The sequence below is a fragment of the Hippoglossus hippoglossus genome, chromosome 11, assembly GCF_009819705.1.
Source record: "Hippoglossus hippoglossus isolate fHipHip1 chromosome 11, fHipHip1.pri, whole genome shotgun sequence".
Taxonomy (NCBI): domain Eukaryota; kingdom Metazoa; phylum Chordata; class Actinopteri; order Pleuronectiformes; family Pleuronectidae; genus Hippoglossus; species Hippoglossus hippoglossus.
The window spans coordinates 3,494,198-3,614,819 of record NC_047161.1 but is presented as its reverse complement, the minus strand read 5'-3'; the positions used below and the strand labels follow the sequence as shown (position 1 = coordinate 3,614,819).

General features: G+C 44.5%; 7 protein-coding genes and 1 long non-coding RNA gene across 35 annotated transcripts in view; 3 read left to right on the top strand and 5 right to left on the bottom strand.

Annotated features, from left to right (window-relative positions):
- Window positions 1-6,890: 6,890 nt before the first annotated feature.
- On the top strand, window positions 6,891-44,148 carry nfatc1 (nuclear factor of activated T cells 1). The gene is made up of 10 exons (XM_034599670.1): window positions 6,891-7,633; window positions 9,028-10,057; window positions 10,334-10,493; window positions 15,852-16,054; window positions 18,276-18,448; window positions 19,708-19,848; window positions 29,167-29,222; window positions 31,536-31,668; window positions 34,065-34,682; window positions 42,692-44,148. The coding sequence occupies exons 1-10, from the start codon at window positions 7,615-7,617 to the stop codon at window positions 42,745-42,747; spliced, it is 2,589 nt and encodes an 862-aa protein (XP_034455561.1). The 5' UTR covers window positions 6,891-7,614; the 3' UTR covers window positions 42,748-44,148.
- Window positions 44,149-47,674: 3,526 nt separating this feature from the next.
- On the bottom strand, window positions 47,675-52,421 carry si:ch73-196l6.5 (riboflavin transporter 2). Of its 2 annotated transcripts, XM_034599675.1 has the most exons (4): window positions 52,284-52,421; window positions 49,394-50,406; window positions 48,299-48,422; window positions 47,846-48,191 (listed from the first exon to the last, which is right to left on the bottom strand). In XM_034599675.1, exons 2-4 carry the CDS (start codon window positions 50,386-50,388, stop codon window positions 47,982-47,984), a joined length of 1,329 nt encoding a protein of 442 aa, XP_034455566.1. In that variant the 5' UTR covers window positions 50,389-50,406; window positions 52,284-52,421; the 3' UTR covers window positions 47,846-47,981. The 2 variants fall into 2 exon arrangements, with proteins under 2 accessions (XP_034455567.1, XP_034455566.1); XM_034599676.1 differs by lacking the exon at window positions 52,284-52,421 and having other exon boundaries at window positions 47,675-48,191; window positions 49,394-50,388.
- An 895-nt stretch (window positions 52,422-53,316) lies between these two features.
- slc52a2 (solute carrier family 52 member 2) lies at window positions 53,317-58,203 on the bottom strand. The gene is made up of 4 exons (XM_034599674.1): window positions 57,725-58,203; window positions 55,692-56,550; window positions 55,459-55,582; window positions 53,317-54,534 (listed from the first exon to the last, which is right to left on the bottom strand). Exons 1-4 carry the CDS (start codon window positions 57,852-57,854, stop codon window positions 54,280-54,282), a joined length of 1,368 nt encoding a protein of 455 aa, XP_034455565.1. The 5' UTR covers window positions 57,855-58,203; the 3' UTR covers window positions 53,317-54,279.
- Window positions 58,204-58,666: 463 nt separating this feature from the next.
- LOC117770332 lies at window positions 58,667-64,005 on the bottom strand. Of its 2 annotated transcripts, none has more exons than XM_034599667.1 (4): window positions 63,399-64,005; window positions 62,140-62,190; window positions 61,723-61,789; window positions 58,667-61,540 (listed from the first exon to the last, which is right to left on the bottom strand). In XM_034599667.1, the coding sequence occupies exons 1-4, from the start codon at window positions 63,762-63,764 to the stop codon at window positions 59,061-59,063; spliced, it is 2,964 nt and encodes a 987-aa protein (XP_034455558.1). In that variant the 5' UTR covers window positions 63,765-64,005; the 3' UTR covers window positions 58,667-59,060. The 2 variants fall into 2 exon arrangements, with proteins under 2 accessions (XP_034455558.1, XP_034455559.1); XM_034599668.1 differs by lacking the exon at window positions 63,399-64,005 and adding an exon at window positions 62,893-62,977.
- Window positions 62,969-69,614, top strand: fbxl6 (F-box and leucine-rich repeat protein 6). 3 transcript variants are annotated; one of them, XM_034599673.1, is made up of 10 exons: window positions 62,969-63,099; window positions 64,519-65,133; window positions 65,715-65,873; window positions 65,955-66,018; window positions 66,214-66,345; window positions 66,542-66,643; window positions 66,739-66,852; window positions 67,368-67,599; window positions 67,857-68,100; window positions 68,225-69,614. In XM_034599673.1, the coding sequence occupies exons 2-10, from the start codon at window positions 64,598-64,600 to the stop codon at window positions 68,352-68,354; spliced, it is 1,713 nt and encodes a 570-aa protein (XP_034455564.1). In that variant the 5' UTR covers window positions 62,969-63,099; window positions 64,519-64,597; the 3' UTR covers window positions 68,355-69,614. The 3 variants fall into 3 exon arrangements, with proteins under 3 accessions (XP_034455564.1, XP_034455562.1, XP_034455563.1); XM_034599671.1 differs by having other exon boundaries at window positions 66,536-66,643; XM_034599672.1 differs by having other exon boundaries at window positions 63,059-63,099; window positions 64,544-65,133; window positions 66,536-66,643.
- On the bottom strand, window positions 69,031-100,039 carry eppk1 (epiplakin 1). The gene is given in 5 exon segments (XM_034599640.1): window positions 69,031-73,468; window positions 73,470-90,809; window positions 90,811-95,701; window positions 96,279-96,378; window positions 99,936-100,039. Coding segments are annotated over 3 exon segments (25,851 nt in total). The 5' UTR covers window positions 95,695-95,701; window positions 96,279-96,378; window positions 99,936-100,039; the 3' UTR covers window positions 69,031-69,841.
- Window positions 100,040-110,556: 10,517 nt separating this feature from the next.
- The window catches only part of pleca (plectin a), an 87,610-nt gene continuing 77,544 nt past the window's right edge, over window positions 110,557-120,622 (bottom strand). For all 24 annotated transcript variants that reach the window (XM_034599647.1, XM_034599641.1, XM_034599644.1 and 21 more), the window contains 3 exons: window positions 119,079-120,622; window positions 111,542-118,517; window positions 110,557-111,445 (listed from right to left, as the gene is read on the bottom strand). The exon at window positions 119,079-120,622 is cut by the window's right edge and continues 1,804 nt beyond it. In XM_034599647.1, coding sequence (XP_034455538.1) covers window positions 112,290-118,517; window positions 119,079-120,622 — 7,772 coding nt within the window. In that variant the 3' untranslated portion in view covers window positions 110,557-111,445; window positions 111,542-112,289. The remainder of the gene's footprint in view (window positions 111,446-111,541; window positions 118,518-119,078) is intronic.
- The window catches only part of LOC117770340, a 15,840-nt gene continuing 6,063 nt past the window's right edge, over window positions 110,846-120,622 (top strand). Inside the window, exons 1-2 of the long non-coding RNA XR_004615375.1 lie at window positions 110,846-110,980; window positions 114,445-114,446. This is a non-coding gene — a long non-coding RNA (uncharacterized LOC117770340). The remainder of the gene's footprint in view (window positions 110,981-114,444; window positions 114,447-120,622) is intronic.

The window sequence follows — 120,622 nt, the reverse complement described above, 5'->3', positions numbered from 1 at the left end:
AAACAACCTGGATCTGCCCAGATTCAACATCAGTAGTTCCCCGGCTCACACCACATCCTCCCACCACGTTCCAGTTGTTACTGCACAATCCTGCAAAAAATAATAATAAATAACTACCAATCAAACAGACACAAACATGGCGAAGGCAAGTTCTCATTGCTGTGGACTGAAATGTGAAAGATGCAAGTAAAGAGTTAATTTGAGAAAGTAAAACAACAGAAGTTTAATATTAATTTTTTATACTTTTATTTAAGCCATATGATGAGAAATCTCTTTTTCAAGCACGTGGAGCCAGAATAAGATTCACAACGTTAACAATGTGTTACTGACAAATTACACAAGACCGACAACACACACAAAAAATGTCTTGTTCACATTTATAACAGTCTCTTAACTGTTTAAATCAAACTGTTCATTATTTGAGTTACACATTCTATAAAGAAGCCTCAGCTGTTTGTAGAGAGAACCACAGTTCAGAGAATCATTTCTTTAAATAAGCACATAGTGATAGTAATTACAGGTTGTGTCTTCAAATGTAAGCAGTGCAGAGGATACTGTAAAAAACACACAACATCTTTTACTATGTAATCTAACGCAAGCAAACGCACAATGTGTTATCAATCTCTCCCCTCGGAGCAGGAAGTCGTTCGTGACCCAGTGATGAATGTGATGGTCCGATGGCTCCAACATGTTAAGAGATGCTCTCTCTCTCTCTCTCTCTCTCTCTCTCTCTCTCTCTCTCTCTCTCTCTCTCTCTCTCTGCTCCTTTTCACTGTGGAGAAGAGATGAACCACTGGTTGTATTTAACTGTTCCTCCACTGTGTGCGTCTGTGGAAGATCTGCTGTGTTTTCCACGACCGCAGCAGCAGTGATGGAGCGGATCATGTTCACGTGACTGAGTTATTGTGCAAACACAGAAAACTTTGTCTTGGTCGGAACATTAGTTTTTTCATGATGAGCTCGAACATTTATTTACGTTGTTTTGATTATTTAAACTTAATCAGTCCAGGATTTCAAGCAAAAGTGATTAATTTAAAATAGGAGAAACTTAAAATAGTAAGAATTCAACAAAATAAGAGATTAATTAACCTTTTATAAAAGTTTTAATGGTTTATAAAAGACTTAAAATCTAACACAGGTTCAGCACATTTCAGATCTTCGGATTCTATAATTTAGCAGTTTGCCACACGGGTCAAAATATTAACCAGAACAAATTTATTAGAGGATACAGAAATGATAATTATGATATAATAATATCCAGTCCATCTAGAAGCTGCAGTGTTATAAAGAAATATTATAAATGAAATGGATGAGACTGGATCATTTGTATCAGTCTGCACAGCAGCTGGTTGCTGTTGTTGAGTGTGTGATTGTGTTTTTATTCAGTTGTACTTGTGATTGTGTGTTCAGGACACACTTAAAGAAAGAGTATGAAGGCTACACTTGTTTGGCTCAGTACTAGTGAGACATCTAGTGGTGTTGAATAGCAAACATCCACAGAACTAAGAGATAAGATGAACTAAATGATTTCATGTAGCCTCTGTTTCAATTTACACATTCTTCACATTATTCAGATCTACAATATTGTCTTCACACTGATGACGCTGCATCAGGATCAGTTAGAGGTTCAGTGTCTTTGCTCGAGGACACTTCAGCACTCTGGAGAGGAGCTGGGGATCGAACCAGGACCTTTAATTTCATGGCCTAAAGCCCCACGAACTCTGACCTCCAGACACAAAGATAAATGAAAAGTACAGATCCTTCCCCACAGATCTTATATCTCATTCACATTCTCTGTTTTCAGATAAATCCACACATATGCAGCCCATCAGTGATTTAACCGTGCAGAGTCCGGTCCAGAGGTTAATAAACAACTTATCTTCCCGTCGTCCGTAACTTAATTTGAAGCATAAAAGCAAAACACCTCTCGACCAAACTGGATTTGATCGGAGCCGTAAGTGGGATACAAAACACTTACGCAGCAGAAATGTTCAGATGCAGGGAGCATTTTGTCAAATTAGTACATTTTTTTCACATTTTCTTCTGCTTTTTTATATATATATGTGTCTTCTGGAGGGAGACCTACCATTATGCCATTATGCTATCTTGTTACTAAGCGGCTAAGTGGCTTCTGCAGCCATATTCCATCTGACTGGGCTTGTTATAAAATTCCACAGCACCCTGTTTGAATTAAGAAACATCGACCCGCAGAGATTAGGTTACCGGTAATGATATTCCCCGACTGGCTCGACGAGGGAGGAGAGGTTAGAAATCTTAAGGATGACGAGACAGCTCCTCTGTCCTCAAGGAAAAATCTTTCCAACATTTAATTATTTATTCATACGCAAAATACACAACAACTCAATCTATAGATTAAAGCTCATAGAGACGTGTTTCTGTATTTAAATAAATGCCACAAAACGTATTTGGACTTGAGGATCTTTTTGAACGCATCACAGGAGAGAACCTGTGGATCCTCGTCTTTAATTTTAGTACTTTCCACAAAACCACTCTCTGATTTCTTTAATAAATATAGTTATAATAAATTTGTTTGCTGTTAGTTTGCAGAATCGTTTGTAGTTTGATTTCACTGCATATTAGAGGTTGCGCTGTTTTAAAAAAAATTTATCTCATGCAAACAATTCACATTTCAGGATACTTTACTTTACAATACTTTCCAATTTCATATCTGCGTAAGAGACAGAATCAAGCTGCCCCATGTTCCACACACTCTTAGATATCGGTTCCCAAAACATTTGCCTGATTTGAACGATTCCCCGTGGAGTCAGTGTCCCATCCTGCGATGCTAAAGAAAGTAATAAAGAATTTACTGGATCCACAGGAATATTAACCAGCCTCTTTTCTAAACCCACGTCCTTCCACCAAGTGTTGTGAGAACCTCTGTGGTGGAGGAATACATAACAACGTCCCCAGTGTTTGTCATCTATTTTGTTCTTATCACTAATATAAACGAGTTCTTTCAACCTGATTGATGAAGTAATCATGACTCCTTGTGTTGAGGATGTTTTTTTTGAAGATTAGAATGACGTGGACAGAAAACTTCCCGGTGTCACCGGGCCACTTCCCAGCTGTGCCTCTGTGTGTGTACTACAGTCCGCGGTGAACACACTTCCCTGCTCTCACACTGGCTCCATTCTGGATTTATGTAAACGACCTTGGGCACGTGGAGCCTGTGCAGCCACGACCAACGGCTCCGAGACAGTGCAGCGCTGTGTGGGCCCCCGGGGAGCTGTTGCTCGGTGTCGTGCCGGAGCTCCACGCCGGCTCTGGGAGAGAAAATGAACCTCCTGGCCTCGTGTGAAAAACGCTCCCCCGGCTCTGGAGACTCCTCCCCCGGCCGCAGCCAAGCAACGGGCCCTCACAACAGGAAACAGAGCAGGGGATTCCGTCACAGCACCGGAGCAAAAAGGAGAACATTGATGGGAGACAGGAAGTCTGACTGTAAGAGCAGGCGGGAAGGCGGTGGGGTGTGGCAGTGTGTGCTTGTAGGGAGGGGGGGGGGGGGCTCCTCCAACAGGCCTAATAACCACAAAACAACCAACAAACCCCAACACACAAAAAATCCTATTTACTCCGTCAAAACCTCAAAGTGACCAAAATAATAAACCACTGGGTTGTTCCTGCAGTGACTCATCGGGACAAAAGACGCTTCATTCGTGTGACATGATATTTCACCGCCGGCACATTTCACCCGTTCTCAGGTGTCTCATTTCTGTGAACTCGGCCAAACCCTTCGGAGGTTTTTCTCGCTGGTAGCAGATCGCTCAGGTTTGGTCTGGACTCAGTTTGTGGTTCACTGAGGCTATTTTTAATTCTTCCATTTCTCCGTATCGAGAGACACCCAATAAAACACCAGTTCTGAGAGCACACATGTGAGGGAGGCTCCAGAAACACAACGAAGCGCAGTCAACTTTTTCGTCCAGTTCATTTTTCCAAAACAAACAGGTGATTCAGCAGCGGCAGCGCCAGAGTGTTGGTGCCGGTTGTTTCTCGGTGTGTGAACAACTTGCGCCCGGCGTTCCAATGTTCCGTCGTGTTTTTGTTCAGACACAAATAAAGCCAGGCTCCGGATTCCGAGGGGTTCGAGCTGTGGAAAGAAGCGCGAGTCGAGGCCTTTTCCACCTCGCTGCCGCCAAACCACGTCATACCGGGCAGAGAATTTCACCGTCCCCTACGTGGCCACATGGCAGATGACAGATTGTGTGGGTTTGTGACAGCGGCAGTCACCCCCCCCCCCCCACCCCCCAAGCCCCAGAAACTGTACCCCTCCCAGACTGAAAACGATGATGCACCAGGCAAAACTTTGGGAAACGCAGTTGGGCATCGCTCCCGGCAGCGGGGATCTCGTTGAGGCGCAGGGGTCAAATCGTTTGTAAATGTTTCCCGATGAGCTGCGGTCTGATTCAATTTGCCGTCGGCCGGAGAGATGGCACCATGACGTTGTTGTGTGTTTCGTTGCGTTGCTTTGTGTTTGTGTTGTCCTCACCAAGCGGCAGCGTTAGCTCACAGCGAAGGTCACACATTGGCACAAGGCGGAGAGTCTCACTGTAAACACACTCTGACTTCAGGGATTGAAACATAATGTCACATGTGAGACATCTTGAATCTTTTAGCTAAATAAATGCTGCTGGGCCCAAAAAGTAAAAGTGTGCCACAGGCTCTGATCACTTCTTCCCTAGTTACGAGATTTTCCTGTGGGATTAAAGTGACAACTCTGAGACAGTTGGTCGCTGCTCGTCCAAGTTACACAACAACGGGTCCTGAAATCACAATTCTGTGTAAAAGAGCAACTTAACAACAGTTTCAAACTTTAGTTTCTCGTCCTCAAAGGGTCAAACTTCTGTTTTTTACTTCAGTGATGTTCACTGTCACTGTGTTACAGGTGCAACCATAGAATCCAAAGCGTCCTGATCGCCCCCTGGTGGCTGGCTGCACACTACTGGTCATAAACCCTGCCTCCTCCGTGTTAGTGGATGGGACATGGACCAATCTAAAAACTACACATCAAATTACTTTTTCTCAAAGTTAAGGTTTCTGTAAGTTAAGGTAGTAACGATCATCATTAGGATTATTTTATTCTATTCTACAATAGATCCCTTTAACTAAATCTTACACACTTGAACCTTTAACTCCTATAATCACTTTCTTTTTCTTTTGTTTTGGTCTCCACCTCCTCAAAGGGAACATCAGGCTCTGTAGCTGTGAAAAACTCTTTTGCTTTATCTGCCTTCAAGGATCTGAAACTTTTCTACAACATGTGACATTTTACAAGTTTAACTTCTGACCTTATTTACACAATAAACAGGAAACAACTCTGGGATGAATCACTTCGGTGCCTCCTTGATATCAAAGTGAGTCTGTTTCTCTCTGTTGTGTCTACATCATAAACACAGGACACTGACGGTGTTCCTCATTATCTACTGGATCTGGATCCATCTGGCCCGGAGTGGCCCCCGTTACCACGGTGTCCGCTAACCAGCACCAGGCCTGGCTGGAAAAACTACGAGCCGCGGCCCCGCCCTGACGCACACGAGTGCACGAGTCAATCAGCAGCAGGGCTATTTATTAACTGCAGACGGGTGGAAGTGTTTACCACAGCACATGTTTCTGCTACACATGACTGTGAGGCCCCTCCCCTTCCGTTTTGCCCCAATGGGACATTTCCATGAGGTCAAAGACACCAGTGGGGTTCCTGAGATGACCGGGGAGCCACCGAGCCACGTCCCCATGATGAAACACACGGCTTGGATTTCACAAGTGTCGTCACTCCTTCAAATACTCTGCTGGAGGGACGGCTCGGCCAAATCTGACATCCCATCGGGTTGAGGGGGGTGGGGGGGTGTTGCCTTGGACGGAGGGCACTCATGCCACGATGTTGCACAATGGAGATTTAGAGCTGATTCCTCGAACTGTTTCTCTCACACATAAGTTGCACATAGAAAAAAGAAAGCAGTTTGACCTCTGACGGGTTCGGACACGTGCAAACTGTGGCACCTTTTGCATCGAGTAAGAAAAGAGGGAACTCGTCCGTCTCACATGATAGAAACTGTCTCTTCTACGTCTCCGTCGTTCCTTTGATGCACTGAAACCACTTCCCTCAGACTTTATGACCTTTAGACAAAGACACATCCCAACACTCCCCAGCCGAGCGGCACAGAGGCCCGACGCTCCTCCACCACCGACCAGGGCCCCGGCTGATAACATGCTGAAGTGCTGCAAAGTGGATTCCCACCTCCAGGGATGGACGGACTCTCTGAGAGCCGCCATGTGACCATTGTCATCACAGAAACCACGGGGCCGGCCGCCAGCTGCCGAAAGGTCCAGACCTGCCAAACATAGCAGCAGCCCAGCCTGCCGGGGCAGAGGAGAGAGAGGCCGGACACCGACCGCAGGGAGAGCGGCCCTATGGAAAACCCTATGAAGATTCTCAGTTCAGCGTGTTAAATGACTGGGTATATGATTTGATTTTTATATAGCACTTCTATGCAAGTATGGATAATTATGTGTTGTGTGCCCCGCAGACGTTGCAGTCTGTCAGGAGGAAGTGGAAATCACTTCAAAGTGCATGTGAGAGACTCCTCAACATGATCTGAGGGGAAGCTGCATGTTTTATGTATGTGTCTCAGGAAGGTGCCGTATATGTCCTGGCATGTTTTCATCTCACCTGCCCCTCATATCTGCTGCAATCTGACAACTGAACAGTCACGTGATGCAAGCAGTTGATGGATGAGTCTCTCATGGGTGAAAACCAGCAGCAGCTAAATGTGAAATGCTTGTTAGGATCAGTCTGAGCATAAATCTTGATTTAGGGAGAATCCACGTGCAGTGATGACTCCTTTGTGGACGATGCCAAGAGGAGCAGATCCTGCAGATTAATGCTGCCCCTGCTCTATAACAACACATCACAGGGTTTTAATGTTGTGCTGCGTCATCCCAAATCCACTTTGCTTTCAGGAGGATGCTCGTTCTGGCTCCAGTGGATGTTTTTGTTCCAATCACTGGAATTTTTTTAAACTCCAGACCGTTTTCTGTGCCAGCTCCGCTAATTGGCCTCCCTTCGCCTGTGGATTGGAAACCCCGGTGTGAGCGAGGATCTCCATTGGAGCCTTCTGGCGGTGGTCGGGCGCGCAGCTGCGTCAGAGCTCGGAGGGGCGGTGCGCCGCCGGAGCCGAGGTGATCCCCGGGTTTAAAAGCGCAGAGGTCCTGAGTGCGCCGGAGCAGTGCGTCACAGAGACCCAGCAGCGGCAGGATCCCCTCGACACACAGTCACACGTACAGGAGGCAGCTTTTCCTCAGACAACACATCTGGATCCCTCCACATGCAGTGACACCTTTTTTTTTTTGTTGTTGTTGTTGCGCTTTTGCGTTTTGGACTTTTTTTTCCCTCCTTCACTGAAGAAGCCGTTTTTCACCTATATACTTTTTACTTTTTAAAAAAATTTCTCATTCGGTTTGTTCGTGACACAGCGAGAAAGGATCCTGAGCAACAGCTGGGGAATCCATCTACTGCGCTATATGGATAAATAATCGCCTCCATCTGTAACTGCACTCAGAGTTTCATCTCAGACGCTGCTTCCTGCCCGCAGACGCAAAATGAAATCGGCTGAAGAGGGTGAGTTTGACTTTTATCTACCACAGAATGTCCTCTTTTTGGTTTCTCACGTGATCACAGCGCAGTGTCAAGTTTTTTTAAAACGTGGCGTTTATTCAACTTCTCTCCAGCGTCACTTTTACGCACGGATCCAATGTGCCAAAGAGTTATTTTCATCCTGAATTAGAGACTTTGCTGCACTTCCCTCTTTATTGAATGTGTGTATCCACCCTCAGTGTGTTGTGTGTAACTGATGGTGTCAGTATTAATGTGTAGATACAGTTATTTTTTTTGCCCCTCCCTGCCGATCTGGGCATGGTGGGCGTGGTTGTGCTGCTGCTGCTGCTGTGAGCCTCCCATGACTGAAAGTGTTCCCAAAATAGTCAGAATTGAACCTGTGCTAATGAGTGGTGACACTGCATTGTGGGTAAGTGAATCAGAGGGCCAGTATCGAGCATCAGTCATTGGATGGTAGCCCCTCAGGGTACCTGCTTGGGTCCCGGCTAATTCACAGCAGACTAATTAGAGAAAACAAACCATCCCGGCGCTGCTGTGTCCCACACCGCGAGCGGCGTTAAATGTAAGCATCATTTTCTTTTATTACAAGGAGTCATATGGTGCAGCGCTGATGTCATAGTCTTTATGGTGGGGCCCCTAATTCTCTTTAATTTACAGCAGACAGGAGCTGCGGTGACTGCATCTGTCTGTCGTCCTCATCCATATCAATGCGCTCCAGTGTGGTCGCCCTCACCGAGGCCGCCATTGCACCGTGTAACCACGACTCCCCGTTCCCATGTCCCCCCGTCCCCTGCCCCCTGGTTGTGACCTCAGCCGTCGCCACAGCCGGGCAGAGTTTCATACGAGCCAGCGTTGGAATGAGACCATGAGCCCCCCCGCCCCCCCCGGCTGAGTACAGCATGCACCTTTACAGCATGCAAATAAACGAATCATGTCCCTCCTGTGTTTATTTTTGAAGGCTGTTGGAACATGAAACTGGCCAACAAAAGCGTCAGTGTGTGTTTTCTTAATGTTACAGTTTACGGGCAGCAGCGTGTGCATTAAGTGGCATAAATCTGGCAGCGTGTCATGGAAAAAAACCACCTGGTCTTGCCTTTGGTTATTTTTAGGCCGCAGTTATTTTTGGCCGCTTTATTCGCGTCTCCCACCCAATTTAATTTGCACAATTTGAGCCATTCAGAGATGCTTTGTGTCACCGGCCTCGTGCGTTCGGGGAACTTCTGCAGATGAGGTGTGAAGTCTTAAGTAGCCAGTTTCAGTTCCAGTAGGGAAGCAGCTCTTTTACCATCATAGCCAACGGCTCTCTTAAGACTCAATGTGGCAGTGGTCTCAGTGAAGCAGCCAGTGAATGTGTGTTTGATTAACACGCTAACAAACTCCCACTTTTTGCTTTCCAGATGCATATGGCTACACGCCAAATGTCAGTCTCTCCCTCACGCTGGGCAACCCCTGTCTTCCGTCCCAGTACCACAGCCTCCAGTCCAGCCCCGTCATATCTGTGTCTGTCCCCGAGCCTCACGGTTACGACACCCAGGACGACATGAGGGCCGCCGGCTATTACTCGTCCCCAAGCAGCCGCCCAAACGGAGCGCCGACCCTGGAGAGCCCTCGTATCGAGATCACAGCGTACGGTCAGTTTCCTGAAGACGCGGTGGAGGAGAGCAGCCTTCCTGTTGCTAAGCGAGTCAACTCCATAGTGACACTGACCCTTCCCAGTGGAGAAGGTTACCGCGACCCCAGCTGCCTGAGTCCGGCCAGCAGCATCTCGTCTCGCAGCTGCCACTCCGACGCTTCCTACGAATCAAACTTCTCCTACAACTACGACAACTCGCCCCAGAACTCCCCCTGGCAGTCTCCCTCCGTGTCCCCCAAGGGCTCCACCCTCGCCCTGCCGGGTGATGGCTGTGCCGCCGGTGGCTCCCCCTCCACCTCACCCCGCACGAGCATAACAGATGACACCTGGATGGGTCAGCGTGGCTCCAGGCCCAACTCCCCTTGTGGTGCAAAGAGGAAGTACAGCTTGAACGGCAGCAGGGCGCCGCACAAGCACTACCCCTACTCCCCCAACCACTCCCCTGGACTGTCTCCTCAGACCTCCCCTCGCCTCAGCGTCACGGAGGAAAGCTGGCTTCCAAACACCAACCAGTACACCAATTCAGCCATCCTGGCGGCCATTAACGCCTTGACCACAGACGGAGTGGCTGACCTCGGGGAGGGGATCCCCATGAAGGCCAGGAAAACCAGCATGGAGCACAGCCCCACCGTCAGCCTGAAGGTGGAGCCAGGGAGCGAGGAGCTGAGTCCGGGGCATCTTTGCGATGACGAGCACTCGAACCGCATGTTGTTGAAGAAGGAAGGCTACTGCGGCGGGTTTCTGGACGTGCCACAGCATCCGTATTCCTGGTCCAAGCCAAAGCAATATGTAAGGTAAGCAAACAGTCGCAGCTTGAGTTATAGACAAAGATTTTAGCCGTTAACAATTCAGACTTAAACCTAAAAAATGGCTTAGTTCTCCATACATGAATTTAATCTACAGACACACTGTGCATAGTTACTAACAAGAGGTAAGTTTAAGCATCTGTAACACAAACACATATCAAACTGTTCACATTCTGCACGTTCTACCTTGATAAGTGCATCTAAAATAAGCTCTCCTCCCTCCCTGTGAAGTTGACATGTTGGACATGTTCTCGCCCCCGACAGCCCGTCCCTGCCAGCTCTCGACTGGCAGCTGCCATCCAGCTCGGGGCCGTACAGCCTGCAGATCGATGTGCAGCCCAAGTCCCACCACCGGGCCCACTACGAGACGGAGGGCAGCAGGGGGGCGGTGAAGGCCATGGCAGGAGGACACCCCGTCATCCAGGTCAGCTGAACCGACGGTTTCTAACTTCTCTGGCCAGCGCTGATTTTAAAGCAGCACTATGTAGCTTTTTTTTACTCAGCAACAGCGCCCCCTACAGCCACTGGGGTGATTAATTCTGAATGCATAGTCCCATTCACCGACCTGAAACACAGCTGAACGGTGGATATTACTCAAGATGCCCGGCTTCCTGAAACAGAAGAGCTGCCGTGGTAACAAATCCACCAAACTCTGTTTAGAATTCTTCATATTTTAAAGTTTTTAAAGTGAACATTGGAGACAAACGCTGGTTTTTAGAGACTTCTGAACCTTTTTAACTGATCTACAGTCAGTTCCACACGTTACAAAGAACAGACGTTCAGGGTGACGAGTGGGAATGAAAGAGGGAACATTCTCCTGCTATTTAAAGTTTAAAAAAGTTGCATTTTGTTGCTTTACAGAAGTCGTTGTCTACCTGAGACCCTTTATCACAGGTCGCACATTTCAAAAAGCTGTGATCACTTCAGCCAAAGTCTAATTCTCCCGTCTCAGACTCACTTCTATCATCTCACGACCCCGTTAGGGAACCGCCCAACTACACTGGTTTCCTGTGGTGATTAGACCAACACACGGTGCAGCCATTAGACTGCAGCCACCTTTACCTCCTCACCCCCCCCCCCCCCCCCCCCCCCCCCTCCTCCTGTTTTCTACCTCATGTGTTAAACTGGATTTGGGCGGACATGTGTTTCATGACCCTGGCTGTTGTGTTGTTCAAAGATGTCACATTTCTGAATGGAATACCAAAGTTATGCTATTAGACAGGCCGGTCCACTCAGTCAGTTCCTGTCCAGACGAGGGTGAGTCAAACTTTTCCACTGCGTTCGTCCAGCGCAGCGCAGACAGTTACAGAGCGATGTAGCATGGGCCAGTAAAAGCTTAGTCATGAGCTTTAACCACAGTAGCTCCGGTGGTCGAATCGAAAGGAGAAAAAAATGTGGACAACTGCAGATATGTTTTGGTTATAAACGCATCTGGTCCCCCGACCATTACTCCTCACCGCTGACCTCAGCCTCTGAATAAATAAAAGGGTCTGAAGCGAGGAGCCGGGTGAAGTGAGTGGTAAGCGGGGCCGTCGCTTTAATGAATACCTTCGGACGTTTTATCAACACGTTACAATGAGTCGACACGTTCAGCAGACATTCGTCACACAGGAGGTTTTTGTTTCTGTCTTTCGGGGGCAGTGATATTTTAGAGTGAGTGGTTTTGCCACAGAGGAGCAGTGAGCTAGTGTACACGTGTGAAGAGGGAATGCTAATGTTGCTCTGCAGCCATTTTAAGGACAAGCAGAAGATGTAACCCAAAGTAAATACTGTTAATATTAAGTTTTTGGGTAAAGAGTGCGTTCACACTGGAAAAGTGGACACTGGATTTTATTGGACAACAGGAATATTGATATTTTTTAGTGTAAATAATGGTGACATAGTTTCTTTAGTAACATACGTGTGTAGTTAGTGTTTCTCTATGTTGTGGCTTCTTGTTCCTTTTTGTCTGAACGTGTTAATTGATGCGTCTGTGATGAGTTAAAATCAACAGATTATTTTGGCTTCCACTCAGTTCTCAGTTTGTTTTATGAGAGAGGAGGAGTTTTCACAGCTGGAAAAAAAAAATTCCAATAGATACCAAAGGATGATAAGATGTCTTGGGAAACCAAAAATTATTAAATGTTAGTAGAATCAAATTATGATTGATTTCATGTATACTAACTGAGAACACTCAGTACTGTTTACCATGAGTTAGTAAGAAGTTTACACGTTACTCTAGTTTCCCTCCAACATTTAAAGTATTTAAAGTTTAATCTAGTTGTGTTCATTTTGTCTTAAAGTCTCCTTCAGGGTTTTGTGGATCACGGCACAGTAGAACGGGGAAACAGAAATATTTGATGTGTGTGCAGCAGTGGAGTGAAAAAAGTGGAGAGCAAAGCGTTTGGTACGATCCAGTGTGTCGCAGCAGCAGCAGCCGCACATCTGTAAGACGCACGTATGTGTCCATGAGAAGGTGCTAATGATTTAATGACGGGGATCTGGGTTCACCCGGCTGAAATAGAGTGAGTGTGTTCACTCTAAACCCAAACTCAAACCTCCCCCTACTTCTCCGCCAGCTACCAACCCAACCACACAGACTTCCCTTTGTTTAGGAAAGTTCCCGTGTGCACGGCTGACATCACTGCGCGCTGCGTCCTGCGGAGGCGGCAGCGTCTAAACCACACACGTTTCTGGCAGGCCCCGATGGAGATGTTGGAGGGAGCTTCAGACGAGGCAGCCCCATCCCTGTGACTTCCTGATTACATGGTACACACGGCGCTGCAGCCTCTGCTGTGGACGCTGGCTGACGAAGCCTCTGCGGCTTTGGTCCCGATGCTCCCGTGACTCCAACCCTGCCCAGACTTTACAGAGTTTATTCTGGAAGGTCCTGTTCAGTGTGGTACACGTCGAGCATCCAGCAGAGCTACACGGGCTGTTTTCTGTTCTCTCTCAGTGCCATCGCCGCCGCCTCGTGCAACCACACCCGTCCACCGGCAGCAGACTGAAGTATGCCCCTCTGAAGTGCTGTGTGCAGTCCTCGCCGCAGTCGATGCTCAGGGTTTCGTGCTGTACTCTGGCGCAGAGGAAATACCCCTGTTCAAATCTGTGAGGTCTTCTCTGTTTGAAGTCGACTTTCATAACCCAGATTTCAAACCTTGTTATTTCGCAGTCATGCGCCTTCTCTTGGCTTTGATCCCTGTGATCAAATTTAGATTTCTCAGCAAAGTCATATCATGTGAAACACAAAGCGTGACGGCATGAATCACTCGTCTCACACTGGACTATCCCTCTCTCCACTAAACACTGGAACATAGGAGACGTTATGTGTGTGTGTGTGTGTGTGTGTGATCCCCTGTTAGAGCCTTGGAGAGGTTGCCCCGGTCCGCTCCTCACCCCCTTCCCCTCCTCTCCGGTGCCTTGAGCAGCCAGAGTCTCGGCATTCCTCTTGTGGGTGATAATGCGAACGCAGGGAGGGGTGGCCGTGTCAAACTGCCAGGGTGGAGGAGCGCTGGGTTTACTTTCAGTGGTATCACAGGGATTTAATTGCAACAACAAATCATAGCTCCCGCCTGCTGCAGCTGCTTTTGCAAAAACATATTGGGATTACAGAGCGAGGGAACCAGAAGGGAAGGTTTCTAGATTGCGAGATTGCAGCTTAGATGATTTTAAGTCTTGGAAGTGACGGATGAAGACGCTGACACGAGTCGTGAATGTTTCTACAAGTGTCACGTTTTGAAGGAAAACAACCAAAAACAGCTCAAATCTCTTACGGGACATTATCGACGTTGATCTCTTCTATTTGTCTAGACTTTGTTTCTGATCGTAACTCGGAGCAGATTATTAGTAATCTGTTGCTAATTACGATTTGAAAGTGAGCACCTAACCCTGCGAGCGCGCTGCCTCACCTCATCACACTCCTCTCTGCTGCCTAAATAAACAGCATTGCTAGGCAGCAGCCCATTTCCTTACACAAATATACAGGGCTTTTGCAGGCTCTTAACTCTGACAGGGAGCCTCCTCCAAATCACATGTTGTGCCTCCCCGGTCGGAGCCTTTCGCTCTCATTGCGGCCGCTCCTCGCCTCCAGTTCTCTTCTTATGTAATTGAAAACTGCGGTCGTCATTTCAACACATCCCCACCGATCGTCTCGGCGCACACTCTCATCCAGAGTGGCTCGTGAATAGATGGGGTGCAGCGTCTAACCTCCGCGGGGCTTTGAAGAGGTTTGATGATGGAGACGTGCACGGGTTGTTCATTTTGAGAGTTTTTTATTTTTTTATGTAGCCTATGTTATGGCTTGGGTGACGCGGTGGTGCAGTGTTCAGGACTGTCGCCTCACAAGAGAAGGTTCTGGGTTCAAACCCGACACCTGTCCTGGTGTTGTTCGTGTCCAGGGTGAACCCAGTGTCGGCTGTGATTGGCTCCAGCTCCCCTGCGGCCCTCACAGAGTAATTAGGGTTTTAGATAATGGATGTCGTGCCTCAAGATGAAATAATGTTCCACACGTCATCATGTATAACTTGACTTTTACTGGCCCATGATACTAGTCCCTCTAATTAAGACCCAATAATTAAAACCACTTCAAGAGATGCAAATTGCTCAATTTTGCTGAAAATTACTTTTCGAGTCAAACAGCATCAAGTCTGGTTTATGGTTTTTATAGTTTTAAATTCAAGGCTGAACTCCATTTGCTCTTTCTCCAAATGATCGCGTCACTGTTGAGTCACTCCACATGTGATAAAACACCAGAAATAATATATTTATCATTTTCTGATGATGGAAATGTTGACAAATCACTTTATAATCTCTGTGGTTGACAATGACGATGCTTTCAAATATCATCTGTGAAGTGAAAACACAGACTTGGGCTCAGGTCGCCTGCTCAGTCGATGATATTTTCACATTTGTAAGAGCTGAGTGGAAAATAAAAAAACCAGAACGAGGTGGAAAAGCTCCACAAACGCCAGATGCTCTTCTATCTTTGCTGTGGAAAACAAATGCAAATTTAACCGCTCAAAAACTTAATATGCACAATTTGTTCATATGATGTCTTCATTCTGATTTGTAGAAATATTCCTATATGAGCTCCGCTTTTATCTCAAGTCTAGTTTTCCTTTACTCTCAATAGTTTTGACTTCAAGTATCCTGCTCTTATTCCTCCCGGCTCACGCTGTATGGATAACGTACATAACTCTCAGACACGGTGTCAGTAGTAGCCGCTGTTCTCGTTTTTCAGGCTTGCGGCTTTGGGCTTGGTGCCGGCTCTCTGCAGTCTGGGTGGTTGAGGTCATCCTGGCAGGAGGCCTCCTGTCAAGTAACACCTATGGAGGTCTGGAGGCGCAGCCGCAGCCAGCAGCACTTCTGTTCTGTCTCCAGCTCCGTCGTGCCGGGATCATTTTACTGATGATAATCAGAGGAGGGTCGCTAGTGAGAGTTTTTCTTGACCCTGAATGGCCCGGGCTTGACGGGACTGACGTGACCTTGACTTCTGTGAAACACGAGCTCGGTCTTGTCACGAGCCGAGCGCACCGCTGCTCGCTGTAGGTGGTTTTACTGCCCCTGAGATTCAGCTTCTGCAGGATCAACATCTTGGCAAGACTCACATGGACTGATGGAGGAAGTGTATTGTTGGCAGTAAATTAAAGAAGATGGAGATGGTGATTAGAAGATCCTGAATGGGCACTTTGTTTGAAAACCACCACGCTGAGAGCCTGAACTCTGACAGACCTACGTTTTGTTTTTGACAGAAAGCAAGTGAAGACTTCACAATAATGTTTTCTCTTCCTCTCCCTCCTCGCAGCTCCACGGCTACATGGAGAGCGAGCCTCTGACCCTGCAGCTGTTCATCGGCACGGCCGACGACAGGCTGCTGAGGCCTCACGCCTTCTACCAGGTCCACCGCATCACCGGCAAGACGGTGTCCACCCCAAGCCACGAGGCTCTGCACAACAACACCAAGGTGCTGGAGATCCCGCTGCTGCCGGAGAACAACATGCGGGCCATGTGAGTAATCAGAAGTAACGAGAACTGGTCAAGTGTGTTGGATAAGTCTCTAGGGACAAGGCCAAGTCAGGTCTCATGTCAGTTAACACTTGTCTGGATGAAGTTAAAGTATATTCGTCTTTCAGGGCATTCAGGGTATTACAGTCTCAGACAAGACCAGGTCCACAAAACCTGAAGACTTGAGACTCTGCATTTAAGACAAAGCCAAGTGAACTTAAAGTCCAAGTCAAGCAGCAGCCGAATCATTTCACATTTTCAATTTGGATCAGCTTTTCTTTTTCTGTGATTTATTCCAGGTCAAAACGTCACAGAATTATTTTACCTTTAATTTTCAAATAACGTCCTTGGCAAGTCCGAGTTATCTCTCATTAATGATCTGATGTTGCAACCACTTCAAATTTATAATAATAATATCAATAATAAACTTTATTTATAAAGCACAAGTGCTTCACAGACATAAAAACTGAAAACACATGCAGTGAAAATACACATTTAAACGTTAATGCAAGATAACTAATAAAGTAAAGCAATGAAACAAACAAACACCTGGTTCGAAGCAATATGGTAATAAAAACAATAAAATAAAGCAATGAAATAAACAAAGTCTAGAAGTTAAAAGTTTGTTTTGAGTCTGGACCTGAAAAAGCCCCAAATGTTATAAAGATAACTGCGGCTCCAGCACCGACACTTCAGACGACAGTTTGTCCGTTTGTGCCAAACAACAGCAGCTGCTCTGCAGAGAATCACTTCACAGTTGTTAGTCGAAAATCTGCAAACTTGAGGGGTTTGATCCAACAGAAGCATCTCCCAGTTTTTCCTCTGAGGGGACATTTCACAGCCCTAATTAAAACCTCTTAGATTGCTACCATACTGAAAAATAAAAGTTTATAATCCGGAGATACGTGGGTTTGCTGTGTTTTATGTATCTGTGCATGTCTGTGAGCGCGCAGGCCTCCCGCGGTGTTTGGGTTTTTGAAAGCGTTGCCCTCTGCACACAGACGAGTGGCTTTCCCGTTTTATAAGCCTCAGAGATCAGATTACTGGGGAAGCTTAGAGCTGCTAACAGGGACCTGGGGTTTCTGCCGGAGCTGCAGGCAGCGGCAATCTGCTTGCATCAGCACTTTCTGCACGTTTTAATGGATGCAACACATAAGCTTCCCTTATACAACGACCTCACCCCGGGATACGGTTTCTCTTCCCTCACAGAGGACACGCCTCGGACTGCTTAAAGTTTAGACGAGCGATTTAAGTGAGATATATTTGTTTTGACACCGCGACTTATCAACGTTTTTATTACGTGATATAGAACACAGGCATCCTTATATTTGTGATCCTTTATTTACAGGGACACGTCTTAAATCAAATCATTAATCAACTAAAAATGTTTGAGCTGATAATGAGGCCGCATTTAAACTTGGTATGACTCCAATTAACTGTAAATACATTCAATGATGGCGCCGGACGGCCGAGAAAGAGAAGCGCGGACCCTCCTCTCTGCTTTCTGAAACGTTTGCTCAGGCAGCGGGGCGGACGCCTCAGTGTGTGGTTTTGCACTCAGCCCTGTGTGCGTAGGTGGCGAGCTGAACAGCTGGGGTCCTTAGCATCAACACCTGATTACCTCGCCAGTGGAGCAGACCCTGGTGTCTGGCAGGAGGAATGTTAGGGAGTGTTCGAATGTGTGTAAAAGTTAACATTAACTAGGCTTTGAGGAATGTGGCATCGAGGAGCACGGCCGCAGAAAAAGCTAGAATCTGTTTGGGGGGTTTTTGAAAAGTTTCACTGTGAGAAGTGGAGAGTTTATAAAGTGCATGATGAGGACTTTGACACCGTTAAAAGAATTTACTTTGCTTGTAAAAAAAGTTTGCGAAAGGGGAACCATCTGTTACAGATCATCAGAGAGATATCGATGATGCAATAAAAGTTCCCAGCCATTCGTTTCTATAGAGTTTGACTGTCGCCCAAGAGCAGAAGCACTGAGGTGTGGACGCTCGGTCGGGGGTGGCGGTGTTAATCACCTCCTGACGCGGCCGCAGCCTCCGTCAGGGCCGCGCTGATGGAGTCCAGAGTGAAAATCACAATTGAGTTGGCTGCACGGCTCCGTAAATCACCCACTGATTAACCGTGACGGCATACATGTCATGAGCGCACATGATGGTTTGTCCTCGTGGACGGACAGACCCTGGCAGACTCTGACTCTTCATCATCCCGTCTCCGCCAACAGAGTCGACTGCGCTGGGATCCTGAAGCTGCGGAACTCGGACATCGAACTGCGGAAGGGGGAGACGGACATCGGACGCAAGAACACACGCGTGCGGATGGTTTTCAGGATTCACATCAACCAGGCCACCGGGAGAACGCTGTCCCTGCAGGCTGCATCCAATCCCATCGAGTGCTGTGAGTACATCTCCTCTCGACCCATAACGCCTCCTTAACTGTGCTGTAATTGTTACATTTCATGCAAATGGAGAAAACGTTGATTTTATCGGTGGTACAGTGGTTAGCCTCATAGATCAAAAAGGTTCCTGGCTTGAATCCCACTTAGGGCAAGGGCCTCCCTGTGTGGAGTTTGCATGTTCTCCCCTGTGTCTGCGAGGGAGTTCTGTGGCTTCCTCCCTCGATCCAGATGTGCAGGTCGGGGTTAGACTCTAAATTAAAGGTGTGAATATAAATGTGATGGTTGTTTCTCGATATCTCAGCCCTGTGATTGGCCTGGTGATGAAGGTGTACCCCGCCTCTCGCCTAATGCAAGCTGGGATTGGCTCCAGCTCCCTTGCGACCCTCAAATGACAAAAAACATAACAAATCTACATTAAATTAATGCAATTCAGCTCCATAACTTTAGCTGAAGAGGTTATTTTAGCTTTGCTTGATTAACTCCATTGACTGTGGTGTTGACCTCTCACTGGCCTGGGAGACACTTCATGTGGTTCTGGCTCTGAGCGCTGCCACAGAGATTAAGTCTTATGAGGTAAATGAAAGACAGTAGTTAAACCATGATCTCAGCCCCCAGAAATAGAGCATTGTTAGTTTCTGAACGTCTGCCACGGAGCAATTGTTTCTGACCAAAAATTCCCTCTGTGTGCGAGCGACAGACGGAGGCAGAGAACCTCGGGGATGTGGGAAAGATTGATGGTTTCCAAAAAGACGGAGAATTAGAGTTTTATCAGAATCAGAGCGCAGCGGTGTCGAATTACACAAAGAAAGATCAGCGCAGGAGAACAAATATTCAGCTTTTATTCAACCTCTATTTATGTGTCCTGGTCTATCACAATAAAAGCACAGACATCTTTCATAAGAGAGGCCTGGCCGAGACGTAAAGACGTAAATCAGGGATCATTTCGGGAAAAACTCAAAGCAAGTGGGGGAATGAGGCGCGCAGGCCAAAAGGTAAGAGAGTCAGGGAGAGGAAACCAAATATTTGAGACCAAACATCCACCATAATTTGAGGAAAACACAAATAAACAGAACAGCCTCTCCCTACTTACGGGCAGAGAGGCAGCCCGAGTGTAATGTGAGGGGGCCGAGGTTTACAGCTGCACCGCCGGGGCTGCGAGAGCTGGGTAGTGATTCAGCCTCGGCCTGGATGCTCAGGTCTGCATGGGGAGAGGGTGTGTATTAGCCTGAGCACTGAGGCTCTCTTCTCCCTCCCACAGCCCAGAGATCGGCCCAGGAGCTGCCGCTGGTGGACAAGCAGAGCCTGGAGACGTGTCCCGCCCACGGAGGGGAGAGGATGCGCCTGGACGGACACAACTTCCAGCACGACTCCAAAGTGGTGTTCGTGGAGAAGGCTCAAGGTAAAAGAGGAGGACATTAGGAGTAATAGCTGCGTCGTCTCAGTCCAGCTGTGTGTGTGTGTGTGTGTGTCTGTGTGTGTGTGTGTGTGTGTCCCAATGTTGGAGAAACCCCAAGACTGCTCCCTCCCTCCCTCCTCTCCCGCCGTCAAAATATCCTCCATCTTGCCAGAGTGCCACATGTGGTGCACATTAATGCGCAGTATTTTTAACCCAGCAGATTTACATTTGCAGAAGTTTCCATTGCCTGTTCAGCAGAGGAATGGATCACAAATGCAGCATGTGTTTCTGTGTGTGTGTGTGTGTGTTTTTTTGTGTGTGTGCATGTGTGTGGGCGGCTGTGCACGTGGTGTGGATACGTACACTTTTGTGTGTGTATGCCAGGCCCTCAGTATTTGTTTCTCTCTTTCTGACTTTAAGCCATTTTGGTTTGGAGGGCGCGGGGACTGCTCCCAGATGTTGATACCAGGAGGTTTACAAACAGCAATTTCCTTGATTAGCTGCAGCGAAGCAACGTGAGGCTCCGCTCGGGCCGAGGCACCGAAGTGTAAACACGTATGATCCTATCAGCCCGGTGACTCATTCAGAAAGAAGAAGAGGACGAGGGGAAGAGGGGGAAGCCTTTTCATTGTTCCACCTGTGAGAAGAAGAATTCCAGGCTGCACCCCCCCCCCCCCCTTCCTCCAGCACGGTACAATGGAGGAGTGAGTTGTTTATCAAAACAAGAAGTGATTGTCCGAGCTCCTGCCTCGTCCCCCCCCCCCCCCCCCCCCCGCCCGACTTCTGTGATTAACCCTGATCTCTTCCGCAGAAAAGAGCAGCTCACATGAAACGTTTCTCAGAGGCAGAATTAATCCTGCTGCCTGAATTAGGAAAAGAACTTTCCAACCAACGAGCGACTAAACACGTGAAGAATATCCACTCTCTGATATATAGATAAGAATAATATATTTTTTACTGTGAATTACCTAAATAAAGATATCCACGCTGAAAAAAATACTTGTTTTGATTATTAAAATCAAGATCTGCACAAAATCTCACCTGGTCAAATTCACAAAAATGGCTAAAAATGTTATCGCAATGTTAAAGGATGTGAAATAAATTCATGGATCTGCCCCCTGATCCTGATCCACATGAAAAATAAACAAGTCTTTTCCCGACTACATCCTTCTACCAAGTTTCACGGTCGTCCTTCAAGTAGTTTTTGTGTAATCCTGCAAAATAACAAACAAACAGTTGAAAACATAACAATTTATTACTTCTTGGTTGTCAGATGTTTGATTGTAATGTAAACTTGGCCTGTGTCTGGAGGTTTTACAGAGCAAATACTTGAGGTTTTATTAAGCAATACTTTTTGTTCTGTGTGGGTGTTCACTCTGCAGAATAAGTGAGTCGAAGCAGCTCTTTAAATCAGTGCAGAGGAACAATGTAGCATAACATCTTGAATTATTAAGAATCATAAAGTTAAAGTCCTATTAGTCAAATCTAGAGGATGTAAGTGGAAATGTACGCACACATTTTCTTCCCTCTCGTAATGTGACTATTTTCTAAAGGTCTGAAACATCAACTTTATAGTAATAATCTTATGTCGAGTTAGATGTTGATGAAAGCTCCAGAACAAGCTTGTAAACGAACCTTGAATTAAGATGTCATTAGAGTTCATTATCTTATATCTATTTCATTTTATCATCTTTTTCATAAATAAATAACAGATTCAGGTTGAGATGAGGATCAGATGATTTCAGCCTCAGAGAAACACGTGATCGACTGAAACTCCGATCTGGAAGAGAAGTCGTTCTTCCATTTGTTTTGTGTCAACAAAGGAAAACGAGAAAGCCCACCGCTTCTTGGTGGTTTGCTCCGGTCTGGGTCAGTATCTGCGGTGGTTCTGGTTCCGAGCTCTGAGTCTGACGGTCTTTAGGGCCATGTGCATCTCTGGCCTGGTGTCGATGGGTGTGCTGCCTTGTTTTTGATGAGGGTTTCCCCGCGTCTGGCACCAGCATCAGATTCCTGGGCAATCCTACCATGGAAACACCCTTAAGCCAGGCTTCCACAACACTAACCCCCCCTCCCCCCCCTCCACTTTTTCACTTCCCTCCATCCTTCCACTTCTCTATCCAAGCTGCGTCTGTGCCACCAGCTCTGGGTTCATTAACTGTGAGAGCGGAGCGTTTCCCTGCGGATCGTACCTGCTCCTCTCTACAGCTGCGCTCCGTATTAATAGATCAGTAAATAGATACAGTAGAGGAGTCATTAACCTCGGGGGAGACGTGGCGTCATTGATATAAAGAAATATACAAGATGCGAAACCCCTCATTTGCATCCTCGCGTAAGAATCGGAGAATTTAATATGGTTTTACTGTTATTTCGCTCGAGCCAAAGCAGAACTCTGAGAAACGGTTTAACGACCAAACCCATAAATCCAGAGCGGTGGATTCCGTGGCCGTAAAGAGCTTCAGCGTTTAATTTTTACCAATGGACGATTTTCCTGCAAATTTTCCAATTAAGCACGCTCACAAAAAACCCTGCGGTCAGAGAACATGTGGGCACCGACACATGCAAAGAGTCCTGAGTGTTGTGTGTCGACATGTATCTGTGTGTGTGTGTGTAACCCTGTGTGTGTGTGTCTGTGTGTGTGTGTGTGTGTCAGAGTTTCCGCTGCAATTACAGACAGGATGGGTCACTCTGCCTGAAGACGCTGCCAACAAACCAGAACTTTCGTTTGTTTTGGTTTCTATTTTTTGCGTCCAATGCCCTTAATGAGGTTTCCACTCCGCTGACAAATGAGAATCTTGGGGAAACACTGGCCTGAGTGTGTGGGAGAGAAAAGAAAGGAGAGGAAGAAGCACATGTTGTTTCCCTGCGTGCACGGATTAATATTCATGTCTGTGAGTGGGTTGTTGTTGTTGCGGCCCCGTGACTCAGGCTAAAGGAAACCCCCGTTCCCCCCCCCTGTGGAGACGCTCGCTGTCACCTGCTCCTCCTTCCGAGCACGACGCCTGAAGGGCGGTGACGTCGGCTCATATCACGCCTCCGTCTCCTGCCTCCACTAGAAACACCTCGAGATAACATCAGTGCAGTTGTCGCTCCTGGTTACAGCCAATCAGTCGTGAGAGATCTCAGACATCGGCCTGTAATCTAAACCTGAGCCGGTCGCACCTTGCTTTCATTTGCCCCGGCCTGCCCAGGAGATCCAGTCTGCGATAAATCAGAGTCACTCCATTTGTGAAATGAGGCCCCCGCTGTCCTCTATTCACCTTTTTGTGGTTTACTGCTCTGGTTGTGTTCTGTTGAAAGAGTTCTTGTGATGAGATGTATCGTCTCTAAGTAGACAGGCTGCACCTCAAACAGAAACACAGAGAAACAGAGCGACGGGCAGAGACTGAACACAGAGTGGAAACTGGAAAGAGAGAAAAGCCTCAATCAAGATATCAGCTCCCTGATAAATAACATTTGTTTCATCAAGATCCGAGAACTGGAAATCTGAAAATCTCACAAAGTGATAAAAGATTCCTGGGTCCGCCCCTTTGTCCCAAAATTTGATATTATATTTCTTGGACTATATCTCATCCTTCGGTTTCGTGGAAATCTGATTATTTTGCGTAATCCTGCTGTCAGAGAAATAAATGGAGAGAAGTGAAAACAAAACCTCCCTAGCTGAGGTATCAATCAACCAATCAATCAACCAATCAATCAACCAATCAATCAATCAACCAATCAATCAATCCCCTTCCATACAAATCACATGCAATTCAAAGTACTTAGCAAGTGATTGAGAAAAATAGGATTTTAAAAATGAATTAAAAATGAGATAGAGAGACATATTTTAGACAATAACAGAAAATATAACAATAAAAGAAAGTTAAATATATATAATAATACATTACATTTTAGTGAAATAAAACAGAATAGGATCAATAATAATGATAACAAATCAATATAAATTATAAAACCTATGAAATTATGACTAAATGGGTGAGTTTTTAATGATAAAAATTAAATTATCAACAGTTCGGAGCATAACGGCCGAAAGCAACAACAACAAACAATATAAAACCTGATAAAGACTTATATTATACACACAGACCTATGTTGTTTAAACATTGAGGGTTTGTGCATAAAGTATATTTATATCATGTCATATTTCATACCACAGTATCCTGGTGTAACATGCAGCTGCTGAACTTCCTTGGCTGTTGTAAAAAGTGTATTAATGTTACATAGAATATTGTGTATACTTTATTTTGTGTAGTTTCCCTTTGTGTACTTTCTTCTGCTCTGCGATCCTGAAGGAAATCCTTGACCATGGAGAAACCCCCCCCTAATGAAAAGAGCACGTTCACATCTGGTCAGTTGTGTGTCTGTAACCGTCTGTATCACCGTCAGTGACTCAGCCGCTCCCCCCTCTCGATCCATCGAACACAAACACTGAGATTTTTGTCGACTCACTTCCTTCACTTCCTCGTCTCTGGGCCCTGATGAGCTGGAAATCCAGACTGAAACACCCACGGCCGGTTCCCTCTTAATTATTGTAGCAGCCTTTCGTGAAAGCCGACCTGAAAATTGAACTGTGGCAGGATTACGGTGGTGCGAGGCTGCCAGATGGCGTCTGGAATTACCTGTAGAAAACGACAGATAACCATCCTCATCCCTTTAAGCCCAGCAGAGACAGGAAAGTAACAGTCGAGGACACTGGGAGGGTTTTTTATTTCACATGTGTTAGCATCTAGCTTCGAGCCGTGGTTTTGTTTAGTTGCTTTTTCTTTGGTGGCGCACATGGTCAGCGGGCTTCGGTTTCGTTCATAAAACAATGACTTCCACTCGGAGCCATTCGGTGGTTTGGCTGCTTCAGACACTTCTGAGAACAATGGCTGTTTTCATAAACAAATCAATTACAGCCACATAAACAGCGGGGATTATGTTTTCATAAATTACAGTGTATGATTCATAAAAATCTCGTTCGGAGACGGGGTTCTTGATGAGCGCGCTGCACCCACGGGACTTTGTGCAGTGGCCGGCGCCTCCGTAGCTGGAGGTCAGCACAGCCAGCGATGGAATGTAACTCAGTACTTTCACTTAGTTACTGTAGTTACGTACATTTTTCATGTGTCTGTACTTTTACTTGAGTAGATTTATTTTCAAGTACTTTTCACTTTCACTCCACTGCGTTACAATGCTCACTTTGTTTTTTATATTTAATCACAGGAGGGGAACCAATCAGAGCGGGACGGGTAGCATTAGACCCCGCCCCAAACTTTCTTCGAATATTACATTTTCCACCGAGAACATAGGGATCTCCGCCATTTTGCTTTAGCGTGTCACTGCAGAGGTTAGCGTAAACTGATCGTTTGTGTTGCTGGACATTTTCGTTGGATTATACACGGAAGTTTGCGCATAACTTTTTCGTAAGATATTAAACGAGCTGTTTCATGAGAATACGTTGATGGAGAAACAGCTGAAATAGATTCAGAAGAGACACTCAACCGTAACATTGGCTTTTACTTGTATTACGTTAAGCATATTTAAAAGCAAATACTTTTACTCTTGTGGAGAAGTTAAAGGTTCAGTGTGTAGTGACATCTAGTGGTGAAGTTGCACTTTGCAGCTACTGAAAACATCACTAGGATTATTTTATCCCTTTCACCTAAATCTAACACACTGGAGCTTTAATGTGCCATTTTTACTTTTACTTGAGTACATTCTTGTCGACTTATTGGTTTTGGCATAGCGGACGTTAGTGGTTGTCAGTATCTGCCGCCATGCATCAGTCCAGAGGTCGTCTGAGCTCGCCTGAACTCCGCCCACTCCGCCCACACGACTTCCCGACTCCACGTGTTTTCTGGGCGGTAGGACGGACGGAGTTTCAGTCGGAGGACAAGGGAACTCTTTCAGCGTGCCACATCGGTCCGGGTAGAGCATGTGTTTATATTTACTGTACGTTATGAGGGCTTGGGCACACGCCACCCCGCTGTTTCACTCTGGGCACCAGAGCTTCACTCCACCCAGCCCCAATTAAGGAGCACAAGGAGCTGTTTGATTCCCTTTATAAACCCAACATGACAAATAACCGTATTGTATATTGTTTGATGCCCCTCGGCAGCCTCGGCTCTGCCCAGCTCACCACCTCTGTGTCATTGACTGCCCTGTGTTGTGTCTGTTCTGGGAAGGTAATGATTTGTGTAGAGCGCGGCTAACGAAATGTGAATCGTAAGGACTGGTGCTGGGACGCAGCCAAGGAGCTGGAGAGGGCCGCTGGGTTCTCAGGTTGTTTATCTCCGATAGCACCAGCCAGTCACAAACCATACTGAGCCCAGTGAGGTTTGGAGAGTAGCTGTAGGAGCAGCTTCTCGCCGTGTTGGTGCAGGCGTTGTGCAGATGTTGCCCCATAACGCTGGAACATTTTGTGGTTATCAATTATCCTCTACACTCTTTTCAAACAAAGGCATCCCATGAATTCAGCTTTTCAAAGCTTCGTTTTTTTCTTCTTCTTCTTCTTCTTCTTCTTCTTTCCCCGGCTCTTGAGAAGTTTCCTGGCAGTACGTGCGCCCGGGCACCGAAAAACAAATTGCTCGGGTTTAATTTTTCTATCTCTGTATTGCCGTGAAAAATGATGTGACTGTGAGTCAGGGAAAGAAAAGCACACGAGGGGGGAAACAGAGGGAGAGCGGGAGATCTGGAAAACATGTTTACCTCCTGTGGTTTGACGTCCACTGCGAAGGCTTCCCTTCTGGACCGGTTCCCAAAGAGAAGAGCGGCAGCGGGAGAGGGAGAGAGCGATGGAGACCAGAGGTTTGCATTTTATAGACATATGAACAGATATAAAGTCGGAGCTGCTGGAGTTCAATGTCGTTTGCAGACATTTCGTTTTTTAAAGAAGAAATGTTTTGGGTGAATGAACTGAACTGAATCCCAGACAGTCATGGGAAAATGTGCAGAGATGTTTTCTCCCTGAACGAGTGATTTATGTCCCTGATTCGTTCCTGGAGATTCCCCTTAGCCTGTGTATGAAGATGGACGACATGACAGCTAAAGAGTCTCCATCGCCCCCTGGTAGCTGGCTGCAGTATAGGTCATAAATCCAGCCTCCTCCATGTTAGTGGATGGGAAATGGACCAAACTAAAAAAAGTCAGCTCAAAGTAAATTTTTCTCAAGGATGTTCGTATCAAAGTGATGTTTGTTCAAGTGTTTCTGATAAGTTTGGTTTTAATTAGTTGTTTGATGCTGGTGAAACATTGTGATTGACAGCTGAGACTGACACATCATCAGGACCGCGCTAAAAATACTTTTTTCAAAATAATAATAGGTCACAAAAATGTTAGAAATGGATGTCATGCACAGTTTGAAAATGCATTTTTCGAAGGTATCTCTTCATCCTATAGATAAAACCTTGGAGATACAATCTAAAGCCTGTTTAAGTTAACCAATAACTTGTCATTATATTATAATAAAATAAGTTTCCATTGGCTGGTTGGCTATATGAGTTGCCCCTCCGATGCTTTTCATTGGTAGTTGCAGCTCCTCTCAGCCTGTTTCCCTCCCTCTGCCTCCACCTCCACTGCTTCCCTTCATGTTAAATCATCACTCTTATTAAACTTTGCATTACTCGGCCCCAAGTTGAACATTTTCTCCTTCGAAAACTCATTATTATAAATAACAGCCTGTGTTTTAATAACAGTCTGAGGCTCCGTTGGTAACTGTGCAGGCCTCAGTTGGCAGGTGGGGCCTGAAATATGAAATCCACCACATCACACTCACAAAGATGTGGCCAAGAAATAATGATATTAAGACCAGAGCCACGTCCCGATTCCACAGAATAACTCTCAGCAGGTGCAGGAGAGAAGTGACAGAACTCCGTGTAACTGAGAAAGTCTGTGAAAATAAAAAGGGTTGGAACCGACTGCTCTAGATCGTTTTACTTTGAGACCAAAAAATCTTCAAGGTTATAAAGAAAAAGACCTAAAACCTTACTGGTGCCACCTAATTATCTTTTTAATGAGACAATTATATGATTAACATTTTAAATTATTACACACCTGATCCATCTTTTCCCTTTGTTTTAATGCAGATATTGGAAAGAGGTGTCAAGGTGTCGTTTAAAAGCTCTAAACACATAAATACAACATATTTTGTTGCACTTCAGAGCAAATGAACACAACCTCACAACCTCTCAGTCTCTCCCCGTTGATTTCACACTGCACGAGATCTCTCTGTGCAGCCTGCGTGCACAGATTCATCCTGTTCCCGTCACTGAGGTGATAATCGTGATCTTACCGTTTCCTGCAGAGCTGCACCTCTGACTCAGTGTGACGAGCAGGGGAACTAAAGGGGGATCAGAACAGAGCCGGGAGACGTTAACAGGTTCCCAGTGTCTCCTCAGACATAATAGAAGCTGTCGGTGCCTGGCTGCACCTCCTCCATCTCTGCCACCTCCCTGCTCCTCCTCCTCCTCCTCAACACAAACAAGTTGCACGGAGCTGTCCCCCCCCATTCAAACCCTGCGCTTGTCAAACTGCAGACGACCTGAGCAGCACAGCACGAATCTCCGTTCATCTCCTTCAACACCATTTAGCCGCAGTCGACCTTTTTTCCTCTCAACATTGCAGCTCCAGCTCCACGTTAAGTCACTTTCACACTCATTTAACATCTTTTTAGGGCCTCGTTAATGAGTCAGGGGTCTAAAGAAAGTGCAGCAGTTTCCCTCCATGTCAAATTAATTGGTAAAAATATAGTTTCGCTCACTTCTCATCGGGCGGAGTGACAAATTAAACTCCTTTAGCAAGTGTGTGTGTGTGTTTTTATTGCCTGATGGGAAAACTTCTTATTGTGGCATGTTTGAGGAGAATCAAAGAAAACGTGGAGAAAAGGAGAAAAATACCAAAAGCGTTTAACAATCATTATATGAGCATAACAGAAAGATTCCTATGAGAGCGCGAGAAGAAAGCGGCGAGTTGTCAGTTTCCAGTCGTATTAATGAGTCCTGCAGCTGCTGGGATTCCACACAGCGATGAAGTCAAGGTTTCTCTCGGTGTCGCTCATCTCTCTGGTATTTTTTTTAAGGTTGCATCAGATTTCTGTCTGTGCTGGTTTGTCGTCCTGTTTGTCAGACTGAGGATATGAGCTCATGAGGTCAGACACTATGACGTCCGCGACACCCCCCCGGCTCCCGCAGCCGTTTTATATGTCACTGATGTAACAGATGATAGCAAACAACACTCGTTCCATTTCTTCATCTCTGCTTGGATCCAAGTAGGAGGATTATTTCATGATTTGTCATCACAAATAACCCTTTTTTTCTTTTTCTTGTCTCCTCTGTCTTTTAGACGGTCATCACCTCTGGGAGACTGAGGCCAAGATTGAGAAAGACGCCTCAAAGCCTGTAAGTGATGAGTCTGTATTTGTTGACCTGTAGAATCAGTTAAATAATCTCATTTCATACTTTTAATGATTGTTTAAAAGAACTAAATGTGTTTAAAGCGTTTAGAAAAATACTTAAAATCAATAATTTCGATAAATTTATCATGGTCTCTCACTGAGAATCAAACTGGTTGAATCCATAGAAAACCTCAGAATGAGCACACACACACACACACACACACACACACACACACACACACACACACACACACACACACACACACACACACACACACACACACACACAGCATGAAGAACACACTCAGTGAACAGACGTGTACCTGGGATATAAAGCTACGTGTTGTCTGCTCAGAGGTGAAGCGAGGTCCTTGGGGGGGACGGGGGACGAGGGACGAGGGAGAAACAGCCGTGTTGTGTTTGAGATGTGTGAAAAGTTCAACCTTCAACATGTGGGAGTTCGACGATGACTCCAGCTGTCCTGGCCTGAGAGAGAGAGAGAGAGAGAGAGAGAGAGGGAGAGAGAGAGAGAGAGAGAGAGGGGGAGGGAGGGAGGGAGAGAGAGATGGTGGGAGAGAGAGAGACAGAGAGAGACAGAGTGAGAGAGAGAGAGAGAGAGAGAGAGAGAGAGAGACAGAGGGAGGGAGAGAGAGAGGGAGAGAGAGATGGTGGGAGGTAGATAGACGAGGGGATTAGACGGTGTCTATATTTGAGGCACTGCACCTGCTCCCTGTGTCTTCTCATTGCAAAACACACACTTTCTCTCTCCGTCTCCCCCACAGACACACACACACACAGACAGTCACACACACACACACCTACACACACACACACAGGGACTGCTTGGACACATCTGTCGGCTTGAATAGACAAAGGGCCTCTCGCCCTCTCTCCCCCAGTCTGCTGGACTGGTCCCAGTTTAAACACTGACGCGGCCTCGGCCAGGTTTAACCTCCGCCGCTGCGCCGCGCCGCAGAGCGAGACCGCAGGATTCAGAATACCTCGCCGCCTCCGTCAGCCCCCCGAGAGAGAGACGCAGATCTCAGAGCAGGGGGATGATTCAGTTTCCATCGTAGGGATGATTTACAATCAGAGTCGTCATGGAAACGTAGATAAAAGGCCAGCGATGCTCCCTCAGGGTCAGTTTGTCACATTTACTTCACTCAGGTGAAAACAGCTCGACACCTTTTGTAATTTTCAAGCTGTTCACACTAACTCAACGTTCAGTGAGTTACGACACACGCGCACATAAAACCTTTGAATGATTTCACTTGGTTTTTGGATTCAAAATTGAGCTTGTTTTTCACGAACAGGTATAAGTTGACGCGTTGGAAAGACGCCACTCGAGAGCGGCGCTGCGAATGTTCCCTGTTTCACACAAACACTGAAACGCTTCCAGAGTTTCTATCAGCTAATTCTCCGAAGGACGGACGGACGGAGGAGCCTCATCTGGCTTCACTTGACTTTACGGCTGCGGTGATTTAATAAAACGTGTGTCAGCTTTCACCTGTACACGCCGGGGCCAGTGCAGACGTACGACTTCCTCCCTGGCTACCGAGCGGCACCTCCAGCCCGCTCAGACGTGTGGAGGCTGATGTGTTCACAGGCTGAGAGCGCAGGAGCGTGGTCGCTCCCGGCCTTCGTGGTCTCTGCAGACAGCAGGAAGCTCTGCTGGGGAAATAAACTATCCGGACAACCCCTGGCTTTTTAATTTATTCACATCAGCTGAGTTATTCACTGTTCAAATAACCAGGCTCGTCTATAGGCGTCGTTCATGGTCCCTGTGTGGCTCGTTCACGATTACAACCAGATTGTCAGATTTTATCCACCGGCCCCTACACACACAGACGCACACACACACACACACACACACAGACACACACACACACACACAAACACACACAACTCCAGGACTTATGGATTTGAAGAAAGTACTGATCCTGATCTTAAATCCACTTTCCCTAACCTGCACTATCTCTCTCAACCAGCCCCATCAAGCAAATACAGAAACAACACAAAACCCTCCATGTGCCGTACAGTGCGTAGAGTCGGTTGCATGAAGAATTCATAGCAGCACATGGAGTTATGTGTTAGTTTATGAAAATGCCTTTATAGAAAGTGGCTTTCTTCGTTGCCGTTCGCCTTCTTTAAACTTAAGATCTGAAACAATCACATATTCTCAGGCTGGAACATGAGACAGATCATGTTTAATTAATGTTAAATATGTACCAAGCAAGAGTCAAATAAGAAAACTTCTTTCAGTATAACAACTGTACATTTCTACATTGAAGTTTTTTGGGGGTTTGTTGTTTTGCAGAATTCGCTGCTGGTGGAAATTCCTCCGTATCGGAACCAAAGACTCTCCACTCCCGTGCACGTCAACTTCTACGTCTGCAACGGCAAAAGGAAACGAAGCCAGTATCAGCGTTTCACCTACGTTCCTGCCAACGGTAAAACTCCCCCCCCCCCCTTCCTTCTGCTCACTGTTCTGAGAGTGAATGAGACGTTACAGGGAAAAGTCTGTGAGAATACTCATGTGAAAAGAAACGAAAGATTAATTGTCTTGTCTTTGAGTTTTATGCTTTTGAAGACTGAAGCTGTTAGAATAGAAAGTCTTTATTTCCATTGTTCCAGTGAAGCAGTGCAAAGACATTAAATCTTAAATGAATTTGCTACTTCTCAAAAATAGCACAGCTTCACTTTCTAACTTTTGGATGAAGTTGCATCATCCAAACAAAACATGTTTGCTGTGACTTCACAATTGGATCCTGATGATGCTCTTGTTATCATAACCATCGGCAAACTTGTTCTTTCCAGTCCTGACATTTGATGAAGCCTCAAAACTTTTTTGGGTGAAAAAAGGAAAAATGACCCACATGACCAATGTGTCAATTTGAGGCTCATCCTCTTTCTTCTTTCCTATCTTCACCCTCGGACTTCACCTCCCTCCGGCTGCGCGCTCTGCCTTCACATCCCAGACCAATTAGAAACACTTCAGCCAGTTTGTATTCCCCTTCGTCTGGTGGTTTCTCCAGGGAGGAACAAAGCAACGCTATTATTCCTCCATTGTAAAAAACAAAACAAAAAAGAAAAACTATAAAAACGGGTTCTTTTCCGTACCTGTAGCTGCATGAAGGAGCCGGAGTGCCTGGACACTGGGGGGGGGGGGCATGGGAAAAGCGTGTTATTTGAATAGGGAACCTGTTGCCAAGCTAAATATAAACAGTGACCCACAAACTGAAATGTAAAAACCATTGCTAATTGCGCTCTGGGCTCAGAGTGAAAATCCAGTGGGTGGTTCAAAGCTGGGATTCAAGTGAACTGGCCCATCCCTGAGCGTGGGCGACGGAGTGCCCCACTGTGAAAGTGCAGCATTGTCCTCGAGACGCTCAGAGTGCGAGGGAGGGGACGGACGCGGGGACGGTCAGTCTGGACAGCGTCTCCTGAAGGGCGAGCGCCGTTCAGGCGGCGAGCCAGGCCTCGGCGAGAGAGTCAAGAAGAGTTTAAAAGCAGATCCGGAGAAAAAGCTCAATTTTTTCAATAAGAATTTCACTTTTTCCATTTTTTGAAATCACTAAATGAATCATGTAGATTTTTTTCTGTGCAGCAGCTGCAGGTGTGACCGCAGTTTGTACTAAAAACACATTTATTCTGGGACGTACAGTACACACGGCTGATTTTCACGCTCAGGAACCACAGACGCTTCTGTGGCAGACAAACATTTGCACTTCTTCTTCTTCTGCTGCTGCTGCTGCTGCTGCTGCTGCTCTCTGCGTCTGTGCATCAGCTTCCTCCAAACAGACCCGAAATAGGGGTGCGTGTGCTATTTCGGTCGTGCGGTCGGCGTAACCATCTCATCGCAGTTCCTCTTTCTGAAATTCAGTCCTCAGTCAGACACGACGCGCCCCAGTTTCACTCTCTTTAGTCTCATTAGTCTTCGTTTGGCACAACCTGCGAGACTGAAAATATCTTTTTTTTTTTTTTAGAGGGACAAAAAAAGATCCAGATAAACAACTGAGAATGTGCGTCCAATAAAGTATCAGAATAAAAATGGCAGAAGGAAAAGTGAAGTAATTTACTGCTTCAGACACATGTTTCGTATCAGGACCGAAAACAGCTTCAGCCCCGTGAAGAGCAGAAATAGATCCAGTGGAGTGATGCAGTGAAAGTCGTTGAGAGAAGCTCGGGGTCAGAGACGTGATGTCGTTCTGTAACCGGAGTGAAATGTGTTTTTTTTTTTTAATGTGAGTCTGATGTCGTGTCCCGAGCTGCGGCAGATTGATGGTCCACACTTTAAAAATACAGCGTCCAACATGTTTTCGGGCTGGAATCCGTCGGAGTGGCCAAGCTCGCAGCGACCGCCTCATCTGAACTCAGCGTTGGTCCGTGCTCGCTCAATAACCACAATCCACGTACAGCCCGGAGCCACCATTTTGTGTCTTTCAGCTGAATCTTTCCATTTTTTCTCCCTTTGTCTCAGTGGCTAAGCAGTAATTTATTTGAAATTACCGAGCCCTGCTGTGTATGAGGCTGACAAACATATTTCAAATCACACGTTCAGTGGATATTAGCACCAGAGCGAGGTCCAAAGAAAACAAACCTTTTATTATAGGAGCTGCTGGATGTTTCTGCTGCTGATGACTCATCCCTTTTTCCTCTTTTTTTTTGAGTTTGGTGAATATTTGCAGGAGGGTGGGAGAGTTGGGCCCAGACACAGAGGCTCATTGATGAAAGTGTTTGTTTGGCAGCGGGTCTCTTAGCCACAAACCCACTCGCTCTCTCACTCGCAGGACTATGTGTTTACTCATTTAGCTTTTCCTTCTGGTTTCCCCTCCTCTTCCCCCAGTTCCAACAATAAAGACGGAGCCGCACGACGACTATGACGCCCCTCTGGTGTGCACCCAGCACGGCTCCACTGTGTCCCTGCACCCGAAGCCTTACTTCCCCCCACAGGTCATGACCCCCATGATGACCTCTGACCTCCGGTCGTGTGTCGTTGGCGGTGCTTACCCCGTCAGCCAGGAGAGACTGGCGGCCAAACCTGCCTCGCTGCCCTCCTCTTCCTCCCCGAGCACCAGCCCCAAACTGCACGACCTGTCGCCGTCACACTTCTCCAAGTGCCTCCCTGCCGGCCCCCAGGGGCCCCAGTCCCCGATCCCCCACGTCTCCATCATCCAGGAGACCCCCGGGCGCTACCAGCTGCCCAGCCTCTACCCGCCGAGCAGCTCCTCCTCCTCCTCCCCGACCTCGCAGCCCTCCACTCCGACCGACGGCCCCTTCTCTCCGACCCACTGCATGACACCAGCCCAGCCGGTCAGCGGCAGCACCAGCCCGGACGCCCAGCAGCCCCCCAAGGCGCCGGAGAGAGGGCGCGCCTCGCTGCAGGAGGACGGCAGCTCCCCGCCGCTGGCCGTCAGCATCAAGCAAGAACCACAGGAGCTGGACCAGATGTACCTCGATGATGGTGAGTGGAGCCCCGTCCAGAACCTTGATTAACTTAACAAAGAGGGTTTCATTGCCCATAATGCATGTGCAGGTGCTGATAGTGTTTTTTCATATGAAAATATCGTATGACTCTCCGATCACTTTGCCAAGAGCTGAAACATTTGACCTTCAAAACTCCGTGTGCAGCTTTTTGTTTTGGCTCAAATCTCCTCGTGTTTTAAAGGAATAGTTTTGCTTTCTTGTGGAGAGAACATGAGAACAACGTCCATATCCGCTCGATAAATACACTCTCCTGTCTTTATTAGCTCCGAGGCCAAGGAGGTTATGTTTTCATCTGGTAGTTGGCAGGATCACACGCAAACTACTGGACAGATTATCATGAAACTTGGAGGAAGGATGCGGTGAAGGTCGGGGGAGAAGACCTTCAATTTGGGGGTGAATCCAGAAATCCATCTTTCAGGGAATAGTTCATTTAACTTGATGAAAGAAATCAGGCTTTAGGCATGTTTTAGTAATTTGGTGCAGATCCAAATACAAATCAGAATCTATTGACTGTTGAGATGAAGGTTTGCACTATAGGTTTGTATTCTACATGTTAGAATGTCCTGTCACTGCAGGAGAAGAACATCGTTGTAGGAGAGATGTGCCAAGACTTTCATTATTGCTTTTACTTTACTGGAATAGAATCCATCAAAAGCCCTGCATGTTTAATATCCCCTCACGTTTGTGGTGCGTCTTTCCTTTGCGTTCAGCTTTATTCATCGTCTAACTATTAATTGGATCAAAGATGCCGGGTGGTCCTGTGTTTGATATATGTGGCTTTAAACCCTGAATGAGACGAGGGCCCAAATCTCCCTGATAAAATAAATGCTTTTTTTATTTTTTTTTAACGCTCTTTATTTATCTCAGAGCGAGCAGGATTTTAGGAGCAGAGTTTATGATCTCACCGCTGTGGCCCTCCGCGCTCACCACAGAGGTTTCGGGGGCCGCGTGCTCTGCGCTGCTGTGATTTGAAATAAATTGGATAAATTATCTTCCTCCGGGCAAGAAAAAACACAGCCCCGGCCGTGCGTACAGTCCCCGTGAGGACAGGAGCGCAGTAAATGAAGAAACACTAACCAGCAGCTATCAGCGCACGGAGCGGCGCGGCTTTGATCCGTCACCAGAGCCCCTGCTGAACCGTCTGGCCCGAGCTTCCTGACGATGGCGAGCGAGACGGGCTCGTCGGGCCGCAGACTGCGAGGCTCAGACTGTTCCCATGCCACTTCCTGTGAGCAGTCTGGGTAAATACATTAACACTTGTTAGCTCTGTCTGCGGGGATGTTTGGCTGGATTCAGAGAATTCATCCGTAATCGTGCTGTGACTGGTGCCACCGCCGCGCACGTCTCTTGAGGAGTTTTTGGAGCTTCAGACGAGCTGCAGTTAAGTGAAAGAAAAAAAGAATTCAAGGTATTAAAGTGAATCACCACGACTGTATAATGGGTTTTTCTGAGGTAGTGGGCCCATAATTACTCTTGTTTTCATTGGAAAATTGAAGGACATTTTTCTCACTTTAACATTCCCAACGCAATGCGGCTTCTCACTTCATTAAAACCTTTGGCAGACTTCGACAGGACTTTACGGCCTCGCTCAGGTGCGGCGTTACCGTGGTTTCTTGTCGTGGACGCTTGTTAAACGTCAGACAACGACACCGGACACTTTTCACGAGCTAGGACCCTGAATGTCACAGAGTTTGGGGCGAAGTAGACACCACTAATTTAAACACACGTGCAACAAGTAGCAGCAGTAAACCTGACAGTCGGGTGATTTGAATCTACCTCCCAAACCTTGTTGTCGCCCCGCGGCCCTGCTACCTTGTCTGTGTTTGTGCAGCCCTCTCCCACTCATCCCCCCTCGGTTAAACATTTATTCACACCGTCCCCTGAGAGGTTACAAACATGTCTGCTCATGGAAAGTGTGAATCATATTCTCTGGCCCGGAGCCGGAGCTATAGGGTGCGCGCTCCGACCCTCCTCCGCCGAGGCCCGGGACCGAGAGGAGATGGAGGCCGGCCACGCCGCCATAAAACTTGCTGACTGGAGGGGGTTGCAATGCTTCCCTTTGGCCCGCGGCGAGTCTGGGAGAGGTGGCCAAAGCCATACGTTATCCTGCACAGTAGTGCGCCGAAGACTTTTGTCAGCGGTGAGGTAACATGAGCGAAACATGTGCATTTTCAAGCCCGACCGGAGCCAAGCAGCATTACGACATGCTTTTTATGGCGTGCTGTGGCCTTGTTAGATGTCAGGGCGGCGTAATTGATGAGCGGAGTCTCTGGACGATCACAGGCAAAGTATTTGAGAGTAAACTGTGAGTCGAGAGACTGAGGCTGAATCGGATTTCAAACTGAGCAACTCACTCGCTTCCTCAAATTGTTTGCAGCCACTGCTTTCAAAAAGGAGATGATTCATCATTAGTTGTGTGTGTGTTCAAAATATACCACATTATTTATATATATAGTATAAAGTAAACCACAGTAGAGTACATACATATATAGTACTTTCTTACTGACTTTACACATGCTGTTATGGTTTGAATCAACTATTCACCAAATGTGTAGGGATCATATTAATCAATATCCACATCTGTTATGTATTACTATAGTTACCACTCACAGATATTGATTCATTACTAAACACAGTATGATGTAATACAACAGCCCTGCAGTCAAAAATAACGTATAAAGGTCAAGTGTGTTTTATTCTTTGTGCTTTGAGACTTTATTATGAGTGTTTCTTATATTCGATCATTTAAACATATGGAGGATCATGAATGTGAGACACACGTTACACTTTTCATACAATCGACTCTGGAGTCTGGAGCAACACTTTGTTTACGCGGGCACGTCGGTTAGTGACGGACAGGTACGCCGACCAATCATTTAATTCAGCCTAAATGAAATGATTATTACAAAGAAGATCAGGACAGGGAAATAAAATGTGTTTCAGAAACAAATGACTTGTTTGTGGCTGATCGTGTTCTGAAGCGTCAGGATTGTGATTCACAACTTACTTCTGTAGTTCTACAGTTTTTCTTTCTCTTCATGTCTTCACTTTATTATAGAACAGTTGTTCTGAGTTGAGTCACAGCACGAGTTTTGCATTTTTCTGGTCACCGGTTGTGCAAACGAACGTGATATTGTGATAATATTTGTCCTGAAGTCTTCTCTGTTCGCGTCACTCTTTGTCGAGGATTATCTCGTCTTAAATGACACCTGAGTGAAAACCTTAAAGAAATAAAAAGGCTGGCGGAGGCTGCAGTGAACTACAGAACGGCTCAGTGGGACCGACCCCGTTACGCAGTAGAAGCCTCGTAACGGGGGCCAAGAACATCTCGTGGCTTGTGGCCTGGACTTGACGTGGCAGTAGATGGAGTGGGGGGGGGGGGGGAGTTTGTGGCACTTTTTCTCTCATTGTCTCAGCTCTGGTCTCTCAGCTGATTTATCCACGGAGGCAGTTGAATATCTCACCGGCGGATCGGTTCCCTTTGTAGAGTTGTGTTGTTGCAGGCCGGGTCGTGTTGACGCGTTCTGGACCCTAATGAGTCAAACGGTGCCGTCCTGCTAATTGTTTTGGAGTTCCTCGTTTGCCGGGGGTTTCCTGGTCGGAGCGCTGGGCTGTATCAGTCGGCTCCAGCTGCTGTCGACCTCCGTGGAACAGGAAACCAGTTCCTGGATTACTTCATATCAAACGCCACCTTCCTGCTCATGTTACACACACAGAATAACAAAGTTTCTCCCTAACGACGCAGGGCCTCATGGGGAAGTAGCAGCAAAGCTCTCAGGATATCCAAAAGTGATATTTGGTTTGTATATGGAGTTATAAGTATATAAGATAAATATTAAAGAATAAAGCTATTATTTCCAATACCCCAAATAATATACAATGTAGTATATACTAATAATATTCTACCATCCTCCAGGCCTGTATTGTCTCATAAACAATCCGACCACAAGTTCCATTGAGAAGCTTTTCTGGAGCTTTCACTCATGTAACATTGTTTTATTCAAATTTAATCATTTGGAGTCAAATAGACGATAAAGTACCATAATACCATATCCACGCCCTAAAGTTTAGGGCGTGGATAACTTGTGATTGACACATAGTAATATCCAATTGGTGGCCGTGTAGCGTCATCGAGCTCGCAGTCAGGCTCCACCCCCTGCGCTTCCAAATATGGTTACTTCTGGTTTCAAAAAACCAAGATGGCGTTGGACAAAAATGCCAAAACTCACGGGCTTCAAAAGTGGCAGCTCACAAACCTAACGCCCACATTCTCCCCTTCGAAGTTACGTCCAAAATAATAGAGTAGTTTCTTTTCTCAAAATAAAACTTAAAACAAACGAACAAACACTATAAAAGTCCCCCTCTCGGTTTGCTCAAACGTTTCTCTTGAGCAAATCAATGCGGGCAAAGAGCCACATGACACAGATGTCACACTGGGGCTGCATGGGCTTATTTTTAGGATCTTTGTTGTACACACACTTACAGATCAATAGATTGACTCTTTTTCAATTAGATCCTCCGCATCAAATGTGACAGCACAGTGAAAAGTGGGTCATGGCAACGGACACACAAACAGTAAACGCTGTGGCCTCAGTTGGATCAAAGCTTCACTGTCTAGTTTTCCTTGGTTTCATATCAGAATAAATATCTTTTTAGCGTTTTCTTTTTTTTTTTTTTAAGTTGTGTTGAAGCAGCTTCTCCACATGTGGCGAACGATGTGGTGTAAAAATATCTTAATGCCGTAACTCATCTGTGATTCTGAAAGGTGCCAGACAGGTCTGACGACGTCTCGGCCTCCTGGCTCGAAGTTAGTGTTTTAAAAGTTAATGTAATAACGTCCCCTTGAGGTTTGAAGTTATCCCTCCACCTCCAGATGCTCGGGAGGTCACAGCCGGATCAGACGGAGGAGCACAGGTCAGTCGGTTCAGCCTGAACTGGAGCCGAGGTCTGTTTGTTTCTTCTGCTTCAATATGTCTTATTGGTCGGATTCTCACATTCACGCGGCTGCTGTCCTGATGTGGCACGTTAGAAATCATCTCGTCTTACCGTTACCACAACAGAGCAGATACTGATGACGAGTCCAGGCAAAGTGATTTAGAGCATCAGAATATAAACGCCACTGCAGAGTTTCCTCCACGCGGACAAGTTCTGCACCAAGAAACAAGTCTGTGAATCGCACCTCGTCTCCAGGGCTCAGTGTGTGTCCGTGTGTTTCTGTGACACTCGTGTGAGGTCGATGCTGTGACGCTGTTATCAAACCTCTCAGGAGATCTCCATGTTTGCTTTATCACCTCCGCCTCATTTGTTTGTTGACGACTTACTACTTGACGAATCATAAGTATATAAATATATATTATAACTGTTATATTGGTGGGAGGATCAGTGGGCCGATCCAGGATTTATTATTAAAGATTTGCCATTTCTTGACATCTTCACTTATTTCCCAGCGAGTAATTCTCCGATCTTAATGATAATAATCAGACACATTGAGGGAACTGATATTTCTGGGTGTGTGACATTTGGAGCAGCTTGGATTTAAGGGGGGGGGGGCTGTGGTGGAGGCATGAGCTCTATATTAATATCATAATAATCCAAACACACATTAAAGTCATGTGTAAACGAACGATCTGTGTAACTGCTGAGGAAAGCTCGATTATCACACTTTCTGAACCTCAGATTTCAGAGTAATGATGACACACGTTTATGTTTTGTTTTTTTACCATGGTAGCCTCCCACGCAGGGTTTGTGTGCGTGTGTGTTTGTTGTGTGTTTGTTGCGAGGCGTCTACACCCCCTCGTCTTTTTTCGTGATAGGAAGTGAGAGGTATTTCTGGTAGGAAGCGGCTGTGCCAGTGCTGGGTCACCGGGGGGGGAAGGGCTCCTCCGCTGCCTGGGATGAAAATACATTTGATATAAAAGGAAAATAGTCCCTCCATTGTGTGTGTGTGTGTGTGTGTGTGTGTTCGGGGGGATCTCAGGATTCCAGATTGCTTTTCCAGCGTCCAGTCACTCGGAGGGAATTCCTCTCCTGCTGGCTTGGATTCTCAGGGTCCCCCCCCCCCCCCCCCCCCCCCACCCCCACATATCTCATCTTGAACCTGAACCAAGACGCTGATTAGAAAAGTGAGAAGCAGATTAAAGGAGGAGAAGCTGCAGGGACCGTGTGTTCAAAGTGAAAAATGAGTTCACAGATGAAAACAGTAAAGGCTAATGAAAGAAGGAGCGTCTCTCTCCTCTGTGGTGAGGCGGATAAAGATGGTTTCCTTCTCTCCCGTGTTATCAGTGGATCTTTATTTTGTGGTGAGCCTGCAGCGTTGCTCTTGGATCGTCTCACCTCTATCAGCACAGAGCGGATTCAACCTGATAAACAAGTGCACCTGGATCCTGCACAGACGACAGGAGGTTGCATCATCCCTCGTGATAACAAACATCTGGGGATCTCCGATGTGAAGTGATTTGATTCTGTTGGCTCCGAGGGAACAGCAGACGGCTGTAACTATACAGCTCGGAGAATTGTGTTCCCACAGGTGGAAATGGTAACTTAGAGTCACATGAGTTTAAAGTACTAGATTAACAAAGAGTTCAGCAAGGCGCCAACCTTGATCTTGTGAAACCACATCATAATCAGCTACTTCCAGATTTCTATTTGGACCAAATTGCACAAGCTCATAAATATCAATCCTCACATCAAGATTCATGAATTATTCTCTTGAAAATTGGTTAAAACGACCAAAAATTCCAAAGAAAGTGAAAACATTTCCTTGAATTTTATGGGTTATTTCTTGGCCAATGTTTCATTCTTCCACCAAGTTTCATGGAAGTCAATTCACTTGTTTAATCATAATTCTGTCGACAAAGAAACAAACTAGAACGTCCCTCAGTTGAGCGCAGACCTCTACCAAGGCCTGACAACCTTTAAAATCTATCAAATTTCATATTACTTCCCTAAATTTGCCTAATTTTCTTTTTTAAATCAAGATCTGTGAATGATTCTCTGGGAAATTTGTTAAAATCTTTAAAAAAAACACCCTCATCACATCTCGCAATGTTCAAAGTGAAAACAATCCTGTATCCACCTGAGATCAGGATCCACTCCAAAGTTTAATATTTTGTGTTAAACCGTTTTGTCGTTTTTTGTGTAATCCTGCTCACAAACAAGCAAACAAGCGAACAGGGGGTGAAAACATAACCTCCCGTAACCTCCCTGTGGTTAATCATCACCCGACTCTGCAGTTTCCATCTGTTTTATTATCCTTCAGCTCATTGTTTTGGTTTTTTCAGATCCAGTTGTGTCATGTTTGTGTTTCACTGTTTTCAGACAAAGAAAAAAAACAACAACAACACTGGTCACTCTCTGCCTAACACAGAAAAAGATGGCCGACACTTTGAGATCTGCTCCCAAATGTATTTGTTTCTTTCTTTCTCCTAAATCAGTTTAGTCGTTTCTGAGTAAACCTGCTGATGAACAGACATAATAGAAACACGACCTCCTTGATGAGAGGACTGAAGCATTTAGCAGCTAAGAGACACACATTTCCCTGAGCAGCAGGAGGAGACCAAGTAAAAGAAGCAAATATCCAACTTATAATCCATCACAGCAGGTTTTAATACGTCAATATAATGTTTGTTGCCACTGAAAAAAAAGTCTTCAAGATGTTATTCAAACAGTAAAATGTCCCGACTCAATAATCAACTGTCAAAGTTTAAGTTGGAAAAGTCTGTTATTTTCTAAAAGCTTCAACGTGCCTGTGTGTGTGTGTGTTTGATGTGATTTTATCGAAGTTAATAACTCAATCATCAATATCAACAGATGCTAAACTCTGATGTTTGCATGGAAACAAGTGACTAAAGCCCAGATGCATTTAAAAAAGGTTTTTGTTCATTGTTCCCTTCTCTTTTATTTTCTCAGCCTGTACAGATGTTCTGCTGCTTTATTCTGTGCAACCCTCCACGTAGTGACCGTGCGTTTCTCTCGTTTCCTCCGCAGTCAACGAGATCATCAGGAACGACCTGTCGAGCATCACGGTCCACAGCCACGCGTAGTTTCCTGTGCCCTCACAGAACTGACAGTAAAAACAATGCCCGGACCACAGCGTGCAGGAAACAGCTGAGGGAAATTGCAAGAGGAACAAATGTAAATGTTTTTTGTCCAGACGACCAGGGTCCAACGCGTGCCTTGTTTTTCATATATTCCGCCTTTATGCAGAAATTTATCCAAGGAATAAATCCCATGACTGAGTTTTGAGTATGTAGCACCCACAGCTGCCGACCCCCCCCCCCCCCCCCCCCCCTGCGACAAAGTACGCTTTTAGAGGACCAAGAATTGTTTTATACGTTTCTTTTCATTTGTTTGTAAATGATCCAGTGCCTATGTGTTGTGTAATTTTGTATGTACAGTGTCTGCGGTGCTTCAGTTTGCATATCTGGCTTTAAAGAGAGAGAGAGAGAGAAGTGCCTTCGACTGGACGAGAGAAAGATGAGGCCTCAGTTTTAAAACTTTTTTTTAAATGAGTGAGATGATGCAACTTTAGCCACATGTGACAATTATGGGGGGGTGATGGTAAATGCTAAGAGACAATTTAACACAAGCACAAACAGATCGTTAATAATATAAGGTGAGGGGGAACAATGTCCATTATACAGTCATATTTGACATTAGCTGACATTAGCCACCATAAGCTACAGGTCAGAACAGACCAAATAAAGTCGTAACTTATTTCCAAAGTTGCTTTTCAATCATCATCACGTCTGTAGGAACTTTAACGATTAATAAAAGTGAGTATTTTCTCGTATTCACAGGCGACAATCAGCACTTAACCACTAAACCTGTGGTGTTAGTCGTAGTTACTGAAGTTTTTTTTTGTCATTTGAAGTCAAACAAATTACGGCAAAACATTTCAGCTCATGTTTCTCAAACCAAGTGGCTTTACCTTGATGCACTATTGACGATAATGAGTCGGTTTTTTTTTTAGATAAAAACAACAAATAAAATGCACGACAAACCGACTTTAACGGTGAAACGATAAAAAAATCATCTCAGTTGTGACGAAGCTCGACTCTTATTCCTCCCTGGACGCTTTGCACCCGGCAGGTGGCATCGCTCCAAGAATGTAAACAATCAGCGTCGTCCAAAGAATCCTTTATAACGGTGAAACAGCAATATATGAATTCTTCTGTCTTTTGTATTTTCATATTTATTCTCTCAGCATGTGCTCTGTTTATCATACAGCTTCTTTTACACGGTTACTCTTATAAAACACACACACACTCTCGTTTCCCAGTTTTCTGTGTATTTATGAGTCTTAATTCCCGAGGGGCATGAAAGAAGAAGCCATACCGACGTGTTTACCAAGGAGGTTGTTTTTTTATCGTGAGTCTGTAACGCTCAGTTCAGCTTTGTGATGTATTGTGTGTATTTGTCAATAAATACGCCTTCATCTCTTCCATCTGTGCAAAGTCTGTCTCCTCACATTAAATATCAGAGTGACCAGGAGGGAATTCTGGTATTTTTCACTTCGCATTTATAAATGTGAGCGTGTAAAAATGAAGGGTACTTACAGAAGTATTTGAAATTGGTCCAGGAGACGATCTCTGCCGTGACAGCAGCTGTGGCTACAATGTTAATCCAATGGGGCAACTGCGACGGTCCGAGGAATTTCCTCTAAAAAGGGATTTTTCTTTCACCGATAAAAAGGCTCAAATTGTCTTTCTGGGTCTTTGCTAAGAGTCTGGTAACAATTCACGTTATTATTAAATGGTGGAGCAACAGTTGGAGGACATTTTGTGGACTGTCGCAGTTGCCCCGTGAGATTACAAGTCATTTTATAGCTTCTGTGTTAAAAATCGGTTGAATTCTAATTCGAGATATTTGCCCAATAGATGTTTTAAAGTAGAGCGTCGTTAAAAACAAACCGATACGCTTGTAAATTTAAAGTAATATGAAACTAAATGAGAACAACGTGAGTAATGTGCAGAGAAAGGCTTGAAACCCAGAAGATTTTAGGCCTCAACATGAAATAATACAATTTTAATAAAGGAAAAGTTATTTAGATAAACTTGGGTTATTGGAAAAATGGTATTAAACCAAAATCTGAAAATCAGCAATTAAATAATCTGCATTTTATTTCTTTGGACAAATGAAACCATCAGAGGGAACAGGAGAAGGAAGTGTTTTGTTTTGAGTTCCTGCTGGATTCCGCTGCAGAAAACAACATAAACGTCAAATCACTTTCTCCTGCATCTATAAACTTTCTATATAAAGAATCTATAACACTGACGTCTTCTGTTCTGATACTGTTCAAGCTTTCTCTACGACAGGGGGAGGATCTACGAAGTCGTGGTGCACACTGACACCCTGTGGTCTCTCTAATAACCACAACACACATTATATTTTATTCTTTACTCTTTAATCTTAAATATGTTTTAATCATTCTCAGCACCGGCACATGCGTTTCTTTTTCACGCTCGCTCGTGTCACATTCTGCTCCCGCACGGAAACTCGGCTTTTAAGAAAATCAGGACGTGTTCGAGTCTCAGTTTGTGGGTTTAGCTCGACGTCCTCGCACCTGTTTCACATCTATTATGGAAATCAGGTGTCATCGGTGTGTAAATCATTCTGCTCCCGACTCTGACGTCCGAGCAGCAGCCGAGCGGGTGAGACTTCAAATCTCAATATGATTATGACATTTCTTTTTATATTTAGAGTTTCATGAATAGTTTTTTTTTTGGGAACAAGAGATTTAAAACAATATTCAACAGGTTCAGTGTTTGTTCTGTTTGCTTTCACTCCTGTTTTTAATATTTGTTTTTGAGAATAAAGTAGTTTTTCTTTTATTATCTGTTTATTCTGTCTCAGCTCAACATACTTGATATAACTTTTAATGCTTATTAGACAAGATTAAGTGAAATTCGATAGAAAATAATGTAGGTTCAGAAAATGGCAGAAATATAACGACAAACAGCTTCAGGCCTGAAAAATGTCGATGAATTTCTGTATTTCTATAAAATCCGCAGACTTTTAAAAGATGAAATTATAAGATCATAATGATTTCTCTTCTTTCAGCTCTGATCCACACTCTGATAAGATGAATGTGTCACGCGAGCTCGTCACCCGCAACTCCAGCAAACCAGAGTGCGTGTGTGTCGAGGGTTCTGTGGTTTTTCTCTCAATGGTCGACATCATCACTTTTCTCACCGGTCAACCTGTGGTCGTCACGCTGCTGTGGACCATCCTCACCTCCAGGAAGACTCCAGACATCCTGAATTTTCACTTAGCCCTTTTCCACAACTTGCAGTACTTGATCTCCCTCGTACATCTCTGCTTCCTCTTTCTTGTGCGAGACGAGCAGTGGAAGGTCTTCAACTTTCTGCTTCTGTATGCACAGACCGGAGGGCCCATGAGTTTGGGTTTCATCTGCTTCCAGAGGTACGTTGCGGTGATTCACCCGACGTCCTACCCTCTGCTGAAGAAGCACAGATACAGGGAGGCTTGTGTGGCGACGGTGTGGCTCTTCTCTTTGTCCTTCGCCGTCACAAATGTTTTGGGTTCAGAGTCCATCGCCCCTGTCGCCAAGGCCTTCTTCAAGAATTTCCCGTTTTTTGTGATGATAGCCATGACGTGTATGATGGTGCACTCCACCATCCAAACCATCAGGATGCTGAAGAAGCCCGGCCCAGAGAGCAACAAGATGAATCCGGCCAAGAGGAGAGCCATCAACGCCGTCCGAGCCACGTCCGCCATCACCTTGTGTTTTTACTTTCCAGTCACTTTGATGGCAAAGATCCAAACTACGTGCAAATTTGCCTGCCAGACAGCACCTTTCAGTTTTCTCCTGTTGTCTGCTGCGAGTGTTGTGCATCCGCTGTGTCACCTCTCCACCCTAAGAAAGTTGTTCGCCTGCTGCAAGTGTGAGGAAAAACCCAGACGCCCGTAGAGCTCATTTCTCCCACAAGGCCCAACGGTCCCTGAATCCATCAAGCTGCAGCAAATTCCACATCGACCTCAGTCCCCCTGAATAATATAATTCATCAAGATCCACAAATTACTACCTGCGAAATCGTCAATGTTAAAGAGAGTGAGGAGAAATTCCTGGATCTGCACCAAATGTAATGGTTTCTTTCTTGACTAATTCAACAAAAATGTCCCATCACCTGAACTCAGAATTAGAGAACACATTCTATGTTTCTGTATTTATCTCATATTTGTTATAATCATAACCAAAAATAGGGGGTTCAGTGACTTCTTTTGAATCACTTCTTAAAACCCATTTTTATTGACTTGCTTTTATGTGCTGTCATATATTCCTATAGTTCTTATTAATATGTTTAATGTTTTTATGTGATGCTGTTTTCTTATCGCTTTTATTTCTTTGTCTTTTAAACCCCTGTGAATAAAGGTGATATATAAATAAAGTTATTTATTCATTATTATTATTATTATAATCCTGGAGTACAGTTGATATGATGATGTACATTATCATCACATGATACTATCATGATGAATATATTGTATAAATTAAGATGACTTCATACTTTTAGAGTTGATTTGAGTTTATATATTGTTTTGCTTCAGTGTGTGATGAATATGAAAAGATGTATTAGAGATAATTTGATGTTTTCACGCTGAGCTGCAGACAATAAAACATTGTGTCTACAAATGTCACAAATAAAAGACACACGTGTTGCATGTTTCTTCATTAATACGGGTTTATACCTTCATGATGTAATATAATATATCATCAGTAAACAACAGGATTAAAACACATCTCAATAAAAAAGTTATTCATTCAGTTACAAGCAAACCGGTCAATTCAAATAAACAAGTTCAGTCTATAGACAAATAAGAAAGAAAAGCCTCACACAGTTAAGTAAAGGAAGTAAAGGAAGTTTGAAATTATTATTTTCCTCTAGCGCCTCCTGGGGTTTATTCTTTATCGGTTGTTTTCCTTTTGTGCTGAAATGTGAATTGTGAATAACTTTAATCACAAATTTTCTTCTTTCATTTTTATAATTTTATTCAATACTTACGTTGATAATTTGTCTGTTAAATGGACTTTTACTCCTGGCAGAGGTTTAAGTTTTCAACAAATGTAAATAGAGATCTACAGACACATTTATAACAAAGTATATATTCAAATTACATCGTACTTTTTGTTTTTCTAACAAATGAAATTCAAACGTCTCCACGTTTATACATCACGAGGAGGAAAAAGTCTTTCAAACTGATTCTCACGTCGTTTCCCCTGAAGTCAGGAGGGAAATCAGTGCATGCTCATAGTTTAGGGACACTTTGTGTTGCACGGGTCCCCCGATGAGAAGAAGCTGTACACGCTGACCAGTGGAAACATGGTCACGGCCCCCAGCAGGGAGCCCAACTGCACCACAGCTCCGCACCACACCAGAGCGCTGTGGCCCTCGTCACGCAGGATCACGCCGATAATCACCTTCACGTAGGACAGAGTGAGGATGAAGACGATCCAGGCCAACACCTGTGGGACAGAGACAGGAGGGCAGGACATTCCCAAACTGGATTCCTTCCTTTATCTCGTCTTTTCACTGGTTTATAAGAAGATGTGTAACTTGAGAGTGTACTCACTATGATGACACCACCCGAGGTATCATTAACCAGCAGAGGACATGGACTCAACACCGCCGTGCCCATTATGTAAGCTCCAGCTCCAGTGCCGACCACGGTGAGAGCTGCCATCAGCAGCAGGGATCTGTGGGGGCACACAGGTTCAGATCTGATTCTGGAGCCAGGATCTACTGTTATTTGACAAAAGCATCACTGCACAAAACCCGGGTTTAACAATGTGTAGCAGCACAATGTGAACAGTAAGAATCTGTGGAAAGTCTGAGTGGTGCAGGAGCAAAGTGCATCTAAATGTTAACTGGAATGAACCAACAGTCCCTTAAATTCATCCAAGTTGCATCAGATCGTAGATTTTACTCGTCTAAATACGTCTGATTTGTTTCGTCCAGATCCGTTAATCACTCTCTGTTCAAATTGGTGAAGATACCGTCGCCCGATTTCGCAAAAGAAAGTAAAGAAAAGTTCCTGGATGAGCCACAAACTTTAGTTGGTTCATTCTTGGCCTGAGTCCCAGCTTTCCATCAAGTTTTGTTGGAAACTATTAACTAGTTTTTTGTGTAATTCTGCTGACAAACAAATAACTAAACCAACCAACAAGCTGACGGAGAAGCATGACCTCCCAATGATGACTTTCCAGGAAGTGGTTCTTTGAAATTCCCCAGAATTAAGAGGCTGGTTTATTATTAATTGAAGCGACATTCTCATTATTCTTTCATTAAACTTTGTGTCGGCAAAGATTGACATGATTCATCCTAATTCAGTTTATTGACTCTTTCTTAGTGAAAAGTTCTAATCAACATTTTCGAAATCAATGTCAGTCTCTGGAAACTACATTTCACTCATATTATTTGCACAAAAACAACAAAAAAACATTTAAGAATGATAAAACTCACATTTTACAAAAATAAAATAACATAAGTACTTTATTTTCCTCTAGCGCCTCCTGGGGTTTATTCTTTATCGGTAGTTTTCCTTTTATGCTGAAGCCTCAAAGGCAAAGTTGTGATTTTGAGGTTATAGAAATAAAAACTAACTTTTTTGACCATGAGCCCTTTATTGTGTCGATTATTGTGTCGATTACAGCTGACGACCACTGACCTTATCGGGAGGAACATGGCGATGAAGCAGGCCAGGGGGTTGGACACGGCGGCCATGGTGGCTGACAGGTGATAGACCTTGTTTCCGTACGGCATGCAAGAGTACGACTGCACCGAGGGAAGCACCACGTTGGTCAGAGCGTTGGCCCAGGCCAGAATCACAAAGATGTAGAACACCTGCATCCAGCTGTAAGCGCCGGTGCCAAAACTGTTCTGGTTCGGGGGTTTGTACGGATCCATCATCGGCTTCTGCTCGACCAACTGTCTGTTTTTCTGCGATTTCTCTTTCACGCCGTTGGTGTATCGGCCGGTGGGATGCTCTCGGGCCACGGCGGGGTGGTAGTTCAGCAGCAGGAAGGCCCCCAGGCTCACCAGCATCATGGCGCTCAGGAAGAAGAAAAACACCTCAGCCGAGAAGTTTGCTGGCTGATACTGGGCCTGGAGGTCAAAGGTCACCGAGCCGTTCAGGCTGTGGTTCAGAGACTGTGTGTTGTTTAAGCAGTGGACCACGCCAACGCCCTGGACTAAAGCCACCAGAGCAGGCAGCAGGCCGCTCACCCCCTCCCCAATGTAGTAGGTGGTTAGATACTGAGGCTTGAGGCGCATCATGAAGGGCAGGAAGGTGACGGAGGACGTGCAGTCGACGGTAGCGAGGAAGAAAGTCAAGACGAGGAGGGCGACACTGCGACTGACGCCTGCCACGACAACCGTCTCCTTCCAGAAGAAACCCAGCAGGAAACTGGCCACGGTGCCCAGAACGATGATCACGTATATGACCGCCGTCTCATTCAGGGCGCCGGGCCGGAAGCGATGCATCAGGGTGACGAAGAGAGGCCCGACGTTGGCCATCTGGATGAGGATCGAGAGGTAGGAGGGCAGGTACCATCCCTCGGGGATCTGGGGGACGATCAGGGGCAGCTCCACCCACAGGCCGTTGATGGAAACCCAGGAGCCCATCCCGAAGAGAACCGCCAACAGGTGCGTGAGGAGCGACATGGTTCAGGTGGTTTTCCTCTAGAAAAAAACAAAAAGTCAAGTTTCTTTGTCAAATAGATGCCGACCTTAAATTCACGACTGGATTCGCAAAACTTAGACCTCAAGTCCGAAACAGAAAGGTTTTCTACACGTTAGCCGCACGGATGCAAGATGAAAAAGGTCACTTGTTCCACCATATTGGTTTTATTATCTCAACTGTGATACATTTTTTGTTATGGATGAATCCTTCAGACTTAAATTTTTATGTAACATAATGCAATTGACGATTTTCAAGAAATTAAGTTCTGGCTTTGATGTTCCTTCGATTAAAAATCCTTTATTCATTTAGCTCCATATCAGGTAAACAGTTTAATTTGTCTTATATTGAAAACCTGTCTCTGCTGTTTTTGTACTTAGACAGTAAAAACAGTCTTTGTGCCAAGATGGAGAACATCAGCATGTTAACATTGTTGTTATACATATATTAGCATGCTAAAGTTAGCATTTAGCTCAAAGTGCCTTTAGGCTCCCAGGGCCACCAGGCTGCTGACTCTTTGTCTTCTTATGTAACGGATGTTAAACTTTATTCTTTATCTATTCAAGCCATAAACTATATAGCTGCTGGCTGTTGCTCATTATAGAACATTTAGTTAGCCATCCTCAAACGCTAGGAAATTCTGCAACAAGAACATTTGGCTGCAGAAATATAACATCTCTGGAAAATCCACGCACAGAAACATTTCCTGATTATGTCAGACTTTGTTTATTAACTAAAGAACGGACGGTGCATGTTGATACATGCTGGTCGCTGGTAAATCTGAGTCTGAGGTGCACAGAAAGGCAGAAATGTGAAACTTGTTTGTATGTAAGCATAGTATAATTAAACATTTCAACATCTATAAATAAAGTTAAAGTTTTCAGCAATAATTTCTTTAGGAGGAAATAATTAGATATAATCATTTGAAAATAAGTTTTTCTTTACATTTGAGGATCTCAACCTCAATGTTCTAAAAACAATGTGTTCAAATATCAAATCAAAACAAATTAGTAAAGGTATTCTAAAGTGTGTATTTATAAGAGTTGAGGTTTAAGATGAAAGAAAGTTGTAAAGTCTGCTCACGGTGTGGATCAGGAGTTGGATCAGGTTTGTCATTATAGTAAATCTATGTCCTTATAAGGAACAACAACAAACAGGTGTGTGTTTGTTTGTCTCGTCCTTTGTTGCTGAGCAGAGACTGAGAATTATTCACAGTGAGTAAATACCAGTCAACAGAGGGTTAACTCAACATTAATGTGTCACCAGGAGGAAGAATTCTCCTCCAACTCTTCCTAAAGGTTCAATCTGTGACTCCTACATGTGGTTAATGTGTATTGTTTATTGTCTAAAGATACGCTCTCTTCTTTCTTCAGTAGACGTCTAACCTTTTATCATGTGCAGATTCTCAGACGGTCACATGACGTGAAACATTATAGATTAAATGTTGAAAACCTCCGGTGCAAAGTGTTCAAGTTATTTCATTTGATCGCAGGCAGCGTGTGGGTTAAACCTACAACATGGAGCATGACCAGCTGCTATACTGGTAACTATTACATAACCTAAGAAAACATCTGACCAGTACATTGTTTATTGAAAAAGAAACCATAGAGGCAAAAATAATACAGAGAGTCCTGCGTTGTGTGAGAAGAACTATCAATTAGTTCTGGAAGTGCAATCATAAAGATCAAAAAGAAATGTCTTTGAAAGGGAGACAGATCAAGAACATAGCAATATAATATATCAAATCTGCAAAATTTGAAAACATCAATAATAAGTAGAAAAAAGTTAAATCCACACGTCTCCTCCTTTTCTCTTTTTACAGCAACTTCAAATGATTAATGTAAAAAAGATGAAAGTTTGCATCCCTGACGATACTCACACGTCTGGTGGAGAGATCTCTGCAGAGAGAGAGGAGCCACAGTCCTGTGCAGTAAAGTGTGTGTGCGCCGGGGATCAAACCCTCCTGTGGGCGAGTGGGTGTGAGACCACGTAGCCAACCATGACAAATGTTTGGTTAACTAGTCAGCGTCTTAACCTCAAGCTCCGTCCCCGTCCGGACTTCAGATCATCACGACTCTCAATCACAGATTTGTGATTCCTGAGGCAACAACATCTGAGGGAGCCACTCAAGAATCTGCAGAATTTATTAATTCTGCTTAAGGGGATCATGGGAGCAGAGGTGTTTACGGCCGCTCAGTTGCACAACGACACAATTCATCGTTTGAGTAGCGACGCACAAAGTATTAGAAAATCCCTAATTCATTGTTTCAGAAAAGAAAACAGATTATTATAACGTTATGTAATCATTCAAAAACAAAAAAACTCAAACTACCAAGAGCAAATGTGAGATAAGTCCAGAGATCATAAGCTGACAATCGTTTTCCAAGTGTTGTGAAGAATAGTTTGACATTATTTGCTTTATTATCAAGAGTTGGTGCAGTTCAGAGATAAAAATACATTATTTCTGTTACACTTCAGAATTTGTAAAATGACGTGTTGCTGAGCTTTGGTGGTGTTGTTGTAAAATGCTGTTAAACTTTGGACAGAGTCAGACTGTTCTAACACTTTTCAGTCAAGTTTCTTTTCTTATCAGATGTTATGAGTTTTACTAACAAATAAAGCTCATTTATAAATTATTCTTTTTATCTTTATCATTTCCACCTGTGGTAACAATGTACAGCAAATGATTAATTACATTAAAGTACCATCACAAGTTCAATTTATAAATAGTCATATCTATCCACTTCATTCTTTTTTTTATATTTCTACATACAGTAGAGAATTGTTTGTTTTTCCTTGTTTGTATAAACTCTAGTAATATTCGATTTCATATTACTTTACACTGTATTAATCTTAACTGAGCTAATATCAGTGTTTGTTTCTCTGTAATAATGCAAAGAAGTTTCAACAAATCATCTTTGTTCACCAACATCAGCCGTTTAATGTCACAATGTATGTTTCCATTACAATCATTTTTTTTAAATCAACAACAAAAAGGCCACATTTGTGAAAAATTAACATAAAAACAGCTGATATATCATTGAAAAGATAAAAAACAAAAAAAACAGGATTTCAGCCATAAAGTTGAGGCACGGTTGACAGATGTTATCTTTTCCTTTTAGTTTAATGCAGGAACACATCTGTTCTGTAGTCAGGTAACACATTTACCTCACAAGGGTCACGTTGCATATCAAAGATTGACTTGATAAAAATCCCTTGCTTCCCAAAACCGTTCACTAATTGCTTTGCTATTCATCACGGACAGATATTGTTCCCTTCAGGTGGCAGAACATCCCGGAATGAACAACCAGCAAAAGCATGTAAAACTATTTCATAAAACATTACGAGAAAACAAAGTTAAACATTGTTTGAAAGAAGAAACGTCACAGCATCTTTGAAGAGTATGTCTGAAGTTACTGCGTCACAGTTTTTATAATACTGATTCCGGCCTCACTGACCTGTAGATGTAGGAAGATGAGGTCGGACATTTGAAAATGAAATAAAAACAATAAGCACCGCTTGTAGTAGTTTGCATCTTTCGCAATACTCAATAGCAAATGTGGACGAACAAGTTCATTATTGTGTCCCTGAGTAAATAACTTTTCACATGATCAAAATGGGAAAACTTCCATCAGCAGCTGTGGCTCCGACTTCAACTACAGTGATTCATTATAAAAGACCACACAAAGCCCTTGTGGTGTAACTGCATCATACGTGTGTTACATCCCCTCGGTCAACGTGCAGAAACACAGTGCTCCCATTATCGGGTTTTCACTTCCCACAGGCTCGGGGGCCTCGAGTCAGGGGAGGAAGCCTCGTAGGTAGGTGGCGTGATCCTCAGTAGAAATGAGGCCGAGGCAGATCTGCTGTTTCACTCAGGAGCCGTTCGTATAAAGACTGGAGTTATTAAATATCTCCTGTTTAATGCAGTTATCCACACAGTCCTGAGCACTGGCGAACACGTGGTAGACGTTGATCAGGGGGAACATGCTGAGCGCCCCGATAAGGGAGCCGGCCTGGATGAAGATGCCACACCACAGCAGGGCAGCGTGACCCTTCTCGTGAAGCAAAGTCCCAATCACCACCTTCAGGTAGGAGAAGAGGCCGGTGAAGATGATCCAGGAGACGACCTGTAGGGGGCACAAGCACCAGGCTGAGGTCAGAAGTGGACGTGGAGAACAAGGAGACACCTCTGTGTGTTTATGATCTGCCACCGGGGGCATTAGATACTTTATTTATAAAAGGCAGAAAAAAGTATTTGCATTCATATTTTTCATGGTGATCAATTATTCATTATAAATATAATGATCACAGAAAGGGAATTAAATAAACATACAATTTTAGAATGAAAATATTATCATATATTATTATTAAATTATGTTATCTAAAAAAAAAAAGAACAACCTAAATAGAGGGGGTAGAACGGTCGTCCTCTAACCAGAAGGTTGGGGGTTCAATCCCAGTCTTCCCCATTTTGAATGCCGAAGTGTCCTTGGGCCAGACACTAAACCCAAATGTCCCTTCTCATAGAGAAAAGTGCTGCACATAGACGCACTGTATGAATGTTTGTGTGAATGAAAAGTGCTTTGAGTGGTAAAGCTCTTTATAGATACTGTCCATTTACCATTTTAAATACAAATTATATATATTATTTAGTGTTTCACCTTGTTGTTCAGTCTTGATCTTATATCAGTCACCCTGAGATTCAGATTATTCATGTGGTGCACGACATGACATATGCATGTTTTTTGTGAGTATACTGTGTTTAGACAAGTGTGACATACTGTGTATAGGACTTGTTCATAATTTTTTTTGGTTTATTGACTGAAAGGAGTCCACAGCACCAAGTATCAAACACTGTCCAGTACCAAAATAAATCATTGAATGTTTGCTCAGACTTGTAATCTTCTTGATTTATGCAGATATTTTCTATCTTAAATTAAGATGTTCTATTATGCAAATGTCTTGTATGAGTAAATTCTTTAAACCACGTGTATCAAATAAAACCTTTGACTTCTTGACAACAAAGCCTCGAAATGAGCAGGACCACTCACCACTAAAGCCACGCCAGCAGGGTTTCCCAGGAGTGGAGGGCAGGGGCTGAGAGCTGCTAACGCCACGAGATATGCAGCGAACACTCCCCCCGCTAAGGACAAGAAGCCCAGACCTGTGGCCGTCCTACAAACAAAGCACAGCAGGAAACAAATGGTCACAAATATCAACATTAAAGTGATTACACACAGTTTATATGTTCAGTTTGTATGTGTTTGATTGTACATGATCTCACCTGAGGACAAAAAACATGGCCAGGAAGCAGGCCACGGGGTTTGCTATGTTGCCAAAGACCACGGAGAGGTGAAAGGTCATGATGCCATAGGGCAGACAGGAGAAACTCTGCACGGATGGCAGGACCCCGTTGGTGAGGGCGTTGGAGACGGCGAGCAGCGCCAGCAGGTAGATGTTGTGTGACGTCCAGAAGGTCTGAGCCGGTGGCTGCTGCTCCTCCACCTGCACCTGCTCCTCAGACACCGGCGTCCCTCCGTTACGCAGAGGGTGCGTCTCGTCTCCGTTCTTCACCGCCTCCGCGGCGTCTGACGCCTGTGGCGGTTCGTCGGGCGGCGATTCCACCTGCCTCCGGGTCAAAGCCAGGAAGCTTGCAGCCGAGACCGACAGCATGACAAACAAGAACCAGAAGAAGTTCTGGACGGGAAAGCTCTCTTCTAAATACTCCGGATGCACCGTCCCATTCACCGTTTTACACTCCAGCTTGCCAACACCTTGTCCTAAGGCCACGATGCACGGGAACAAGGCGCTGAGGCCCTGACCGATGAAAAACGTACGGATATACTGGGGGGGGTAACGAAACATGAAAGGCAGGAAGGTGACGTTGGACGTGCAGCAGACCAGAGACAGCACGAAGGTGAAGAGCAGGAACGGCAGCGACCTTTCCTCTCCCGCTATCGTGACAGTGTGTGACCAGAAGACGGCGAGGAGAGCGGACGCCACCACGGCCAGCAGCTGGATGCAGTGGATGACCAGGCGCTCGTTCAGACGCCCCGGAGCACAGTGGTGGGTGATCGTCACTGCTATGGGACCCAGGTTCCCAAACGCTATGAGCACTGAGAGGGAGGCAGGAAGGTTCCACCCTGAGACGAGAGAAGGTGAACATCAGTTAGGGTCATATTTAAACATATATATATATATATATATATATATTGGATATATTTTTAGATTTTATCTGTTTTTTTTGTATTTGTATTTATTGTTTTATTTTTATCTGTGTTCTCTCAATCTTAAGATGTTTTTCTGATTATATTGTTCTCGTTTTGATAAGATAAATATACAACTTGATAATTATACGTGATGACTTTTGACCGGTTGTTGCAGCCTGTGGTTGTCAGATGTCAGATGAGAAGTTTAATGTACTTGGTTACATTAAAATACATGTTTCAATCAGTGGTGGAAAGTAACTAAGTACATCTACTCAAGTGCTGTACTTGATGATGCAATATACTAGCAATTTATATGTATTTTGCTCAAGTATTTCCATTTTATACTAGTTTCATACTCCTTAGCAAAATAAACTATTGTACTCCAATACTTATATTTGGCAACTTCATTAACGCTTTTCATACAAAACATATTATAAATTACAAAATTTGGTCCAGTGCTAAAAATAGTCTTTGTTGTGGGGTGTTGTTTGTCTGTAATTGAGTCAAATAGATTTTATTTTCTTACATAAAAGTGTGAAAAATGGTTGGTGCGATAAAGATATTCAGTTAAAATATTTGATATTTAAATTTTAGTTCTGAACAAATGGCTGAATGGACAATAAAGTTGACTTTGCCTCTACGTTCACACTGTGTAAACTCTGTACTTTATTTTATCTGTACACACCTTTGATACTTTGATTTCTCTATCTTTATATTGCACGTTTACTTATCTGATTACTTTATTGTATTATTACCACCTCGTTTTACTGCTGCGACTCAGCTAATTGTCCTCTAGTGACACTAATGAATCTTATGTTTGTTTCCATGAGTAGTTTTTACTCTAACTTGTAATCAATGGAGTATTTGTCAGTGTGCTTTAGTGAAGTGAAGTATCCGAGTACTTTAAAGCATTACAAGTATTTTTGAATTAACTCGGTTCCCACCAGAGACACGACATCACTTCCGGTGGGCTTCAGTTAAATGTGTCGCTAGCTTGACTTTAGCACCGAGTGAAACCACAATAACAAACACGTTGAAAACAGAAGAACCATGAAAGACAACAGACTGTAACAACGACGGACACGCGCGCGGAGGGAGAATCACCGACCTTCCGGCAGGACACGGACAACCACCGGCAGCTCGACCCACAGACTGTTGACGGAAACCCACGAGCCCATGGCGAACAGAGCCGTGAGCGCGTGGGTCACCGTGGCGCTGCTCCACCAGCGGCCGGACATGGTGCCTCCAACTCCGGCCACAGGAACCGGGAGGACTCGGTGGTGGTGTGGGTGTGGGTGTGGGGGGGAAATGGTCTCGCGTGGATGTGAATGAGACGCAAACAACAAGTGTGATGGTTCCACGCGCGGCTGGAGCAATGATTGACGTCCCCGCCCCTCCTTTCCTGCTGCCTTCACGGACCCCTCGTGAATGCTTTTATTTGTTCAGGTTTCCATGTGACACAGCTGCTCTATATTGTTTCATTTATTTTGAAGACTACCTTGTATCCGATCACCTAAAGTCTGCTACTCGTCGGTGGTGAAGTTTATTTCTCCATCGAGCTATTCCCCGGGGCTACTAATATGTCCCAATACAAAGTCTGTTCCCAAACTAAATAGTAAAAATAACACATTCCTTTAACTTAAACTACTCAGTCGACCTTGACACAAGACTTTCATAACGTTACTGTACCAGGTCAATTTAACCGATGCTCCTGAATGCATCATGTGATGTGACGCAACCTCAGATGTCCTTTGTGTCCAGAGGAACTGAAGCTGAGGCTGTTCTGTAACATTTAACTCTCGTATCGACCAGAAGACGTTTGTTTAACTGTTTCTACTTTATCACAAAGGTTGACAAAAAATATATATATACACATATAAACATAGGTGTTTATTTTGACAGTGATTCATTGATTGCACATCTTTTAGCTCAACAGTAGTTACTGTTGAGCTCTGCATGATCACAACAGGTCAAATCTTGGTCTAAACATATATATATATATACACACATACACACACACACACACACACATGTTTAAATGTGTATTATCTAGTATCCAGCACCATGTAAATGAAATAGTTCAGTGTTATCAGAAATAAAAGTTACAAATCAAACAAAATTTCCCTCTAATGGCCTCAAACAAGCCCGGCATCACAAGACCCGTCACATGGAATCTGTCAGTTTTGCATTTTAAGAGGAAGCAGCGGTTTGTTTGTCTTCCAGAGAAAATATAAACTTCCTCGAAGTCTTTTTCTGCGTCGGTAGCAAAGGCAACAGGCAAACATGAGCTCACTGGTGCACAGCTCAACATGACATAAACAGAATGATACACAAGTCAATCCTATTTCTGCACGAGTCATTCAACAGCCTCTGTCCCTCAAGTTCCCCCCCGTGCTGCTGCTTTCTCTCTGCTCAGTTGCAGCTGCACTCGCTTCTCCGAACACCTACTTTGGGTTTGTCTTTTTAGGAGCCAAAACCAGAGAGAACCCAGGTTTGATTCTGGGAAGTGCAAGCTTCAGCTTCATTACCATCTCAGTGGAGTTGCGGAAAATACCATTCAAGTGTGTGCTCGTGTTGTTGAGAATCATCTTCTGGTACAGTATCTCGCAACGAATCGCTTCTCGCTTCTCCTGCCGGGGTTTCCCGTCAAAGCGCAGCATCATTCTGTCGACGTCTTGCTGCGACATGCACGGCCCTCCGTTTGTCCTCACTGTGGACGTGATGTAGTTACTGTCCATGTTCTCCTCGGTCTCTTCTTGTACTCTCACTGAAATTTCTCTTTTACTGCTGCTTCCATCATCTTGTTGGCCAGAGTGTGTATTCTTCTTAGCTTGACCACCGCAAGATTCATCAGAGCTGTTATCCAACGAACCAGAGCGGCCTTCTTCTTCCTGGGAGCTCTCCAGGGGCAAGCTCTTCTGTGAGGAGGGTTTCGGGGACTTGTCAGATCTCTTCTTCTTGTAAGGGTACACATGGCTGATGGGATATTTCGCCATCAGGACGGAGAACGTGCAACTCGCCAGTTGCACGCTTAAATCTGGTGAAGGGAGTTGGGAAAATGTTCCTCCCGGCAGGAAATTCTTCAGGTGATCCTCAGTGACGCCTGCAATAATCTTTATCGCCCTCTTCAGGCAAGCTTTGATCAGGTCCCGATTTGTGTGCCACTCACCACAGTAATGAAACACGCCATCAAAGGTTTTCTCTTGCGATGGGCACTGCAGAAAAACGTTTGTAATCTCTTCCGGCTCCAGCAGAGTTGAAGGATCTTTGGACCAATCGAGGAACCTTTGGTAAAGACGGAGCATGTACTGGCTAAAGAGCGAGAACTCGCCTCCACTTTTTAAAAGCTGCCAGTACGGGCCGAGGATTTTGCAGTAAATGATGGCCAGGACGCACACAAGGCACTGAATCATGGAATCATTGGCGTCAGCGGCAACGCTCTCAAGAATGACGTTTGAGTAATCATCGTTGTTTAGTGACAGCACGTCAGAGAAGAAGAGAGCAACCTCCTTGTGATGGTGGATAAGACCCGCTGCGGCTTCAAAGTAGTTGTTGAATTTGTTTGACTGATTTGCTGCGAGTTTGGACGGGTTGTTCTTTTCCTCGCAGAAGGCGATCCAGTGATTTTGGGAGTTCTGCCAATCCGTGTTTCGAGGGCTAAGGATATTAGAAGCCATGTGGATGTAGCGTGAGGTGGCACTTTCTTGCAGATTCACAAACCCCTTGAATTTTGGAAGCTTGTCACGGCCTAGATTCTCTCCCGCTGAGAGAGTGATCTCTCTTTCAAAGTTCAAAATGTGTTGCTCAACTGCATCATGTACGTCAACAAGGAAATTGGCGTTGTAGTGTATAAAGTTCACAGGAGAAACCAGTGAGATCTCCTTCCCGAGCAAATTGACTTTGTTGTCAAACTCTGCCATGGCTGGATGCTCCTTGCATGTCAGAGCAAAATGATTTTTGAGGAGGTCCAAGGAAAGTTGTTTGCATTCTGCAGTTTTGCCACCGTACACCTTTGACAGCTTGTGAACCGACAGCATTGTGATGTCGAGCAGCGTCAGGGGCCGTCGGACGTCTAAGATTCCCTCTCCATTGCTGGATCCTTCCAGACCCTCATCGCTTTCTTCTCGTAAAGAGACGTGTTCTTTCACTGTCACTTTCTTCACGACCCCTCGGTCCATCCCAGAACCTTCACCTGGCATGATTTCAAAGCTCTCATATTCTTCCTTGATTCTAACTCTTTCACGATTGCTATCTCTTCTCATGCGTTTCTTCTGAAGAAACCTGGGCTTTTTTTCCCACACCAGTTCAAATGGACTTTGAAGCAGATTCTCCATCGCTGCATTCCTCCTGTGACTTCTGGTTTCATAATTATGGTAGCAAAATTTCACCTTTTTTATCTTGGGTTTAAGGACTTTATAAGCACTTTGAATATTCCCATTCTTGCAAAACTCCCGGTTGAAGTTTCTAAGCCAAGTTACTATGATGACTGGGGCGAGCTTCTCCCTCGTGACAAAGTTGCTCAGCTCAAGAATCAATCCATTTGTGACTTCCATCGATTGCGCTCTCTCTGAAAAATCCCTCATTTCCAAAAGATGTGGTCGTTCAACTCCAATGCTATCACATATGGGGCCAACAAAGTTAAAATTGACATCCGATGCCATGAAGGTCCGTCTCGCTACAGCTCCCAGACTCAAAGTTGTCGCAATGCCTCTTTCAACCAACCGACGGAAATCAGCAGCATAGTGCCTGGGGAAAATGTTTTTGAGCCAATTAACAACGGCAGTCCACGGGAAATTATTATCCTCTCTCATGAGTCCCACTTGAATCAGAAGTCTGTTCTTGCATTTCGTCTGTTCAAGCTCCAGTCCCTCCCCCGACTGAGGCCCAATGAAATCGGCAACAAGCTTCCAATAGTACTCATCTCCTGAAAAGACAGAGAAGACAGCAAGTGATTAGAGAGAAAATACTTCAGAGGTGAGGTTGCAGATTTTGAATGAAGAGGAAGCAAGGTTGCTAAAAAAAAAAATTCTCACACCAACAATAATTAAGTTATAGATAATCAGCTCACACAGTCATTTTACTACATGGTCAATGTTTTCATCTTACTCAGATTAGCTTCAGCTACAACTTCTTTTCCACACAGAGAGAAACCTTCGCCCTCCTCCATTTTGTTCTGTAAAGTTTAAAAGAGGAAAACACATTAGTAAAGTTTCAAAGGGGAATGTGAACATCATGACAAAATGCTTGCTTGTCATTTCTAATTGTCACCAATGTCTAATCACACAGTCAATTTGAATATGTTGTTAAATGTACATCAACACTTTTATATCAACCCTTAAGAGTCCTAGGCTATTATTACCATTTTCAATGCTTTTGATTTTGCCTTTATAGACCATAAACAATATAATACAATAGGAAAGACTTTTACAAGCAAAACTGCCTCAGAGGCACTGAACACAAGCAGATTTACTTTTCAGTCAATGTCGTTTGAGCGAGGAGAAGAAACAGAAACAAGGGTCGTACCTTCGGTGTTGTCCCCGACAACGAGTCACTGGCCAAATCCTCCATTCTTTCCTAACAAAGAAAACAAGTTGTTAACAGTTTGCAGCATTTTGTGTTTTAAGTTAGAGATCATTCTCCTTAACTTCCGTAACTAAATATCTGAATAGTTTAGATGATGCTCTTGAATTATGTTATGCTGTAATGAGACAACACAAATATGAGGAGCTCCCTCATCAAATCACCACAATGGAATGTGTTGGACAGGAAGAATCCGCTCAGCTCAGCAGTGCAATAGTTAAATTAAAAGAAAAGTAGAAAGAGCTGACTGTAAAATATAAATGTTAAATACAAAACAAAACTATGCACAGTTGTTGGTCATGAGTTGACTGTGAGTTTAGGAACCTGATGGTGGAAACATGTGTGAGCAACAACATCTACACACTTTGTTTCCTGTTAAATCCAAATAAACAAAAACAACACAAGTCAGTCCACGTGGTTTACTGCTTCTGACAAAACTACATTCAAAAGCTTCTACACAACATCTGCAAATGAGAGAGAGAGAGAATTCTCTAATGCCCCCTGTATGCTAATGTTAGCCTTGGGAGCTACTTTGCTAAAAAAAAGTTAGCGCCCACGTTGAGCTGCGGGGAAACTGAGCACAACACACACCAACAAAAAGAAAACAACACCGGAGCCGAGCAGCTGAGGAGTTTCCGGATAGTTTCATGTGTAGAAACAAGAAAAAACACGGATTTAAAAACAATGAATTCTCACCGCAGGCTACAACACCCTCGCTCCTCTCGTGGCGGAGGGGCACGGACAGGGAGCTCAGCCGGTGATTGGATAAGGAGAAGTTAAACAGCCTCTGATTGGACAGTTTTTACAGAAGGCGGACTGTTGCCGATCCTTCCACCAATCACAGGGCGGACGACTGATGCATTGTGGGACGACGACTAGCTAGTTTGCAGGAGCTAACAGCAGGTAACGTCAAAACAATAACAAAGGACAAGAAATGCTCGTTTTTATTGCTAGAAATAATTTTCCGCAACTCTTCTGCAATATCAATGTCTTGGTTTATGTTAAGTTATGTTATATGACGATATTGTTTGGTAACTGGTTACAATACAGGTTAGCTTAGCCAAACGTTTACAGCCACTGTTAGCGTTAGCATTTTTTAAGCTAGTGATCCCTGTAAAGAAGCAGGCTGCTACACAATCCATGCGGCATGCTAACAAACATGGCAGCTAGCATAACAACAACAGACACAACACACCACTCACTGGGCTCAGGTCGTGTTTCTGCGAAGCGCCGGAGTCCGAAGCTGCAGCGGCGAGTTCCCCCGAAGCAGCCGCGGCGTGGATCGAAGGAGCCGCGTCCGGTTTCAGCCTCACTCGGTTCTGCTCTCGGAATCCCATCCGGTGCTTCATCAGCTCACGGGGGTCGTAGTCTTCCTCCGTGAAGTGGACGCCGCACACCACCGTGTTCTTCCTCACGGATCGCGCGGTGAACTCCGGTCTCCTCTCCTGCACGAAGCGCAGCCAGGCCGTGAAGCCGGCTTCGCTCGCCGTCCTGTCGGGGAAGCAGTGGACGCGGTGGCCCGACAGGCTGGAGTTCGTGCAGCCCGCGCACACGCAGCAGTTCGGCATGATCACAACCTGCGACCTGAAGTTCCTCACGGTTCACAGGGAGGTCGTCTCCCTTGTGTGACGTAATATGACGCGACGTGGATAAGAAAGCGATGCTGAAGTTTTCCACTTTAACCATTTGATCATTTTCAAACAAGGCCAAGTACATAGAACCTGTAACCTGCAAGTTTCTCTGTAATTTAGCTTTAACAAATTAGCACAACATAGCAAATTTGATGCATTTCTTAGTCGTAGTAAAGTGAATATCTTTGGGTTTAGGACAGTTGGTTTCATTGCATAAGCAAAACCTATAAGCAACACATCTATGAAACTATACTAATGAGAATATAGTTGCCACATCCTTAATACTCTTTATACAGGATGGTTTATTATACTGTATTAATGTGGCATGAAGGTACGTAATACATCTTAGGGTAGAAGCATATAATAGCATGATGTATATAAATTGCAAAAAGGTAATTGAGGTACAAGTATCTCAAAATTGTACTTGAGTTGCTTAGTTATCTTTTACTGGGACGTCCTGTTGTGTGCCACTAAAATGTGCCACAGGTGTATGTGAACTGTAGATAAAGCCTCATTCATATTCAATTCAATTCAATTAACTGCATAACGACTCCTCATCACATATCCACACAGACACTGGACCCTGGTGCAGGATTCTGCTGTATTGCATTAGATGGTACCGCTGTGTGTAACATTGTGCTTAACCTCTGTAGATTGTTAATGACTGATGATGTTCTAATTCTGTTTTCAGATGCTGATGTGTCACTACTCTCCAGATGTCCGGTTTTCTTGAAATGAAGCTCACTATAAAGACGAGATAGCAGCACACGATGGATTCCTCTGCAGCGGAAGCTTCGACCCCTAGTGAAAGAAAAGACGACACTGCACCAAGTACCTCAAATAAAACAGCTCGAGGAGGAGATGGACCAAAGTCGAAGAAGGCATCGTTGAAGAGGAAAGCTGGGGAACCAAATAATGCAAAAACAAAGAAGCAAAAAAAGGCACGAGTCTCCAGGCCTGCCCGGCTTGGCTACACTGTCCATCAAGGGGAAGACATGCTACTGGTCATATCAAGTTCCACTTCTCAGTATGATGGTTCAGCCTGGAAGCCTCAAAAGAAGGGAGGCAAAAAGAAAAAGCTCGCTAAAGGGAAATTAAAAGTCGCAAAGAAGGAGAAAAAACCCACAGTCCGTGCCAAACCTAAACCGGCAAGTAATCCTGTCCCCAAACCAGAAGAGGGCGCTGCTGTTTTTGTGCCAGAGAAGCCAGCGGATCACAGATGGGGAGAAAGTCTACCCGAGGAGGTGCTAGTTAATATATTTCAGATGGTGGTCGTCCAAGACGGAGCAGTACCATTTTTATGCAGGTAATAAACACATGTTTGATTTCATGTCAACTTTGAAAATGTATATTATGAACTACTAAGACTGAAGCACAGAACATAGAATATAGAATATGTTATAATATGATAATACATTGTTTTACAAAACTATGATGTCCAGTTAATGATTCCACACTGGCAGAATACGTTTTACATGTGGAGTAAAGGTTGTAAACATCATCTATGCCAAGATTATGGACACAGTATTATGTCATGATCAATTGCTGATTATTCTCTTGATCAATCCTGGGGTCTGAAAAGAGTCAAACTAATATTAATCACGTTTTACAGACCTCAATGTAATGTCTTCACATTGCTTGGTTTGTCTGCCATACATCCACATAATTTACTACTGTAGAACACCAACCAAACAATGGTATCTTCCCATTTTAAAAGCTGTAACCAGGGATGGATCAAATCTATTGATTGACTTGTTAGACACCAGAAAAAACACATAAATGTGCTATTAATTTAAATAGTAATAAGAATCATGATAGTGATTTAAAGGTACTCTGTAATTTGGGATCTGAAATGAATCCCTCTCGTCTGCTGTGTCTGTGGTGCAGGGTGGGGAGGGTCTGTCGGCTGTGGAACGCCGCAGCCTCCAGCCCGGTCCTGTGGCGTAAAGTGACCGTGGGTCACTGCTGGATCGCTCCAGGGAAAACACAGCTCCCTAAAACTGAGAAGAGGATTCAGGAGACTTTTGACTGGCTGGCGCAAAACAGGTTTATATTATTAGTTTAATGGAAGAGTTTTGACATGTACATGATTGTAAAGGACGTACAGCTGTATTCCCTTTTCTCCAGATTTTCTCAGCTACGAGACTTTTCTCTCTGTCACTGGAAAAAGAACAATGACTACGCAGTAGAGGTGAGTCGTCAAAATACTTTTATTTTTCAGCATTATTAATCATCATATATATTCACATATACTGTACAATTTTCATACTGTGCAATAAATAAAACATATTTCTTAATCTTAAGAAATAAAGTTGTTTTCCAGTGTAAAACTTTGTATTTATATCTGTGTGTGTTTTTTTTCCATTTGTATTGTGATCATATTTAGGCTGTTTCGCAGTTCTGCCCTCACCTTCGCTCCCTCACACTCTCTTACTGCACAGGCCTGACAGCGAGTGTCTTCCAAAGCCTTGGTCTGCACAGCCGGTCGCTACAGACCTTAAATCTCCAGTATTCAGAGGTATGTTGCTGACCAGCTTTTTATCAAATGTACTGGTTAGTTTCACGGTTTACCCGACAGCTTCAAGTTTAGAAGAAATTCTCTGAATTATATCTGGATAATGTCCAAATTGTTCAGAATATACCATCCTACCACTTCCCTTCCGGTGTTTATTTAACACACAGAGTTTTACAATTTAGTTTTTGTCTAGTTTCAGGTTGATGGACTCCTGGAGTACTTGGAGAATCATGGGAGCCAGATCAAGCAGATTTGGTTCACTCATGGACTAAAGAATGACAGACTTCTGACCACCCTCACTGTAAGTCCCTCTCTCTCTCCACAGTATTTACTTTATTAGTTACACACAATCAAAGCCAGTGAGCACAAATGAACACATTGTGTTTGATTGACCAGAGGGGCTGTTGTCCTGAATTGGATTTGCTGGAGATCAACACAAGGCTCGACAGCAAAGACTGTGAACTTCCCATTTGCATCCAGGCTCTGCAGGCGGCATGTCCCAAACTCAAGGTAAAAAAACCTCAACGTGTTTATGCCAATGTCCCTATTGTGACGTCCAAATGCAATTATAAGCTAATGTTTTGCCTGACACTGTAACTTCCTTACTTTGAAGGCGTAGTAGTGCCACCTGGAAAAACTGATCACTTTAAATAATACATTTTACAGCTTTAGTGCACATATGAAAACAAATTGATTAGTCAATCAACAGTGAATATTTCTAATTTCTCATGATACCAGTGTTTTGAATGAGAGGATTTTATGTTTCTTTGTGTCGTATATAATTGTAAACAGAATGTTTCAGTCCAAACAAGACACGTGAGAAAGTCACCTTCATATGTGTTATAAAAATGTAATGGACATTTCCCCTTTTTTGACATTTCATACGCAAAAATCTACAAAAAGAAATTAATTGATACACAAATAATCTATAGCTGCAGCCCTGAAGTTTGTCTTGACTTGTTTTTCTCTCTGAATCATTACACTGCCGTGTTTACCTATGGACCATCCATTGTAACTCCTGTCAGACCTTCCGTATGCTGAATGTCCGACCTCTGCACAAGACCATGCGTAATGGTGCCGACTCAACCTCAGGCTTCCCGTTGTTGGAGGAGCTTTGCATTGCAACCACGTCTTACTCCTACATGAGCGACAAAGACCTGTTGGACATCCTCTACAGCTCCACCAAGCTGCGGGTGCTGGACTTGCGAGGCTGTTCGCGAATAACTCCATCGGGTCTCGCAGCATTACCCTGTCCCGGTAAGGCTACCCCGTGAAATCCACACTTTCACTTTGTTCAATTTATAAAGTTACTCAAGTGTGATTCAAGTGTCATTTGAGCCCATACTGAAAAGCTTAGTTTGATCTTTTCTGTATTTAATAGAAAACTGTGTGTAGATGTCAAAATTTTATAGAAATATTTTTATATATTTAGCATCGCCCCCAAAAATCCATCTCAGTCGGGCTCTATTTCAAAACCCAATAACTAACGAATACTTTGCCCTGTTTTCCCTCAGAGCTGGAGTGTCTGTTCTGGGGACAGTACTTCAGCAGCCACACCGGGTTGTCCTCACATAAGAAGGGACTTCACATGGTGACACAAAAGTGGAGTCAGACTTTGCAACAGCTCGACATTGCAAATCAGCTCTTTGGTGAGGAGGACCTGGAGATAGCAATGAGTTACCTGGCGCAGGCCACAGAGGCGGATACGCTGCGTTCACTCAACCTGAGTGGAACGAGGATCACACCCCCCGCCCTCAGGTACGCGTGTATAATTTGAACTGGGCGTGAATCAAATTTTTGATCCTGAGTGCTGCAGGTTTTATGTTTTCTTTCCAAGGATTTCATGAGTAATAAGAAATGTATCTGCACTTGTATCTTGCAGGTCAGTCGTCGGCCGGATGACTTCTCTTAATTACCTCAACCTTTCATCCTGCCGCTATCTGCCAAGAGGAGTCAAGAGACTTTACCGTGGCCCAGAAGACATTCGCCAGCTGCTGGACAAATTGGAGTAGCTCCTGAACTCATTTTACACTTGAATGTCTTTTAAACTTTCTTACTTGTATATAATGTTATCCAAGTTATATGTTTGTTCACACCAAACGGATGCAGAGTGCTGCATCAATCCAGTGAGAAAACCTGCAGGTGCTACACACATTTTAACAGCTCAGTCTACATTAGTAGTCTAAAGAGTCACATTTACATGTTGGAGTCAGAAGCTTTTGATCGTCTCCATGTGTCCTGTTGTTATTGAAATGTACATGGTGTAATGTCTCTGTGTTCCCTTTAATTAAAGCATATAATGAATAAATTACACTGTTTGAGAATAAGGAATCATAAAACCTCTTTCACACATTCAGCAGCAACACACGTTTACTTCTTTCATTATTGTTTTAGACCAAGTTACAGTAATTCCAGGCAAACGTTTGTCAAGAAATATTGGAATTAAAAACTGTTGAAGTTTCCATATCCTTCCACTAGGGAGTGTTGTTCTCTCAGCTGAATGTGCATTAAGACCAACAGAGGCCTGTGTTGTAATGTTTCACAATTACCTGATAATGCCTCACTCACGTCACACTTTTTTCAAAAACTAAATGTGTTTATATTGTATTTGCTTCATTTGAAATAAATGAATGTATATTTGTCATGTACATCAACATGAGAAATGGAAAAAGAAAAGCTGTAGTTGTCGTATCTCGTTTATTGGGCCACACAGTCAAAGTTTTTACAATAATGAAAATCTTGAAAATGATTGCAAGTCAATGCAGACGCAGAGAAGCTGAATTTAAAGTTCTCATATTTTCACTTACCAAGGAAATACAACATATTTTTGTCCACTTACTGTAAAACATTCTCATTGTAAAAATTCTCAAGGACATAGTTCCAACAAATATAAGACAACAGGGAAAAGCAAAGTGTCATAGTCTTGTCACAGTTTGTTCGCACAGTTACTGCAACTTGTGTGTGATCAAAGGAAATCAGAATTCCATAAAACAGATTGAAAACCCAAAAAGATCAAGGCCACAACTTTTCAATGTTCATTAACACTTTAAAAGAGCTTTTTTGAACACAGCTGTAACAAAAAGTGTTAAAACAATCGATGTGTGGAATCTACTTCCTACACGTTATGAGAGATTCACTGTCTATTGATATCAGATTAACACAGGTCGGTTTAATAGAGGCTAAAGTCCTATTTGGAGTCAGTATCACAGCCCTGGTTTTGTGAATACCACCTCAAAGGTACAATAGTACTCATCATATTCCTATAATATGATGTTTAGAGTGCATTTCCTTCTCTATTTTCCAACCAAGAAAGGTTTTCAGCACAACAGTATCCATATACAGTTTCTTTCAGTAGGGACGTCATAAACTCAACAATAACTAAAGCCTTAAAAGACATACACTGAAATGTATTTCTTATCAAAAAAGTAGTAACAGCAAAGTGAAATAAGTACGATTTGCTCAGAAATGCGAACAAAAAAAGTTGTTGGTTTTCTTTCCTTCACTTGCGCAAGGAGAGTAAACTTAGGCCTGTGATGGGATCGGTGACACATCTCTCCACCAGCTGGAGATAGGTGAGGTTCTCATGGGTGTTGGGGTCAAAGAAGCCCTTGGTGTCATCATCAGCATCAGACAGAATCTGGTTCATTTCTTCATCAAAGTAACCTCTTTGGTATGCCACCTGTACAGGCACTCTGTGACTGTGGACGGGGTCAATGATGCCTCCTGTGGCAATTTGTGCTTCAAGGAGACGAATTCCATGATCTTTCACAATGAGATCTTTCTTCAAGGCCTGGAACAAAGAGATGATGTCTCCAGTGTAGGGATCTTTGTATCCTGTTACAGCTCTTTCTGCCGAGAGCAGTTTTTTCGCCCACTCATTGCCAACTACCCTTTGGTCTACAGCTTCGTCTACTGAGAGTTTCTTGTTGTTCACTGGGTCGATAACAAAACCAGTGGCAGCTTGGGCCTCCAGGAGAACCAGTGAAGTTCCAGGGGTCAGTAGTCTTCGTTGTTTAGCTTCATAGATACTCAGTGTCTCCTTGGTGGACTGCAGGTACACTCCTGCGATGCTGTTGGTTCCCTCGAGGTACTTACGCACTGAGTCCATTTCAGTAATTTCTGTCACTGTGACTGTTCCAGTCTTAAGACTTTTGTAGAGGTCCTCAGTGATGATTTTGGATTCAAGCAGCTCACTAGCAGTGACATCCTTCCGGATTCCATGGAACTGTGGAAGTTGACTTGACTCTGTGATTGTGGTCGTGGTCATGGTAGTTTTTGATGTGCTGCTGCTGTCCACTTTGGTTTCTGGAGGTTGGCACGTGACAGTTGTTGAAGATGAGGTTGTTGTTGTTGTTGTCTGTTGTGTGATGATGGTCAGGATCATTTCCATGAAGCGTTCAACTGTGATTGATCCAGACTTGTACTGTTGCACAAGCTCCCTCCTCCTCTCCTCAGTGATGTATTTGGAGAAAAGCAGATCCCACAGAGACACAGTCTTTCCTTGGTATTTCCCTCCTGCTCTGGTTGTTGTTGTAGATTTCAACATGAGCTTTGTAGTCTCATCAACAAAGAAATAAAACTCTCCTTTCTTCACGATGACCAGTAAACTTAGGCCTGTGATGGGATCAGTGACACACCTCTCCACCAGCTGGAGATAGGTGAGGTTCTCATGGGTGTTGGGGTCAAAGAAGCCCTTGGTGTCATCATCAGGATCAGACAGAATCTGGTTCATTTCTTCATCAAAGTAACCTCTTTGGTATGCCACCTGTACAGGCACTCTGTGACTGTGGACGGGGTCAATGATGCCTCCTGTGGCAATTTGTGCTTCAAGGAGACGAATTCCATGATCTTTCACAATGAGATCTTTCTTCAAGGCCTGGAACAAAGAGATGATGTCTCCAGTGTAGGGATCTTTGTATCCTGTTACAGCTCTTTCTGCCGAGAGCAGTTTTTTTGCCCACTCATTGCCAACTACTCTTTGGTCTACAGCTTCGTCTACTGAGAGTTTCTTGTTGTTCACTGGGTCGATAACAAAACCAGTGGCAGCTTGGGCCTCCAGGAGAACCAGTGAAGTTCCAGGGGTCAGTAGGGCTCGTTGTTTAGCTTCATAGATACTCAGTGTCTCCTTGGTGGACTGCAGGTACACTCCTGCGATGCTGTTGGTTCCCTCAAGGTACTTACGCACTGAGTCCATTTCAGTAATTTCTGTCACTGTGACTGTTCCAGTCTTAAGACTTTTGTAGAGGTCCTCAGTGATGATTTTGGATTCAAGCAGCTCACTAGCAGTGACATCCTTCCTGATTCCATGGAACTGTGGAAGTTGACTTGACTCTGTGATTGTGGTCGTGGTCATGGTAGTTTTTGATGTGCTGCTGCTGTCCACTTTGGTTTCTGGAGGTTGGCACGTGACAGTTGTTGAAGATGAGGTTGTTGTTGTTGTCTGTTGTGTGATGATGGTCAGGATCATTTCCATGAAGCGTTCAACTGTGATTGATCCAGACTTGTACTGTTGCACAAGCTCTCTCCTCCTCTCCTCAGTGATGTATTTGGAGAAAAGCAGATCCCACAGAGACACAGTCTTTCCTTGGTATTTCCCTCCTGCTCTTGTTGTTGTTGTAGATTTCAACATGAGCTTTGTAGCCTCATCAACAAAGAAATAAAACTCTCCTTTCTTCACGATGACCAGTAAACTTAGGCCTGTGATGGGATCGGTGACACATCTCTCCACCAGCTGGAGATAGGTGAGGTTCTCATGGGTGTTGGGGTCAAAGAAGCCCTTGGTGTCATCATCAGGATCAGACAGAATCTGGTTCATTTCTTCATCAAAGTAACCTCTTTGGTATGCCACCTGTACAGGCACTCTGTGACTGTGGACGGGGTCAATGATGCCTCCTGTGGCAATTTGTGCTTCAAGGAGACGAATTCCATGATCTTTCACAATGAGATCTTTCTTCAAGGCCTGGAACAAAGAGATGATGTCTCCAGTGTAGGGATCTTTGTATCCTGTTACAGCTCTTTCTGCCGAGAGCAGTTTTTTTGCCCACTCATTGCCAACTACCCTTTGGTCTACAGCTTCGTCTACTGAGAGTTTCTTGTTGTTCACTGGGTCGATAACAAAACCAGTGGCAGCTTGGGCCTCCAGGAGAACCAGTGAAGTTCCAGGGGTCAGTAGGGCTCGTTGTTTAGCTTCATAGATACTCAGTGTCTCCTTGGTGGACTGCAGGTACACTCCTGCGATGCTGTTGGTTCCCTCAAGGTACTTACGCACTGAGTCCATTTCAGTAATTTCTGTCACTGTGACTGTCCCAGTCTTAAGACTTTTGTAGAGGTCCTCAGTGATGATTTTGGATTCAAGCAGCTCACTAGCAGTGACATCCTTCCTGATTCCATGGAACTGTGGAAGTTGACTTGACTCTGTGATTGTGGTCGTGGTCATGGTAGTTTTTGATGTGCTGCTGCTGTCCACTTTGGTTTCTGGAGGTTGGCACGTGACAGTTGTTGAAGATGAGGTTGTTGTTGTTGTTGTCTGTTGTGTGATGATGGTCAGGATCATTTCCATGAAGCGTTCAACTGTGATTGATCCAGACTTGTACTGTTGCACAAGCTCCCTCCTCCTCTCCTCAGTGATGTATTTGGAGAAAAGCAGATCCCACAGAGACACAGTCTTTCCTTGGTATTTCCCTCCTGCTCTGGTTGTTGTTGTAGATTTCAACATGAGCTTTGTAGTCTCATCAACAAAGAAATAAAACTCTCCTTTCTTCACGATGACCAGTAAACTTAGGCCTGTGATGGGATCGGTGACACATCTCTCCACCAGCTGGAGATAGGTGAGGTTCTCATGGGTGTTGGGGTCAAAGAAGCCCTTGGTGTCATCATCAGGATCAGACAGACTCTGGTTCATTTCTTCATCAAAGTAACCTCTTTGGTATGCCACCTGTACAGGCACTCTGTGACTGTGGACGGGGTCAATGATGCCTCCTGTGGCAATTTGTGCTTCAAGGAGACGAATTCCATGATCTTTCACGATGAGATCTTTCTTCAAGGCCTGGAACAAAGAGATGATGTCTCCAGTGTAGGGATCTTTGTATCCTGTTACAGCTCTTTCTGCCGAGAGCAGTTTTTTTTGCCCAATCATTGCCAACTACTCTTTGGTCTACAGCTTCGTCTACTGAGAGTTTCTTGTTGTTCACTGGGTCGATAACAAAACCAGTGGCAGCTTGGGCCTCCAGGAGAACCAGTGAAGTTCCAGGGGTCAGTAGGGCTCGTTGTTTAGCTTCATAGATACTCAGTGTCTCCTTGGTGGACTGCAGGTACACTCCTGCGATGCTGTTGGTTCCCTCGAGGTACTTACGCACTGAGTCCATTTCAGTAATTTCTGTCACTGTGACTGTTCCAGTCTTAAGACTTTTGTAGAGGTCCTCAGTGATGATTTTGGATTCAAGCAGCTCACTAGCAGTGACATCCTTCCTGATTCCATGGAACTGTGGAAGTTGACTTGACTCTGTGATTGTGGTCGTGGTCATGGTAGTTTTTGATGTGCTGCTGCTGTCCACTTTGGTTTCTGGAGGTTGGCACGTGACAGTTGTTGAAGACGAGGTTGTTGTTGTCTGTTGTGTGATGATGGTCAGGATCATTTCCATGAAGCGTTCAACTGTGATTGATCCAGACTTGTACTGTTGCACAAGCTCCCTCCTCCTCTCCTCAGTGATGTATTTGGAGAAAAGCAGATCCCACAGAGACACAGTCTTTCCTTGGTATTTCCCTCCTGCTCTGGTTGTTGTTGTAGATTTCAACATGAGCTTTGTAGTCTCATCAACAAAGAAATAAAACTCTCCTTTCTTCACGATGACCAGTAAACTTAGGCCTGTGATGGGATCGGTGACACATCTCTCCACCAGCTGGAGATAGGTGAGGTTCTCATGGGTGTTGGGGTCAAAGAAGCCCTTGGTGTCATCATCAGGATCAGACAGAATCTGGTTCATTTCTTCATCAAAGTAACCTCTTTGGTATGCCACCTGTACAGGCACTCTGTGACTGTGGACGGGGTCAATGATGCCTCCTGTGGCAATTTGTGCTTCAAGGAGACGAATTCCATGATCTTTCACGATGAGATCTTTCTTCAAGGCCTGGAACAAAGAGATGATGTCTCCAGTGTAGGGATCTTTGTATCCTGTGACGGCTCTTTCTGCCGAGAGCAGTTTTTTCCCCCACTCATTGCCAACTACTCTTTGTTCTACAGCTTCGTCTACTGAGAGTTTCTTGTTGTTCACTGGGTCGATAACAAAACCAGTGGCAGCTTGGGCCTCCAGGAGAACCAGTGAAGTTCCAGGGGTCAGTAGGGCTCGTTGTTTAGCTTCATAGATACTCAGTGTCTCCTTGGTGGACTGCAGGTACACTCCTGCGATGCTGTTGGTTCCCTCGAGGTACTTACGCACTGAGTCCATTTCAGTAATTTCTGTCACTGTGACTGTTCCAGTCTTAAGACTTTTGTAGAGGTCCTCAGTGATGATTTTGGATTCAAGCAGCTCACTAGCAGTGACATCCTTCCTGATTCCATGGAACTGTGGAAGTTGACTTGACTCTGTGATTGTGGTCGTGGTCATGGTAGTTTTTGATGTGCTGCTGCTGTCCACTTTGGTTTCTGGAGGTTGGCACGTGACAGTTGTTGAAGATGAGGTTGTTGTTGTTGTTGTCTGTTGTGTGATGATGGTCAGGATCATTTCCATGAAGCGTTCAACTGTGATTGATCCAGACTTGTACTGTTGCACAAGCTCCCTCCTCCTCTCCTCAGTGATGTATTTGGAGAAAAGCAGATCCCACAGAGACACAGTCTTTCCTTGGTATTTCCCTCCTGCTCTGGTTGTTGTTGTAGATTTCAACATGAGCTTTGTAGTCTCATCAACAAAGAAATAAAACTCTCCTTTCTTCACGATGACCAGTAAACTTAGGCCTGTGATGGGATCGGTGACACATCTCTCCACCAGCTGGAGATAGGTGAGGTTCTCATGGGTGTTGGGGTCAAAGAAGCCCTTGGTGTCATCATCAGGATCAGACAGACTCTGGTTCATTTCTTCATCAAAGTAACCTCTTTGGTATGCCACCTGTACAGGCACTCTGTGACTGTGGACGGGGTCAATGATGCCTCCTGTGGCAATTTGTGCTTCAAGGAGACGAATTCCATGATCTTTCACGATGAGATCTTTCTTCAAGGCCTGGAACAAAGAGATGATGTCTCCAGTGTAGGGATCTTTGTATCCTGTTACAGCTCTTTCTGCCGAGAGCAGTTTTTTTGCCCAATCACTGCCAACTACTCTTTGGTCTACAGCTTCGTCTACTGAGAGTTTCTTGTTGTTCACTGGGTCGATAACAAAACCAGTGGCAGCTTGGGCCTCCAGGAGAACCAGTGAAGTTCCAGGGGTCAGTAGGGCTCGTTGTTTAGCTTCATAGATACTCAGTGTCTCCTTGGTGGACTGCAGGTACACTCCTGCGATGCTGTTGGTTCCCTCGAGGTACTTACGCACTGAGTCCATTTCAGTAATTTCTGTCACTGTGACTGTTCCAGTCTTAAGATTTTTGTAGAGGTCCTCAGTGATGATTTTGGATTCAAGCAGCTCACTAGCAGTGACATCCTTCCTGATTCCATGGAACTGTGGAAGTTGACTTGACTCTGTGATTGTGGTCGTGGTCATGGTAGTTTTTGATGTGCTGCTGCTGTCCACTTTGGTTTCTGGAGGTTGGCACGTGACAGTTGTTGAAGACGAGGTTGTTGTTGTCTGTTGTGTGATGATGGTCAGGATCATTTCCATGAAGCGTTCAACTGTGATTGATCCAGACTTGTACTGTTGCACAAGCTCCCTCCTCCTCTCCTCAGTGATGTATTTGGAGAAAAGCAGATCCCACAGAGACACAGTCTTTCCTTGGTATTTCCCTCCTGCTCTGGTTGTTGTTGTAGATTTCAACATGAGCTTTGTAGTCTCATCAACAAAGAAATAAAACTCTCCTTTCTTCACGATGACCAGTAAACTTAGGCCTGTGATGGGATCGGTGACACATCTCTCCACCAGCTGGAGATAGGTGAGGTTCTCATGGGTGTTGGGGTCAAAGAAGCCCTTGGTGTCATCATCAGGATCAGACAGAATCTGGTTCATTTCTTCATCAAAGTAACCTCTTTGGTATGCCACCTGTACAGGCACTCTGTGACTGTGGACGGGGTCAATGATGCCTCCTGTGGCAATTTGTGCTTCAAGGAGACGAATTCCATGATCTTTCACGATGAGATCTTTCTTCAAGGCCTGGAACAAAGAGATGATGTCTCCAGTGTAGGGATCTTTGTATCCTGTGACGGCTCTTTCTGCCGAGAGCAGTTTTTTCCCCCACTCATTGCCAACTACTCTTTGTTCTACAGCTTCGTCTACTGAGAGTTTCTTGTTGTTCACTGGGTCGATAACAAAACCAGTGGCAGCTTGGGCCTCCAGGAGAACCAGTGAAGTTCCAGGGGTCAGTAGGGCTCGTTGTTTAGCTTCATAGATACTCAGTGTCTCCTTGGTGGACTGCAGGTACACTCCTGCGATGCTGTTGGTTCCCTCGAGGTACTTACGCACTGAGTCCATTTCAGTAATTTCTGTCACTGTGACTGTTCCAGTCTTAAGACTTTTGTAGAGGTCCTCAGTGATGATTTTGGATTCAAGCAGCTCACTAGCAGTGACATCCTTCCTGATTCCATGGAACTGTGGAAGTTGACTTGACTCTGTGATTGTGGTCGTGGTCATGGTAGTTTTTGATGTGCTGCTGCTGTCCACTTTGGTTTCTGGAGGTTGGCACGTGACAGTTGTTGAAGATGAGGTTGTTGTTGTTGTTGTCTGTTGTGTGATGATGGTCAGGATCATTTCCATGAAGCGTTCAACTGTGATTGATCCAGACTTGTACTGTTGCACAAGCTCCCTCCTCCTCTCCTCAGTGATGTATTTGGAGAAAAGCAGATCCCACAGAGACACAGTCTTTCCTTGGTATTTCCCTCCTGCTCTGGTTGTTGTTGTAGATTTCAACATGAGCTTTGTAGTCTCATCAACAAAGAAATAAAACTCTCCTTTCTTCACGATGACCAGTAAACTTAGGCCTGTGATGGGATCGGTGACACATCTCTCCACCAGCTGGAGATAGGTGAGGTTCTCATGGGTGTTGGGGTCAAAGAAGCCCTTGGTGTCATCATCAGGATCAGACAGACTCTGGTTCATTTCTTCATCAAAGTAACCTCTTTGGTATGCCACCTGTACAGGCACTCTGTGACTGTGGACGGGGTCAATGATGCCTCCTGTGGCAATTTGTGCTTCAAGGAGACGAATTCCATGATCTTTCACGATGAGATCTTTCTTCAAGGCCTGGAACAAAGAGATGATGTCTCCAGTGTAGGGATCTTTGTATCCTGTTACAGCTCTTTCTGCCGAGAGCAGTTTTTTTGCCCAATCACTGCCAACTACTCTTTGGTCTACAGCTTCGTCTACTGAGAGTTTCTTGTTGTTCACTGGGTCGATAACAAAACCAGTGGCAGCTTGGGCCTCCAGGAGAACCAGTGAAGTTCCAGGGGTCAGTAGGGCTCGTTGTTTAGCTTCATAGATACTCAGTGTCTCCTTGGTGGACTGCAGGTACACTCCTGCGATGCTGTTGGTTCCCTCAAGGTACTTACGCACTGAGTCCATTTCAGTAATTTCTGTCACTGTGACTGTTCCAGTCTTAAGACTTTTGTAGAGGTCCTCAGTGATGATTTTGGATTCAAGCAGCTCACTAGCAGTGACATCCTTCCTGATTCCATGGAACTGTGGAAGTTGACTTGACTCTGTGATTGTGGTCGTGGTCATGGTAGTTTTTGATGTGCTGCTGCTGTCCACTTTGGTTTCTGGAGGTTGGCACGTGACAGTTGTTGAAGACGAGGTTGTTGTTGTCTGTTGTGTGATGATGGTCAGGATCATTTCCATGAAGCGTTCAACTGTGATTGATCCAGACTTGTACTGTTGCACAAGCTCCCTCCTCCTCTCCTCAGTGATGTATTTGGAGAAAAGCAGATCCCACAGAGACACAGTCTTTCCTTGGTATTTCCCTCCTGCTCTGGTTGTTGTTGTAGATTTCAACATGAGCTTTGTAGTCTCATCAACAAAGAAATAAAACTCTCCTTTCTTCACGATGACCAGTAAACTTAGGCCTGTGATGGGATCGGTGACACATCTCTCCACCAGCTGGAGATAGGTGAGGTTCTCATGGGTGTTGGGGTCAAAGAAGCCCTTGGTGTCATCATCAGGATCAGACAGAATCTGGTTCATTTCTTCATCAAAGTAACCTCTTTGGTATGCCACCTGTACAGGCACTCTGTGACTGTGGACGGGGTCAATGATGCCTCCTGTGGCAATTTGTGCTTCAAGGAGACGAATTCCATGATCTTTCACGATGAGATCTTTCTTCAAGGCCTGGAACAAAGAGATGATGTCTCCAGTGTAGGGATCTTTGTATCCTGTGACGGCTCTTTCTGCCGAGAGCAGTTTTTTCCCCCACTCATTGCCAACTACTCTTTTTTCTACAGCTTCGTCTACTGAGAGTTTCTTGTTGTTCACTGGGTCGATAACAAAACCAGTGGCAGCTTGGGCCTCCAGGAGAACCAGTGAAGTTCCAGGGGTCAGTAGGGCTCGTTGTTTAGCTTCATAGATACTCAGTGTCTCCTTGGTGGACTGCAGGTACACTCCTGCGATGCTGTTGGTTCCCTCGAGGTACTTACGCACTGAGTCCATTTCAGTAATTTCTGTCACTGTGACAGTTCCATTCTTAAGACTTTTGTAGAGGTCCTCAGTGATGATTTTGGATTCAAGCAGCTCACTAGCAGTGACATCCTTCCTGATTCCATGGAACTGTGGAAGTTGACTTGACTCTGTGATTGTGGTCGTGGTCATGGTAGTTTTTGATGTGCTGCTGCTGTCCACTTTGGTTTCTGGAGGTTGGCACGTGACAGTTGTTGAAGATGAGGTTGTTGTTGTTGTTGTCTGTTGTGTGATGATGGTCAGGATCATTTCCATGAAGCGTTCAACTGTGATTGATCCAGACTTGTACTGTTGCACAAGCTCTCTCCTCCTCTCCTCAGTGATGTATTTGGAGAAAAGCAGATCCCACAGAGACACAGTCTTTCCTTGGTATTTCCCTCCTGCTCTGGTTGTTGTTGTAGATTTCAACATGAGCTTTGTAGCCTCATCAACAAAGAAATAAAACTCTCCTTTCTTCACGATGACCAGTAAACTTAGGCCTGTGATGGGATCAGTGACACACCTCTCCACCAGCTGGAGATAGGTGAGGTTCTCATGGGTGTTGGGGTCAAAGAAGCCCTTGGTGTCATCATCAGGATCAGACAGAATCTGGTTCATTTCTTCATCAAAGTAACCTCTTTGGTATGCCACCTGTACAGGCACTCTGTGACTGTGGACGGGGTCAATGATGCCTCCTGTGGCAATTTGTGCTTCAAGGAGACGAATTCCATGATCTTTCACAATGAGATCTTTCTTCAAGGCCTGGAACAAAGAGATGATGTCTCCAGTGTAGGGATCTTTGTATCCTGTTACAGCTCTTTCTGCCGAGAGCAGTTTTTTTGCCCACTCATTGCCAACTACTCTTTGGTCTACAGCTTCGTCTACTGAGAGTTTCTTGTTGTTCACTGGGTCGATAACAAAACCAGTGGCAGCTTGGGCCTCCAGGAGAACCAGTGAAGTTCCAGGGGTCAGTAGGGCTCGTTGTTTAGCTTCATAGATACTCAGTGTCTCCTTGGTGGACTGCAGGTACACTCCTGCGATGCTGTTGGTTCCCTCAAGGTACTTACGCACTGAGTCCATTTCAGTAATTTCTGTCACTGTGACTGTCCCAGTCTTAAGACTTTTGTAGAGGTCCTCAGTGATGATTTTGGATTCAAGCAGCTCACTAGCAGTGACATCCTTCCTGATTCCATGGAACTGTGGAAGTTGACTTGACTCTGTGATTGTGGTCGTGGTCATGGTAGTTTTTGATGTGCTGCTGCTGTCCACTTTGGTTTCTGGAGGTTGGCACGTGACAGTTGTTGAAGATGAGGTTGTTGTTGTTGTTGTCTGTTGTGTGATGATGGTCAGGATCATTTCCATGAAGCGTTCAACTGTGATTGATCCAGACTTGTACTGTTGCACAAGCTCCCTCCTCCTCTCCTCAGTGATGTATTTGGAGAAAAGCAGATCCCACAGAGACACAGTCTTTCCTTGGTATTTCCCTCCTGCTCTGGTTGTTGTTGTAGATTTCAACATGAGCTTTGTAGTCTCATCAACAAAGAAATAAAACTCTCCTTTCTTCACGATGACCAGTAAACTTAGGCCTGTGATGGGATCGGTGACACATCTCTCCACCAGCTGGAGATAGGTGAGGTTCTCATGGGTGTTGGGGTCAAAGAAGCCCTTGGTGTCATCATCAGGATCAGACAGAATCTGGTTCATTTCTTCATCAAAGTAACCTCTTTGGTATGCCACCTGTACAGGCACTCTGTGACTGTGGACGGGGTCAATGATGCCTCCTGTGGCAATTTGTGCTTCAAGGAGACGAATTCCATGATCTTTCACGATGAGATCTTTCTTCAAGGCCTGGAACAAAGAGATGATGTCTCCAGTGTAGGGATCTTTGTATCCTGTGACGGCTCTTTCTGCCGAGAGCAGTTTTTTCCCCCACTCATTGCCAACTACTCTTTGTTCTACAGCTTCGTCTACTGAGAGTTTCTTGTTGTTCACTGGGTCGATAACAAAACCAGTGGCAGCTTGGGCCTCCAGGAGAACCAGTGAAGTTCCAGGGGTCAGTAGGGCTCGTTTTTTAGCTTCATAGATACTCAGTGTCTCCTTGGTGGACTGCAGGTACACTCCTGCGATGCTGTTGGTTCCCTCAAGGTACTTACGCACTGAGTCCATTTCAGTAATTTCTGTCACTGTGACTGTTCCAGTCTTAAGACTTTTGTAGAGGTCCTCAGTGATGATTTTGGATTCAAGCAGCTCACTAGCAGTGACATCCTTCCTGATTCCATGGAACTGTGGAAGTTGACTTGACTCTGTGATTGTGGTCGTGGTCATGGTAGTTTTTGATGTGCTGCTGCTGTCCACTTTGGTTTCTGGAGGTTGGCACGTGACAGTTGTTGAAGATGAGGTTGTTGTTGTTGTTGTCTGTTGTGTGATGATGGTCAGGATCATTTCCATGAAGCGTTCAACTGTGATTGATCCAGACTTGTACTGTTGCACAAGCTCCCTCCTCCTCTCCTCAGTGATGTATTTGGACAAAAGCAGATCCCACAGAGACACAGTCTTTCCTTGGTATTTCCCTCCTGCTCTGGTTGTTGTTGTAGATTTCAACATGAGCTTTGTAGTCTCATCAACAAAGAAATAAAACTCTCCTTTCTTCACGATGACCAGTAAACTTAGGCCTGTGATGGGATCGGTGACACATCTCTCCACCAGCTGGAGATAGGTGAGGTTCTCATGGGTGTTGGGGTCAAAGAAGCCCTTGGTGTCATCATCAGGATCAGACAGAATCTGGTTCATTTCTTCATCAAAGTAACCTCTTTGGTATGCCACCTGTACAGGCACTCTGTGACTGTGGACGGGGTCAATGATGCCTCCTGTGGCAATTTGTGCTTCAAGGAGACGAATTCCATGATCTTTCACGATGAGATCTTTCTTCAAGGCCTGGAACAAAGAGATGATGCCTCCAGTGTAGGGATCTTTGTATCCTGTTACAGCTCTTTCTGCAGAGAGCAGTTTTTTTGCCCAATCACTGCCAACTACTCTTTGTTCTACAGCTTCGTCTACTGAGAGTTTCTTGTTGTTCACTGGGTCGATAACAAAACCAGTGGCAGCTTGGGCCTCCAGGAGAACCAGTGAAGTTCCAGGGGTCAGTAGGGCTCGTTGTTTAGCTTCATAGATACTCAGTGTCTCCTTGGTGGACTGCAGGTACACTCCTGCGATGCTGTTGGTTCCCTCGAGGTACTTACGCACTGAGTCCATTTCAGTAATTTCTGTCACTGTGACTGTTCCAGTCTTAAGACTTTTGTAGAGGTCCTCAGTGATGATTTTGGATTCAAGCAGCTCACTAGCAGTGACATCCTTCCTGATTCCATGGAACTGTGGAAGTTGACTTGACTCTGTGATTGTGGTCGTGGTCATGGTAGTTTTTGATGTGCTGCTGCTGTCCACTTTGGTTTCTGGAGGTTGGCACGTGACAGTTGTTGAAGACGAGGTTGTTGTTGTCTGTTGTGTGATGATGGTCAGGATCATTTCCATGAAGCGTTCAACTGTGATTGATCCAGACTTGTACTGTTGCACAAGCTCTCTCCTCCTCTCCTCAGTGATGTATTTGGAGAAAAGCAGATCCCACAGAGACACAGTCTTTCCTTGGTATTTCCCTCCTGCTCTGGTTGTTGTTGTAGATTTCAACATGAGCTTTGTAGTCTCATCAACAAAGAAATAAAACTCTCCTTTCTTCACGATGACCAGTAAACTTAGGCCTGTGATGGGATCGGTGACACACCTCTCCACCAGCTGGAGATAGGTGAGGTTCTCATGGGTGTTGGGGTCAAAGAAGCCCTTGGTGTCATCATCAGGATCAGACAGAATCTGGTTCATTTCTTCATCAAAGTAACCTCTTTGGTATGCCACCTGTACAGGCACTCTGTGACTGTGGACGGGGTCAATGATGCCTCCTGTGGCAATTTGTGCTTCAAGGAGACGAATTCCATGATCTTTCACGATGAGATCTTTCTTCAAGGCCTGGAACAAAGAGATGATGTCTCCAGTGTAGGGATCTTTGTATCCTGTGACTGCTCTTTCTGCCGAGAGCAGTTTTTTCCCCCACTCATTGCCAACTACTCTTTGTTCTACAGCTTCGTCTACTGAGAGTTTCTTGTTGTTCACTGGGTCGATAACAAAACCAGTGGCAGCTTGGGCCTCCAGGAGAACCAGTGAAGTTCCAGGGGTCAGTAGGGCTCGTTGTTTAGCTTCATAGATACTCAGTGTCTCCTTGGTGGACTGCAGGTACACTCCTGCGATGCTGTTGGTTCCCTCAAGGTACTTACGCACTGAGTCCATTTCAGTAATTTCTGTCACTGTGACTGTCCCAGTCTTAAGACTTTTGTAGAGGTCCTCAGTGATGATTTTGGATTCAAGCAGCTCACTAGCAGTGACATCCTTCCTGATTCCATGGAACTGTGGAAGTTGACTTGACTCTGTGATTGTGGTCGTGGTCATGGTAGTTTTTGATGTGCTGCTGCTGTCCACTTTGGTTTCTGGAGGTTGGCACGTGACAGTTGTTGAAGATGAGGTTGTTGTTGTTGTTGTCTGTTGTGTGATGATGGTCAGGATCATTTCCATGAAGCGTTCAACTGTGATTGATCCAGACTTGTACTGTTGCACAAGCTCCCTCCTCCTCTCCTCAGTGATGTATTTGGAGAAAAGCAGATCCCACAGAGACACAGTCTTTCCTTGGTATTTCCCTCCTGCTCTTGTTGTTGTTGTAGATTTCAACATGAGCTTTGTAGTCTCATCAACAAAGAAATAAAACTCTCCTTTCTTCACGATGACCAGTAAACTTAGGCCTGTGATGGGATCGGTGACACATCTCTCCACCAGCTGGAGATAGGTGAGGTTCTCATGGGTGTTGGGGTCAAAGAAGCCCTTGGTGTCATCATCAGGATCAGACAGAATCTGGTTCATTTCTTCATCAAAGTAACCTCTTTGGTATGCCACCTGTACAGGCACTCTGTGACTGTGGACGGGGTCAATGATGCCTCCTGTGGCAATTTGTGCTTCAAGGAGACGAATTCCATGATCTTTCACGATGAGATCTTTCTTCAAGGCCTGGAACAAAGAGATGATGTCTCCAGTGTAGGGATCTTTGTATCCTGTGACGGCTCTTTCTGCCGAGAGCAGTTTTTTCCCCCACTCATTGCCAACTACTCTTTGTTCTACAGCTTCGTCTACTGAGAGTTTCTTGTTGTTCACTGGGTCGATAACAAAACCAGTGGCAGCTTGGGCCTCCAGGAGAACCAGTGAAGTTCCAGGGGTCAGTAGGGCTCGTTGTTTAGCTTCATAGATACTCAGTGTCTCCTTGGTGGACTGCAGGTACACTCCTGCGATGCTGTTGGTTCCCTCGAGGTACTTACGCACTGAGTCCATTTCAGTAATTTCTGTCACTGTGACTGTTCCAGTCTTAAGACTTTTGTAGAGGTCCTCAGTGATGATTTTGGATTCAAGCAGCTCACTAGCAGTGACATCCTTCCTGATTCCATGGAACTGTGGAAGTTGACTTGACTCTGTGATTGTGGTCGTGGTCATGGTAGTTTTTGATGTGCTGCTGCTGTCCACTTTGGTTTTTGGAGGTTGGCACGTGACAGTTGTTGAAGACGAGGTTGTTGTTGTCTGTTGTGTGATGATGGTCAGGATCATTTCCATGAAGCGTTCAACTGTGATTGATCCAGACTTGTACTGTTGCACAAGCTCCCTCCTCCTCTCCTCAGTGATGTATTTGGAGAAAAGCAGATCCCACAGAGACACAGTCTTTCCTTGGTATTTCCCTCCTGCTCTGGTTGTGGTTGTAGATTTCAACATGAGCTTTGTAGTCTCATCAACAAAGAAATAAAACTCTCCTTTCTTCACGATGACCAGTAAACTAAGACCTGTGATAGGATCAGTGACACATCTCTCCACCAGCTGGAGATAGGTGAGGTTCTCATGGGTGTTGGGGTCAAAGAAGCCCTTGGTGTCATCATCAGGATCAGACAGAATCTGGTTCATTTCTTCATCAAAGTAACCTCTTTGGTATGCCACCTGTACAGGCACTCTGTGACTGTGGACGGGGTCAATGATGCCTCCTGTGGCAATTTGTGCTTCAAGGAGACGAATTCCATGATCTTTCACAATGAGATCTTTCTTCAAGGCCTGGAACAAAGAGATGATGTCTCCAGTGTAGGGATCTTTGTATCCTGTGACGGCTCTTTCTGCCGAGAGCAGTTTTTTCCCCCACTCATTGCCAACTACTCTTTGTTCTACAGCTTCGTCTACTGAGAGTTTCTTGTTGTTCACTGGGTCGATAACAAAACCAGTGGCAGCTTGGGCCTCCAGGAGAACCAGTGAAGTTCCAGGGGTCAGTAGGGCTCGTTGTTTAGCTTCATAGATACTCAGTGTCTCCTTGGTGGACTGCAGGTACACTCCTGCGATGCTGTTGGTTCCCTCAAGGTACTTACGCACTGAGTCCATTTCAGTAATTTCTGTCACTGTGACTGTCCCAGTCTTAAGACTTTTGTAGAGGTCCTCAGTGATGATTTTGGATTCAAGCAGCTCACTAGCAGTGACATCCTTCCTGATTCCATGGAACTGTGGAAGTTGACTTGACTCTGTGATTGTGGTCGTGGTCATGGTAGTTTTTGATGTGCTGCTGCTGTCCACTTTGGTTTCTGGAGGTTGGCACGTGACAGTTGTTGAAGATGAGGTTGTTGTTGTTGTTGTCTGTTGTGTGATGATGGTCAGGATCATTTCCATGAAGCGTTCAACTGTGATTGATCCAGACTTGTACTGTTGCACAAGCTCCCTCCTCCTCTCCTCAGTGATGTATTTGGAGAAAAGCAGATCCCACAGAGACACAGTCTTTCCTTGGTATTTCCCTCCTGCTCTGGTTGTTGTTGTAGATTTCAACATGAGCTTTGTAGTCTCATCAACAAAGAAATAAAACTCTCCTTTCTTCACGATGACCAGTAAACTAAGACCTGTGATAGGATCAGTGACACATCTCTCCACCAGCTGGAGATAGGTGAGGTTCTCATGGGTGTTGGGGTCAAAGAAGCCCTTGGTGTCATCATCAGGATCAGACAGAATCTGGTTCATTTCTTCATCAAAGTAACCTCTTTGGTATGCCACCTGTACAGGCACTCTGTGACTGTGGACGGGGTCAATGATGCCTCCTGTGGCAATTTGTGCTTCAAGGAGACGAATTCCATGATCTTTCACAATGAGATCTTTCTTCAAGGCCTGGAACAAAGAGATGATGTCTCCAGTGTAGGGATCTTTGTATCCTGTGACGGCTCTTTCTGCCGAGAGCAGTTTTTTCCCCCACTCATTGCCAACTACTCTTTGTTCTACAGCTTCGTCTACTGAGAGTTTCTTGTTGTTCACTGGGTCGATAACAAAACCAGTGGCAGCTTGGGCCTCCAGGAGAACCAGTGAAGTTCCAGGGGTCAGTAGGGCTCGTTGTTTAGCTTCATAGATACTCAGTGTCTCCTTGGTGGACTGCAGGTACACTCCTGCGATGCTGTTGGTTCCCTCAAGGTACTTACGCACTGAGTCCATTTCAGTAATTTCTGTCACTGTGACTGTCCCAGTCTTAAGACTTTTGTAGAGGTCCTCAGTGATGATTTTGGATTCAAGCAGCTCACTAGCAGTGACATCCTTCCTGATTCCATGGAACTGTGGAAGTTGACTTGACTCTGTGATTGTGGTCGTGGTCATGGTAGTTTTTGATGTGCTGCTGCTGTCCACTTTGGTTTCTGGAGGTTGGCACGTGACAGTTGTTGAAGATGAGGTTGTTGTTGTTGTTGTCTGTTGTGTGATGATGGTCAGGATCATTTCCATGAAGCGTTCAACTGTGATTGATCCAGACTTGTACTGTTGCACAAGCTCCCTCCTCCTCTCCTCAGTGATGTATTTGGAGAAAAGCAGATCCCACAGAGACACAGTCTTTCCTTGGTATTTCCCTCCTGCTCTTGTTGTTGTTGTAGATTTCAACATGAGCTTTGTAGTCTCATCAACAAAGAAATAAAACTCTCCTTTCTTCACGATGACCAGTAAACTTAGGCCTGTGATGGGATCGGTGACACATCTCTCCACCAGCTGGAGATAGGTGAGGTTCTCATGGGTGTTGGGGTCAAAGAAGCCCTTGGTGTCATCATCAGGATCAGACAGAATCTGGTTCATTTCTTCATCAAAGTAACCTCTTTGGTATGCCACCTGTACAGGCACTCTGTGACTGTGGACGGGGTCAATGATGCCTCCTGTGGCAATTTGTGCTTCAAGGAGACGAATTCCATGATCTTTCACGATGAGATCTTTCTTCAAGGCCTGGAACAAAGAGATGATGTCTCCAGTGTAGGGATCTTTGTATCCTGTGACGGCTCTTTCTGCCGAGAGCAGTTTTTTCCCCCACTCATTGCCAACTACTCTTTGTTCTACAGCTTCGTCTACTGAGAGTTTCTTGTTGTTCACTGGGTCGATAACAAAACCAGTGGCAGCTTGGGCCTCCAGGAGAACCAGTGAAGTTCCAGGGGTCAGTAGGGCTCGTTGTTTAGCTTCATAGATACTCAGTGTCTCCTTGGTGGACTGCAGGTACACTCCTGCGATGCTGTTGGTTCCCTCGAGGTACTTACGCACTGAGTCCATTTCAGTAATTTCTGTCACTGTGACTGTTCCAGTCTTAAGACTTTTGTAGAGGTCCTCAGTGATGATTTTGGATTCAAGCAGCTCACTAGCAGTGACATCCTTCCTGATTCCATGGAACTGTGGAAGTTGACTTGACTCTGTGATTGTGGTCGTGGTCATGGTAGTTTTTGATGTGCTGCTGCTGTCCACTTTGGTTTTTGGAGGTTGGCACGTGACAGTTGTTGAAGACGAGGTTGTTGTTGTCTGTTGTGTGATGATGGTCAGGATCATTTCCATGAAGCGTTCAACTGTGATTGATCCAGACTTGTACTGTTGCACAAGCTCCCTCCTCCTCTCCTCAGTGATGTATTTGGAGAAAAGCAGATCCCACAGAGACACAGTCTTTCCTTGGTATTTCCCTCCTGCTCTGGTTGTTGTTGTAGATTTCAACATGAGCTTTGTAGTCTCATCAACAAAGAAATAAAACTCTCCTTTCTTCACGATGACCAGTAAACTAAGACCTGTGATAGGATCAGTGACACATCTCTCCACCAGCTGGAGATAGGTGAGGTTCTCATGGGTGTTGGGGTCAAAGAAGCCCTTGGTGTCATCATCAGGATCAGACAGAATCTGGTTCATTTCTTCATCAAAGTAACCTCTTTGGTATGCCACCTGTACAGGCACTCTGTGACTGTGGACGGGGTCAATGATGCCTCCTGTGGCAATTTGTGCTTCAAGGAGACGAATTCCATGATCTTTCACAATGAGATCTTTCTTCAAGGCCTGGAACAAAGAGATGATGTCTCCAGTGTAGGGATCTTTGTATCCTGTGACGGCTCTTTCTGCCGAGAGCAGTTTTTTCCCCCACTCATTGCCAACTACTCTTTGTTCTACAGCTTCGTCTACTGAGAGTTTCTTGTTGTTCACTGGGTCGATAACAAAACCAGTGGCAGCTTGGGCCTCCAGGAGAACCAGTGAAGTTCCAGGGGTCAGTAGGGCTCGTTGTTTAGCTTCATAGATACTCAGTGTCTCCTTGGTGGACTGCAGGTACACTCCTGCGATGCTGTTGGTTCCCTCAAGGTACTTACGCACTGAGTCCATTTCAGTAATTTCTGTCACTGTGACTGTCCCAGTCTTAAGACTTTTGTAGAGGTCCTCAGTGATGATTTTGGATTCAAGCAGCTCACTAGCAGTGACATCCTTCCTGATTCCATGGAACTGTGGAAGTTGACTTGACTCTGTGATTGTGGTCGTGGTCATGGTAGTTTTTGATGTGCTGCTGCTGTCCACTTTGGTTTCTGGAGGTTGGCACGTGACAGTTGTTGAAGATGAGGTTGTTGTTGTTGTTGTCTGTTGTGTGATGATGGTCAGGATCATTTCCATGAAGCGTTCAACTGTGATTGATCCAGACTTGTACTGTTGCACAAGCTCCCTCCTCCTCTCCTCAGTGATGTATTTGGAGAAAAGCAGATCCCACAGAGACACAGTCTTTCCTTGGTATTTCCCTCCTGCTCTGGTTGTTGTTGTAGATTTCAACATGAGCTTTGTAGTCTCATCAACAAAGAAATAAAACTCTCCTTTCTTCACGATGACCAGTAAACTTAGGCCTGTGATGGGATCGGTGACACATCTCTCCACCAGCTGGAGATAGGTGAGGTTCTCATGGGTGTTGGGGTCAAAGAAGCCCTTGGTGTCATCATCAGGATCAGACAGACTCTGGTTCATTTCTTCATCAAAGTAACCTCTTTGGTATGCCACCTGTACAGGCACTCTGTGACTGTGGACGGGGTCAATGATGCCTCCTGTGGCAATTTGTGCTTCAAGGAGACGAATTCCATGATCTTTCACGATGAGATCTTTCTTCAAGGCCTGGAACAAAGAGATGATGTCTCCAGTGTAGGGATCTTTGTATCCTGTTACAGCTCTTTCTGCCGAGAGCAGTTTTTTCCCCCACTCATTGCCAACTACTCTTTGTTCTACAGCTTCGTCTACTGAGAGTTTCTTGTTGTTCACTGGGTCGATAACAAAACCAGTGGCAGCTTGGGCCTCCAGGAGAACCAGTGAAGTTCCAGGGGTCAGTAGGGCTCGTTGTTTAGCTTCATAGATACTCAGTGTCTCCTTGGTGGACTGCAGGTACACTCCTGCGATGCTGTTGGTTCCCTCAAGGTACTTACGCACTGAGTCCATTTCAGTAATTTCTGTCACTGTGACTGTTCCAGTCTTAAGACTTTTGTAGAGGTCCTCAGTGATGATTTTGGATTCAAGCAGCTCACTAGCAGTGACATCCTTCCGGATTCCATGGAACTGTGGAAGTTGACTTGACTCTGTGATTGTGGTCGTGGTCCTGGTAGTTTTTGATGTGCTGCTGCTGTCCACTTTGGTTTCTGGAGGTTGGCACGTGACAGTTGTTGAAGATGAGGTTGTTGTTGTTGTTGTCTGTTGTGTGATGATGGTCAGGATCATTTCCATGAAGCGTTCAACTGTGATTAATCCAGACTTGTACTGTTGCACAAGCTCTCTCCTCCTCTCCTCAGTGATGTATTTGGAGAAAAGCAGATCCCACAGAGACACAGTCTTTCCTTTGTATTTCCCTCCTGCTCTGGTTGTTGTTGTAGATTTCAACATGAGCTTTGTAGTCTCATCGACAAAGAAATAAAACTCTCCTTTTTTCACAATGACCAGTAAGTTCAGGCCTGTTATTGTATCGGTGACACATCTCTCCATCAGCTGGAGATAGGTGAGGTTCTCATGGGTGTTGGGGTCAAAGAAGCCCTTGGTGTCATCATCAGGATCAGACAGAATCTGGTTCATTTCTTCATCAAAGTAACCTCTTTGGTATGCCACCTGTACAGGCACTCTGTGACTGTGGACGGGGTCAATGATGCCTCCTGTGGCAATTTGTGCTTCAAGGAGACGAATTCCATGATCTTTCACGATGAGATCTTTCTTCAAGGCCTGGAACAAAGAGATGATGTCTCCAGTGTAGGGATCTTTGTATCCTGTGACGGCTCTCTCTGCTGAGAGCAGTTTTTTTTTTCCACTCACTGCCAACCACTGCTTGAGCTACAGCTTGGTCCACTGAAAGTTTCTTGTTGTTCACTGGGTCAATGACAAAACCAGTTGCTGCTTGTGCTTCCAACAGAATCAGAGACGTGCCAGGGGGCAGCAAACCTCTTGTTTTTGCTTCGTAAATGCTTATAACTTTCTTTGTAGATTCAACTCTGACACCTGCTATACAGTTTGTAGCTCCAAGGTACTTTTGAATTGATTCCATTTTACTGACATTCTCCTCTGTTACCTCCCCTTGTATAATCTGAGTGAAAAGCTCCTTTGAGATTATTTTGGACTCATACAACTCGCTGGCCGAGACCTGCTTTCTTAGTCCTTTGAACTTCTTTTCTTTGGACGATACCTCTGTAATGATAACTGTGAGTATCTCAGTGATGTCCTCTATTTTCAGGGCTCCCGTCTTGAATTGTTGTATCAGCTGCTTCCTCTTTTGTTCCGATATGTATTCAGAGACCAACACTTCCCACAATGTCACCTCTTTGTTGCTGTACTTTCCTGCATTCATGGTAATAGTTGTGTTTTTCAACGTGAGCTCAATTTGTTCATCTGTGTGGAATTCCAGGGATTTCTCTTCAGACAGGGGTAGGAGAAGTAGCCCACTTGCTGGATCCGCCTCACATCGACTTATCAGCTGACGGTAAGAGACGTTTTCTTTCGTATTTAGGTCAAAGAATCCCTTTGCATCATCAGTGGGGTTCAATAGAATGTTGCTGATCTTTTCATCAAGATATCCCCTTTTAATAGCAACGTGAACAGGAAGCCTGTGACTTAGATTTGGGTCAATGATTCCTCCAGTCGCTATCTGTGCCTCAAGAAGACGAATGCCATCATTTCTTTGAATCAGCTGTTCGTTCACGGCTTCAAACAGTGATATCGTTGCATCTGTGTACGGATCTTTATAGCCGGTGACAGCTCGCTCAGCTGACAGAAGGTGCTCGTGTACATCCAGTCCAATTACTCTCTCTCTTGCTGCCTCATCCACAGAATAGAACTTGTTTTTGATCGGATCAATCATCCATCCTGTGGCAGCCTGCGCTTCAAGCAGAAGAAGTGCAATACCAGGTGTCAGGAGATCCTTTGTTTTTGCTTCATATATGCTCATTACTTTCTGGGAGGGAAGGACCTTGATTCCGGCAATGCACCCGGTTCCCTTGAGGTATCCGCTCACAGATTTACATTGGGTCACTGCTTCAAAAGCAACTTCTCTCTCTTGCACTTGTTTGAATGTAGCTGCATCAATGATTTCTGAATTCAGAAGCTGTTGTGCGGAGACATGCTTTCTGAGGCCCATTACCATCTTGGGAGTTTCACTCTTCTCAAGTTTTTCAATGGTGGAAACCACGACTGTGATTATGGTTTGTGTAGTAATCTTCTTTGATCTGTATTTTTCAATGAATTCAAGCCGCTGCTCCTCAGTGAAGTACCGAGAGTGAATCAGGTCCCATAGAGAAACTGATTTCCCTGCGTAGCGTTCTGCCGATATTTTCACGGCTGTCTTTTCAAATTCTTGCTTTATCTCCGCGTCAGTAAACATTTTTGTCTTTGTTCCTGTAGCTTTTGGTTTGTCACTCAGCGTCAATAGAAACAGTCCTGTTTCCTCATCTTTAAGGCATCTGCCCAGCATCTCCATGTAAGTCAGGTTTTCTTGTGTCTGCGGGTGAAAAAAGCCTTTCGTGTCATCAGTCGGATTCGTCAGGGTTTGATTAAGTTCTGCATCAAAATATCCTTTTCTGTATGCAACCTCCAGGGGGAGATGTAGACACTTCAAGGGATCAATGACTCCACCTGTAGCAATCTGGGCCTCAAGTAAACGGATGCCATGCTGCTTGATAATTAAATCCTTTTGCAAAGCTTGGAAAAGTGAGATCTTTTGACCAGTGTATGGATCCGTGTAACCGGTGACTGCCCTCTCTGCAGACAAAAGCTTTTCATACACGTGTGGCCCAATGACCTTTTCTTTGAGAGCTTGTGCCACTGTAAGTTTTTGGTTTTTCTGAGGATCAACAATGAACCCTGTGGCTGCTTGCGCTTCAAGGAGGCAAAGGGCAGTGCCAGGTGTGAGGACACCGAGTCTCTGTGCCTCATGGATACTTAACTTCTTGTTGGAGGGTTGCAGTATCACCCCAGCTACACAGCTTTTCCCTTGCAGGTACTCTCTCACGCTGTCCATTTCCATCACATCTGTGCTTGTCAGCTGTCCATGGAGCAAGCTGTTGTATGTTTGTTCGTTCACAATTTCAAGCTCCAAAAGATCCACCACAGACACCTCTCCTCTGAGACTTTGAAAGTTCAGCCCTGCTTGCTTTTTGATCTCCTTATTTTCAATAATCTCCAAAATGGTCACAGTAAGTTGCTCGATTGTGATTTTCCTTGACTTGAAGAGCTTGAAGAACTCCTGCCGTTTGTCCTCAGACAGATACTCAGAATTGATCAGATCCCACAGTGTCGTGTGCTTTCCCTTGAACCTGCCGTACTGAACAGTAACTGCTGTTTTGAATGTTTCTCGAAGATTATCGTCAATGCTGATTTTGTTACTTTTGCCTTTGAGTGGCAAGAGACACAGACCTGTACTGGGATCTGTGACACATCTGGCTATGAGCTGCAAGTAGGTCAGGTTCTCGTGGGTATTGGGGTCAAAAAATCCTTTGGTGTCATCACTTGGATCACTAAGGACCTCATTCATTTCCTCATTGAAGTACCCCCTCTTGTAGGCCACGTGGACAGGAATGCGATGGCTGTTCACTGGGTCTATGATCCCACCGGTGGCAATCTGGGCTTCCAGGAGCCGAATTCCATGGTCTCTTACGATGAGATCTTTTTGCATTGCTTGGAACAAAGAGATTATTTTTCCAGTATACGGATCTTTGTACCCAGTGACTGCTCTCTCTGCTGACAGCAGCTTTTGACATATATCAGGCCCCACAATCTTCGCCTTGACAGCATCATCCACTGAAAATTTTCTGTTTCCAATTGGGTCAATAACAAACCCTGTTGCTGCCTGGGCCTCCAGCAGAATCAGAGCAGTTCCTGGCATCAGCTTTCCTTTCCTTCTGGCTTGGTAGATGGTCATGACCTGAGAATTCGGAAGAAGAATGCCTGCAATACTGTCTTTCCCCTGTAGGTACATATTTAGGTTTTCATCTTCCATCATGTCTTTCACTGACTTTCTTCCCTTTTTCAGATCCTCCATGACCTCTTCACTTATGATTTCTGCCTCCAGGAGCTGTTTGGCTGTGACTGACTCTCTGATGCCTTCAAAGACGACTTTAGTTGTTCTCACAGACTTCTCTATCACTTCCAGAACTGTTGTAATGATCGTCTGGATATTGAGCTTCCCCTCTCTGTACTTCTGACAGATGCTGGTCCTCTGCTGTTCATCAAAGTACTCGGACATCAGCAGTTCCCACAGAGACACTGTCATTCCCATGTACTTCCCACATGTCACTTTCACCTTCATTTCTTTCAAGGTCATTTTAGTTTTGTAATCAATGAAGTGATAATTCAGCCTGTCTGACTTCTCAACGAGCGGGAGGAGGCACAGTCCAGTGACAGGATCAATGACGCATCGTTCCATCAGCTGAAGGTAGGAAAGATTATCTTCCGTGTTTGGGTCAAAAAAACCTCTGGTGTCATCCCCCGAATCCTCGAGTACGGAATTCATCTCTTCGTTGAAATAACCTCTCTTGAAGGCCACGTCTGTGGGAAGTCTGTGGCTGTTGATGGGGTCTATTATTCCACCTGTCGCAATCTGAGCCTCAAGTAGACGAATCCCATGCTCCCGAACAATGAGGTCTTTTGACAGCGCTTGGAACAGAGAGATGGTCTCACCTGTGTATGGATCTTTGTATCCAGTGACGGCTCTCTCAGCAGAACGCAGTTTTGCATGATATTCTGGGCCAAAGAGTTTGATCTTGACGGCTTCATCCACGGTGAACTTTTTATTTTCTACTGGGTCGATCATGAACCCAGTTGCAGCTTGTGCCTCCAGTAGAACCAGTGCTGTCCCTGGCATCAGGATTCTTTGTTTCATGGCCTGATAAATGCTCATTCTCTGATTGGACGAGAGCAAAGCAATTCCTGCAATGCTGCCTTTGCCCTCCAGGTATTCTTTCACCGTTTCCATCAACAGCACATCCTGTGTTGTGGTCTTTCCCTGTCGCAGGTCATCGAACGTTTCTTGGTCAATGATCTTTGATTCAAAGAGCTCAGTGGAGGAAATGCCTCGTCGTAGACCTTTGAATGTGATGCAGACCGGGAGGAGCAACAGGCCTGTGTCGGGCTCCACCGTGCATTTCTCCACAAGGTTCTGGTAACTGACAGTTTCTTGTGAACTTGGATTGTAGAAAACTTTGAGCTCTGACATCTGGTCATTGAGCAAACCTTTCTCATAGTAGCCTCTTTGAATTGCAGATTCAACTGAGAGACTTGTTTTCTCAATGGGATCAATCAGGCCTTGTGTGGCTATCTGTGCCTCCAGCAGCCGTAATCCGTTATCTCTTGGGACCAAATCTTTCTGCATAGCTTGGAATACAGATATAATTTGGTTGGTATAGGGGTCTACATAGCCACTGATTGCTTTCTCTGCTGTGAGGAGTTTCTCTTTCAGCTCTGGCCCAACTATTCCCTCTTTAACAGCATCTGCAACAGGAAGTATTCTGTTGGTTATCGGGTCTATGATGCCCACGGTGGCAGCTTGTGCTTCCAGCAGGGCCAACGCTGTCCCTGGTTTAAGCAGACGCTTTTTCATGGCTTGATATATGGTAATTTTCTCCTTTGTCTTCTCCAGAAATATACCAGCCACAGGACTGTGGACTTCTGTGTGGCCATTCTGCTTCATGTCTTGATTTTCCATCTTGAACCTAAAGAATTGTACAACACAGAGACTGTTGTTTACATGGGTTTGAATATTGCATGCATTGTCTATAAATAAAACTACACAACAATATGTGTTTGTTTTAGAAAGGTGTTGTTTAAAAACTGTTGGGAGATTGGGAAAGTACTGCATGGAAATATAGATGTAACATTTTTAAATAGTAGCACCGATAAGAGTGTGTAAATAGCACTATTTTATATTGATATTATATTGAAATGTAGTTTATGCAGCAGAGGATAAGTGTGGATAAGAACATATGGTTTATTTTACTTAAGTGACTTTTATTTTGCTCATTTATCGGATTAACTGGTTTGTTTTATTTGCTCTTTTGGATTAGCCCCATTTCTGTCAGTGCAGATTAAGGCCATATAGCTGGTGTGATCCCTACACTTAATGTAGAAGAGTAAAAGCACTGGGGATTGTGACTGTCTCTTTCGATATTTATATTTCACTCATAGTCTTAATTCTTCAGCTTTTAATGTATAAAAATCGATGGTAATAAAATCAGATAACTCAAACTTCTAACCCATACATGTTCGATGTTTCCATTTTACATAACAAACCTTCTGGGTTGCCTCTGATCGCTGGAAGGTTTCTCCAAAATCCAGGATGAAGACCAAAGGAACTCTTTATTGTCAGAGGCTGAGACTTTGAAATGTCGTCCTGATAGAGATAAGGAAAGAAAAAGTAAATTTGTCAAACCTCCTTCTCACCAACATGATGGAAAAGTGCCAATATGTGTGTAATTTTTAGTCAAAGTTAATTTAACATAATCAAGATAAGATCAACATTTCTACACACAGGTAAGAAAGCAAATGATAATAAGAGCAGTGAACGTCTGGCAGTTCATGAATGTGTTTTACGAGCACGGTGTATTTGCTTTGGCACGACGTGACACAATGCTTCAAAAACTAGAACAGCCAGACGCCCGGTGTTGTAACGACACTCGAAACACAAACACTTTTCTATTCTTAACCCTTTAACCTCAACATTAGGATTCTCCTGATTAACAGGCCGCCATTGTTCAAGGTTTCACTTCTAATGAACACAACCAGAGAACGTCAGGCTGAAATTAGAAATGTGTGGAAAAAAAACATTTAGTGGAAAGGTGTAACCATGAAAACATGGAGCTCAATGTGTCACACAAGTTAAAGAAGGTGATACAGAAATTCATGAAATTGTTTGTACACTTTTCTTTGCATGATGCTGTTCAAACAGAAACTACAATAGTTAGAGCATTTGTTTTTTGCAGCACAACAGAAAGCCGAGGCCTCATCGGGTCGAATGCTTGAGACAACACCTTTTATGTTTCCCCAACAAGTGTATGTTTCCCCAACAAGTGTATGGAAACATGTTGAGATCAGACAAAAATGGGCACATCTCCAAAAATACAAATATGTGCATAGTTCCAGTAACTTATTGAGAGTGAAATATTTCGTACATGTTTCTATATTAATACATCTTTAGGATCCATGTTTTGTGTGGTTATTTAGCGATTGATGTTAAAACATGTCCGATGTTTATTATTTTTTAATTCATAACCCAATTTTGTTACTTTTTATTATTGTTTATGGTTTGTTAATACCTTTTGTCTCAGGTTGTACAGATTTGACATTAGATCCGGAGATATGAAGCATTCGATAGGTTATATTCACAGGAAATGGCATCGCAGTAAAATAAAAATACCAACGCAGACACAATTTATATTGCAGAGTTCAGAGTATTTTCAAAGGGGTAATTATAATTATCTACTAGAAGGGTACTACTACTAGTACTTCTACTTTACTACTGGAGTTCCTTGAACACAAAGTACCGTATGTACAGTATCTTCACTTTCATCATTCTACGTGTTACTTCAGGTCTGAACTCTTTGTCGTCACACACACAGACACACAAAGGCGTCTCTCTGTCCCTCCTGCCGAGTTTTAGGTTAAGCATGATGTCATCGCGGTCCGTAGGAGTGACAGAAGAGAAAGAGGGTGTGGAGGAGAACTCTAGTAAACCTGCTCACTCCTTTAATAACACAACTCCGAGGGGACATGTGGATCATAGGCAAGCCTCCATTCTGTGTATTATTACCTCCACATGTTACTTCTGTAGGAAAATCCTTTTTAAAAAATCACCTCAATTAGCGTCACTGCGTGAAATGCAAATCAGTATTTAAGGCCGTGTTCACAACAGCTCGTGAGGACCGTGCAGTTAAAAATACTGCTCTCCGGTCATTTATCATCTCCGCGGAATAAAGGCGTGAACTGTTGTTTCACTGTGTTCCGAGCAACGACCGCGAGGCTGCCACGGAGCAGCCACGACATCGACCTCTATCAGCCAAGTAGCACAAACGTCTGCTTGAATAAAACCGACTGTACGAGCAGCAGCAGCAGCAGAAGTCATGTGCTGCTGCTGCGTCTCTGTTTGAATTCAACACCCACTTTGTAAATGTTTGATCGTTTTTAAAGAGATGTTGAATATTCACCTTAAGTTCAAGACACAGTGTGGGTTTACTTATCAGACCATAAAGTCAAATACCCTATATCAGCTGCTTAAAGCTGTTCCCACCCAAGTGTTAGCATACTGGGACAGCACTATTTAATCTTCACAGTTTGCTGTCAGTACTTTGGTTAATTTACTTTCCTGCCCTGAAGCAGATATTTAAACATTTTATTATCTCTGCCAAACAGGTCTGCGGTTCCTTTTCCTATTTGTTTACAGATTACCACAAAACGTGTGAGCAGGATAAGCTATGGATCAAACAAGATCCCGTTAAGTGTTGGTGCAGATCCAGGATTTATTTCACTTTCGTTAACATTGCGAAATAGGGAGTTTTTCAACATTTCCCTTGATCTCTCAGAGAATATGAAAACAATCGGACGTGTTTGAAGGAGAGACACTTCCACAGATTCAAATAAAAATCCAGATCTAGTATGGTAAAGGTAAATGGCAGCGGTATTGTGGTTGACTTTGTATATAATATATTTAACACACTTATACAACCCAACAATACAACTTTCCCCGGCCACAACAAAGACTTTATAAAGTTTATAACTTAATGCAAAAAGTGAACATTGAATGCACTATAAATGTAAACTTAAACTAGTAACACCTCATTATTATGTTACTATTAATGACACATTTTATTGTCTTCGCTGATTCGGTCTGTAAAAAACAATTCGTCTCCATAACCTAGAGACACTTAGAGATGATCTCTTCCCCAAACATGTTAGATTTATTGACTTTGACAAATAATGACTGGTCGTAAAAAACGATATAATTAACTTCGTATATCACTCAACTAATCCCTGCAGCTCCGATTCCGATGACACCGTTTATCTAATGGGTTAAAAACACCGTATACTTCAATCCTTTCTATCAACAATTTAAAATGAATTAAGAAAATGTAGAACATGTAGACTGTAACAATAGATTGACAGTGATTTATAGGAGTAAAGAAATGTGAACGTCTCTGACATCTTTAAATGCAATTTCGGGTTTGAGCACATTTGTCAGATTAAATTAAATGTTCTCACAACTGAAGCTTCAACTTGGCCAAGAAACTGTCAGGACTGACAAACCTGCTGCTTCCTTTGTGAGAGAAAACAAGAACATGCTGAACAATGATGAGATAAGACGCCACAGTGCAAGTTGCCACTTTTCTTGCCTCTAAGCTCACATGTGCACGCAGCAGTCTTTATCACAGGGGTGCATTCAAGATACCATCTCATTAATAGCAGGAATGCATGAGGCACCAGAGAAGCGTTTGAGTTGCACAAGAGTTTTCCGCAGCTGTAATTGTGGAAAATAGAGGATTGTAATTACGTGTGTGATCACTGATGCCGACACGGTGTTCTGACATTCTCTCTCACCGGTGACAAACAGCCCGTCTGTGTGTAAAAAGTTTATTGTAGCAGCCGTGGTCAAAGGTCATCACAGAGGACTGTTTGCTTTCCCTTTTCTATCAGAGGGGTGTTGGCGGATGGTGCAGCCCACACATTGTTTTTCTTTACTTTGGCTTTGACAAGACTCTGCTGGTCCGACTTGTCCCACTCAAGTGAAAATAAGTTCAAATTAGGTTTTTCCTCTGCGTTATTAAACCACGTTCACAGAAAGAATCAGCTTCTCCTTAATCACACAAATCAGTTTTCTTTTAGAGCTTAAAAACTAATACAATTAGTTATGAAATTTCCCTTTATTGACTTTTTTAAAAAACAAACCCCGGCTCTTACCTGAGTGTGCTGGAGTCCCAGCTCGGCACGGGGCGGGGGGGGGGGGTCGCAGTCTGACTCGGCTGCAGTGAGTGTGGTCTGGAAGTGCTCTCAACACCTTAGTGGTAGTCGTGGCCGCTCACTTGTCAGATATACAGTAAGTCCAGCTGCAGAGTCCCTCCCCTCCAGAGGAGCTGCCTCTTTTCCTCACACTGGGACAGACCAGCCATGGCAGAGATGCCAGGAATTCCTCAAGACTTCCTGAGATCAAGTCTATTGTGCGGTTGAACAATAACGGCAAACCGAGCGACTGTGCTAAAGGTGAGGAGATTCAATAAAATGCCACTAAACATTAACACAAGCGTCGAAGCTTGTAAAAACATGAAACCTTTTTTTTTTTGTGTGTCTTTTAATGATGTTTGGTTTCACTTTGTACAGACCAAGTGAAAGATATAGTACATGTAATAATAAATAAATAAAATGATCAAATAAGCAAAATTAAACAAGTAAAGGTCGTTTTGGGGGAAATATACATTTTCCATTCCCTCCAAAGTTCCTCAAATTGCTGAAGCCTTAAAGAAAAGGTGGCTCTATTCAAATGTTTCATGAATTGAATATGAAACATGAATGTGAAATATGGATAAAGTCAGATGAGATGTTTGTTTTAAGCTGTTCCCAGCAGCCACACTTTATCTTCCAAATGAGTGTATGAGTCCAAAAAGGACTTTGTCCCAGTTAAATGTGATGTGTCTCCCAAAGGACACAACACATGAATCACATCATTTCCAAAAGCCCCAAAGATCCCTCATGTGTCCCCTGTGTGGACGGGGGGGGCCTCCTCATCATTTCCCTTTAACTCGTCGCCCCCCCCTTTTGCCTAAACAACTCAAATGAGAGCAAGTAGTGCGTGAAAACTCTTATCAGACTTATCTAATCAGCCAGTTGGAGACAAGTGGAGCCGGCTGCCTCCCTTTGTCTCTGTGTAAGCGCTGCCCTCAGGTTTGGCAGGTTTTCAACAGAGAATACCAGAAGCTGCTGGCTCAGGTCAGGTGTGGGCGGGCGGGGGGCGGGGTGGGGTGGGGTGGGGTGTGGGGGAGAGGGGGGTTGGCATCTCTCACACACAGCATTTCTAATAAAATAAAAATCCACTGCGTCACAAAACAAGGTGACCGGGTACAGAGAGCAGCTGTTAACGGGTGCAGAGACATTAGTCAGGATTTAATGACAGCGTCTAAGTCTAACGTTGTTGGTGACTAATGTGTCGGTGGAAACAGTTTGTGCACCTGAGAGCGTCAGCAGGTGATTGAGAAACTCTTAAAGTTATTCACTGGAACTGAGCTTCTTAAATATCAATAATAACTTGGAAAAACTGGAAAGTCCCTCAGTGGAGCTCCTTCCTCCTCCAAGGCCCGACAACCTCACTTACAGCTTTTCAACCCTCTACATTTAAATCCACCACATCCATTTCTGTTATCCATGCACTGTAACGTTCACACACTCATTATTCAGTGAAAATGTAAAAGAAAAAACTCCCATGTCTCTGTTAGAGCTGCAGGAGGAGCCGAGGACATTAAGAGGAAGAGAACACGAGGATTTGCACACGTTCCAGACCTTAACCCGATCCAAAGCCGCTCCCTGCACAGGACGTTAGCCCCGGCAAGGATGTGGTGTTTTTTTTTCCAATTTTGGTGCAGATCCAGATAATGAGGCAGAGTTTTCCACTCTAACTTTGTGACGTTAGAGGCTATTTTTTCAACCTTTTTTTAAAAATGTCTGAAGAGATAATTCACGAATCTTGATCAAAACAATCTTTATCAGACTGATTTCTATGAGAGTGGGAGATTCGGTGCAGCTCAGATGAATTTGAGGGGAGTGCTGGGGCAAGGCGGAGGTTTGAGCGGGATAGAACACGTAGCCCTTTTGACTGGTAATGTAGGGTTAACCCTTTCTATCTCAAGGAACTTTTCATGGTAAGACCGAGACATTACAATATAATAGATAGAAAGGTCACAATGAGTTCCCACACTGAGTAAACTCCTCCCACAGATAATAAAGATCATTTGCAAAGATCAAGTGTCAATCAAGTGTGCAGTGATTCATTGCCACACCCTGAAATCAAATCAAGTTAATACCTTCTTTGGCTAAAGTTTGATTTCACCTCACCTGTCACCTGCCTGGTCATATTTCACATTTCACATCATTCGTCCCGTTCCACTCGGGTTGACGCTGGGTGTGGCGGCGGCATCTTTCTGAAGAAAGGAGGATTTGTGCAGTTATCAGGAAGATGAGTTCACGTAGAAAGACACTTCCTGCGTGACATTGGAACCAGGCACATTCCGAGGAGGTCGCAGTGTCAATCCCGATTTAGACTTTGATTTAATTGAGCAAAAGTGAAATCGGTGGATAAACACAGCTTGGTTTTGTCCAATATGTGAGGTTTGTCGTTGAGAGTGATGTAATGATGAAGTGATGTCACATCTGTGGTTTACTCAGATGTAACAATTGATGTGTGACTCACCGACACGACGGATCAGTATCTACTCTCTCACACTGATGAGGCAACAGCATCACAGGGAATCTGACGCAACAGATTTATACCACAAATACACTTTTATATTCTTTGGGATTTTGAAGTTTTCTCTGAACCAAACCTCATACGTTATAAAACAAACACTGTGTGTAAGATAAATAATTAATATAAGACGATGCTTCGGGGCACTGGCAGTGGTGGAAGAAGTAATCTGATCATTCAAAAATGATTACTTGCAACTTGATATGCTTCAATGTACAAGTAGAAACACACCTTTGCGTGATTTGGAGCCAGACCGACACATTCTTAAGAGGTCGCAGTGCCAGGCCAGACTGAGATTGAAAGTGAAATCGCTGGATAAACACTTAGTAGAGGAGTAGAAAGTACAGATATTTGCTTTGGCGGAGTTAAAGTGAAAAGTACCTAAAAGTAAATCTATTTAAGTAAAGTACAAATACATGTACTTAAGTACAATAACAAAATGAATCTACTTTGCTGGATCCCACCACTGTCAATACATAAACGTGTGAGATGAAAGTGTTGAACAGCATGTAGCATAAATAAATGTGTTGAGTTGCATTTCACCAGTTTCCCACAGGAACTAATGCATTTTCTGTTCCCACGTAAAGGTCCAATGAACCAGTGAAAATGATCTATTGACACGAATATAAAAATAATCGTACTCAGGTGTCGATAGTGTGATTATCATTCTACTCCTCTTCCTGATAACTGCACAAATCCTCCTTTGTTCAGAAAGCTGGCAGCCGCGACACCCAGCCGTCACCAGAGCGGAACGAGACGGATGGTGTGAAGAGACAAATGCGACGAGGCAGGTGACAGGTGGGGGGGGAAATCATCCTTTAGTAATATGGTACGAATTGTTCTTTACCCTAGAATGATCCCTTTATATGTACATTTAAAGTATTGACAGAGAGCGGCTCCTCTGCACGGAGTCTGTGTTTTTAAAACAAGCGAGGAGTGAAGTTTGTAATCTGTTAATCATTCTCCTTCCTAATCCTCATATCAAACACATCCCAGGCTTCTGCTGCTCATCGGCTGCTGCGTGGACAAACATCAACCACACCCACCGCTGTTTTACACTGTGGCCAAGAAATAAAGGTTAGGAATAATTGCTTAATGACCAAGCAGAAGTGGTGAGCCGCAGAGGCGTCCAATCAATGGATCAATGACTCAACCAGACCACTTTTCATTCCAAGGAAAAGTGATTAATCTCACTGGGGCAAGACATCACAGGACATCTCTTCACGCTGATTGTTTATAGATAATAAACCACTTTAATGATTCTGAACAGGTCTGTGCAACTGCCACTGTAAGTAATACATTTGTTAGGAATGTGTTTCACTTTTATGTTCCTGTTTTCTTCCACTTAACCTTTAAACACAGCTTTTGAAAAGGTTTCATGTTTATATCCGAACACAAGCTCTAGATCAAATCTGCAGAATGGAGATGCTTCTTGTAATCGTCACCTCGGACCTCACAGTGCACAAACTTCTGTTTATAACGGAGGTGTGTTTTGAAATGTACCGTTACATGCAGTGTTGGATTTACTGATCCACCTCATTCATTCATGTACTTCTGCTTATCTGAGGTCGTGGTGGCGACGTGTCTCCCCAGGCCTGATACTCTGGGTCAGGGGTCTCCTCCCCGTTGGGTGGGCTCAGGGGAACCCCCCCCCCCCCCCCAATGGAAGGAGCCCCAGAGGCGTCCTGAGAAGATGCCCGACCCAACTCCACTGGCTCCTTTCAACGCAAAAGGAGCAGCGGCTCTAGAGGTGAGTTGGTGAATTGAACTTTTTTTTGCTTAAATTGCTTTTTCTGAGAACATTAACTGTGGGTGACTTTTTGAAGTTCTGTGCTGAAACCTCAAAGCTGCACCAACCTTCCACACAGAGAGGCCTTTATTCTCTCAGCAGTGTTCAGCCTGACGGAGGTTTGACACTTTCTTTGTGGTGTAGAGCCAAGGGGGGGGGGGGGGGGGGGGGGGGGGGGTGCGGTGCGGGTGAGGGGGTGTTCTGCACTGGCCCGTTTTCGTAACTTTCCGCTCTGCTTAGAACTGGGCATGTTTGAAACAGGCATCACTCTCAAGTTTCATCCTGAGAGACAAAGCCGTGAGTTTGAATATCACAGCAATTAAAAGACTTTTATTTTTATGAGTGGAATATTCCTGTGGACTCGTTCAGAATCGGGCGTAAGTGCCGGAGCTCAAAGAAATTAAACTGAAGGAGAAAAAAGCGTCTGCACGCTCAAATCTGCCCTTCAAGGTATGAACAGGTACAAAAAACAGACATTTCTCCAGTGGGAAAATTATCAAATCTAAAAAAAAAACTGTACTTGGTTATTCCATGTGAACAGGAGCGGATACAGGAGGCAGGGCCTGGGGGGGCAGGGCCTGGGGGGGGGCCCCGGCCCCAGCTGGAATCTGATTGGCCCCTGACGTCCCCCTGTCCTGTCAGTGTTTGAATCAACAGCTGCGTCTGAATTCAGGGGCTGAATCCGTCAGAGGACACGGTCTACATCCACCACTGCATTTTAAAAGAACTACCTTCTGCTAAACATCAGGACGCTCCTTTCATGTCAGTTCACGCTGTCTAACCCTCGTCATGTTTCTTTCGTTGCCCACTTACGACGAAGCGATTTCTTCCTTTATCTCCACATTGTTGAAAGCCCTGCAGGATATTGCTCGGGACTTCCCTCACTCCGCCTGCAGCGACTCCACCGGACCAGGAATGTTTTTTTGAATAGAATTTCCATTGTCGGTTCCTGTCGGCTCCACACCCAGCCCCGGCCTGCCTCGCTTCATTAGTATAATCATTCCACTATTCTTTGGAAGCATCTTAGATCTTAATTAGTCTCATAGGCGTTGACATCCTCTCTCTGCCTCTTTTCTTTAATCCTAAACCTAATTTCTAATCGGAAACTCGCCCATTACAGAAGTGGGAAGTTAAACACACTCAAGCACAAATCACTAACATGGATTAAGAGATCATTTGCTGCTACAGATCACTTTTAGCTTTGAATGAGGTAATGTCATGTTCATAATTCTTAGAAAAACTCATTATCTGTTGACGATCATCTCCTTAATCCTGCAGAGTTCTTCTCAGATAACACGCCGTGCTGCCTTCTGCATTCCACAGCCGCACTAGACAGGTTTCATCAGCCGGTGTTATCTCAGACACACCCAGCCTTCAGTTAACAAATATCCTGGCAGCTTTTCTCCACTGGCACTGACCTGTTTGCTCGCTGCTCGTTACACCATGCCAGAAAAGCTGATGTATGTAATTAGCAGCGAGCGAGCGAGCGAGGGGAACGAGTATAAAACCACAACTGCTGCTTCTCTCAATCTGTCACCACGACGCAGATAACAAATATATTAAAACTGTCATTGTCACTGTCGTTATTCACACAGGTGAATAATCTTAATTAAACTGTTCTCCAAGTCTTCCAGAGTTTCTCCGTTCATCGCAATTAAAAGCAGCACAAGATCAGATAAGGGTTTATATGGCTGTTGTGCAGATATGGTGCATGTATGTTAACACAGCTCTTGGTCTTAAATCTGCAGCTATGAGCTGTGCAGTATTGTTCACTTTATGATTCCTCTGTTGCTGCTCTTTGCACAAAACACACGTAAAGAAGCGAGTCTTGTGTTCAACCTCTGTTTTCATGATTAATCCTTATTTCTGTTGCCAGTGGAAGACGAGCAGTGTACGATGTTAAATGTTCTGTGCATATGAAAGTAAATAATCTTTAATTTCATTCCAGTGTCTTTTTGAACACATACCTGTAAACAGTCAAACCAGAGAAACTGATAATCTTGCAGTGGCCTGTTCATCTTGTTAGAGTTGTGTGGTTCAACAGCTTGAGATGAAACCTTCCATTTTGTGTTAGTTGAGCAGATTGTTGTCGCCCTTGACTCAGTTACTTTAAAGCTGCGACCTTGGTAGGTTTAGTTTAACCTTTCTTAACTTAGCTACAGCGCACGGATCAGGGCCACTTCAGGTGAGGTGGAGCAGTGGAGACTTTCTTTCAGTTTCCAGCGTATCCCAGTGGATTCAGCTGTTGGTGAAATGAAAAACAGTTTCTCTGAGCTGCGTTCACTCGGTTACAGACTCCAGATTTTTGAAGTTATCAAATAGTTTCAGGTCAGGCCCGGGAGCAGGTGAGGTTGGGTTCCGTGTTTCATTCCTATGCCTCAACAGGAGGATTTGTTCTGCAGCACCATGTGTTGAGCTGGTGTGTGCAATGTTTGTGCTTTGTGTTGACTGAAGGGAGTTGTTGTCCTTGTACTTCATTCTGAACACAGTTTGGACCAAATCTGCTCGTTTAATATTATGAAATCTGCATCAGGGAGCTGAATTGAACCTGATGTTCCTGCTCTGACTCTGTATTGACCAAGATGCAAAAAGGGAAAGTGTGGAAAAATCATTCAGTTCATCTCCTTCTCACTAACTTGTTGAAGGTACTTTATCAATTTGTATCCACAGACTCAGATATGAATTTATTTTATGATCTGGTGGTTCCTGCCTTTTATTGACATATCTGCATTTTGAAAATTGAATTCTAATGTTATACCACTTTATCTGTTTATCTTTTTCTTCATATAAGATGCAAACTCATGAAAAATAAAGCTATAGTAGATAAGCTAAGATAGAATCCCCCCCAATATGTGATATATATTGGAATCAGAGTTTATATTTGGACAAATAAACACATTCATTTTAAGGGAAAAAAACTATTCGGAAAAGAATGTAATTCATGTTTACACTTTATACTGAAAAATATGTCTATTCTTGAATTAAAGTTTTATACATTTGGTTGTGTTTCTCTTAATGTTATATAATTATAACTATAATATATCAAACACAGCACACACAGTCCTCGTTTCTCTGCAGCTGCACTTACTGAACCGTCTGAAGCTGCTGATGTCAACATGAATCATTCTGATGAAAGTCCCACCAGCCTGGTGAAGACCGAGGGGAGAGGCCCTGAACGCCTCCTCCTGGAATTCTGCATAAAGGTCCAACACTGTCACAATAAATATCAGTAACCGGCAGTAAACCAGCACAGGGTGAGTGGGATGTACTGGGAGATACTCACCACATTTACATTTAGGTTTGTTGTGCATCTTAGTAAGACGCCTCCTCTCGTTTGTGACTCTGAACCAAACCTGTGATAATGTGTCTGACTTTGTTCCACAGCCATAGAATCCTCCAGACATGTTCTTCCCTCAGGCCAATCAACATATACCATGAGATGACAAGTACCTCAGAGGAGGAACTTCACAGGTTCCTGGTAATCAGACACACGGTGCGGGATTTTAAAACATCTGTAAAACTGCAAAGAATAAAATATGAATGTGTGAGACAATAAGAAAATAAACTGAACAAAAATCTACTATTTTATCTCTTTCTTGATGTTTGCAGAGCAGAGTTCAGTCATGAGTTATTACTTCAGACACACATCGAAGTGATGGTTAGGGGGAGTAAAGCATTTGCGCTCCCTGGTGGACAATAGTGCAAAATGCACATTTCTGCACTAACCACTAGAGAAAAGTAACTAAGTACATTTACTCTACTTTTGTATTCAATAACTATTTTAATTTTTTCTGCCACTTTAAACTTCTGCTCCTCATTTCTTTGGTCACTTATTTTTCAGATTAATACGACAGAATGAAATGATAGCAGCTGGAGATCATGATTGTTACAGGTTAAGATTAAAAGATGTGTTTGTAAAATACATTTAATAAATAATCAATAGCTGATCATTAATATGTTGGAGAGTCATGGTGGTGTTAGTAATTAAGTAAATGTAATAGTTAAGTAGTTATTATTCTTTATAAATTAACAAATTTCCCCCAAAATACAAAACTACACCAGACTGCTCATTTACAACCGATCTACCAAAATCTCTCCTCACATTAAATCTCAGAAAATAACTCAAACAACAGACCAGTCTGAAGCAAACTGCTTTTATTAGCATTTCTGAAAATGTAAATACAAAATAATTTAACAAATTCTGCTTTCGTCAAACAAAGCCTCGAAACCTTTATCAGCACATCGACGTGAAACAGTGACGCTTTAATCCACCTCCACTATGTTGAGCTCAGGGTGTTCGGGCCAAAGAGGCTGCAGGGCCTCAGGAGGTGGAGGAGGGTAGGGGGGCCTCAGGAGGTGGAGAAGGGTAGGGGGGCCTCAGGAGGTGGAGAAGGGTAGGGGGGCCTCAGGAGGTGGAGAAGGGTAGGGGGGCCTCAGGAGGTGGAGAAGGGCAGGGGGGCCTCAGGAGGTGGAGAAGGGTAGGGGGGCCTCAGGAGGTGGAGAAGGGTAGGGGGGCCTCAGGAGGTGGAGAAGGGCAGGGGGGCCTCAGGAGGTGGAGAAGGGTAGGGGGGCCTCAGGAGGTGGAGAAGGGTAGGGGTTCATTGGAGGTGGAGGAGGTGAAGGGCTGAAGAGGAGCTGTCTCCAGAACTGACACATTAAAAAGAAACGGGAGGACGACACTGATGATATCACATGACATGAAGAATGTTTTAATATTCAATCTGTACCGAGTTAAGAGGAACAAGCACTCACAGCCAGAAGTCCGGCCTCAACTGCAGCTGGGAGATGGGGGCATGGTCCAAGGAGGCCACTGTTGAAAAAGGCAGCAGGCACAGGTGTCACCCACAGGGGGGTGCAGAAGAAGGTCGGATACGGAGCAAAGGTGTCTGGGTAATAAACTGGCATCAGGACTGGGAGGGGAAGGAACTGGGGTGGAATCTCCAACATCTCGTTAAAGAACGGAGCATCTGGAAGGGAAATGGAAACAATATGAGCTGCGACGTTAAATAAGTAAATAACTAATCATTTAGATGTAATGGCAACGAATATAAATGTTACTAATACAAGACAAGACATGGAAATAAAAGACCAGGAAGCACATGTTTGTCTCTTCAGGACAAACACAGTAAAACTACATGAACTTCTGGTCTCTAATATAGTTTTAATGTTTTTACTCTTCAATCAAAAATCTGATAATTTACATTAAAGTTGAAGTTGAATCTAATCATCTAATCTAATCTAATTAACAATGAAAAAACCGTGACATGACGTCAGATCCTCTCGTGACCTGTCAGCCGTTTGATTTCCTAACGGTCACCTGTGTGGCTCTAAACACACAGATTCAAAGTCTGAATATGTATTTATATGTCTTTATAAATCTGTATCATCACGATACTCACTGAAAGCTGCGGTGGAAGTGAGGGGCGGCTCCTCGCTCCTCTCCAGCCGGGCCACACGCCCTTCTCCCCCGGCGGCTCTGCAGCGGAGGTCCAAGGCCCCGGGTCCGGGAGATGTGGCCGAGGGAGGCGCCTCTGCGGGCGGGGCCGCGGAGCCGGGGGCACCGGGTCGCTGCTCCTGATCCTGGGGTCTACTCGGCTGGGGGCCCCTGACCCGTGTACTCGCAGTGACCTGTAAACACCTCCAGCAGTCGCACTGGAGAAACGGGCACGTCCTCGTGTGGTTCCTCTGCGGGACCATGATGCCGTGGAAGCGGCAGCGGGGACACTTCCGCTCCCTGCGCTCAGGTTTGGACAAAGACATCAGTCCGAGACGTGATGAGAAGTGATGAGAGATGAAGAGAAGTGATGGTAGCTGATGATAACTGATATTAACTGATGATACCTGATGGCAACATTTTAATTGGCTGATATAATAAACATGCAGACACCAATCATCCAATCAGATCACAAGGTGCTGACCTGTGGCCGAGAGAATAATAATGTAATAAATAATGTGAATAGGAAGAAAGAGAGAAAAACAGACGGACAGAATGAAAGAGAGAAAGAAAGAAAAGACAGAATGGATAGAATAAGGAAATAAATAATGTGAATAGAAAAAAAGGAAAGAATTGATAGAATAGATAGAATAACACAACCAATAAATATTATTTATGCGTTATTTATATTATGTGGTCGCCATACAGCACACACACACAAATTAAAGTCAATATTCCCACTAGAACACACACACACACACACTCTCTCTCTCTCTCAACTACATTAAAACCATGTCAACACTATCAAAGTTGAGTGTATATTTGTAATGAATACAAACACAAAACCTGTAATTTCCATCTTTATTTACATAGCGTAGGGTGTTACAATAAAATTCCTTGTCACCATTTTATTATAAATACACCATTTTTTTTAACAAGGCTCCGTGACCCTGATTAAAATACATCCTTCAGACCTCTTGAAACGTAGCAATAAAACAAATGCTTTAAACGAATACAACTATTTATTTTTTCCCCCGCTCCTTGTAAATGTTAGTAAATCATGCAAAGCAGAGATACACGACAGAGTACGAAAATAAAATGATATAGATCAAAATGTGCTGCTTTACAGAGAAGAAGAATTTAATTCAAAACAAGTACGTGTGGTGGAAAATACAAATACTGGGTCTGGTGGCAAAGCTCGGAGATCTTTCTCAAAGAAATGTTAATTCATGGCTTTCAGCAATAGTCCTCTATATCATCATCAATATACAGTACAGACATTACCTGTCTGGGAAGGAAAAATATTCAAATCTCAGCTACTGAACATTCAAACCACACATTACAGCCCCGTGTGACGAGACACTGAAACAAACTGTTAGTATTTTTAAAGTCAGATTGTGACATACTGTAGCTGGACTGTCAAAAGCTTTACCTGATAACACAGTAATTATACTTTATGAGTAGCATTGCTCCTTCAGTCATGCAAGTTTACAGTCTAACCACCTCGTACTACTCAACAGTGTTAAACAGTATTTTGCAGGCACTTACAAAGCATGGTTTTAGGCCTTTAAATGAGTTCTAGAGTAGATGCTATAGGTTCAAAATGGTTGCACAGTTAAAATAAACCAAGTTTTTCTCTGGAGTGTTGCATAAAGTGGTCGATTACAGTAAAGGTCACAGTCCGAGTTACAGCCTCGGGTCTGTGGAAGACTTCTGATAGGAGCTGGAGACGAAACCTGGACCAGAAACACAAGGAACACAGACATTAGACTTCAGGACGAATGACACAAACAGAGTCAAGCAGTGTGTGTGTGAATCATCTGTTTACGTACCTGTTGTAAGTGTCCAACACGGCTGGGACTTTCATGTGTTTGTCTTGAGGTTGGATGTTAAGTCCAGGATGGTGTTAATGGTCATATCAGGCTGCATATTCCTTCCATTTGTAGGAGTTTTTATCTTTGGGAGTTCATTTCATAAGGTTTGCATGTTGCTGCAACTGCAGGTTTTGACGACACCCCGTTGGGAATGCACTGAAGTCCGGATACTGGTGGAGTATATGTGTCAGTGTGGCCCAGGAGAGAAAAGATCTTGAAGCTTGGCATTCTTAAAGCAGACACTAGGTGTCGTTCATCTTGGGGAGAGACTCCTAATTCTGCTCTGCAGAGTGGATTTTATCTTTCTTTAACCAGATTTTTACAATTCAGAAATACATGCATGTACAAAGAAACTCGGTGTGTGTGTGCACTTAATTTGGTTCGTTAAATTCATGTTTGTGGAAAAATTGATGCTTGTGATATTAAACCAAAAAACATACAGTTAAAAATGTTTCTGATAGATATTGGATATAATAATCCACCGTTACATAATCTTGCAGTAAAATCAACGTCTCATAAAGTAGCATAAACATAACTAGAAGTAAAATATGTGAAATATACAAACATCCAAATTATGCAACTTGTAAAAAAAATTAAATATTAAAAGTACTGTAACAACCACATGCAGAGCAGAATACAGGAAGTCTTTATTCCACTGATTTAGGCATCTTGTGAGCACTGTGGTTTGATAGTGTATTCTTTCTCATCAGTATCGACGAGTGTAACTGGGGGAACTGTAGGAGGACGAGAAGGTGGTTGTGGTGAAACTTGATCCTGTGGCGTCAAAGCTGCCTCTTCTGGAGCCCGACCTGGATCCAGTTCTTGAACCAGAGTGTGACCCACTAGCGGAACCTGACCCACTGATGCTATAGGGGCTGTAAAGGCCTTTGCTGGACTGAGAGGCTGCTTCAAGGAGTCGGAGACCGGTCCCCTCCTCTATCATGCTTCTTTCCATTGCATCCTTGTAAGAGATCTTAAGCTTGGTTTTAGGGCATGTAAGGTATTTGGAGTACGCACTAACATCTCGCAGCTTTTGTGCAGTGCGTGCATCTAAGGTGCCTTTCTTCACTGCCTCATCTACGGATACTCTGCTGGTAACATCTGGTTCAATTAAACCACCAGTAAGATACTGGACCTCCAGGAAGCGCTGCCCGGCCTCATAGTACAGCCAGCCTTTCTTCAGAGCTTGAGCTGCAGACATTTTGGATTTTGTTCTCGGATCCTCAAACCCAGTGTAGGCCTTCTGTGCCAGACTGATGCGGTCCACCATAATCTTATCCACAAGCCCTTTGTTCATTGCATCTGCAACAGCAAATTTCTCTCCAGTACTTGGGTCCAGGATGCCTCCTGTGCAGGCCTGAGCTTCCAGCAACCTCTGGCCTGTTATGTTGTCCACAAGGTTTCTGTGAATGGCCTCAGTGATGGACACCTTCTCCAGTGTTTCTGTGTCTAAGATTCCAGCTACAGGGCCAGTTTCCTCTGTGGGATCGACCCATGTAGTTGCTGGTGTTTTTATGGCGGGTGCTGGGCTCATGGGGTAGGAAGAAGAGGAGCCAAAGGAGGAGGAACGTGATCTGGAACCACTCATGTTCCCAGACAACATGTCTGCGAACTCTGTGATGGAGAGAGTTCCTGCTCTGTATTGCTCCAGAGCTGACTTGTCAATCAGGCCGCGTGAGATGGCATCATCGATGTCATACTGCCGACCAGACCGTCTATCAGTGATCATGGATTTCACAACTCCGTCAGATGAGGTGATGGTGATCTCCTCCCATTCACACTCCTGCTCTGCAAGCTCTTGATATGTCTGGTGGTCAATAAGTCCTTTCTGGTACGCCTCATACACAGACATCTCTTTACCGGTCTCTGGATCGACGATGACGACCCGACGTTTACGAACAGACGACTTGGACGATGTCTTCCTCTCGCGCTTCTTCTCTTTCAGCAGCAGCAGAGCAAGGCCTGTTTCTGGGTCTGTCATACATCTCTCCATCAGCTGGAGGTAGGTGAGATTTTCCTCAGTGTTGGGGTCAAAGAAGCCCTTTGTGTCATCAGATGGGTCGGTGAGGATTCCATTCATTTCCTCATCAAAGAGGCCACGCTCATATGCCGATTCAACTGGCAGACGATGGCTCTCCTGTGGATCAATGATCCCACCAGTGGCAATCTGAGCCTCTAGCAGACGAACGCCGTGGTCTTTGAGAATGAGGCCCTTTTTCATTGCCTGGAATAGAGAGATGACTTTGCCAGAATAAGGGTCCTTGTAGCCTGTGACAGCTCGTTCAGCTGAGACCAGTTTATCTTTAAACTCCTGGCCAACAACACCCATTTTCACCGCCTCTGTGACATTTAGTTTAAGGTTCTTGATTGGATCAATTACATATCCTGTGGCGGCTTGAGCCTCAAGGAGCTCAAAGGCAGTTCCTGGTCTGATCATGTTCTTCTTCATTGCTTGATAAATAGACAGCCGATCTTTGCTAGATTCTACGTACACACCAGCAATACAACTGGTACCCTCGAGGTATTTCTTCACTTCTCTGCTGACTTCCTCCACTGAAATGATACCTTCAATGAGGTCGTTGTATGTCTTTTGGGTGATAATCTGTGAACGAAGCAGCTCATCCACAGTGATTTGCTTTCTGAGACCCTTGAAGAGGAGTTTTCTGTCTGCCAGAGAGAGCAGCCTCAAACCACTTGCTTTGTCAACTCTGCATCTTTTCAGCAGCTGGGCATAGGACTGCTTCTCGTCTGTTGTTGGATCGGTGTATCCACGCACATCCCCGGTAGGTTCGGAAATTTTGTCAAGTGTCTCTTTGTTGATGTATCCACGCTGCATAGCTACGTCTGTGGGGAGGTGGAAGTAGTATTCAGGATCCATGAATCCACCAGTGGCATTCTGGGCCTCCAAAAGCCTCAAGGCATAATCCTCAGGAATCAGGTCTTTTTTCATGGCTTGGAAGAGAGAAATCACTTTTCCAGTGTACGGATCCTTGTAGCCGGTGACTGCTCTCTCAGCAGAGAGAAGTTTGTCATGGAGTTCAGGGCCCACAAGACCTTTGCGCACAGCTTCATCAACAGTTAGAAGCTCATCCTTGACTGGATCAATCATGAACCCTGTTGCTGCTTGGGCCTCGAGGAGATTCAAAGCGACTTCGGGCTGAATGTGTCCACTCTTCATGGCCTGGTAAATGCTGATCTTTGATGGACTGTCTGACATAATGCCAGCAATACAACCAGTGCCAAAGAGGTACCGTTTGACTGATTCCATTTCCATGATCTCACGGATAGACATCTTTTCTTGCTTGAGGAGGTTGTAGGTTTGCAAGTCAATAATTCGAGCACTGTAAAGCTCCTCAATAGTAACTCTTCTTCTGATGACATCACAGGACATGCCCTGATCTGACTTTATTGTCTCTCTGTGGTCAATTATTTCAATGATGATGATGAGCATTCTCTCTTTTGTGATTAGCCCCAAGCGATACTGCTCCAGGAGGCGCTGTCTCTCTTTCTCTGGAAGCATATTTGAATTCATGACTTCCCAAATGGTCATACTCTGTCCTGCAAAACTCTTATGAGGGATCTCGATTTGAGTGTTGGCTAGATCTGTTTGGGCTTGTTCTTCTGTGTACTGATAGGATTTCTCGACGGGAGCAGGGGCCTCGACTTTAGACAGAGGCAGGTAGCACAAACCAGAGGTGGGATCTCTTGCACATTTCTCCAGCAACTGCTTGTAAGTGACACTTTCATTGGTATTGGGATTGGTGAAGCCTTTAATGTCACCTGAAGGTTCATTGAAGGACTTGGCCATTTGTTTACTGAAGTAGCCACGCTGAATGGCCACGTCATTGGGAACACGGTGGCTGCTGACTGGATCAATGATCCCTCCGGTAGTAATCTGAGCTTCCAGGAGAGGAATAGCATGCTCCCTCAGAACAAGTTCTTTCTTCATGGCTTGGAATAGAGAAATCTTGTTGCCTGTATATGGATCTTTGTATCCTGTCACTGCCTTTTCAGCTGAGAGAAGTTTCTCATGAAGCTCTGGGCCAACAACTCCAGCCTTCACAGCATCATCCACAGAGTATTTCAAATTCTTGACTGGATCAGTTATGAAACCAGTTCCAGCTTGGGCCTCCAGCAGTGCAAGCCCAGTGTTTTGTTGTAAAGCGTTCTTTTTCATTGCTTGATAAATGCTTAGCTTCTCGTTTGAATCTTCCATGGTGACACCATCAATGCGGTCTGTGCCCTGCAGGTACTTTCTGACCTTGTCAGTTTCACCGACTGCTTTAGGCGTCTTTTTACCCTGTTCGAGTTGATCAAATGTCGCCTTGTCAATGATGTTGGAATCGAGTAGTGAGCTGGCAGCGACCGGCACCCTGAGGCCTTCAAAATAGACGCCTTCCTTGGTTTTGTCCTCCTTTTCGTCAACCATCGTTATTACAATCTGTATCAACCTTTCAATTGTCACCTGTCCCATTCTGTACTGTCGAATAAGCTGTATTCTTTGCTCCTCAGTGATGTATTCAGAGTGTATGATCTCCCAAATGGTGACCTTTCTTCCTTTGAAAGCTCCATACTCCAGCTCCATAGTTGACAGATTAAGCGCCTCTTCTGTTTTAGCCTCTGTAATCTTAGCCTCTGTAATCTTAGCCTGTGTAATCTGTTTGTCTTCTTTTGGCTTTGCAGCCTTCTTTGAGAGGGAAAGCAACGGGAGTCCAGTTTCTTTATCAGTGACACATTTGTTCATGAGCTGTGTGTAGGTTGCATCCTCTTGTGAGTTAGGATCATAAAAGACCTTTGTTTCATCAGTGCTCTTGTTCAGGGTCTTGGAGGTTTCCTCATCCAAATATCCTCGCTTGCAGGCGACCTCATGTGGGATGCGATAGCTTTTAACGGGGTCAATAATTCCACCGGTTGAGAGTTGTGCCTCGAGCAGACGCATGCCGTGGTCTCTCTTAATAAGGCCTTTGTTCATCGCCTCAAACAGAGACACCTTCTTTCCTGTATACGGGTCTTTGTAGCCGTTGACAGCTCTCTCAGCAGACAGAAGACGCTCATGCAGCTCTGGACCTACAAGACCTGATTTTACAGCTTCATCTACAGGGACCCTCTCATTTTTGACGGGATCGATTACAAACCCTGTCGCTGCTTGAGCTTCAAGGAGGTTCAGTGCAGTTTCCGGTGACAGTAACTCTTTCTTCATAGCTTGATAGAATGGCATTTTCTCCTTGGTTTGTTCATTCAGCACTCCGGCAATGCTCGCTGTTCCCTGAAGTGCTTTCTTTACAGACTCCATCTCAGAGATCTCTTTAACTGTTATCTTGCCGTTACTCAACTTGTTGAACAAGTCTTTGTTTATAACCTTAGACTCTAACAATTCATTGGCAGACACTGGAGCCCTCAGTCCATTAAACACATTTGCATTGTTTTTCTCCTTGTCTTCCACAACAGTGAGGACTATTTTAATAATCTTCTCCACCGTGATCTTGCCTGTCCTGTACTGGCGAATCAGTTGACGCCTTTGCTCTTCAGTGAAATATTCTGAATTGATGACTTCCCAAATGGTGACAGTTTTTCCCTTGAATCGTCCAAAAGGCACATCAACGTGAGCCTTGCTGAGCACCTCTTTGGCCTCCACATCTGTGTATCTTTCACTTTGAGCAGCTGTGTCGGTTACTGGTAATATCAGCAGGCCTGTCTCTGCATCTTTGGTACATCTGTCCAGCAACTGTTTGTAAGTGAGTTGCTCCTGAGTGCTGGGGTCGATGAATAACTTGCTATCATCACTGGGATCGGCCAGTTTCTTATTCATGTCTGCGTCAAACTGACCTTGCTTGTAGGCCGTCTGGAGGGGTACCCTGTGACTATGGATAGGGTCAATGACGCCGCCAGTTGCGAGCTGCACATCTAGGTATTTGGTGGCCTGCTCCTTCTCGATAAGTCCCTTTTTCATGGCCTCAAAGAGAGAGATTTTGGCTCCAGTATATGGATCTTTGAAGCCAGTGGCTGCTCTCTCTGCAGAGAGCATCCTGTCATGGAGCTCAGGTCCAATGACCTCGTCCTTAACAGCCTCATCTACAGAGAGGAGTTTATTTCTCACTGGATCGACGATGTAACCAGAAGCTGCCTGAGCCTCCAGCAGCATCGTGGCAGTGTTGGGAGTAATCCTGTTCTCCGTCATGGCCTGATAGACACTCATTTTCTCTTTGGATGGAGTCAAGACACCTCCAACACAGTTCTGACCCTTAAGACATGATTTGACTTTATCGGTCTTTGCCAGGTCTTGCACAGAAACTTTGCCCTTTTTCAATTTGTCGAACTCCTTTTTGGTTAAAACCCCAATGTCGTGGAGCCTCTCGGCAGGGACCTTCTCTCTTATTCCCTCAAATGATAAAGGTGATTGTCCATCTTTCTTCGCTGCGTCCACTTCAGCAGAACCATTGAAAACACTCTTTGTTGTTCCCACCATGGTCATGGCAACTAACTGGTCCTCTGGGACTTCATCAGTCTGGACTTCAGTATCCTTTGTTTGGGATTCAACCTGTTTAGGGGCAACCGCCAGATTCTGAAGTTTCTCCCTGAGCTTTTTGTTTTCTTCTCCAAAGAGCTTTTCTTGTTCGAGCCGTTTCTTTTCAAGCACTTCCATTTCCTTCTGCTTGTTTTTCATCTCTGCTTCGGCGTCCTTCTGTTTCTTTACGGCTTCATCCATTATGGCCTGGAGTTTCTTCTTCTCTTCTTCCATTAGCTTCCGCTGACGTTCTTGTTCATCTTTCAGAGCTTTGGCTTTGTTCATTTCATCCTCGAGCTGTTTCTCTAACTTCTTCTTCTCATCTTCCACCGCCTTTTCTCTTTTCAGCAATACGTCCTTCTCTGTGAGGAAAGTCTGCTGAAGTTTGACCTTCTGTTGCTCAATTTGCTCTTGTTGGGCATTTGCCATCTGTTTGGGAAAAATAAGAAATAACATCAATAAAATGACATAAAACCCAAATTGACCCATCATCTTAAAGAAATATTTAAATAGTGCAACAATTTTAGAAATAGCTTTGATTGATGACTCACATGACTGCACAGTAAATATGAAGCTGGACCCAGGAGATGGTTAGCTTAGCTTAGCATAAAGACTGTAAACAGGAGGAAACAGCTAGCCTGGCTCTGTCCGACGGTAACACCTTCAAATTCTAACATAATTTTGTATCATTTCTTTTTTTATCAGCCAAAAAAATAAGTGTTTCCTCCAGTTTCCAGTCTTTATGCTAAGCTAACCGTTCCCTGGGTCTAGCTGCATATTTATCATACAGAAATGAGAAAGGCATCAATCATTTCATCTGAGCGAGAGAGTAAATAAACATTTTAGTTCTGTACTATTGTGTTTTGAATGACATTCATATAAATTGCTGGCTGTTAATTAAAGACACTGCAATTTAAATGAAATGTTCCTGTCCTGTGGTTAGTGTGTTTAGCAGGGGTTCTACAAACTGAGAACATCATGGCACAATACCTCTTTAGATTTTTTCTGAACCGCCTCCGCCTCTTTTTTCAGTTTCTCTCGCTCCTTCTCCAGGTCAGCGATTTTTTTCGCCAGGTCATCCATCTCTCTGGTGCTCTGGAGCCTCTGTGTCTCCAGCTTGTGCACAACAGTCTCTGTAGTTTGCTTCTCCGTCGCTTGAAGCTGAGCTTTTGCCTCATCGGCTTGTTTCTTGAATTTCTTTGCATCCGCGTCAGCTTTTGCCTGAGCGTCACTGAGCTCCTTCACCTTCAATCTCAGCTTCTCTGCCTCGGCTGAAACTTCCAGCTGCCTCTTTCGCTCAGCCTCCAAGGATTTCTGGAAACCCTCCGTCTCCTTATCGAGACGCTGCTGGATCTGCTGTTTGTCCTCCTGTAGTTTTTTAGCCTTTTCCTGGGCCTGATTCTTTTGTTTATTGAGCTCCTCTGCCTCGGCTTTCAGTTTGGTGGCCTCTTGGATGGCCTGCATCTTCTCCTTCAGTATCTTCTCTGCAAGAGCCCTCTGCTCAGCCAGGTCAGACTCAGCCATCATCCTCTGTCTGGCTGTTTCTTCAGCCACCACAGTGAGTTTCGCAGCTTCCTCTGCCAAGCTCTTCATTTTCTCTGCTTCCTCTGCAAGAACTTTCTGTGTTTTATCTTTGTCCTTCTTCATGAGGCGGCGGTTTTCCTCCTCGATTTTCAGCTTGAGCTTCAGGAGCTCGTCCATCTGGATCTTGACTTTGGCGAGTTCATCCTCCACCTGCGCCTTTTGTTTGACGGCATCATTCACTTCACCTTTAACTCTCTGAAGCTCCTCGTCCAACAAAGCTTTCTGCTTATCCGTCTCGTCCAGTTGCAGTTTGACCCCTGTAAGTTCCTTTTCCACCTGAGACTTCTGTTTAAGTGCTTGTTCTGCTTCTTTTTTGTGCTTGACCATCTCTGCATCCGCCTGCTTCTTCTGCTTCAGAGCTGCTGCCTCCGCTGCCGCTCTCTTCGAGGCCTCGACCTCGGCCTCTTTCCTCAGTTTCTCTGTGTCTTTTTGAGCTTTGGCCTGTTTAGCAGCTTCATCCTCCGCTGCTTTTTTCTGCTTTTCAGCCTCCTCGGCCTTTTGACGCAGCAGGGCCGCCTCTTTCTCTGCTTTCTCCTTGGCCTTCTCAGCCGCCTGTGCAAGTTTCTTGGAGTTTTCAAACTCGTCTTTCAGCTTTTCCTGAGCGAGAGTGTCTTCTTTGTTCTTGCTGAGAACATCTTGAGCTTTCTGTTCTGCAGCCGTGCATTTCTGTGCGGCCTCTTTGGCCAGAATGACCTGCTGCTCTGCATCTTTCTCTGCCTTGTCTTTCTGTTTATTCGCGTCGGCAGCTTTCTTTTTGAGGCGCTGGACTTCCTCCTGAGCGGCTTTGCATTGTCTTGCTGCCTCCTCTTCTGCTGCAGTAATCCTTTTCACCTTCTCCTCGGCTTCTTTCCTTTTCTTCTCCTCCTCCGCTGCGAGCTTTTTCAGTTTATCTGCCTCCGCCTCAGCTTTGAGTTTGCTTTTCTGCGTTTCATCTGCGATACCCTTCAGTT

Coding starts and splice junctions, on each gene's coding strand:
- nfatc1 (XM_034599670.1), top strand. Junction 10,058..10,333: donor AAGCCAAAGCAATATGTAAG/GTAAGCAAACAG, acceptor CGCCCCCGACAG/CCCGTCCCTGCCAGCTCTCG. Junction 10,494..15,851: donor GAGGACACCCCGTCATCCAG/GTCAGCTGAACC, acceptor CCCTCCTCGCAG/CTCCACGGCTACATGGAGAG.
- si:ch73-196l6.5 (XM_034599675.1), bottom strand. CDS start 50,388: ATGTCGCTCCTCACGCACCTGTTGGCGGTTCTCTTCGGGATGGGCTCC. Junction 48,423..49,393: donor GCCATGTTCCTCCCGATAAG/GTCAGTGGTCGT, acceptor GTGCCCCCACAG/ATCCCTGCTGCTGATGGCAG. Junction 48,192..48,298: donor CCTCGGGTGGTGTCATCATA/GTGAGTACACTC, acceptor TCTGTCCCACAG/GTGTTGGCCTGGATCGTCTT.
- slc52a2 (XM_034599674.1), bottom strand. CDS start 57,854: ATGTCCGGCCGCTGGTGGAGCAGCGCCACGGTGACCCACGCGCTCACG. Junction 55,583..55,691: donor GCCATGTTTTTTGTCCTCAG/GTGAGATCATGT, acceptor CTTTGTTTGTAG/GACGGCCACAGGTCTGGGCT. Junction 54,535..55,458: donor CTGCTGGCGTGGCTTTAGTG/GTGAGTGGTCCT, acceptor TGCCCCCTACAG/GTCGTCTCCTGGATCATCTT.
- LOC117770332 (XM_034599667.1), bottom strand. CDS start 63,764: ATGCCGAACTGCTGCGTGTGCGCGGGCTGCACGAACTCCAGCCTGTCG. Junction 61,790..62,139: donor TGTCGGGGACAACACCGAAG/GTACGACCCTTG, acceptor TAAACTTTACAG/AACAAAATGGAGGAGGGCGA. Junction 61,541..61,722: donor TGTAGCTGAAGCTAATCTGA/GTAAGATGAAAA, acceptor CTGTCTTTTCAG/GAGATGAGTACTATTGGAAG.
- fbxl6 (XM_034599671.1), top strand. CDS start 64,598: ATGGATTCCTCTGCAGCGGAAGCTTCGACCCCTAGTGAAAGAAAAGAC. Junction 66,346..66,535: donor TAAATCTCCAGTATTCAGAG/GTATGTTGCTGA, acceptor GTTTTTGTCTAG/TTTCAGGTTGATGGACTCCT. Junction 66,644..66,738: donor GACTTCTGACCACCCTCACT/GTAAGTCCCTCT, acceptor TTGATTGACCAG/AGGGGCTGTTGTCCTGAATT.